Below are 144,179 nucleotides of genomic sequence, written 5' to 3' on the forward strand. Positions count from 1 at the left end.
CGGCGGCTGCGCTGCGGCTCCCGGGGAGCTCCGGGGAGCAGGCGGAGGGGCAGCGGCGCCGGACACAGCCCGGCCGGACGGAGCTGCCGCCCATGGCCGACAGCAAGCGGGAATTAGAGGAGGCGGCGAGGCAGGGAGGGGAGAGGCCAAGGCGGAAGGCAGGAGACAGACTATGCGGAACGAGCAGCCCGAGCAGTGCCGGCTCCGGCTAAAACCCCAGAGCGAGAACAAGTGACCGGGGGAGCTGCTGCGGCACGGGAGGCGCCGCCGAGAGCCGGGCGGAGGCGGCCGGCCGCGTCGCTGGGAGCGCGGGTACGCGCCCGGCCGGGCCGGCGGCAGCCCCGACCCTCGGCACCCTCGGCCGCCCTTTCACACCCGGCCGCGGAGCCGCCGGGGAGGCGCGGAAGGGGGAAACAGAGGCTGACGCACGGGGCTCTTTAAAGATGGGCTGAGCCGCTGCCGCCGCTATCGCACGGCGGGCCCGGCCTGCAGGCGGGAGGGAGAGGGATCGGAGCGAAACAAGGAGCGGCTGTCGTAACGCATCCGCATCCCGGCTGCCGCATCCCGGCTGCCGCCGCCGTGCGGGGCCCGGGCGCTGCGGCGGCGGCGGGGCAGAACTGCGGTTCCCGTGGGGCCGCGCGCGGCAGCCGGCATGCGCGGCGGGGCGGGGCGGGGCGGGGAGCGGGCAGGTTGCTGTTGTTACATAGGAAACAGCTGAAGAGTCTCCACATGACAGGGGGGGAAGGAGGAAGTGGGGTGGCCCGCGGGGCTCCGCCGCCGCTCCGGTAGTCGCGGGGTTTGGTAGCGGGGAGAGCCCTTCGCACAACGCGCGGGCTGACCGCCCTCGAGGGCGGACTTGCGTCCCGGCGCCGCCGCTGAAGGGAGGCGGGCGGGGAGCGGGCAGCCCCCCGCCGGGCCGCGGCGCCGCGCCGGGGAAGTTTGGTGCGGGGCGGGATCCCGCCGGCCGCGGCGGTGGCGCCGGGTATGAACGGCTTCGCCCCCGAGGAGGTGCCGCAGCGCGGGGCAGAGCCCGCCGCCGCGGCGGTGCTGGGCAGCGCGGGCTCCGCCGTGGAGGTGCCGCCGCCGCCGGCGCCGCCGGGGCTGGGTCCGGGTCCGGCCGCCGCCGCGGGCTCGGCGGGCGGCGGGTGCGCGGGCGGCCCCGGGGCCGGGCAGCTGTGCTGCCTGCGGGAGGAGGGCGAGCGATGCGGCCGCGCCGCCGGCAACGCCAGCTTCAGCAAGCGCATCCAGAAGAGCATTTCGCAGAAGAAGGTGAAGATCGAGCTGGACAAGAGCGTAAGTCCGCGAGGGGAGGACGCGGCGGGGCGGGCGGACAAAAGCGGCCGGTAGGTCGCTGCGTCCGTGTCTTAGTTGCTTGGGGGACTTTTAACCAAGTTTGGTGGGGGAGGAGGGGTGTTTGGCGGCGGGGAAGTGTTCGTTCCCCCTCCCCAGCTCTTTCCCGTAGCGCAGCCGAGTTTGGCTGGCGCGGCAGGAGCGCTGCCAGGGAGTCCCTGCGGGCGGGGGGCAGCGCCCGCCTGTGCTGCCCGTTCCCGGGGTGCCCTCTGGAGCCGGGGCACCGCCGGCGTGTGCCCCCATGGCCGGAGCGGGCTGAGCCTGCGTGGCTCCCGGCGCGCTAGTTTGTGTGTGCTGCTGGCGAGGGCCGCGCTCGCCGCCCCGCCTCGTGTTGCAGCGCCGCACGTCTCCCGTGCCGCTTTATCTTCCGCTCGGCGGCCATCGGGCCCCGCGGCTCGGCTCGGCTCGGCTCGGCCGGGCGGGGCGGGGGCCGCCGCCTCCCAGCGCGCCCGGGAGCCATGCGGGAGAGCGCCCGCCCCTGCGGAGGGCAAGGCGGCTGCGGTGTGGGGAGCCCGGGGGAGCCGGAGGGAGTCCGGGCCGGCTGTGCAGCCCTGGCGCTGCCCCTGCGCTCTTCTGCCCTGAAAGCACGGCTGGAGCGCGCCGGCATCGCCCAAAGCGCGCAGACCCCCACCGAGGGCAAACTTGTTAGAAAGAAAGAAAGTAAAAATAAGTGTGTTGCGTGACCGCGCCGGGTAGCGGAAGTAAAACAAGAAGGGGAGGATATAGCTGGGGAAACGAGAGGCGTCTCGTAGCCCTGCGGAGAACAACTGGAGCTTGTTGTGTGTGCGTGCTGGCCGGGGGAGGGAGGCAGGGCTGTGTGCGCGGCTTCGGAGCAGCACAGCGCTCTCCCCGCTTAGATGAAACCAGCAGAAAAGCCGCCCCAGCGCAGCCGGTGTGGCTGGGAGTGCTGGAGGGTTGTCTGTCTACGTGCACGCTGCAGGCTGGGAGATGCGCTACGTGGGTTTGATTGGAACACGCCGTTTTATCCTTCTAGGCGAGGCATCTGTACATTTGTGACTTCCACAAAAATTTAATTCAGAGTGTGAGAAACAGAAGAAAGAGGAAAGGCAGCGATGATGATGGTGACTCACCAGTGCAAGACATCGACACTCCAGAGGTAGCTAAACAGTTGATTTTTTTTTTTTTCCCCGAGTTGTTGTGTTAAGCTTCTTAATGATACTGAGTGTGCACCAACACCACTCTCCCACTTTTACAGCTCACCTTTCCTGTGGGTAGGGGAAGATTCTTGATTTGCACTGTTCTTAATATAACAGAATTTTGTAGCACTTGATCTGATGAAATGGTGCAGAGTACAATAAAAAGAGTCTGATGGTTCTCTCAGCAATCTGCTGTTTCCAGCATCCTCTCCTGCTTAGTGCTTTGCCACATACCATCGAACTCTTATCTTTTGCAGGAGCTGACAACCCGAATAGAATTGCACATAGTGCTTGGGATATAAGTGCTTCTCTGTCCTGTCCCTCCAAACCTTTCTTTTGTGCTAAATGTATTGCAGATGGCTCTTGGCAATTAGTCCATTGCCTTAGTCACTTTAAACACTGAGAGTTTAATGATGGTAGCTTTGTTTCTGCCCCACTGGGGGGGAAAGAGCCATTTGGGGAGCTCTACTATGAAGGAGTAGAGAGAAATACGGTGTATTTTCAACCTGTTTTCTCCCCGACACACCAGTGAAACGTTACCCATTAAAATAAGGAAACTAAAGCGTTCAACTTTTTTCGTAGTGTAATGGGTTGTCTTGAACATAAGGCTGTCTCTTTCTTTCACGTGCTCTGGGTTATTTCTGCTACAGCGTTGCTTAGCAGGTGCTCTGCAGCGTGTTAGTTTTGAGCAGAGGCTGCTATGCCTTCGGTCCCTTCTGAGAGGGGTTGTTAAAACATTCTTCAGGAATTGCTCTGTAAGTGTTAATTTAATGGCATCCTTATGGTCAGCATCTGCAGATAACAGCAAGTAAGTGAGGAAACTTTGTGCAGGAATCTGCCTTTAGGCACGAGGCTCCATCCTGAAGGCTCTGGCTAAGAGGATTTTAGGAGATTGAAAGCAGTTTGATGCTGGGTGGTGTTGTCTGTCTGTTAAATATCTGAGATTGTTTGCATCTTGGAAAGTTCTGTCTAAAGCTAGTGCTGTGAGTGACTTCAGGTAGCTCTGTGACACTGTGTAATTGCAGCTCTCCTGGAAGCCTGTTTTGTTTTCTTATGCCAGGATTATAAAACATGTCTCAACTGATGGATATCTCCAGAATAAGAAAACAAGCTTTTTTTTCTTAACAGTATTACTACAAAAAAAAAAACAACTGGGCACTGTTTTTGAGGAGTGTCAGCTGGCTGTTTGGACAAGGGCAGTACATTCATTCCTTGTAATTACTGTATGCCTTAGATACTTGTTTGCCCTTAACCACCTTTGTTTTCGATTATTACTCAGTTTGCTAAGGAAAAAAAGCATCATTCTTCTGAAGAGTTGTAAGGCTCTCCTGCTTCCATCTCAGTCATGACCATCTTTACTGATTGGAAATTATTCCTGCAGGAAGAAAAGAAACTCCTGCAGTACTTGTAGCTTCTGGGGCTTGGTGAAAAGCTGCTGCTCCTCCTTGGCATGATGCTGCAAGGGTGGTGTCCCCACTGTGACTTGGGAAGTGGAATTGAATGCCATGCAAACTTTAGAAACACGAAGGATACCATCCTTTATCATGCAAGGCAGCCTCACTTCGAGTCTGGCCAGGTTGCCAAGCGTGCAGTAGCACTGCTGTTTTACGTGTTCTGCAGTGAGGCTGTTAAATGAATTTAAAGCAAATGCCTTCATCCATCTTTAATGCAGTGAGTTTGGAGGATACTGTTGTAATTGAACTGACCTAATAGTATTTCTCATTCAGCCTGCTTTCTGAGCTTGCTCTCCCACTCAGTCATCTGATTAAGCTTTCTCAGGTTGTCAGGGAGGATGGGAGGGTAAGCTGTTGCTGGGAGAAGTGACTGATCAGAGTACATAGGATTCAAAACTGACGGAGTACTGGATTAAGGCTGTGTATTTGTATCCCTGAGAGGACTTTGTGTAATTCTCTCCACTGTTGACTGACACTGAGAAAGGGTTTTGGACATTTATGCCCATGCACATAACTCCTGCATTTTGCTTGTGTAGCAGGGATACATTTGGAGAGCAAGAGCAGTTGTTTTCTTTTCTCACCTCAAGCCAAGAGTGCTTGTGCTCTAGACTTTGCCCTGATTCTAATACGTTCTCTTTCATGGTGCAGATGTGCTGTGTCTTGTATGTAATCTACATAAGATTCAATGGCAGAAATCACAATATAGGGGCCTCCTTTGAATCAGTATCTTCATAGATGTTAGATGAAAGTTGCTATTGGGCTTTGTGTTGCCATACTGGACCTGGGAAGCAAGCAAAACCCCAGAGTGGACTAAAGTACAATAGTGAGTTTGTAACACTGTCCACAGCTAAAGGGAGGTAGAGGCATGCTCAGTAACAACAAAATGCCCTTAAACTGAGCTGGGCTATTTTCCTTTCTGCTGGAAGGTTTGTTTTTTGTCAAAATGACATCTGCTGAGCTGACTGTTTACACTTGCGTATCTGTCAGTTTCCAAAATGTTTTTGTGAGGGGAACTATTAATGACTGATTTTCTATTTTTTTTTTTTTTCAGTTGTATTAGATTGTTTTCTTCCCCTTCCCCCTCTTTTCTTCTAGGTTGATTTATATCAGTTACAAGTAAACACACTTCGAAGGTACAAAAGACACTTCAAGCTACAGACCAGACCAGGACTTAACAAAGCACAGCTTGTTGAAGTATGTATGAGTGTTTCCCATAATAGAAAATGCAACTTGCTGTGGCATGTGGTTTTCTATGCACTGTGATCCTTGCATAAAGTGCCTGTATAATCTGGATTTTAGGAGAACAAAAGGGAGCTGCTTATCTAGCTTCCTTCATTGGCCACAGCTCCTGAGCCAAGTAAATCAAAAGTAAAAGCTCTTTCCAGAGGAGGGACTCTTCACTTCCAAAAGGAGTGTGTGCTGCTTAAAAACACAGTGTTTAGCTGGAACAGTAATATCTTCATGCTCCTGAATATCCTAGAATCATGGATTTATTCTGTCTGTGCATCAGTCACAGCTTCACCTGAAATGTCCTGCTGAAAAGAACTAGAAACTGAGAGGTGTCTATGAAGTTTTGGTGAGGTTCAGACTTTGCTTTAAAAAGCTAGTTACTGCAACCATCAGTTTCTGAATATGTAAAGTACATAAACATGAAAAAACATACTTCTGTTGGTAATTCATTCTGTTAAAACCACTGAATCTGCTGTCAGAAAACTGGAATTTTGTGGAATTTACTGTTTGTAAAAGTGCTGAAGCTGCATGTCAGTACAGCTGTATGTTAGCATCTTTGCTTTATGAGTGCAATTTTAAAGGAATTCTTTAGAGCTGCAAAGGTGCAGTCACAGCATATTGATGTAAATAAGTGGAAGAGCTGGTGATCTTAACAGGAAGGTATAGCTACTTATTTTTCACTTTTGTGCAGTGATACATTCGGCTGTATTTAAGTGCAGACACTGTTTTCATCTCTCCTTAATCTATGTGAATTAAAAGCAAGACTCTAAAAGTCTTGAGTGTTCTCAGGGCTGAACTGTAAAAGATTAGTCCTGCTGCCACTAAGTGTAAGAATGCAAAATCAGCCTTCCATTTTCTTATATGTAGGTTAGCTCTTGAATTAGCAGGACTGTGATTTGGAAAAGCACAAGCAGTTTTTGTCCTTCAAAGCTGGTGTTTCAAAGGGTCTGCTTTAGGTACATGGATAGCTAAAGGAATGGTACTTGCACTAGGTTATTCCAATGTTGCATGGTGTGCATGGGCAAAGCTGCTTCTGCCACATGCTTGATTTGACTGACCTGCAGGTATTTGTGAGCCATGGCCACAGAGCTTCCTTAATGTACAGTACATTTGATCCCCTGTAATCTGTCCTGGCATACCATGGACACTGCTCTAGTTGTTACTGAAAGACTTCTGAAGAGAGGGAACATTTCCTTATTTTCTAAGCTTCTTTGTCTGTCTCTTAAGCTTTAATGTAGTACGTTTAAATTTGAATCTTAAGTTTTTGCATGTAAGAGTGATTATTTATTTGCATTCTTCCTTTATAGATAATTGGCTGCCATTTTAGGACAATTCCAGTGAATGAAAAGGACACCTTAACATACTTCATCTACTCAGTGAAGAATGACAAGAACAAACCAGATCTAAAGATGGATAGTGGGGTTCATTAGGCAGAAAAGGTTGGGACTGAGACTCAAGATTGCAAATCAAAAGACTGAGATTTTGTTGATATGCAAAAGATTTCTTTGTAACTTTTTCTCCTGAGAGAGTTTGTCTGTTTTATTTTTCATAACCTTGCTGATTTGTTTGAAAACCATCTCTTATGAAACAAACTTCCTCAGCAAAAGTATTTTAAATAAATATCACTGATATTGTTGCTCAAATGGGTGTGTCTGTAATTTTCATGGGTTGGACTCAATCCTGACAGGTCCCATCCAGCTCAGCATATTCTGTGATTCTATGATACTTGTACCTAATAGTTAAGCTTTGATGAACTATGTAATAATACTAAAATATTTTTCACTTAAAATGTGCCAAGGATATATTTATAAATGTACCTCAAGTGCTCAGATGCAATGCCTTGAAAAAAAAAAGAAGCTGTAGCAGACTTGGTAATAGGTTCTTTTCCTAAGGTTAAAAGGCTTTAAGTGTCAGTTCTGTTCTTAGCTGGGCAGAAATGGCTGAATAACACTTTTTATTTTTTCCCCTTTGGAAACAAAAACTGGAGGATTTTCTGATTTGTTTATTATTTTGTCAGTGCTGTGATATGTGCTTCCAAGCACTGAGGCCTTCCTGCTCCTATATTAAAATGGAAAAAAATGCAGCTCTGGCATCTCAAAGCTGTAAGAACAGATGAAGAGACTGCTGCAGCTTACTGTGCTGAGAAATCCTTGGATTTGGTAAGAAATCCTTTACCTGCTGACTTCTCCATTGGTCTGCATGGACTGCTGCTAAGAGCTTAATTGGAGAGTGAGAGTCAAGCCTGTGTGGGGTCAGTACAGTCTCTTCTGACAGGCACACTGTTTCTTTTTCATTGCATGGGTTAGCTCAGGCCTGTTTAAAAGAACAACACTCAATAAACCCCAAACTTATGGTAACTTATGGAAAATGATATCCAACAATACTTAGGCTTTTAATTGATTGTCTTAGGAAATTCTGGTGTTGAAGATATTATGAATGACTTGTATTGTCAATTATTGTGCCAATCTAAATGTGTGGTGTATGGAATATAATTTCTGCTTAAAGCTGTGCACATAAAAAGCTGAGGGAAAATAGTTTTCATCTTAAAGCTGAGGAGGACACGGCTTCAGTTTGTTCAGTTAGCATTCAATGCAACTACTAAACTTATCAGATGTTGATAAGCTTTTTTTTAATTTAGGAAAAATGAGAAAGCAGTATGTCCATGATCTAATCTGCTTGATGTTGATCTTCAGAGTTTTTTTGAAAATTACTACTCTGCTGGCATCAGTACAACTAAGATGCTTCACTTTGCTTTTTTTGACCTGTGATGCTTGCATAGAACTGAATGATGATAAACCCCAACCTCAACCTGGCTGCTTTCCCAGTATCTCTCTCTCAGTGGTATGATTTCTTTCACTTGTACTGCTTTATGTATTTCCACAATACAGTTCTGCAGTGCTGGCCTAAGTTCAAGACAGTGATATCTAGCTAGTGACAGCTAAAATTGGTGCTCCTTTGAAGGTACATTTTTTATGCCCATTTAACTACACAGACTGTCAATTTGGTTACTAAATGCCCTTTGCACACATTCAAGCTTCTTACCTTCCAAGTGTGACTTTCATGAATAGCCAGGGAACCTAGCAATGGATAGGACATCCAAAGGATAAAGAGGTTTTTTTTTTTCTGAGTGCATGACAGGGTTGAATGTTCTCACCTAGGCCTGGCAGGACCTGTAGAAGAAGCTGTGTGAGTGTGGAGAGAAACATGAATCAAGTTTTTATGGAAAGTCAGTCTTTAGGTAGTAGCTTAAGTGACCCTATCTTGCTGCATGGGGAAAGCAGAAAGTTTTGCTCCAGTGGATTGTGGATTTTCCAGGAGTCAAGGAAGAAAGATAACTGAAAGCCACCAACTTTAGTACCCAGCTTTGTATCTGCCTTAAATTTTTTTGCTATGGCTGCTTTGCAAAGCTGTGAATGCCAGGCATATGCAACATGATTCTTGTAGAAACTAGATGGCACAAACAACAGAAGTTAACATGCCCTAGAAGCTTGTAGAGGACTTTACACAAGAGCACATACCATCAGTTTGTTGTTTTTTGCAGAGTGCTGACAATATTTTCACTGGGTTGCCAGATTTATGGGGTTTATTTTTACTATCAATTGATTATTTGGTAGGAAGCCCAAATTAATCTGCTTGAATAATTCTACAAACAAAAAAAAAAAAAAAAGCCTGGTGACACAAGCTGTTCAACAGTCAGTAGGGCAAAAATAGTGCAGACAGATTTACTTGAAATATTTATTGTTGGCTGTGTATAATCATCCCCTCACCCGGTATCCAACCAGTTTACAGTCATGGTAATATTTCATACTGACACATGAGGCACGTGTGGTGAACTGGTGGTATCAGTTTGGATTACTAAGTGAACAATGCATTTTTTTGAGAAGATTGCACAGCTCCTTCAGTACTGCACACTTTCCATGTGACTGACTTAAAATTTTGTGGTCACCTCTCAACACCTGCCAATACAGATTGCCATATAACAAAAAATGTCAAATGTCAAAAATTTATGTCTTTTTGTGTCTGTCTCAGATCTCAATACCTCTTGAATATTCAGATGATTATCTCTGTGTTTTCTGTAGCTATTGCCTAAAATAGGCTATAGCCTAAAAAAGACAGCATTTTAAATTAATTTTGCAGTACTGTATTTCAAATAGAGCTTGATTTAAAAATCTGTTGTTCTAATATTTTTAAATATTGAATGCTAAGATTAAGCAATTTAAAGGTTTAGAGATTGTATAGTCAAGGCACGTTAGACATAAGTGTACTTTAGTACTATTAATGTAAATTTTTACTATTATTTTTATTCCAGTGAAATACTTTCAAATATGGAAATGCACACCTTTTGTATGTGCATATATTCTAAAATGCCTAAACAGAACACGGGAGCCTCTCTTCAGAAGTGCCAGGGACTGAGTGGCTTCAGCTTAAAATGGCATTAAAAGTGTGATGGCAATAATGGAATAGGAAGCTGCACTGCCATGAGTTGCTCTGAGAGTCATGTTCCTAACAACATGGAGGCTTAGGCTTGAAGTTTCTTTGTCCAAACAAGTGTGCTGAGTAAGTAGAGTTATGCTTTTTGCTGGGGAATGCATATTAGGATACATTAAGAGCTTATACAGTCTGTTAAACCATGGAAATGGCTTTATGGAAATTAGCTACCAGATTTGAAAAGAAAACTTCTTACATATTTGATATTCCATAAAGGTAGAGAAAGGAAGTTCTTTCTACAGTGTAAAGTGAGGCAGTGACTTGTGGTTAGAAAGGAAGGGTTTTTTTGTGGTGATAGTTTTGTTTTTCCCTCTGAAAACATTATTACATGATTGTAGAATGTTTGTTATCTTCACTTGCAGACTTGATTCACTGACGGTTGCAGGGGATCACAAACGATATCTTTGTTCCAAAGAAAATATCCCTGAAAAATAGCATCACATATTTAAACAGTTAGATCATTGGTTTATTGGAGCTTTAACATGGCATGCATTTCCCATTGTGGGTATTTTTTAGCATGTATCATGGTATATGTGGGATTAACTGTGTTTGTGGGATGTTTTTCCAGCAATGCAAATGCAAGTGCAGGTCTGGATGAAGATTCTACCTCTGCTGACCTGCTGTGAGAGCAATGGCAGAACTTCCATTGGCTGACCAGGTTGCAGAACTCCACCCTGGTATTTTAACTTTGAGAAAAAAAGCTCACCAAATAGATTATATTATGAAAATAAAGGACTTTGGCATGTGCACACATACTGTTTTTTAGTGCAGTTTGTCCTGAGAGCATGGATGAAAAGCAGGTCTTGTGTACCTCAGGATGATGGAAGGAATATTTTCTTCTGTATTTGTATCAAAGGAAGAGTTTTTACTATGCTGCTCAAAGGTTGAAGCTAGAGACCCAAAGTGTGCTTCAGGATGAGGACACCATATCTGGTTTTAGGGAACCAGAAAGATGAAAATCTTACTTAAACCCTGCTCTCAGTTTGAATATGAGATTTTTAGCTTTAGAATCCCACTTGGTTCAACTTGAGTTCCCTACAGAAGTGCTGAAAAGTTTCCTTTATTAGATTTTAGTGGACTTGAGGAATGAGTGTTAAGAGGAGCACATATAAAAATAATTTTTGCTTGCCTATATAATGCCATCACATTTTGGTGCCTCTGAAGTATTAGTAAGTTTTGAATTTTTGGTATTTCTAATTCAAATTTACTGAAGAAAAGATGTTGCTGAAAAGCTGAATGAAATAATACCTCTTAATACATTTTATTACCTAAAACCAGTATGGGCTGATGGTGTTTATTTAACTCAGTTATGTTCTTTCTATGTAACAACAAAAACCCCATGTTCAGTGAGAAATTCACTGTTCAACTTTGTCAGCAGTGTGAGCAAGCCAGGGAGGTGTTGCTGTTCTTGTGCTCAATTTTTGCTTTCACAGGTGTGAACCCCTGTGCCCCTCCTTTGCTTTTCTGCTTTTACCATCTATTTTTACAGAATTTCTTGTTTAACTGACACATGTGCACTTTAGAATAGCAATACAATTCCCTTCCATGGAACAGAAATCAAATGGGATTGTTTTGTGGTCCTGAAAACATCTTCATTGCAAAATGCTGTGAATAAGGGTTTGATGTAGTTATTCTTAGTTTAGATCAAACAGAGGAGTCAGAACTTGGGTGATTCAAATGCTGAAGTCCCTCTAAATAGGACAGGCAGGTTTATAAAATATGCTAAGCAAGTCTTAGGTGAGCCCCTGAAAAACAAATCCTCAAAACTGACAATAACAGAAAATTTGCTATATCTTGATACCATTTCAAGCCATCTGAAGTGACGGATTTCTTTAAAATGATAGCTTATTCTGCTTGTGGAAACTGAAATGATGGGAGTATGGTGGGCAGTTATGAAGTTTACATGAAATGGGTGTGATCTTACTTTGGGCAGCAGAGCAATTGGTTGAGGTTGCAGTAGCAGATGACCTCACAGCCCTTCCCTTCCCAGAAGTGGTCCTGCAGCCCACCCGGGACGTGCCGGAGGCCGTGGCTGCTCCCGGGGATGCCGTGGCTGCTCCCGGGGATGCCGTGGCTGCTCCCGGGGATGCTGTGGCAGCTGTGCCCCTCGAGGGGCCTCTTGTAACAGGCAGGGCGCTGGGAAGGCACTGCAGGGATGCCCTGGAGGGTGCTCAGCAGCAGCAGCAGCACTGAGACCATCTTCATTTCTGCCAGGCTCCCACAGCAGGGTGCTAAAGAGAAACGAGGTACGTGACACAGGTGTTGCTGCTGTGAACAGACCTCTCTCCCTGATTTGCTTTCTGCATGGTGTTTTTCTTTCCTGTGAAGTTTTGGTCATCTGAGCCCCAGTGCTGGAGAGTGTTCTCTCCTAGGAGGTAAATAATATTGCAGCAGAATTGACATTCATTACTTTCTGTACAACCTTGGGAATCCTTTCATTGGGAATTGAGGCTTCTGATGCTGGCAATTTTGTTGTTTCTGTGGCCTCTCACCTTGAGAAAATTGCTCTGAGCTGGCTGTGTTTTCTTGGTGGTGTAAGTGATTGAATCGATTGCTACCAAACCAGGGGAGATGTCTGGGGGTGTGTCCTTGCCTTCCTGGCCACTTTGCCTGTCAAAACAAGAGTCACATAAAATAAATGCTATCCTTCCCCATCAAAGCTGTGGGAAAACTGCTTACTGATTGAATGCTGTGTCATGGGCTGTGTGAGAAACTGAGGCATTAAGGACCTGTCTGCAGAGGTGCTGCTGTGCTGGGCTCTGGAATGATGCAGCATTATGGAGAATCTTCTTTATTTGGTTTGTTTAGTACTGAACTGCTGAGTTAAGTCGTGCTACTGGATGTCCTTTAACTGGTTTTTTAGAGGTGGGATAAATTATCCCTTGCAAAACTCTCCTGCTGATCTCTAGGGTTTTCATCATTTTGTTCATTGTGAGCTCTGCTGTTCTGTGCTGCTTTGCACAGCCTGACCTTGTCACAAAGCTTTGCATCCTTGAACTTGCATTCACTTTTAAATTAGGCTTTTGAACAATGTTTGAACTGAGCTTTTATTGGTATTAGGAGAGTGAGGTTTTTTTTTTTACCTTTTCCTGTGCTCAAACAAGATGGATCTGTTATCTTAACTGAATTTAAATAGGAGTTCTGCTCTGAAAATGAGCCTAGAGAATGACCAGCTCTGCCCAGCACTCTCCCTGTGTGCTCATTATTTTGTTTGTGTAAGACTTAAGGAAGACTTTGCTGTCCTTCATCTTGCTGGCACTTTGGAATTCATGCCCTGACACGATGTTATGGGCCAGCCCTGATCTTCCATGTGGGACCAAAAATTAGAATGGGCTAACCCAAATAAAACAAGGTGTAAAGCAATCAAAGACTATCAAAGGTGAAGTTAAGATGGTGGAGCTATTATCTAGATAAGGAAAAAAAATGAAGTATGCCAGTTGTAGATGTGACTATAATATGGGTTACTTTGTAAAATTCTTGAGATCACCCTTGAAAAATAAACAGTAAACTTTTAATATATAAATCTACAGTATTGTTTAGTCATTATTCTCAGGTAGTGTACTTGCCACCTTAGCCATCTTATCTTCAATTTCTTCAGCCAATGAATAAAATGCCATGTAAGAAAATCTGGAAATTGAGATTCATATTAGGGATAAAATACAACACCTCAAAGCTTTTTGGTTAGTTATTTTTATATTTAAACTTGGTGTTTTTTTAGCATCAGTAGCCAAATAAAGTACTAAAAAGTGGCCAATATATTAAAGAACATGAGTAAAGTGAGAATAAGCTCTTCTGTGGTTTTTTTGGCTTCTGTTGTAGAAGCAAAAATCATTGAATAATTCCTTTTAGTCTCCATGAACTTGTATGGGAACTTTTGAATAGAAGACTCCTATAAAGCATTATTAATGGAGCCTTGGGGATCTATTTTTAATTACCTCAGAGTGCAGTATTCAATAACATATTGTCTTTATTAGTTTTAGTCCTCAAAACTACTACCCAAATAAAGTCAACATTGTTCTAACCTTGCCTGGTGTTTTTTAGACTTGAGTGAAGAATCTGTATTATTATATTTATGGTTTTACTTTGTAGGAGTATAAACACTTTAGTTATGAGAGTTCTGCTCAGAGAAGTCTAATGCTTAAAGAGAAAAAAATTGTTTATACTATTTCTAGATAAATGCCAGTGTCAGGGATTACAATTTAATCCTCTGTTCAAACAGTTGAGCTTAATGAAGTATTTAATAGAAGAAAAATTCCATTAAATAGAAAATTAGGAAGCAGGGGGTTTATGCCTTTGTTTCCTGTGGTTGGATTATTCTGTGTTCTACTGAGGATGAGGCATTCATGACACCTTGCTCTTGTGAACTTTTTTTTTTTAAATTTTTAATAATTTCAAGTGATCTTTTTCTTCTTGGAGTTCAGCTGAAATGCTCATTTGAATCTGTTGCCAGCTGCCTATCTCCTCAAAATTTGTAGGAATTCACTTCCTGAAAATAGGCATATTCTCTATATATACACTGTCAAATTGCTAGATCATGACCTAAAGTTTTTAGAGTGATTCTGTAGTTCACTATTTGCCTTGAAAAATAATAGGATATTGCTGCAATGTGTCATCAGGAGGGTTTCTATGGGTGGGTGCCAAAATCAGTATTAGCAGAGTCAGCATGCTGGACAGCAATGGATAGACAGCTGCTCTGCCCAGCTATGCATCTTACCTATGATAAACACTGTTATTATTCAGAAAAAATATTATAATTTTGGTTCTGCCTAAATATTTCCTTCAGGTTTTGGGTTTTAATAAGTTGGGTTTGTTTTTTTTTTTTGTTTTTGTTTTTTTGTTTTTTTTTTTTTGTTTTTTTTTTTGTTTTTGTTTTTGTTTTTTTGTTTTTTTGTTGTTTTTTTTTTCAGATCAAAGCCAAACAGAAACTTTTTGTTCAAAGACCTTTCTTCAAACAGGTATTTCTTTCCTGGGGGAGAGAGAACGGTCCCTATTTGCAAATGTAAGATTGCCAAGGAGCTGAAGTGTTTCATCAGCTCCCTGCACAGATCAGTGTGGGTAAACTCATCACACCTTTCAGATGCAGCATCTCTGTCTCACAAACTGCTGCAGCTTCTCATCCTGAGTGCTGTTGAACAGATGTTGGAGTGTCACTGTGATTGCCTAGGTAAAGAACAGAGCTATATGTGCATGCTTATTTCAAAATGAGTGTTGAAGGCATTGTCTGCTTTTGCACAGCACTGAAGATAGGCTTCTCTCACAAAGCAAATCAGGAAAATGCAGTGAACAAATCCAGTTACAAATGTGGCTCAAGGACTCATTCATAGATAGCAAGCATCCTCTAACATTTTCTTATTTTATAAAACCTTCTGAAAAGATAGCAATGCCAGGCATGCTAAGCCTGACCAGCTTGCTCTATCAAGATTTTATAATTTCAAATTCTAGCAGGAGTAAAGCCATCTAAAAATACCAAAAATGAGCTCCTTGCATTTGTGTAAGTTCTTTTCAGTTAATTATTTTGGCGTGGTGTAAGTAAGGTTTAAGACCACATGCACCTGGGAATACAAGTGCTTTGAAATAGTTTGGAGTTTTTCCTGAAGGAAAATGGTTAGTTTGGGAATATGCATGATGAGCCAGGAATTAGTGCTGTCTCTGCTTGTTCAGCTGAGAGTGCCTGAATTATCTTGTCAGGCAATTTGGCACCATCTAGTCTTCGGATCCGCTAGGTGCAGAGGTAGTCAGAGTGAAGAGAAAACCCCAAGCCTCAGCCTCCCTGTCCAAGAACAAGGAGTAACAGTTCATGAGAAGTGATAGCCTTTAAAGGTCACACAGTATCAAGTAGGAGCTCAAGTGTTAGAAATAGAGAAAACTGAGAAATGGCACAAATGTGTATTTTGGCACTTCTAGACATCCTGCGTGGTTGGGAAAATAGAAATATTTCTATGTTGGTCTATCAACCATTAAAAATGTCAATCCTTCATTAAATATACCCTTCTTTTCCTTTTAAGCAGGCTGTATTTCTAGTTGCCTAGTGTTGGAAACAAGAAATACATTAATTGGTACACTTTTGGTGTATGTTCTTTTCCAGTCTGTCCAGTGGTATGTGCCAGGTTAACAAGTTACACTTAAAAATCAAATATATATTAAAATTGTTTTACTTATTCAAAATTAAATGTATTTTGATGCTGAGTATTTAGGTGTGTTTGTGCTTGGTAGTTAGGTTTATTAGTGCACTACTAAAAATCATTACACAAGAACTGCATAACTGATAAATTGTGAAGATTTATTTCCATCAAAAAATATTCTTGAATCTATTTTGCTTGAACACTCTAAGGACAGCAGCTATTCCACTGAAGATGAATTCAGTGAATTACTGCTTTGTAACTGTCATCAATACCATGATTCTTTCCAGAAGCTGAGTTCTCATTAAACCCCATTTTGTTTTCTTTAAGACAGCAATTCATTGTGAAGACACCTCTCTCCATATTATATCGAGCCCTGGAAGGCAATATACTATATTTAGTGACTTCAGATGCTCATTTGCAGTATCCAACTTTGAAGAGAAGCAAGTAAAAGAATTATTTTGATCTGGATCCCAGCCCTGCAACTGTCTTGAATGGTACCTCGTGCCTGCAATGTAACAGCCTCTCCCAAATCTCCTTCTGCATGTTCCCATATGTATTCCTAATTCTGTAACCTGGAACTAGAAGGAACAAGTAGACAAGGATAATTTCAGGAGCAAAACCTACCTTTATCTTCTGGTTCACTCCTTTTCACTTTGTTGGCAGCTGTGTCTTTGTAGATGTACCCAGAGAGAGCTGGAGCTGGTGGGGATGAGAGGAGGGAGGCAGGGCTGGTGGGAGATGCTGTACAAGCAGCCCTTTGTTTTCCTGACTTCTGCCAGTGAGTGAGAGCCCTGCTCTCTTGTGGCCACTGCCAGCCTAGTCTTGGGGCAAAAATTTAACAATTCCCTTCCAGCAGGGAACAGTTAGTTCATCCAGGATCTGATGCAAAGGTGTCTCCTCAAAGAGCAAAGCATAACATCCAGAAAACGAGAAGAGGAAAGATCCTGTGGAAAAATTGTGTCTTGCTTGTGGAGTGTGAGCAGGCTGGGGGAATGGGAAGGAGCAATTTCCTGGGGTTGCACAGCCAGAAAAACGTGGTTTCTAAACAGGTGCCTTATTTTGCATTTGGTGGACAAGAGCAGGCCTACTCATTTATCTCATGCAGTACTTTAATTTTTGTCTTTAGGATCCTTTCAAGTTTTCTGAAACTGACATAATTAAAAAAACCCCTTAATTATTTTGACCAGTTTTAACTAGTACAGCATGCTCAGTGATGCCAAGCATCAAGTTCTTTGCTGAACAGTATTTAATCAAGAGGTAAAACATTACATTAAACACTATTTCAGAGGAAGTTATTTTAGACTAATTCCAGATTAATCAAACGATCTGGTACCATAAAAACACAAAGCAAGGATCTTAAATGGAACTGAAATATTATGTACTAATGAGAAAATAGTCTTGAGGATGAAGCATGTGTCCTGTTGCAATGTGACTCTTGTTCTGCTGTAGCCATTCTGGACCTGTTTTGTGGTGGAAACAGAGAGGGGTGATTGTTGAGCTTTAATTCTTATATTTTTCTTGTGTGCATTGTTTTGATTCTGATGTGGTGTAAGAGTTTTGTTTTCTCTATCTGTTGGGCTGCTTCCAGTGTAGAGATTTGTTAGGAGTACAGAAAGGTGCCCCTGCTCAGCTGCTTCAGTTTACAATTTGATGTCTTGGTGCTTGTTCAGTTTGATTTATTGCATGCAGAAGTGAGCTTGGGCCTCTGTAAGAGATGCATATCCCGTGTTCTGCTGCCTCAGCAAGGAGAGGGGGTGAATGGCACAGTTACTTAGAAGCAAACCTTTGGAAACTGAGCCTACCTACTCATGCTGGCCCCCTCCCACAGGATGCATGGCTGTACCACTGCCTCTAATTCTGGTGAGGAACGTGGGAAGGACATTCCCTGTGGTTACAGGCACACAGCAAGGGGAGGGAGGTGATGGCTGCAGGCAGCAGCTGTCAGAGCAGGACAGCCTTGCCTCTCCAGGGTGACAGAGTGCCTGCTGCTCCCTCTGCCCTGCTGGAGAGGTTCTCCATTCCCTGCCCTAAATGAGATGGTGGTGGTGTTCCAGGGCAGCTCTCCCTGCCAGGGGCAGCAGCAGGGCCTGGCTCTACATCAACAGGGAGAAAACTGGGAGAAGGGAGCCAGAGCAGCGTGCTGAACCGCTGGATCTGAATGCCTTTTTAGTTACTTCAAATAAATTTTGGTCTGAATAATTTGAAGTTTTTATCAGAAGGTTAAATAGAAGTGCATAACGATTACTCCTTTGCTTTCTGTTTAAGTTTTCTTGTGTTTTCCAGAGAATATATGTGTTTCCAGAATACATTTTCAGAGCCCTGTCTGGACAGCACTCCAGTGAGCTGATAGTTTTGTGTGTAAAGTAAACTATGTGAGGCATAGTTTTCTTCAGGAGAGGCCTTGCTGCATTTTGAGAAGAGACAGTTCTGACAAATGTGGTGTTTGGCTGGTGAATTTTTTTGCTCTCCTCCAGAGTTCCATGTATGATGTTTCCAGTCACTGAAAACTTCCAGGAACAAGATGAAGTATTCTCCCTTGTGATGATGCTACAGAGTAGAGATGGAGAAGCAAAGTGGGATTTGGAGGAAGCACAAGTTTTGAGGAATTCCATCAGTGAATGCAGCCCAAAAGGAAGTCACTAAGCCTGCTGTAACCCAGCCCTTTAAGGAGTTAAAAGTGAGGTGTGGGAAATGCATTGAAGCTCTGGGGAGCCTGCACTGGGAGAAAGCAAAGTGCATGGCAGTACTTCCAGATCTTACCTTCCTTTCCCTTTCTCCACTTTGCCCCTGACCCATTGCCCTGGATATCTGTTTCTCTGCTGGCTCTGTCTCCCTCCCTGTCTGCAGCCCTGATGGCCCTTTCTTCATTTGGGTTTCCTGGGCCTTTCTGCCCAGCAGTGCATCCCCAGTGGGCTCAGCAGCGCTGGCTGCACAGGCTGGCAGGGTGCCAGCTGTGACAGAGGGCTACTGAAAGCTGCAGGAGCCTTTTTGTTCCCTACCGTGGCATCTGGGATCTGCTGGAGAGCCATAAGGAAATCTTGCTTCTATACTCTCCTTTATCTGTGTATAGAGACCAATCTTGAGCTGTGTTTGACTCGTTTTATTTAGGGACACTCTTTTAGATGTGCACATATCCCTGTTTCTGTCTGAAGAGGTATGGCATTATTAGAGGTAAGATGCAAAGTAGAGCTCCTTTGGGGCTTTTTTCCTCTTCCCCAGGCAGAAGTCAGTGAGAAGTGATGGCCCATGAGGAGGCAGTGGCAGATGGAGGCAGGAGGGGGTGTGACAAGGTAGCAGCAGCAATCTGTACAAGAGAAGGAGCTTTCAAAGGAGAATGGCCCCTGGTAGGGTGAGACAGAAGAAAGAAAAGGCAGCATTAAAATTCAGCTGCAAAAGCATGACTGCCTCTGACATATAGCATTATTCTATTCTAAATTTGTGTAATGTACCCTGGGAAAAATTCTTTTTTCTCTCTTTTTCCTTTTTTTTTAAGTACCCAGTGCACTCTAAAATGTGCTTTGCATTTTTAAAGTGAGCCACACAGGTTTAGCTGTTTGCTGTCAATGAAGAGCACTTTGCATCTTATTTGTATCCTTGATACCACCACTGAGCTCTTTGCAGGCTGACAGTGAGAAATAGCAATGCATCCTCTCACAGTAAATCTCTTTAAAAGATACCACTCTGCCTTTGAGTTAACTGGCTCATTCCTACGTGGAGATCTATAAGGAGCCTCAGAACCTGATTTTGGCAGATGATGCAGTCTAAAACTGTACTTTAGGATTATAAAGGAATATAAGTATTGCAGGGATGCATAAAGACCTTGCAGACATAATGCCAGTAGTAATGACAGTGCCAACAGAGCTAAGATACTAACTGCTGTCATCATTTGTTGCAGGACCACAGTGGGTAGGGGGCTTGGATTCAGTCATCACCACAATGGGTTTTTAAGCAAAGTTAAAAGTCTTATGTGTTCATTTTGCAAATATACATAATTGTAAAATAAATATATCTCCTGTTATACCCCCCGTGTCACATTTTTCATCACTCAAATTTTATTATATCACTCAGAAAAAGTATTTGGAAATAGTTTTTGTGCTTTTATTTTGTGTAATTTTTATTTTTTCATTTGTCCTCTGGAGTTTTCCTCTCTCTCTTTTTTTTTTTTTTTTTTTTTTTTTTTTTTTTTTTTTTTTTTTTTTTTTTTGTGCTGTTAAATACAATTGCCTTTACAGTTCTTGCATCTAAAAATTTGCTTTATACCTTGTACTTGCATTAGCCTGGGTGATTAATCTGAGCTTTCTGGAACACTGTTCATGGTTTGTTCTATACAGTAACTCTTGTTCATCCAACATTTCTGCTATTTTTTGCCTTTTTTGTTTTGGGCACTGCTTTACTTCCAACTCTTGTTTTCTGCAGAACTGCTTTGTTTCCTCTCTCTGATTTTTTGCTTACTGTTTTTACTGTCATTTTTCACTTTTTCTGCAGGTTGCAATCTGTGCTTGGTTAAAATAGGCAACCCAAGGTAGAGAGCTAATCAAAGGCACCTTTCAGTGTATTTCCTCAGATCAATGGCCTGTTGGCATGCTCAGGCTGTTGCTGGTTTTTCTCTGAAGGCAGAGAGGATGCAGTGTACTCAAAACCTGCTGATGTTATGAACTATCAGTTCCAGACAGGCCAAATGAGTCAATGTTTTAAGTGTGCTTATATAAAGTTTGGTGCCTCAAGCTTGAAAATCAGTCTAGATGTATTATTGAAAATTATTTTAAATTGAGAAACTATGTCTGCTCTGATTCTCTAATGATTCAGGATGTTGTTGGGTTTGTTACTGTTTAGTTAGGAATTAGCTATTGACACTTAATACCTGGCACTTGGCCTGGAGGGTGTGGGGTATCCTGCAGCTGCTGAAGTTGCCTGGTGCCAGGAGGCTGAGAGAAAAACAAGAAATACCTCTGCCTCTATCACCTGTGCTAATTTCTGTCTAGTTAAAGAAAATAAAAATAAAAATGAAAATAAAAGCAAATCCTGCAAGCTTAATTATGAGATTAGACTTAATTTTCTTTAAGTGTCACGAGCAAGAACACTAGGGTTGCTGCATTGACTTTTGAATCCTTGACCACAATGGACTCCAGCTTGAACACAGGAGATGCCACTTCAAAATCTAAAGAACTTTTGTCTGTGAGGGAACTAAAACAGTGACCACAGAGACTGTGGAGATCTAAAACCCCAGCTGAATATAGGCTAGACCAAACTGCTGTAGCTGGCCCTGCTTGCAGGAGAGTTGGACTGCTTGGTCTCCAGAGGTCTCTTTCAAGCTCACCTCTCTGTGATTTCAGCTCCTCACTCAAATGAAAATCAGCTGGCAGTGCAGCACAGACTGAACTGCAATCACCTGCACGAGTGCTCCATCTTGAGTGAGCCTGTGTCATTGTGGTTTTACAAAGCAAACCTTTTGTTTGCAGAATCCCTATCTGATCCTGTTGCTTTTTGTCAGGTCACAGCCCAGATGCCCTGGAAGAACAGCCACTTCCCTGTGTTGTGGCAAGTGATTGTCTATGCCACCATTTGTTTTTGAACACGAAGTATGAATGGAACATTTAGTTTCCTTAGGAGCCCCTGATGAGGGATTTTTGCCAAAAGCTTTCTGAAACTGCAGATGCTCTGATAGAGGCTGAATGACTCTTAGCACTTAGTGACAGCTCATCTCACAGTGAAGTTTTTCCACCTGCTTTACCTGCTGGGAATAGTTTTGGGGTATAAAAGTTGTAAGGTCTTTTGCCTTTGAATTTCATCAGAACCTCTTCATTTGTTGGTGGGTAATAATGAGGTAATTTTAGATGTTCATTGATAGGAAAAGGATTTGTTTGTCTAAGAACTAACAGAGAATAATAGTTGCAGTTCTTAAGTATTTGCCTTATTTTTGCAAAGTTGTCCCTCTGGCCTCTTTCACCCGAGGAATTATTACCTTTAGCTTCAATTGCATGGTCCCTTGATAACTTCAAATTGATTTACAGAAGTTTTGTACCTGTGAAGGGCTGTAGCTCCCAAGCAGAACTGCAGCTATTTCTTTTCAGGTCTTTATGAATCCTGCAGCTACTGATAACAAATGCTACCAGCTTTGGGGGTAATACAAAAAAAACCCAGTAAATCCACTGGTGTTAATAGAGTTAATGGTGTCTGTGGTACTTCATACCTCATGAGATGAAGACTGTAGAGACTTGTTAATTACACCTATGTACGTACTCCAAATGATGCCCCAAACAATGAGTTTGGAGATTTCATCCAAACATTACTGCTGCTGGCAGACACTGCATTCTGCAGGCCTTTGAAATATATTTTTAAAAGATGGATCTTTGGCTCTCAGGCAGACACAGCTCTAAAAGAGGATGGAAATGAGGAGAGGAGCATCTCCACAGCCTGCAGCATCCTCCATGCAAAGTGAGACAGTGTGCTCTGCTGCTGGGTTAAGTGTGCTGTGGGCCCTAGGTCAAATACTGCCTCTGTTTCTTCAGTGTAATGAATGAAGAGGAATTTGACTGAAATCACTTTTAAATTTGAACTTTTATTCTGCACTCAAGACAAAACTTCAGTGTCTTATGTGTACAAGCTACAGATTGCACTCATAGCTGTCACTGAGAAAGAGTGTTTCCTAGACTTTTGGGTAGCAAAACTGCAAATTACAGCTGAAACCTTTTTTTGAATGTTATTAGACTTGACACTTAGCAGAGACAAATAACATGGTCTTATTTGTAACATATGTCAGTGCAGCTGATTTTTAGTCAGCTTTAACTACTAAGGGAGACCACTTACTGTTGTAGTTTACTATCATTATAATCCAGAAAAATCCACAAAGAATGTTATTTGTGGAAAAATTAATTTCATCTAATAAATCTTTATTTCTGAGCAGAAGCTGAACAGAACTGATAATTATTCCCTCACTGGGTTATACAACTTGCAATGAATACTTTTCACATTGTTCCCCTTGGTCACTATGGTTAAGTTTATTACTCTTCTGATATTATTTTATTTTTCAATATTTATATATGCTAATTAAATTAGGAAACAAGTCATAAAATGGTGTCTTTATATGCTTTTCTTGGTGATCCTCAAGTCAATAAAGATTATATTTTGGTTTCCATGAGCAACAGTCTTGGTAGCTCTTTCAAAGGTACTTAGGTCACAACTTCATTGTTGCATGTCTCTTGTTATCACTATAAATAGTTTGCAGAGCTTTTAACTTTGCATCTAAATTTGTACATAATTTTACAGTAGTTCTCTGTTTTCCAAGGTTTGAAAATAATATACATCTTTACAAGGTAGCTTTTATGCAGTATATAATATATGTGTATCTACAGGTCCTCAGCTGCTTCTTATGCAGTTTTCCTTGGTCACTGGAGTGACTGAGAATTTAATCCAAAGCACTGTCAAAAACACTTTTCAGACTCTCCCTGCTTCAACAGAGACTTAAAGCTATCATGTTCAGAATATCTACAACTGAATTATTGCTTTATAATCTTTGCACATCCTCTTGATTGTATTGTATTGATTGTATTGATTGACAGTAGAGTGTTAGGTAAACATGATTCAGCTCTTCCATACAGAGCTGGTAGAGTTCAGGGTGCTTTGACAGTACATTGCCCAAGAAAAAGGACAACTTTGCATAAAGCAAAAGCAATTAAACAATTGTCTTCAGCAATCTTGGCACTTATTAAGCTTAAAATAAACCCAACATATGGAAAATAAAAAAAATATTTTGACATGTATGTATTTATGTAAATGCTTATAGAAAATTAATATTTTCTATATATTGCCCTAAGCCTGTTCACCATCAAATTAATCAGGACTTATTACAGAATTGGTAAGGGTGGCAGGTACCACAGGGCTCATCTGGTACAACTTTCCTGCCCAAGCAGGGTAATCCAAGAGCACATTGCCTTTCTTCTTTAAATATCTCATCATCATATTTGCAAGACACCTCTATGGGAGTAAACTAGAGAAACAGTTTAATCTGGCTTTTGTGTATATCTCAGCATAAAAATTTAATTGCCTATATGACATACATTTGCAGCAGATTTCCCATTAGATGATCAACAATTTGTGGCCCTTTTTCATTTATGGTTTCTATTTTAATAGTTAAAAAAAAAAAAATTGCAGAGAAGCCTTCCTGTCCATAGGGTGACAACCCAAGCAGGAGCATTTTTCACATTTCTTGAGGCATGTTTGTTAGGGAGGGAGCAGGTTAACCAGTTCAAAAGGTTACCCAGTCCCTGTTTCCTACATATTTTTATTGGTTTTGTTGTGCTGTAATGGGACTGTCTCCCTGGGATTCACAACTCAAGTGAAAATGATTATTTGAGTTGTACTTCCTTTTAACCCCTCTTGCCAATGCTGTTCCTCACTGCTGAACTTGTGCAATTCTGAGTCAGTCTCACCAGATTGCTTTTGTCAGTACCAGCACATTAGCATGCACAATTCAGGGACTGTTTTTGTACCCTGAAATATAAACTGTCACTAAAAGAGCCTGTAGGGTTTGGCAAACCTGTCCCTGAAAATAACTGGCATGCAAAGTGGCAAATCGACTTTTAGGTGGTGAATGTTCAGTGTTTATAAAGTCATCATGAGAAATTCATGATTGAAAGCTCCTTACATTAAATTTCTTGGGTTTGCTTTCTCACCAACTTATTAAATATAGGAAGGCTTACTTAAATCATAGACCTCACTCTGCCTCACTCATTTCTAGAGGGCTTTTAGTTATTCAATAAAAAAGTAATTTGTTGTTAATTGTGTTCTATAAAGCTGGATTTGATGAAAAGTGTGGAGACTCTAGTGGTTTGAATACTCCTGCAGTGTTTTCTGCAATTCTCCTTTCTTTGTTTAAATTCTGCATGGTAGATCTGGCCTAATTAATTACTTCATAAGTTCTCCTGTTGGATAAGGATTCATTTCTGCTCTCATATTACTTGTTGATGAGCCTAATTTAATGTGGAAAACAAACCTAAGCATAGTTGATTTGGTATTTTTTTTTATCCTTATTTGCTATTCCAGTTCTATCACTGTCCTATCACAGCACCACCTAGACCATCAAGGCATTTAAAATGTAAAAAATGAATGCTTTTAACAGCACACAGCATAGCAAAGGTGGATTCTGAAGAGGAATAAATCAGCCTTGGAGTGACCACAACTTATCCCTAACTGGTCACTCTTAATCACTAGGTAGGTAATGATTTTTCTAAAAAGTCACTTTGGTAGGCATCACATACTCCTTTGGGCTTTTATTTTCACAGTTTATGCTTTTATGTCATTTAGAGGTTGTTTTGGCCCTGGCTGCTCAGTGACTGGGATTTGACTTAAATTTAAACCCCAAGGCTTGGCTTTTCTTGGGGTGTCTAATGGGTGAGGGGGATAATGCTTCCCCATAGCAGCTCCCTGCAGCTGTCTGCCCCTGTTATCAGCTAAAAGTATGTTAAAAGACATGTATGGGAGGGAAGGTCAGAATGCTGAGGAACTTCCTTCATAGATGGCTTTCCCAAAGAAATGAGATTTCTAACAAAAAAGGGGTTGTGAATAAAGATTAGTCCATAAAGTGTAAAGTGTAATGTAGTTGCCTGATGATGGAGAATCTGTTCCTGCACAAGATTAAAAGTTAGACTATACAGTTCAGGAATATATAAAGTCTGTATCCATCATGTGAGATCTTATGGATTAAATATACCAGGGGTTTCCAGGGCTCTCAGAGTTAGTTTTGTGCATATGTTATTAAACATCTGTCTCTTGAAAATTAGTTTGGTTTGATTACAAAGAAAAATGAGAAGTTATAGCAAGATTCTGTAGAATATAAAGTTCTAGGAGGCAAACACAATGTCATTATCATTGAAAGTATCTAAGTTTGCATAATACACAAGAACATGTTCTTGTCACATTCATGCAAGTGAGAGAAAAGTTCTTTATTTGATTTACTTGAACTTTTCATTCAGGCTTTGTAGGAATATGCCCTTGATCTTTTATCAGAGGAATCTGATCCCAGATTCTCCATATTGTGCAATTGGTGTCCAATCTTGCCACCTTTTACTGATGTAAGCAATGCTTAGTTATTTTAATTTGTCTTTTATGGAACTGTGTGTGGATGGAGGAAGAGAAGAATTTGTTTGTTTATGAGCCAGGCAGTTTCAGAGTAGGAGACTGGGAGATTGGGCTAGTAAGGAAAACAGATTCTTTAAACTTTTTCACTGTGTGAAAAGTAAAAATATAACCTAAATAGTGATTTGCTTTAGATATTAATGACTACTGTAGAAAAATACAGCTGCCATGGGAGAAAAAGTTATCATTTAGTGAAGCTGGTATTCATTTTCTTATACCCATCATCATCACCCTGAACAGCAACCCTGACCTGCAGGTATTAAGCCTGAAGTGTGAAGAATTGAATCATTCCTTCCATCCTTCCTGAACTGCTGCATAAAGGGAGGAAGTTACAGCAGGGCACTTTGTCTCTTCAGTGGTGGAGAGAGAGAACACCCCTAATGCCACTGAATTTAGGAAGGATGGCAGTTCTGCCACTTAAGAACACAGAATTCAAGACTCCTGCCCGATTAATCATTAAAATTTAAAAAAAATAATTAAAGTTCATGGCCTAGTTGATAGTCTGAAGACATTTAACTTGCAGAGATTCTGATAGGCTGTTTTACTGCATTCAACATTAATTCACCTTTAAAACTATTTTTATTAGTTAAAGCCTGACTTGAACACAACTTTTTTCAGCTGATCAGACAGGTGGCTCATGTATGAATTTGTTCTGGATCTTTGTTCTCACAGTGCTTCGTCACACCCAAACTTTCCATTGCCTGGAGAACTTACATTGGGATAAATGTGAATCTGCCCATAGGGTTAGTTTGATACCACGAGACCATACAGGGTCTGTATGAACACCCATATTTTTAGAGATAATGTGTGTTTTATTCTACCTCCCACTGCCCAGCCCTCCCTGTTGCTCTGGCCTGGGGCCATGGGGATGTGTATCCTGTGAGATATCCTGTGTTTTCATTGTGAGGGAGGGCAACCCTCAGCTGGGATATCCACACTTCTTCTGTTGGACAGTCTCTAACAGTACCTTGAATGTTTTTTTTGCTGCCAGAACCTGGAAAAGCTGCAGGGTTAAGTCTCTGCTTATGAGTTTATGAGCAGCCTCTGTCCTTTGGAATATGTGAATATGTAAATTCTGATTGCTCCCCTTTGCATCCTGCAAAGGAAATGAAATTAAATAATTGGTATCAGATTGAACACCTGCAAATGTAAAAGACAATAATTAAAATAACTGTATTAACCTTGTGTAATCAAGTTTTTCTTGCCATTAGTTTGGAAAATCACCTAGGGCAGTACTGTGGCTTCTCAACAGCTTACATAGTGGTCCTCAAGTATGCTTTCCTTGTGCACACACACACAAGTCCAACCAGAATAACTTTATTCATTATATCAATTGAGAAAACCGAGATGCTTTGGGATTTTCACCTGAGAGGTTTCTAAAACTTAATGGCAGAAAACATTCAACTGCCTGGTCTAGCTGATGTTAGCATTTCTTTCAGCTAGGCAAATGCAGTCTGTGGCTTCCAAAAGTCTCTTTCAATAGTCTCATGGTTCTGTGAAACACCACAGTGCAATGCCTTCATATCAGGTACAGTTACAGTGCTTCTAGAATTATAATTGATTATGAAAAGGTTGAAAAACTTGCTCACAAGGAGGGGTGGAGGGGCAGGCAGCAATATCTGCTTTCTGGTGGCCATCAATGGGACCTGAGGGAGCAGCATGAAGCTGTGTCAGGGCAGGTTTAGGTTGCATATTAGGGAAAGGTTCCTTACCCAGAGGGTGGCTGGGCACTGGAACAGCTCCCCAGGGAAGTGGTCACAGCTCCAGCCTGACAGAGCTCAAGAAGTGTTTGAACAGTGCTCTCAGGCACACGGTGTGACCCTTGGGGCTGTCCTGTGCAGGGCTGGGAGTTGTGCACAATGATCCTTGTGGGTCCTTTCCAGCTCAGCTTATTCTATGTTCCTATGAAAAAGCAAACCAGCCAGTCCATCCTCCTGTGCCACTGGTCTTCTGAGCAACATCCTGCAGGGGAGAAAGCACCACCCTTTTTTGTGCACGTTTTTCTGCCCAACATGTAAAGTTTGCACTTTGGTTTTTGCAAAGAATGAGCTGTCCAGATGACCAAAGTGCAGGGTGCAAATAAAGTCTAAATCATGTCTGCTGGTTGTGCAGCATGTCCCATATGCACTCACACACCCCAAGAGCATGATTTCTCCTTCCCCAAAATAGTGGCCTTGCTCTCATTGGCACGTTGAGATCTGATGGAGCCGTGTTATCAAATGGTGGTGGCAAGGAGAGCCCCACTCAGAAATCTGCTGACTTTGTAGCAGTTAGTGAGGAGGAATGTGGTTTTGTTGTGAGCTGCTGAGATAGTTACTGCTGTCAGGTCCTGGAACCAGCATCTGCACAGGCAGGTAAAGCCGGGAGTGCCTGTCTGCCCCTCCATCTCTCCCCATCACTTTCAGAGGAAGGCATTGCTCTGGGTGAACTCACCCCAGATCAATTCTGAGGTTTGTTAGGGCTTTGTGCGTTTGGTTTTTTGGTTTGGTTTGGGTTTGCCTGCTTGGTTGGGGGATTTTGTTTGTCTCTTTGGATTTGTGTGTGTGTGTGTGTGTGTGTGTGTGTTTTTTACGCTATCGCACATTTCTGTGGGACCTTTTCACCATTAAAAAAAAAAAAAAAAAAAAAAAAAGGGAAAAGAAGAGACCAAGCAGGAAGCACAGCCGGCCGTGCACAGTGTGTAAAGTTGTTATTTGGTGCCACCTGGTGTCGGGCCCGGCCCGGCTCCCTGCGGCGCTCCGGGCGCGGCGCGGCGGGCGCGCCCCGGGACCGCGCTGAGCTCCAGCGGGATGCGCTGCGGAACCGCCCGGAGCGGGAATCACCCAGCCCTGACAGCCTCCTGGGCTTCTGCTTGCTCTCCCGGAGAGGGGCCAGCCTGCGCTGGAATTCTCCGGGACAGACGGCAGAGGGCATGAGTGAATGCCTTAAGCATCGCTTGCTTCCCACGGGAACCCGCATTTCTCTGGTAGTGTAAATGCAGCCTTTCCCTTCAACATTAATGATGGTTATGCTTGTCGTTGATTTCTGCATGCTTTGCTTTAATTTCTGCGTATTTCTTTTATATACCTCCTGTATAAATACAAAGCAAAATATTGCTAGCAAACCCAGGTCTATTCTGCCCGAGGGGATGGGGATGTACCGGCTGGAAAAAGACTAAAAGTTTAGGCATATGGCTGAGGAATTCGAAGCTTCACGAAGAACAGCAAAAAGCTCAAAGCCATTTTTCCCTTCTTTCTGTTCGGTTATGGCAAAAAGGGTGAACTGGGACGTCCTTTTGATGGGAGCATTGCAGGGTTTACCAGACCCACTGGACTGCCTTTTTAAATCTGTAACGCTGATCAAAAGAAAACTCTCAGCTACTCTAATCCTTTATAGGCATGTTTCACTCTTGTACTATTTAATTTCTGATAGGCAAGTTCGGGACTGAACTAATTTACTCCTGGCATGGAGCCTGGGATGTAACATGCCAAAGAGCAGTATATAATAACTACAATTGGATGGAGGAACGTAGGTCAGCACATGTTTCACACCACTCCTTTTACTACTGGAGTCATGGGGTAAAATCTACTCCTTTTGCCAACTTTGGTGAAGGTGTAAATGCACATGCACAATGTAATGGCTTTAAATCTTGGATTCCTACTTGTATGCACCAGATGGATCTTGTATAAATGTTCCACTTTACAGCATGTTAGCATTTGCTAGTAGTTAGCTGGAGGTTATAGCTGCCAGACTGCTCTGTGGCAGTTTCCAGGCTTAAAAAAAAAAAAAAGAAAATAGAGGCAAAAAAGAAAAAATACAAACAGAGAAAACAGAGAAAACAATCACTCGCACAAGAGAGAATGTCAAAATAATAGATGAAACTAGTTTTAAGAATTGCATGTACCTGTGTTTGTCCATGAATAGTATTTGATATAGCTTGTCCTGATTTGAACTACATGGGGTACATGGATATTAAGATTTTTGAGCTATTAAAGCTACCTTAATTTATCAGTAGTGGTTAAAAAGTATTGTAAATGTTTGTATATCATGCTCAGCAATATGCCTATCTTGTTTATATGTACTAGTGTACATATTTTTCTTAAGAGCAATTTTGGAACCTAGATAGATTCCAAATTAATTTAAGAATAATTTAATTTGGTTATATAGATCAGAAGTATTTTCCACCTTATGCACTACTACCATATAAAAAATGCATTTGTGCTATCTGAATTTTTAAAATGCTTTTGTCTTTGCTAACTAGAAGTCTAACTCTTCCAGACTACATCTTTAAGACATGATAATATGTATTTTAGGAGGCCATGAATTCTTGCCTCAAGTCCAAAGTTGCTGTTCTGTATACATCAGGCATATATTAATGGTCTTGGAAAATATGCTTTAGAGTGCCAACTTTTCATGTTTGTCCATTTGTCTTTCCTTTCCACTTTCCTTTAGAATTAAATATGTATTTGCTGCCAATAAAAGAAAAAGAAATAGAAAAAAAAAAAAAAAAAAAAAAAAAAGGATGTTCCAAAACACAGAAGAAAAATTCACCAGTTTTATGATGCACATATATATAAAGCCTAAAATACTGACAGGGCAATTGTTAAGAACAAGGCAAAGCCAGGTCTTTCTTAGCTGGCATCTTTCTCTTGTTTTCCTTCTACTGCCTAATTCCCGCTTCCTCCCACGACTTTCTTGTACTCCAAGCAACAAGCACATTTTTGTCCTAATGAAAAGCATGTCAGCACTTCAGTTTCAACATTACTATTACAGGTGTATAGTAAGAGGTACATGGTGCTGCTCCAGTGCCTTCCAGGAGGATTTCATCATTCTGACATAAGACAGTGGGGTGTTAGTCCTGCCAAGTGCCAGGGACATCTTCATCCCTCACTCTCTCCCCTGAGTGTGTCAGAAATTGAAATTTAAATTCTGTGTCAGAAATTTTGGCTGCAGCCCTGAGGAGCCAGCACCTCCAGGCACAGAGAGGAGAACCCAGACATGTTTATGCTCCCCTGAAAGCCAGTGGCTGCAAAATTCCCCCTGCCTTGCACCAAAGGCATTGGAAGTCACACTCCTGTACATCTCAAAGTACAACACATGGGTCCTATCCACGTGGTTGTTTTAACTTCAGCAGGTCCTTGCTTTAGTCTTCCAAGACCTGTTTGTCCTCTGCTAAACCTGGACAGTGCCACTCTTGGCAATCAGCTCTCAGGTGATGCCACTTTAACATTGTGATTTCCTTCCTCTACAAGGTCATGTTCAAAATCTTTTGTTGTGAGGGAAATTTTTCCCCCTAAATTCCTCCCAAGTCAGGTTTTCTGTGATTATAGCCAAATGTCACAATTTCTTCTTCTGCCTTTTTCTGCAAGATCTTGCCACTACTCCTGCATTTAACTTTAGGTAGTGGTCTCAAGCAGTATTTATAGATGATAATGTCACATTTTTAAAAATGTAGTTAAAAATGTCTGGAAATTTAATAGTTACATTTCCCACCATGGAGAGCACATTTGCAGAAAAACTAATTGTTACCAATAGCTCTAATTGCCAGCCTTGATCATTAAACTTTGCCTTGGGTCACTCTGCCTGATTATTAAGTACAGATTAAGAGGCTGTTGCTGGCATTAACTTTGGACTCATGAGGCATCGCTGTTCACAAGTACTGTGCACTTTATTTGAGAGAGCTTCAGCAGCAGAGCACTTTTCTTAAACCTTCCATTAGTGACCAACTTTCAGAGGGGCTGAGGGCTGTGATCAGATTATTGCTTCCCTCTAAATGCAGGGGATACAGGCTTCTGCTTGTTCCACGCTGCTGCCGGGCCCCTCTCTGCTCCCTCCAACAGCTGAGGAATTGTTGGATGGCCATGGTCTGAGGGCTGTGTCCTTTTGTGCTGGGAGGGCTCACATTCCCTACTGGAATGCTCAGTGGAACATTTTAAGCTTTGGAAGTGTTCACTTCTGAGCTCACCGTGCATTTTAATTCTGCGCTGCTGGCCAGGATTGATGTACGTGGGAGAAGAGAGTTTTAAAATGCCTTTGGATGTGGTTTCCTAAAGCTTATTTACTGTATGAATTGTTAAAAAAACCAAAACAAAAAAAAAAAAAAATGGTGTGTATCATGCTGGGCCATGCACAGTTTCAAGGCACATCTCACCGATTAAAAAAAAAAATCTCTCCTGCCTGTTGAATTTATGGCAGAGGTAGGCAGATTACTAGAAACACTTATGTGTTTAATCTTTTCATGTTTTGAGAGGGAGAAGGTAAGGCAAGGAAAATGCTGTGGAATTGCTTTTTATTTTGTGGAGACTGTAAATTCTGTTATGGAAAATGTAATAAAGAAGCAGCTGAAACAAAAAGAGTGGCTGTGTGAAATCGCAAAATTTCCATTGGGTGAAAACAAATCCTAACTTTATGTACGTTTCCCTGGAGAGATGTAATGTGAATGCTTACAGCTGTTTTTGGTTTCTTATTCCCTGATTAGGTTTAAATTAAAGGAAGGATGTCATATTGAATTATGAAAAATTACCTATTTTGCGTATTTTGGTTTACACGTACTTTCTATCACAGTCTCACTGTCGCATTCACAGGGACCTGTGAACATGTGCACACAAATAATATTAAGAGTGAACTGGCTGCAGTTCAGTGGCTCTGACAGAGAAATATGTCCACCTTCTACCAGGAAGGGAAAACTGGCCATGATGAGCCTTTCCCTGCAAGACAGGTGGGCTGCTGGCTGAGAAAGAGGGGCTGTGTCTTACTGAAACCTCACCTGCAGCACCCTCTGGTCCAGGGGGTCCTGCCGAGGGACCAGAGCCCAGAACAACTGTGCCAGCCCAGATCTGAGAGGAAAAGCTCCCCAAGATAATCAGGGTGTGCCAGGCTGAGCGATACCTGGAGCAAGCTGAGCAGGAGGGGAGAAGGAAATGCCTCACCCATCCGTGCCATTCCTAAATGCAGGCTCTTTATTTTATGTCTGCTTTCAGCAAGCATTCAGGCAATCCAGCAGGCCAGGGGTTTGAAATTCACTCTCTGGGGAGATTTATGTCTCTCTGCCACAGAGAAGTGCTTTTTTGCTGGAGAAGGTGGTGTTATATGACTTACCTAAGTAGTCACAGCTATTGGTGCAGCTCAAACTGGTTCTGGTACAGATGAAAAGATGAAAAGAACTTGGTTCAAAGAACTGGCACACTCAAAGTCTTTTGTATGACTGTGTACAAAGACAAAAAACCAAATTGTCAATTGGTTTTAAGGCATTCCATGGGATACTTCCATTATAATTTTTCTAGCAAATTATCAGCTCTGCAGGAGTTGTAAGACACAAAGGATTCATTAATAAAAACAACTTTGGTAAATAAATATATATATGTAAGTACTTATATTTTTAAATAGTATAAAAGAAAGAAAACTATATAAATTGGACAGAAAAAAAAGCAGATTTCAGTGGTGGTGTTTACAGAGCTATGCTGTGTACTGCAGCACACCATTTGGGGTTGGGATCAAAGGGGAAGAAGTCTTGCAGGACCTCTGTGCCTGGTGGGTGTCTGTAGTTTGCACAAATGAATGCACAACTTGCTAGCACAGCCTCTGCAGCACAAGATGCATTAATGTAATCTAGAGATGCAAAAAAAAAAAAAAAAAAAAAAAGCTGTCTTGCTGCAGCTGGAAAACATGCTCCTCTTATGTGTCCAAAAACGTCCTTGTGCTGCTGTGATCATCTCTCCTCTTTTCCTTCTCCAGAAGAGGTTGTTCATACCATGCTATGTTTTTGAGTGGAGGACAAGGATCCTGCTGCTGACCTGCAGGGCAATTGCAATAAAAAAGGAGGATAATATTCTGAAAAGTGGCATTCTCAAAACTGACAAGGGAAAAGGAGGATGGAGACAAGGGTGTGAGAAGTTCTGCCGTGAGCCTGTGGGCATCCTGGGGAGCAGCACCTCTCAGGTGTGTTTGCCTTGGCTTTCACTGGGTTCCCCCAGATGTTTTATCCCCCAATCCCAACGGACATTAACCCTCTCTCCTTTAAAGACAGGATATTTGGGCCAAGTCTGCTGCTGGGGAAGGGGAGACCATCCCTGGGGATGCAGACAGTGGCACAGTCTGGTGGTGGGGGTGCTGCAGTCTGTTCCAGATCATCCTGGTGGCTGGGTTCTCCCTAAATGCCTTGGAGCTGGGGAGGAAGAGAAGACCATGGAGCAGGATATGAGATGAGAAAGCTGCTGCTTGCTATTGAGCTTTTTGAAAGACAATGCTTTAAGAAAGAAATAATGATCATGGCACTGTTCAAGGTATGTAGCCACAGGTATACGGCCATATCCATATAATTAATTATGTGACTTAATGAGTAATTCTCCTGCCCTACCATTCTGTCTAGAAGAGACAGAAAGAAGCTATAACTTTTTGATGTGCTTAGAAACATCTAATCTGATGACCCCTTCAGTACAGCCCCTGGTTTTCATCACCCCAAGTAAAGAACAGTCTGAAGATGATGACAATTTGCCAGTCACAGTGTCTAACAATACTAATTCTCTTCAGTCAAGTCCATCTTTAGGTTTGATCCATGCCACAAGGCACTGGAATCTCCACAGCCTCTGCAGGGGTCAGCAGCTTCTTCATGGTCCTTATCCTCTAGGAATTGAATATGTCTCAGTGTAAGCTGAGTGTAAGCTCTCTTATCAATGTCTTATGCATCAGCTCTTTGCTGGTCTAAAGACTTTTGGATATCTGTAGTCTCCAGCAACACCTTTGTATAGTAATAATAATAGCAGTAATAATAATAATAGTGATAGTAATAGTAATAATGATAATAGTAATAATAATAGTAATAATAATGGATTCAAACAGGCAGTTGCTTTTATTCTTGGAAAAAGGGTACCCAGCAAATCACATTCTCATCCAGAAATTTCCAGGTTCATCGTGCTTTATCAGTGTATGTATCCCATCTGACATCAACTCAGAATATTTCTTTGAGTTTTCCCCTCTGTTAACATGGAGGCAAAAGAGACATCTGCTTCTCAAAAGTACATTGTAAAATTAAATACATTTCTGTTTTGAAGCACTTTAATGCAATATGAACGGGAGCCATAAAAGTACCTCAAACTGAGTGAAAGAACCTTTTATTATATACATTTTAGGAAAAAAGTCCCTGCAGAATAGAAATGGATACTTTATCAATTTTCATACCTTCCTTTTGAAATCAGTTATGAGAGATATAAATTGTAACTTCACTACATTGATGCTTTTTTTTTTCTTTCATTCTCTTTGCATATCTATAACTTATTTGAGCTTCCATGCCTTCTTTCAGTCAGATTACTTTTTCCTATCAATCTGTGATATTTTGTTAAGCAAATAGACTATTCTTGAATACCACTCTTTAGTCAGTCAAGTCACTGATTTATTTCAGCTTTGTAAAAATGACAATGTAAATGTAAAAATGTTCCCAACATACATATTGTAATCATGTTTTGTCTGCCCACAGCAAATGCAGCTGGATTAAAGTCACTAGTACCACAGCAACTCTTAATTTTTTTTGATCAGTGAGAACTCTGACCTTTCTCATGCTCAGGAAAAGAGGGCAAAGGGAAAGAATGAATAAAAGAGACAGGTAGTTGCTCTACACACACTCATGTGCAAAAAAAAAAAAAAAAAAATAGTTTAAAACAATTTCTGTCTGCTTTCAAAACCTGGATTTGCTCCTGCATGTTCGTGACTGAGGTGGAGACCATGAAGGATGTTGCTCCTGTAGGCCATAGGTCCCTGCAGTCCCTAGTCTCAAAAAGGGAAAACTGGAACAAATTTTCCAGTACCAACTACTCAATTACACCCTTGCTGTCAGGCGAGGTGTTCCATGAAGTGGTTTGGTGTGTTTTGGACATGTCACTGAGTGATGCATTTAATCAAGAACACCTTGCAGTTGTGAGCCTTGGTTTTGTTTTTTTTTTTTTTTTTCTTTTTTCCATTTCCCCCCCTTTTTTATTCTTCTTTCTTTTTTCTTTTTTTCTGTTCCTCTTTCCTCTGTTCTCTCACCCCTCTTTTGCTTTTCCCTCTCTCTCCTTAATAGCTGAACCTATTGAAAAGTAAATCCTCTCCTTCAATTACTTTAATATGCTTTCATACCATGTTTGCTCCACTTTATTTCTCAGCTTTGTTATTTCCACTCCCCAGTAAAATCTATCACCTTTGAGTGAGTTATTTGCTTTTCTGGACTGCAGCAAATACCACCCACTCTGTTAAGGTCAGGCTCCAGCTCCTTGACTTCTCTATTGTTCCGTCCCTTCCTTACCCACTCTGTCATTGCAGCACGACAGCTCCAGCTGGGAGGGCAGGGAAATCACTCCCTCAAGAGCAGTTTATCACAGCAATAAATGTTATGTGTTTTACTAGGATGCCATCAAAGTTCACCATCACACCATCATGCTGAAGCAGAAACAATTGTTTCTTTTATTCATCTATTATACACACTTTACTGGGTAGGTGTCTGTATCCTGCAGAAATCAGCATCCTGAAGGGACAAGGCACTGCTTTGAGCTTCTGCTGTGATGTGGAAACTACAGAATTTGCAGCAAGAAGCATCATAATATTTTAAATTAATTACTGCTTCTCAGCTTTCTTCCTGTTCTCCCTACTGCCTCTGCCTGGGCTTTAATTACTTTGCTCACATAGGCAAAGTCACATCATTAAACAGTATTTGTGGCCTTTACATTTCTTTTGGGTTATTTGCTTCTTTTTATAGTACTGACAGTGCCAGCTCTGTTAACTTTAAAGCATAAGAAGCCTGAAAATTTTGTTATTGCAACTGGTACTCAGCAGAATCTGACCAGTCATCTGAATTGATCTGTCTTTCATGAAACCAAACATTTTAATTTTAATTTTTTTTTTTAGATACAAGGGAGAAAGGTGAAACCTTTGTGCTTACATTCCCTCCCCCATCTTTCTACTAAATACTGATATTTCCTCAGCCAAGAGAGCTTAATAAAAACTGAGAATACACTTTACTACATTAATTTCATCCAGCAGAATTCCTTGTAGCAATATGAAAACAAGTTGTTGAATGTGTGACAGGGTAATTCACTGAGCACGAAAGGAAATTGCTAAAAACAAAAAGAAATTTGTTATACTCTAAGCTCTCTGTGACATATGAGAGCTCCAGTATTCTGTTGGGAAAAATGGTCAGCAGCCTTGCACTGACATATGTTAGGTATCTCTATTCCCTAAAATGCAGGTTTGGATTGACTGAAACTATCTGAGGATTTAGGTTTAATTCTTAGCAATGTTTTCAGTCAAAAACACGAAGAAAACATTTGAAAAGCGAGAATATTTCATTTCAGCTTTTTTTTTTTTTTCTGCAGAAACTCCTTTCATTTTTAATCTTTTGGGTTTTTAATTTTTTTCTTTCAGAACACCATGTGTCCAAATCTGGCTCAATTTAGTGAAGGGAAGAGAAAGCAACACCCAAACCCAGTGTTTGGAGCATCTTCTCTCTTTTCTCAGGCAGAATGGGATGGCAGCTCCTCTCACTCCCTCTGTTTGCCCTCTCCTGCCAGTGGCACTGCAGTTACCTGCAAGGATCAGTGCAGAGACAGCACTGTGGCTGCCAGTGCTCCTTGAGATCTATTTCACCATGAAATAGAGGCTCAAAGTCAAGCTAAAACAGAGCCAGTACCTCTTAAAATTACCTCACTGGGGACCTTTGTAAAAGCAGATCAGGGATTCAGTGATAGGGCTCCATGCCCCTGTCCCCAGTATCAGGCTAGGTACCCTTGAGAAAACTGAGTACTCTGCTTATAAACTGCTGGATACTTAATTTTGGAACCACTGTATGATTTATTCCATTTCATGTTATACAGGAATGCCAGCTGCAGACAAATTGAAGAAAACTTTGCTTTGACTAATGAACCTTATCATGTATATTGAGTCTGCAAGAGGAAGAAAGGAAGATGCTTCACTGGGGGATGGGACTCAGATTCAAAGCAAATTATCAAGTGCCAAAGCAGTGGATCATTAAATGAAGTGATACAGCAGAGCTGCTCCTATTGGTGTCCACAGCTGTTTTCTTTCTCCTGGTATGATCAGTGTTCACTTGGTGACTGATTCAGCTGCATTAAAAGCTTTTGCTCAAAAGGCAAAGAAGGATGTATTTTCCTGCTGCATATTTTCCCAGATTTGATATTTTTTGGTTTGGTTTGGTTTTGGTTTTTTTTTTCTGATGGACATAGATATTTGGCCACAAATATTGTAAAATGTTGCATCCTTGCCTCTATGGGCTTTAAAGAAAGAAAACTGACTGAGGGTTTACTCTTTGGTAATGTGTAAATTCTTGAGCCTAGAAGTTTTTCCCAAGTACATTCCTGTTAGAACACAGTGACTTCCCACCACCTTGGCTGTTGAGCAGCCACTGACATGTAGTTGCAGGACCCAGCCAAGGTTTGGGGCTGTTTCCTGATGGGCAGTTTGGTGCTGAGCAGTTGGAACAAGAGCTGGATGAGGTTTTTCAGGTGAGATAACATTTGTGTGACACTGACTTGGGTCATTGCATGGTTTCCATGGGTTCAGTCAGCTCCAGTGAGCACAGGCTTTGTCCTCCACCAAACTCCTGAACCAGGGTCTCAGAGGCCTTTGAGTGCCTGCAGTTTTGTATGGACAAAAATATGTATAAACAAAGAATGGATTTATTTATTGCAGCCAGCTGAGACCAAAGTCAAAGACACAGCCTCTTATACATCTCAGCCAATGCAAAATAGGAGATTATTTAAATTCAGCACATCAGCAAATCTGTGCAGTAAAGGCATAAATTGTTGTGGGCCAGCTCTAATGCCTTCCAAGGTCATCAGAAATTATTTGACTTCCATTTTGGTTCACATGGTCCAGTCCCAGAGACCAAAAGCTTAATGGTTCTGGGAATATGCAGGTGCTCCTCTAGTCAGCTCACTTGTACTTAATTTGGTTTGAAGTGTTGCCTCTGGTCAAGGGAGTGACTATGGCTTCCTGTGCTGAAAAGCTTTCCACATCCCTTCCCTGTGTAACAAGATCTGTTCAATAAAGTTGTGCTCTTCCTGCCATTGCCTTTTAGAGCTGTGTTACAGCACATCCAAGATAGCTCACTGTGTTGAGCTCCAAAATTAAAAACAAACAAACAAACAAATTATGTAAAGCCTTCTGAAGCTTGTAGTCCTTTTGCATAGCTGTGCTATCTGCAGTTTAGACCTCTGCCTCCTCAATATGAGCATGTTTGGTTAAAATGGGGTCCAAATGATAGATGGAATGGCTACATCATATCTTGGGAAAACATTTAAAAGGGTGTTTTGTTTCTGTGAGCACATTTGGGGTTTGATGTAATAGAGCTTGCAAGAGTTGATATAGAGGAAATTATTGCTTCTCAATAAAATTCTCCATTTTTATTGGCTCACATACAGAGAGTGGCAGCCAGCTGATAAAATACTTGGTGGAATTTTCTTTCCATCCAGCCATGTGCTGCTTTACAGCTATGAAGTGTGTTCTTTTTTTAAATTGGGCAAAATTATGATCATTTGAAAGCATTTTATCATACTAGTCTTTATGTGGAAGTCTGTGTGTTCTGTGCTTTAACAAAAAATTTGCCTTTTAAACCTGCTGGCTGTGATAGTAAAGTAAAAAAATAACCATAAAAATAATAATACAAATCTCTTATCTCTGTCAGATACTTACTGGCAAAGTAAGATGTATATTCTGCAAAAGCATTTTTAGCTTTTCACATGCTGTTTGGATTCCTTATAGAGTGTCTAGTTAAGGAGATATACGTATATGTACATATACACATAATATGGCTTTGTAAGACAGGAACTGTAAACAACATTTGCAAAATATTACTTCATCAGGGCCATGAAAATCTAGAAAACAGATCAGCTCTACTATCTTCCCCAAGATAAACACAGACTTCCTCAAAAATTTAAACTCTGCAGCATTACTTGCATTTACAAATAACAATTCCTTAACTTTCCAGAATGGAAATTCTTCCATTTCCTACTCATTTACTTACTGGAAAGTATGAAACATTTTATCACATTAAACTGTAGGTGGGTTTTTTTTGTTGTTGTTTTGTTTTGTTTTGTTTTTTCTTTTTTTTTCTTTTTTTTTTTTTTTTTTTTATGTTCCCAGGGGGGAATGCTGTTGGAGTTTGAGGTGCCTGCTCTCTGGAACAATTGCCATGCTCTCCATCTTCCCAGGCTGTGCACAGAGAAAGCTGGGGTGCCCTAGGAGAGAAGCCCCTACAGTCAGAATTACACAAAACTACCCAGGCACAGAGCCCCAGGGATTTTAAATATTATCCCTCCTGCAGTGCTGCAAGGGACATCTCCAAGAATAAGGGTGAAGAGTCTCTTTTCTACCCAAGACACAAGGAGCACTCTCCTGATGGGTAGCTGTGGAGGCACCAGAAAGCACCATCTGGCAGTTTGCACTGCTGCTTTTGAGGAATCAAAGCAACAGAGTAGGTTGTGTTTTTTACACACAATAAACAGCATCTTCTCCAGGCACTAATTTCTCTGGATGCTTGTTTCTCTGTCTGGCTAACAAGGCAGCTGAGTCCTGCAATCCTGGCTGATGTAGCTGCCAGGGAATTGCCAAAAATTTTTAAAAAGCAGGAAGAGAGTTGAGCTTGATGGTGTAGGGCTCAGCCCAGCATAGATTGGAGAACCACAGTTTTGTATACAAATAGCAATGTATCACCTCAACTCTGCTTTCCATGCTATTCCTTACCTGGCCTCTGATTTCTGTGACATTTTGGCTGGAATTAAGGAGGGGCTAGGCTCACCTGCCTATCTGTGGCAAGGCAAAGCAGTTCAGTGCTGTTCAGATCTGGCTTGATAAGCTGTAGGGGTACCAGGGTACTAAGGTGTTACTTTCTGGGCAAGCTGAAGCTGAAAAAGGGATCTAAAGTGGTGACTGAAGTGTCTAAGCCCATTTCTTGTCTCAGCCCTGCCCACTGCTTTTGTACTAGTGATTTGCTGAGTCTTTCCAGTTCTCTGTCACTGGGAATTTACCAACTGCCTTATCTTTCTCACCATTAGCAGTTTGGTTTGCTGGTCACAGAATGCTCCCTCTGGAAACTTCTGTTGGCTTCAAGGTGAAGGGGAAAGCACAAGAAGATGATAGCAATCATTTTCATATCACCTGTAGAGGACACCATGACTGGTCTGTCCCCATAACCATGGAAGAGGCAAATCCTCTGACTGCTCCTGCAGAGGCTGGAAAAGAGAACAGCAGAGAGCCTTAGTCATGAAATCCATTTATTTGAACGTGCAGCATCCTCTCCACAGAAGCCCTGAGGGACAGGTTGATGTGCTGGCATGTTTCCAGCTGCTGGGTGTGATTCACCTGACTTGCCCCTTGAAGTGTATCCACATAACATCCACACATTATGTGCATAAATCAACTTCCACCTGAAGAATGGGAATTCTTTGTTGTCAAATGAATGTGAGCTGTGAATAACCTGCAAAGTGTATCATAGCAGTCCTGAGTGGTTGTCAGCTTTCCAGAGGGTTAAGCTGTTAGCTGGAAATGTCTCATTGTTCAGTTCCTAGAGTTTTCCAGGCCTAAAGTCTCCTTGTCTGAATTGTCAAACATATCATTGTCACGAGAGACAGCTGGCACAGGAAATGATGCTGTGAAAGAATCAAATGATACAGCATTTTTGCAAAACCTTTTACAAATCTGTATTAAAGCCAGTCTTTTATTTCTTATTAAATTAACATCATACTATGCTGAAATTTTTATGCACTGGTTGAAGAGTTACAGCTAAATGATATTATGAGTCATTATGGCAATATGCAGCAGCATTGACCCAGACTAGTCTCCCAGTGCTCCAAATCTTATCCATTCCACACTTGGTTTACCACAAAAATGGCCTGCATTGCTGTAAGCTTTAAACAAGAGGACACACTTTTACATCAGTTCTGTGTTTCAAATGTGCAATGATGGTTTAGTTAACAGGAAGCAGATTCAAGCCTGCTCCAGACACTGTGGCAATTAGGCAGATATCAGTTCTCAGTTCTGCCAGGGCACAGAGTGAAAGGAGATATTCTTTCTCTGGAGAGAACCAGTTGTGGATCCTAGGAAGTATTTAAATGGAAATACCAGATTCTGAGTAAATGAACTCTAATAATGAAATTCATTTCTGTGATTCCCACTGCTGGGAATCACTTCCTAACAGGAAAGTATAAAGAAGATAGAGTCCTCTTATTGGGTGTGCAGAGCAGAAGGACAACAGGCAACAGACTCAAACTGGAAAACAGGAAATCCCAACACAGTGTAAGGACTTGTCAGATCCTGGAGCAGGTTGTACAGTCCCTGTCTTTGGAGATACTGAAAACCTGGTTGGCCATGGTGTTGACTACCTGCTCTAAAATCCTTCCTTGAGCAGGAGGATATTCTAGGTCCCTTCCAACCTACATGTTCCTCAAATTGCATCTGTGCAAGAACTGTGTCCTGCAGCACTGTAGCAGTGGGAGCCTTGTTGCCAACACCATTCAGTGAAGAAAGGGAGGAAGCAAGGCTGCTTTGAGTGGAGTTTTCTGGAATATACCTGAACAATCTGCTGGAGAGGAAGGGAAGGTGACTTGATCAGATGGGTGTTGGTTTCTGCATAACATTGTTGTTTTGGGGAGGGTTTTAAAAAAAATTTAAGGTATTTCTATTAATGCACTTATTCTCCTTTCTGCCACCTTTAGTGAGGTCTAAACTAGAACTAACACATATTTTTAATGCATGTAGTCACAGAGACAAACAAACTATGTCAAATATGGTTGGGAAGATGATCAGCTGCAGCAAGAGACCAAGAAACAGTTGTGAGAAGACACAGAACACGGTGAGAAGGCAAGAAGTTGCAAGAAGTGTGAATAGAAGAGACTGCCATAGATGGTAAAGACTCAGTGATGCTTGTTATTGCCTTTGCATTTCTTCAGTGTTTGCTACAGCAGAGCACAAGAACCAATGGCACAGTCTGAGCAATTGTGTGGTGGTTGCTGTTGACCACAGAATCACAGAGAATCCTGAGCTGGAAGGGACCCACAAGGGTCATTGAATCCATCTCCTGGCCTGAACAGCCCCAAGACTCACACCACGTGCCCAAGAACCTTGTCCAAATGCTTCTTGAGCTCTGTCAGGCTTGGTGCTGTGACCTCTTCCCTGGGGAGCCCAAACACTCTCTGGATGAAGAACCTTTTCCTGATATCCAGCCAAAATCTCCCCTGAGACAGCATCAGGCCATTCCCTTGGGTGCTGTCACTGTCACCACAGAGATCAGTGCCTGCCCCTGCTCTTCCCCTCCTGAGGAAGCTGTAGCTGCAGTGAGGTCTCCTCTGAGTCTCCTCCAGGCTGAACAGACCCAGTGCCCTCAGCTGCTCCTCACACAGCTTCCCCTCCAGGCCCTTCACCTTTGGACATTCAAAGATGCCAGCAGATTGTCAGGAAAGTTTGGATAGTGGAACTAGACAATGTGATTCTCTAGAGCAATAAGTAGTATTTTAGTAATTGCTTTCAGAGTGAGTTCTAGAAGGTGACTTGTGGCTGCCCATACAGGGTATTTCTCATGTTACTCTTATTGGAAGGACCCTCAGTCTGAGGCATTGGTGTAGTGCTTCTGTGGCTTGGTTGATGACTGTCATTCATTTCTTCAATAGATTTGGTTAATATCACTGCCTTGCTTCAAGCAAGCCTTCTTAAAACAATGCTTCTGACAACAACTGAAACACTTACAAAAATGGGCATTTTAAAATATTATAATCCTAGTAATGTAAAGAGCAGTGCTTTCTTCTTTCTTTTTTCTCCAGATTCACATTCACAAGTGTGTAGAGATGTCATTTATGTCCTAGACACATTAATTTCTGATTTTTTTTCCTTTAACTCTCTTAATTGGAAGAAAGTATGTTGCTGCTGATTTATGAAGTCTTCAGAAGTGCCAGGGATCATTTTAAATGTACACAGCTGCTCTGCAGTAGTTTAACTTGGCAGATAGTATTAAACCATTGAATTGTGTCATTTATTTGTGTATGCACACAATAAGTTCCTTGTGCAGGTTCTTCAGAAAAAGTCTCAACGCTGATTCGGAAATGTGGCCTAAAAATAACCTAGCCCCATGATTTATTGTTTTGGTGCTTGTCTCCAAACAGCACATCTGAAATGAAGAATGAGACACCGTGTGTACCCCAGATAAGGCAGCGGAATGGAAACCATCCGTGAGAGGAGCTGCAGAGCGAGGTCTGAAATGGAAAAGTTCCCAGGGTGAATGAGCAAGCACGATGGGAATCGACTCGTGTTTGTTGTGGGCATTTGGGAATGCTGCAGCTTATTTCATTGCTGGGCAAGGGAGGGCATGGCATGGAATGAGAAAGAGCAGCAGTCGTGACAGCAGTATGACTGGTTGTAGTGGAGTATAAATCAGGGCACTTCACTCTGTCATTCCATTCAGGGCATCATAAAAGTAACACCTGTCATCTGGAAAAAATCTAAACTCAGAGAATAATATAATGCATTTTGCATGAATGTATAAAATCCTACAGTACCAGAAAAATAAAACACTTAGAAATGGAGTCTTTATACTAAGGGGTGACATCTGCAAATATATTCTACCATCAATACTATGTGACTTGATTTATGGCTTAAACTATTCTATGGGGAGAAAAAAAGTAGCAGTATAGATTCTATTATAGCTCTAAAAAATAACTTTTTAGGCCATGATACTAATCTCTTTGATCCACACCACTTAATGTATTGGAAAGCAAAAGAGCTTCCCTTATTTCTCCTTTGGCTGCAAAGTGGACTGCAAACAGCCTTCAGGGAATTGTAGATTCAGTTACATCTTCAACAAGAGAACCTAATGGGCAGTGTTTAAAGACTGATTGATAGGCATCATCTCTTGATGATCATAGCAGAACTTTTTAAGCTGCTGATTGCAAGCACAGACATTCTGGAAAGCAAAATTTATGCCTGCCAGGCTTTTTGCCGTGTTTTGTCTCCTCTGTTCTTTCCTCCCTTCAAACCAGATTTCAGCAGTCAGACCTGGAAGTCAGTAACAATGGCCAAAAAATCCCTGTGAAAGACTATTATCAGCCATGCAAGTTTCAAATATTTTTCTTTGGTAAATGGTCTGAAAGACAGAAATTTCAGATTAAATAGAAGATAAGTTTGTCCTAAAGCTCTAGAAAAGGTAAAACTTTTCCACATTGGAAGCTTTAGGAGCTATAGGAAGTTCAGAAGGTGGGTTCCTAATTATTTATTCATAATGAGTCAGTTCTGTCATATACCACTGTCACAACATTTCCACGTGCTCTGGGTATGTACAAGATGGAAAATTAGTTGTTTTCAGGAGGTCATGAAATTTCTATTGTCTTATTATAAAGGGCTGTGAAGCGTAGATTTTTTTAATCCAGGATCAGTGTTGCCAATGTCTGATGAAACTGAGACATCAGCCACATTTCCCTTTTTATTTCTTGCCTTCTGAGGTGGCAGCTTGGTGCTACCTGTGAAGCAGCTGTGGAAACACTCAGCTGCCTGACCCAAGGTGTCAGTGTAAGGGAGCTCAGACCCTCCCAGGGTGCAAAACTGGAGCACCCTGAGTCTGCTGCTCTCAATAAACTGAGCTACTGTGCTACCCCTCAGAGTGATGAAGGAGAAAGTATTATCAGAGGTCTGAGTGAAGAACCTCAACACTGCTGCCTTCTTTTCTCACACAACCCCAATAAATAAACCAATAAATAAGGCCCATATGCTAACATTGGATCTCTGCACCATGGCAACTGGGTTCCATATTTGTGAGCTGGTGGGCAGAGCACTGCAGAGATCCCTCAGGCCATCTAATTCATTTGGGGCTCCTTGGTCCCAGTCATCATTCCCACTAATGTGTACAAACCACAGATCTGGTCTGGAGTGTTTTTCTGACTGCTCCTTCTCTATTGCAGTGAGAGTTTGGGGTTTTTTTGGAGCTTGTGCTTTTGAGAAAGAAGAGGTTTTTTTCTTAAGGCAACAGGAAAGGAAATAAATGTCAATGTAAGTAACAACAGACAGAAATTGCCTTGGTACATTGGTGTTTTGTTGTTAAAGCATCTACTTTTACATTAGACTATCATAGTAATGCATTTTAGTCAATTCTTTTTTTTTTTTTTTTGGAGGGTGGTAATTAATACATCTTTATGTTGACATTGCCCACAATTATCTAATTTTAACATTAAAGTATAGAGGAAAATGTTGGAAGTGTCCTCTGTGCATCAATTCACTGCCACAGCACAACAAGCAGAGCAATAACAACGATCAGTTTACCAAAGCTGCAGCTAGAGCCCCACTAAAATGCTGGAGAATTAAATCTATATAATTGTTACAAATGTAGTATTTTCAAAGCAAACTGATTACTGGGCCAATGGTTCAGCTATTCCATGAATGGTATCTTGTTCTTCATGAGCAGAAGTTGTGTACCACAGTCTCAGGAACTCAGCAAATTAATCCCAGAAAGCACCTTTAAGCCCGAGCAGGAGTAAATTTTCTTTTTCTGGGGTGTCAGGTTTACAGCTTTGGCATTAACAGTACACTGATAACTTGTAGCTTATTGAATAATTCCCTTATTTAAAACTAAATTTTCTGTGTTCTATGGACTGGCCTGTGATACAGATGGGGTATAGCTATACCACAGACTAGAAAGCACTGCAAAAGTCAATCCTGCAAGAGAGCTTGGTCTTGGGTAATTATTCTTAAGGAAAACTCTTCAGAGAAGAGCTAGTTATCTCTCTTCTTCAGTCTCAGAAGGTAGATGAGTGTTATGCCCTTTGCCAAAGACAAATTCCACTTCTGTATCCATGAAAATCCACGTTAACAAGCATAAGAAGGCTTGGAACATGTTTTTCTTATGGACAACCATATAAAGAGATATATAAGGCTCAGATGTAGCCTTGCTCTTTGTAGATCCTTGTGCTTTTTCAGTGGTATGGTCTGAATTCCTCACAGTGTGTTTGAAATTCAAAGGCAGATTTTGCTGCTCTAACTTGCTTCTAAGCTGGTACTGAAGAGGGACCCACTTTTGACTGTGATTCCAAAGCCTGTCAAATATTCCACTTTTGTTTAAACACCTTTCACCAATCCAAATTAACTGAGTTAATTAAAGAAAATACATGCCCTAACATTCTAAAATATTTTGAAAATTCTCTTCTTTGGCCTTTCAAATAACAATAATGATAGTAATTTTAAAATCCCATCTTTTGCATGCAAACCAACAAAACAAAATATTATTTCTTGTGCAGAAGTGAGAAAAATCATGTATCCATGTCTGGGAGGGTGTTAATGTTCTAATTTGTACCAGAGTATATTCCTGGAAATTTTTATTAGGAAGAATCAGAGGGTACCAGAGGCAAATAGTAAAACCCTGATCCTGAGAGAATTTTGAAAATGCAGTTATGCTGCAGAGGCTCTGTTGTGTCCACCCAGAGATATCAGATGCAGATCAGTGGAGTCAAGCCCTCAAATCCTGCCTACCAGCTGGAAGTGTGGTCTATAAAATGATGGAGAAAACCTGTGAGCCGAGTACCAGCTTAGAAACCACAGTATCTTCAGATGTTAGGATAAGTAAAAAGTTCTATTTTTGACAATAAATATTGATGGTCTTAATGTTTTTTAAGATAATTATTTTAAAGAAGGAAAGAAACCAGAGCAGCTGTCAATCCTGCTGAGCAGAATTTATTTCCCTGACCACTAGAAAAAAGCCTTGCCTGCTAAAGGCTGGTTCACTGAGTATTTCTGAGTAAGGGCATGCAATGTTTTTACAGTGAAACATAAAACCAGGCAAAACCCCACCTGGGTTCAGCTTTTTTTAATGAGATGGAAGTTCAAATTTGAGTTTACCAAAGATTGATGATTACTGAAGATGAATTTGTGGTTGAGGTTGGAAATATAATTCTCTGCATGCTAAAACACACATACATGGCAGATATAAACTATGCAAGTAGGGAACTTGAAATGCTGGACTATTTCTAGGGCAAATACCTCTAAAACCTCATTTTTCCAATTCTTATTTTCTGTTCAACTGTCTGTGAGAGGACACAAAGTTTCCACAAAATTGGAATTGTGTTAACTACAGATAAAATAAATTGCTCCTCTCCAAAATTCTTCCCCCAGGTGTGTTTGAAAGGTCAGGTTAGAACTTTCTCAGCATTGCACGGTCTAAATTAGTCCTGAACATGAATTGTACATTAATCAAAATGAATGAAGATTTTCCTTTAGCTGGAGTGATGAGGCCTGTGGTATGGGAGCAGAAGGATGTGATTACTGCTCATCAGGCTATATCCAGACCAAAATCTGCTCCATTACACTGGTGTAAACCAGCAATAACTCAGCTAGGTATTGGGATTTACAGCACAATGTACTGGAAGTCAGAAACTGATCCTCCTCAAAAAATGTTCTTGGAAATTAACATTCACTGATCTATTTAACATCAGTATTATTATTGTAATAATATAACTATACAAGTAATTCAGACACCTGTTTGGTAAGCATGCTTGACAAACAAAGGCAGCTCCATTCAGGACACTGGAGGGCAGGAGGATTACTCTAAATCTTAGGTGCCACTTTTGGACCCTTTTGTGCACTTTCTCAGCTCCAGGGCAGCAACTTCTGAAAATACTGCTGTCCTTTCTCCTACTGCTGTGCTTTCCACCATGTCTGTAAAACAAGCCTCTCAGACCTGCTTCTCAGATTGTCAAATGACTCAGGCAGTGAAGGCTCAGCAGAAAAGCATCATCTGACAATTCCTGTGGTGCTGCCTCCAGGATCCAGCACTACAGCCCCAAAGCCACAGAAAACTGGATGTAATTTATTTTATATATTTTATATATATATGTAAAACTAGGGAAAACAAGATATAGTCATTCAAAAAAATTTGAACTTTCCCTTTTTTATGTTTTTGCATTTATTTGATTCCAAAGAGCTGGACATTCCTTTCCCTCTATTTCTGTAAAAACTTATAAAATATAAGTCAATGATCCAGCAATCCTGGATTTAAATCTGGAATCCTGGATTCCTTGTTAAGCAGGTTAACTCTTTATTCTTGAAATAAAATAAAATTAAAGAGAAGTTGAGATGTAAGAATTGCAAATAGTAGGTGTATTATTCAAGTAGTGGCAGCTTCTCTTTTCCCAGGAGCTTTGTGATGCTGAATGTTTCTCCATGGTGCTCCTGTAACCTGTTCACATGTTCATTTTGAGCCTTAACTTTGCAGTTCTTTTTCCTCCTCAGTTAGATTTGAATGGATTGCTGATATTAGTGCAAGTTGTGGGTCACTTCCTAGGCTGCTCTGGAAGTTGAAGATTACCTTCTGTTGCACAGAATTATTAAAGATTTAGAATATTCTCATCCTCTAGTATCTTATAGTTGTAGGTGCTCCTTTTCTACTGGGGCTTTTATGGTTGTTCCACAGGAGATGGAAAAAGGTTTGCAGGTGTGAGAAGTAAATATCTTGTGTATCCTGCCTGAGAGCACGGCTGCACTTGGACAAATTAACCCAGGATGACATTGCTGGGACTGTGGGGCTTCCTCTGTTTTCTGGGTAGCTGGTTTCCTTCTCCCACAACCCAGCAATCTTTTCTCCTATTTTTTATAGATAGAACTAAACTTTGTGCTATGTTCCACAAAATAATCTCCATCTTCTGGACACGTCAACAACTTTCCATTCTCCATCTCTTACTTCATTGTGGCCAAATGCCTTGCAGTAGATGAATAATGGGTTTATTCTTCCTTTGACTATGTACCTTTATGTTATCTCTTGGAATATTTTTGCTTTGCAGGCTGGCACCAAAACAAATTTGAAAACATTAATGGAACTTCAGAACAAGCCACCTACACTTGGAAACCTTACTAGCAACTTGGTCTGCTTTATTTTGTTCATAATGTATTTTCAGATGTTTATCTTGGAAAAGAGAACAGTGACCAATTCCAGCTTTCATGGCTCTCATTAGTTTATGCATCTAAAAATGACCAAGGAAACTCAGATGTATTTCTAAGTGCAATATTGTGGTTCTCCATATCTGTTTGGAATGAGGTTGGAGGCATGGCTTCCAAGCAAGCTGACTCTTTGCTTTGGTCCTTACCCTGCCATTACATGAGTGGAAAAGCAGCATACTGCAGCACTCTGGCTGTGGGGTGCACACCCACTTGGAGCAGGCTCTGGCCCATAACTGGTCATCTGAGCAGAGTGAAACTCCTGTGCTGAGTGTAAGGAAAGACAGAAACTCCCCAGAGTCACCCCCTGTCCTCTGACAGGCACATTGGGGGAGTTTGGGTCAGTGCTGGCTTTGGAGTGAATCCTGGCCCAATTTTCCATAAATCCCTCAGCACACTTCTCTTCTAGCAACAAAACCAGTCATTAAACTAGCATTTGAGGGAAGCAGCATGTGTTATTAGTGCCCTTCCAGAAGTGGAGAGAAACTTGCAGGACTGTTTTTTGGAGGTAAGGACAGAGCTGGGCACGAGCCATCAGATGTGCTGGATGCTCCACATGCAGCCATCCCTTGGCCAGGAAAAGGTGCTCTGGCTTTGTGCTACCAAAACATCCTCCTGGGAGACCCCATTTCAGTGGCATCTGTGTCCTGAGAGCCAGTGAAAAGAAAGCTGGATCCCCTTCATGAGCTTTTTGTTGTTCCCACTGTTACTACGATAATTTTCATATTTTGAATACAGTCCAAGAACATTTTGCATCTTCCCTTTTACTACAGATATGAACAGCTGTTTGAAAAGAAACTGATAAATAGATGAGATCCTGTGTGTTTTCCAAGTATTCGCTTAACTACAATGAGTGCATTGGGAAAAAGCAGTTTCTGGACTGAGACTTGATTTGTAAATAGCCAAATTATGCAAACACTTGATTTATGATCCAGTGGGTAGTAATTTATTCAGTATCATGGGACTGGACTGCTAGTCTTGTATTCATTATTGATATACATAGTTAAAGGAAAATTAAGAGAATTTTCTTCAGGAAAGCCTCTGTTCAAAGACAAATCTCAGGCTTGCTTTCTTACATTGATAATTTATAATTCCCCTGGAAAAACATTATTTTCATCCCAGGTTGATTCTCAACCCTTTCACTTTGGCAACTGGAATTCCCACTGATCTCTGTGATCTGTGGGGATAAAACTTCATCCATGCATATAACCAACTTTGGGGCATGGTTTGTGCTGGTTTTGGCTGGGACAGAGTTAATTTTCTTCATGGTAGCAAGTATAGGGCTATGTTTAGGGTTTTTCCTGGAAAGAGTGTTGGTAACACAGTGATGTTTTAGTCACTGTAGAGCAGGGCTTGCACAGTCAAGGCCTTTTCTGCTCCTCATCCCACCATGGCAGTGAGGAGGTTGGGGGTGCACAAGGACTGGGAGGGGGTGCAGCCAGGACAGCTGACCTGCACTGATAAAAGGGTATTCCAGACCATGTGGTGCCTCAGCAGATAAAGCTGTGGCAAGAAGAAAGAAGGGAGGGACATTTTCAGTGATGGCATTTGTCTTCCCAAATCCTCTTACATGTGATGGGGCCCAGCTTTGCAGGAGAGGGCTGAACACCTGCCTGCCCATGGGAAGGAGTGAATAAATTCCTTGTTTGCTTTGCTTGTCTGCACAGCTTTTGCTTTATTTATTAACCTGTCTTTATCTCAATGCACAAGTTTTCTCACTTTTATCCTTCTCTCCTCTCCCCCATTCCAGCAGGGGCAAGTGGGCAAGTGGCTGTGGTGCCAGCCAGGATTAAACATGATACAGGTGTAGAAGAAATCTATTTAATTCCTAATGAGAACTGAGGGCTCCTTTCTATCTGTTGTCAAGGAGGTTGTTTCTCCTTCTCCAACAACTAGTCCAGAATGAAGTAGTTTTTAAAGAAAAATTCCAGCAGAGGTATTCAAGCTGGAGTTATTTGTCAAATTAGGCAAGATACTTGTTTGTAAGTAGTAACAAATGGAAAACTTCATGTTACATGCTAGAAGGGAAAAGAGGCTAAATAATTCTTAAGCAATATTCAGATGTCAGGCAGGAAATCCTGCTCACATGGGACTGTATCATGTTGCACACCTTTTTGGGGCTCTTTACCAAGAAAGGATTTCTGTTTCTTCTTAAAATATTGGAAGGGTTGTAGCAGAGAGGTGAGAGGATGCTTTTAACTCTGGTGTAACTGAGGGCAAACCCAGGCAAGACTCATATTCCTGAGCACAGTGCAATCTGGGGCTGACTGAACTTAGTGAATTTGGGGTGTAGCCTCACTAGAAGTGAACCACCTGAACCTGACACATCCCAGGGGACTTTTTGGTGTCTGCCTCTAGGCAAAGAACTCAAGCCACAGAAGGTGGGGCAGCCAAGCATGCCAAGCACATCAAGGAGGAGAGAGGAGAAAAGGTAAATGGGAGCTAAGGGAGCTAAGTTTTTCAGTCCAGCTGTGGGCTGGTGAAGACAGGAAACTTACTCCTTCCGCCTGTGATGGTATATATGGATTTATTTTACATTAGATAGGAACCTGACTTTCCACTTGGTTACTACCAGGCTGATGATGCCAGCACACTCCTGTCAATTTGGGCAGAAGTTTGGTGCCCCAAACTGCAGAACTGCCAGATTTTAGCTGAGAGTTGGGTGAGTGTCCCATTAGCCTGGTGTTTTTGGGATCCTTGTAAGAGGATCCTTGTAAGAGGAGCCCTGTCAGGCTGCAGGCAGACCAGACACAGTATTGCTCAGCTCCAGACCCTGTGCTCTGAGCAGGACATCAGGAAAAAACAAGCTGCTACAAACAGTTCTGAGTTTCTGGGCTCAACTCACTGCTGCCAGGATAAGCCTGCAGAGGGTAAACTTCAAGACATTAACTAACATCTCCTCAGCTAAGTCAAGAAAGAATATTATCAGCACAACCTTTGCTACCTCTGTAAAGACTCTGATTCAGTTATAGGCATCTATAATGTAAATTTCTAAATCTGAATTATCCTTTTAGAATCCCTTTAGAGCGCTTTGAAAGAAATATGCACTTTTAAGGAGTGGTTAATTTCTCTCAGAGGGGCTCAAACAAATGGATGACAGAGATTTGCATCCAAAGAGGAAGAAGCCTTAATTGATTACCTTATATCTGTATATGTTTTTTTCCTGACTTGTTGTGCTGAACATAAATGCTTATGATAATACTGAGGAGTATGGAATCCATGGGGAATTTAATCCTGAAGCAGTTGCTCAGTTTAAACAGGGCTGCTTAACTAAACACTTCCCAATGTGTGCTGGCAAAGCACCATGTGAAAATCTGTGATTGTCTGTAAAGCAATGTGATTATTCAGTGCAATATAGCCTGGATATAGGCTGAAAATGCAATATCAAATGCCCATCAATGACAAGTCAGCTAGAAAGCCCAAAGGAACCTTTCACTTCAAATACAGAGTTCTTACAGCCTGTTTCCATGGATGTGTGCAGGAAGTTGCATGCCTGCTCTGCCCATGCTTGTAGTTTCTTGACAAGGGTCAGTTCTGGAAGCCATTTAACTCCACAGCACAGTCACATTCCTCATGTCTCCTTAGATCTCTGCTGTGCATCCTAGGAAGCCAGTCCCTTGATCAGATTTAGTGGCTAACTTTAAGCTATTCCCCCCTCCCCTTCCTCATTCCCTCTTTCCTCCCTTCCCACTTTCTTCCCTTCTTTTCTCCCACCTCTTTCTTCTCTTCCCACCTGCCTGCATCTATGCAATTCAAATAATTTAAAACAATGTATTGATTTTTTCATTGCAAATAAATTAAGGATGGTTCTGGTTCTTTCCCCTGTGCTTCTGTGCAGTATCTAAGTAATTCATCCCTGCTGTGTGACTTCTGTTTTTCCTTAAGGGAAGGGAGTTACACGTCTATGCAGCAACCATTGCATCCATCTTCATAGACAATTTTTATTGAAATAAAACATGTTTTAGCATAGTAGCAATTTTAGCATAGAAGGAACCCTATAACAATATTTTTTTTTATGTAAAGGAGCACATTCCAACTTCTAAACATAAAAAGGAACAGAGAAAGTACATACCTATTCCCCAAGAGGATATTTAGAAGAATCAGATATTAATAGCAAAGTAAAACAAAAAAAAAATTGATTGAATTGCATACAGCTCTTACTACAGTGTTATTTTTCTTGCTTGAAGAATTTTATACTGAGTTGATGTTTCTTTCCACTTCATAGATGAATGGACTAGAGAAATTACTTTATAAGGGATCTCAGCTCCATTTCTATTGTCATCAGACCTATAAAAATATTGGGCAGAACAACTTAGCTCAGCATTGTACTGAGCTTCTTATGCTTGAAGGCATAAGTTCTCTCCCTGCCTCACCATCAGTCCAGTGCATGACCACTTCACAGTAGCTGTGCTACATTTTCCCATCTGTAGAGTGAGGATAACAAGATTACCTGCTTTCTAAAAAATGTAGTAAAAATAAATCATTTTTTTAAGGTTGGCAAAGACCCTACAAAAAGATTTTTTGCATTTGGTGAAAAAAAAAAGAAAAAGAAAGAAAAAGAAAAAGAAAAAGAAGAAGAAGAAGAAGAAGAAGAAAAAGAAAAAGAAAAAGAAGAAGAAAAAGAAAAAGAAAAAGAAAAAGAAAAAGAAAAAGAAAAAGAAAAAGAAAAAGAAAAAGAAAAAGAAAAAGAAAAAGAAAAAGAAAAAGAAAAAGAAAAAGAAAAAGAAAAAGAAAAAGAAAAAGAAAGAAAAATCTTACAGATTATAACAGCTAATAAAAGCAAATTATTTCTAGGAGTAAAATACGTCTTTGTGAGACTTAAGAGTCCACATTTACAGCTTTTTGAAAGATACAAATTTGCATGTGGACAGTGCTTTAACTTTGCCTTTTCACTTACAAAAAGCATTATTCAGTAATTCAGGAAGTGAATCAAGCATAAAGGTGTCAAAGTGAAAATTTCATAGAGGAAGTGACGCAGAGGTCATTAGCCACACCAAAGTAATCATGCCAAAATTCTTAAAACCAAGATTTTTCCTGCAGATAAGATAATGTACAAGGAATAATTTCTTACCCACAGATTTTTTTTTTGAGCAGAGATGTTTTTGGTTAAGTTGCCTTCCCAAAATTTGGAGAGACTTGGCCAGAATGAGAATTGAAACTGATTTCCAGCTCTGAATTTCCAGCTATCCAGAAATAAGCTTGATTTGTTCCTGTAGCTTCATTTTGCAGCCTAGTGTGCAGTTCAACACACAACCAAAAAAAAAGAGCTTTCACTCTTTCTGAAAATATGCCAGTGGATAATTTATGTGGCAACAAGTTAGCTTCACTCTTCATCTTCAAAGCACTCATCAAGCCTCCACTGCTAGTCCACTTATATTTGTGACAACTTTCTACTCTAAGCAAAATAGTTCCTCTCAGTTTATTTGTGTTACAAACTGGTCTCTGTGAAGTGGGTTGGGGCTGTTAGAAGATATGAAGTACCCAGAGTGTACCAGCAAAGATGGACCTCACTTGGTAGCTTAGGATGCTTTTACTTGTTCAAATAACCCTTGTGCAAGTCTCACCTGACTTTAAATCCCTGGGTAAATGTAGGGAGTAAAAGTGTTGCTTTGCAAGTCTCCACAAATTACTTGTTCACCAAGGTGCAGAGCTTTCTAGCCTCTGCTGGCTGGAGTCTGTGGTCAGAGTTGGAATTGCTTATGTAATCTTGATTAATATTTGAGCTGAGTGCATCTGCCTGGCTCCCACCTGACCTGGCACTGGGAACTGCGTGGGCTCTGGCCATTGGACCTGGCCAAGGAAAGTGAGCCAGCTCCAACTGGAAGTTGGTGGGGTGGAGTACACTTGAAACTGCTTTAAGGGGAAATGATTCTTTAATGGGAAAAGTGTGATTTTTCCAAGTAATTTGACCCGAGTGGAAACAAAGCTTGTCAGAGGCTGTATTACGTGAAAATGTTTGCAGAGTGATGTCAGTGTGTTAGCACTGCTAGCAGACACTTGGAGCTTTATTCACAAAAAGGGCACATTTCCACTGCATGTAGCAGATTCATAAATGAGACTTTCTGTGCACAAGTGAGCTCCATGAAGATACAGCCCTGCCAGTTCGAGGAAAAAGATATTTTTTGCATAGATGGGCCAAATTATTTTGTGGCATTCTGAATGCAGGTTATCAAAGGGCCTTCCAAGGTTTCCTCTTGGATGAGTCCCTCTGAGCAAAGGTGTGGGGAGAAGATTGGAGCTCAAAGGCACTTTCCAAGGATCTGGTGTAGCCCACTGCTCTTTGTGGTGGCTCAGGTCACAGATCTCCCTACCTCTGCCTCCTGTGTCCTTGGCACTGATTTAGGGAAATGTGTAAGAAACAAGGAATGTATGAAGTGATGCTTTCTCAGATATACTGCTGGGCCTCTGACAGTCTCCACAGCAACCACATCACACAATCCACTCCAGAAGACAATTGGAAAAAGATGGTTTGCTTGGGTGTTACCAGACCTTCCAGCTCAGTGGAGTTTCCTGCTGGAGATGATAAACTCAAACACAGTTGTGGACAAGCAGCAAGCACAGGGTGAGGGAATTGGAGGGATGCTTTGAAGAATCTGGGTAGGCTGGAGTCAGTCTCAAGTTTGGAGGCAGCCAGCCAGCCCTCAGTAATATTTGGGTGATGCTCAGCCATCCATGTACACATGAGTGGGAGTCTGTGAGTGCAGATTCCCACAGGATGGAACTCACAGTGCTGGGCAAGGGGAGGCAGAGGCTTCTTGGTCAGCTACTGTCTCGGCCACTTCCTTCTGTGCTCCTACTGTTCCTTGCCTCAAAACCAGCACTAAGGAGCCTGTGGAGGAATTCTTCCAGGAAAATCTTCAGTAAAGCCTTTTAATTTTCTGAGCTGGCCCTTGCTCCCCCCTTTGGGAATGAGGAATGAATATTGCCTGTATCATTTTCAGCTTGCTGCCATCAGTTTCTGTGGAATAAAATAATCCCCTTTCCCCTCTGCTCCAACTTCTCTGAAAAGAAATGATATACAATCTGCAGGTGGTCTGTGGGATGGTCCCTTGCTGGTGATTTCATTTTTGTTGCGGTGCAATACATTGCTATTGTTATTTGCACATCTTCAGTAGTAACATGCTAGGGGAATACAGATATTTTTATTAGAACAGGCTGAAGCATCTTAGCATTTGGGAATGATTTGGCTTTATGGTGCTTGCTGTACCACAGGTTCAGTGTGCATGTGTGCAAGCACATCTCTAACAGAAGGTAAAAGGTACTTCTCCAGCATCACTTCCCATGGTCTCCCACACAGGTTCCTGCACTGTTCACTGGTGTCTGAAGCCTGATGCAGTAGTGCATTGAGTGATGTGACTAACAGCTGCCATGAGTTGTGCTGTAAAGCAAAGTGTGTGTAGCACATTTAAATCCCTCCTTAATGCACATGTATTTCATTTAAAAATCTGACAAGAAAAAAATCAACATGTTCCTACCCTCACTGTTTAATTAGTTCTTATTGTGTTCATAACCCATTTCCACTTCATTATTCATAACTGTCAGTTCACTTTTTTTTCTTTCCTTGTTTAATTAAAATTGTTTAAGAGAAATCAGAGCTAGGCAAGGGTGCCTGACTTCCAGGCTTGGGGACCAAATTCCTACTTGCAAAGGTCAATTACAGTATAGGCAGCTGCAGGGAAAGCTGATCTCTAATAATCTGCCACAGGCTATGATTAAGGGAAAAAAACAAAGTAAAACTCCCTCTGAACTAATTTCTCCAACCAAATTTATTCTTCCTACCTTGTTTTGGCTTGTGCCTATTGCTACCTGGGTTCATAGCATCAGGACTGTGCAGGAGAGCCTTGGCTCACACCAGTTTGCTGCCCCTCTCCATGTCCAGTTGACAGACCAGTGAAATTGCCTGTGCTGTACCACATATCTCTGTGGTATTGCAGCAGCTGAGGAAAAGATTTCATCTCAGCATCTGGTGGAAAGCATACCTAGTGAGGAATCTTTAGCTACTTTCACTTTGTCCTTCCTAAAATCTGAATGTGCCTGGTCCAGTATTGCTGTCAAAGTTTTATTGAGCAATGAGGGTGGCATGAGTTTGTTGGCATAGGAGGTTTGAGGATTTGACCAGGATTTCAGTATTTTCTTTTGACTTTGAGCTCCTCAAAACTAACAAGGCTCTAGAGTCAGCACATTTCTTTGACCTCAAAAAATCGATTGAACTGTAACCATTATAAAGAGCTAAACTAGGACATTACTTGGTTTGTGTATTTTACAGTGAATACTTGTTTTTGTGCCTTCTGCACTGGCATAATTGGGCCACTGTTCAGGTGCATATTGCTCTTCAGGAAGGACACATAAGCATGTGTTTAAGACCTATGAAATCACCAGCCTTTTTTGCCTTTCCTAAATCAACAGGACTTAAGCATGTGCCTAAAGTGCTTTTTCCGAAATGGGGCCTTAAAGAGCTGAGTTAGCTTATCCACCTTCCTATTTAAAAGATGGATGTGGAAAATTTCCCAGATTATACATCTGCTCTTCCAATTTACATTGCGGAGGGTAAGGCTGAGTACAGAGGGAGCAGAAAAGGGGAAAGGAAAGTAAAAACAATCCTGAACTGGCTGCCTGGCAAAAAGAAAGTGAAACAGCTGCCTGCCAGATTGGGAGGGCTGCACACTGTGTGCTCCGTGGCAGGGCCATCTGCACGCCAGGCTTGCACCAGGTGCTGCATCTAGAATAGAAGGAGGAAGACTGTGGAGAGACAGCAAACCAGTTTGCAGTCAAAAAGGTGTCTAACTGTTCAGTCTAACCTTGATGCTCGGCCTCCATCTGATCATTCTTTGCTTTTTCCCTGTTTCACTGGTAACAGTCACAGAGAGGGAATAATGGGTTGTGGAAGGCTTCTGCCTTGGTTTTGTTTTTTCTTCCCAGCACTGTGTCTTAGCAGAGCATGGAAGCACAAAGAGAACTCCTGGAATCTGAAGATGTGAAATTTGGGGTGCCCCACAGACAAAAAGATTATTCTGCTACAAACCCAGCCTTTTTAGAGGAGTGACATTTCCTGGGGGTGGTGATGCAGTTCAGGTGTGAGGAGCAAGGCAGCTCTGTGCCTGTGGTTGTGCACACACTGCCCACAGCCTGCACCTTGCTCCCCTGCATGGGGAGCCTGCACTCACTGCATCCTTGCTGCCTGCATGGCCCAGGGCTGCCAGCTCCTGCACTGGTGGGGAGGGCATGTCTGCTCCAGCTGTCACACCACTGCATGGGCCAAGACTCTAGTGAGCAACACACCATAGACAAAACCTTTGATCCTCCACATTTGACCCTGAAATGCTTCTCATCCCACACAGTTCCAGTGAAAGCTTTTTTTGTTAGCTTTCACTGTATTTTTACTCCCATTCCTGAAAATTTTCTTTCAACACAGTGAGGATTCAGCTAGTTTTTCACTGAGGCTGAGAGAAAATAAAAAGGGGACCAATCCCAGTTATGCCATAGTCAGTCTGAGTTCAATGCAGCCTGACAGGGCAAAATTTAATGACCCAGAGTATGAGTGAGAATGACACTCTGACAACTCCTCTGCCCTTAAGCCTGGGGAATTTATGAGCCTTATCTTGGCTGCTGGGCCATTCTTCTCTTCCTTTACTTGTGCTTTACTTCCTTCCTATAAGTTTTAAAACTTTATCTGAACCTAGGCTGCTCTTTACATCACATACTCCCTCTTTGATTTCAAAGATGGAAGGGAAGTTATTTAAAAATAGGCTCCATCATAGACAGCCTTCTGGCAATTAGGCACGGAGCTAGACCTCGTGAGTACATCTGTGACTCTGAGGGAGGTCAGCATGGTTTAACTTTTGAGGCAGAGAAGAAAATCCAACTGGTTCACCACTTATCTGGTGAGAGATCGGAGATTCCTTTATGAATTTCTTCATTTTGTTGTGCAGCTTAGGATTTTGTATTCAGCTTTCCATTTTCTCTGACGATGCAGTAGGTATGGAGTGGAATTCCAGGGAAGAGCACTCAGTGCTGACAGAGTTGGGTGGCTGGCTGGCAAGCTGTGGCTGCATTTACACAGCTCCCTGAGAGTAACCAGGATGCTGCTCTGAAGACACTTGTCTATTTGCAGCTGAGATGAAATTGCCAATCTAATCTCTTACTAAATACCAACTGGTCTCTTATTGCTCTCTATTAATTATGCTGACTATGCACTGGGGCTGACTTTCTTTTTGATGCAGTATCAGTCACTGAAATCAATGACCATGTTTCTCCATGCTTTGCACTTGCAGTAGCAATGGGCAGTGTGGGAGCCAGCAATTTTGGATGGTAGGCTTTTACACCCAGCACAGGTCACTTGGGAGGGTATTGCTCAAGCCAAGCTTTGCTACTAGTCTGCAGTTTTGCCAACAGGATGAATCAGCTCATCTTTTGTGCCTCTGTTGCCCATCTGCAACGTAACATTAAGTGCTTTGCAATCAAAGATTGAACAGCTTCATAAACCAGACATAGGTTATTACTGCTTTGCACATGGCACAAGCAGTGAAGGATCAGTCCCAGGGAAACAGCAGAGGTGAGAGCAACACATGGCTATCTGCATGTCATTAGCACTCCCCAGAGCCTCTGCTACTCCCAAAGCTCATAAATGGCAATATGAATGTTTCAAAAGTAACTTTTTTAAAAATGCAAAAGGCTACTTTAATTAAATGAACATATCTTTTCCCTTAGATCATAACCTTGGATCTCAATAAGTATGTTGGGAATTCAGAAGCATTTCAAATAATTTAAAAAAAATAAAGAGAGAGCATGATGTTCTTTTACAGTTGGCAATTTTACAGGCTTCTTATATTAAACCAGATTTTCATTTTTCAAAAAGCAAGCTGAAAAGCTTTTGCAATAAGATATTAAAAAGTGTTTAGAATACTGGATCATCAATAGCAGTGCTTGAATGCAGACTTTAAGACTTTAAAAGAAAAGCAGTGTAAATTTATAAAGTAATTTTATTGTTCCCATTTTGTTTGACACAACAGGATCTTGCAAAAATAAAGGTACTGTGTGTCAATTTATTATTCAGTCTGAATAAAAAATAGAAAAATTGATCTTACTTTTTCATTGTTTAATCTACTGCCATCCCCAGTGTTAAGATGATGAGAACTTGGACTTGTGGTGCAGACTCAGTCTGAGATGGCACAGTTGCTTAAAGCAAGCAAGAGAGAGCAGAGTAGTTGCCTGGTGCCATGGGGTGGCAGACCCAGGTCCCCCAGGGCTGGGACAGCACTGAGTGGCCAGGCTGCCAGTGACACCCAGCACAGGGCTGTGAAAACCTGGCAGGTATAAGTGGACACTGAATACAACATTTCTCTTCTGTTGATATTTTTCAGGTGTCCAGTAGAAGTAAGAGGCTTGTAAAGGAGGCTCTTATTTCCAGTTTAATTTTGGCTGAGCACTCTTCTTGTGTGTTCAGGATGCTCTCAAGTGTGTGTGGAAGTTGAGGTGACTTATTTAGTGCCTATCTTGACCTGGCAAAATCTAATTATACAGTCCAATTTTAATAGCTTGCTTAATACCTCCTGTTGAGATGTCCAGAGGCCTCTCACTACAGACACCAAGAAACTGAAATCAGATTTGAATTATCCCAAAGGGTCTTGTTTCCCACACCTTTGCTCCACTTAATGTACCTTCCCATCATGTACCTCCCTCCTTCATCAGGAGAAGCTTATAAATCATGTTCTAAAGTTTGAACATCATCTTCAGGGGAGTTCAGATCACAGATCTTTTTGGTCATCTTCAGTCATCAGTGCTTATTGGTCACTGCCCATCTCACAGTCACTGCAGCTGATCAATTTAAGAGAGCAGTGACACTGCCTAGATGGGAATCCACCTGTGTTATGTGTTTGCTGAACAGCTCTGAAGAAACTCATTTGTAAAAGTCAGCATGTTGGTAAATGGTAGCTGGCTCACTAATAGCAACAAAAAGAAGTTGGATCTACAAGTCACTACAAATTATTTACTGTGTCCAGATTCATTTGCAACAAAGGGTTTGGGTGCAAGAAAATCTTGAACTTTGGCCAGAAATCCCTTCTTTTGTTGTTAGCAGTTACATCTGCTGCTCCTTTCTTCTAGTGCTACACACATCTCTTTAATCCCTAGAATGTGTTCCAAATTTCATTGTATTTACATATATGTCTATAGCTTTACTGAAAATACAAGCCTTGCTCTTCATCACATTTCCATGCTGTGTTAGGGTTTTGTTTGGATAATGTCACTTCTCTTGTGCCTGGAAAATTTGGCTTCCTGTGAGGTTTTGGAATTTGACTTATTCCTTCATATATCCAGTGGGTTTTTAAAAAAATTTCTCTCTTTTTTTTTTTTTTTTCCCTCCCCCTTCTCCCTCACTTTTTTTTTTTCTTTGTAGTTCTCTTTTCAGTCTGCTAAGAGAAACAAGGATGTGTAGTGCATACCCTTGGCCTGCCATGTTTAATTCTGATGAAGCTTCAGTATGAAAAATGTACATGAGATTTTGCATTATGTTGAAGTAGGTGCAAGCCATGCTCCCTCTGCAGCTGAAGGAACCAGGAGGTGGCAGGAGGTGGCAGGAGGTGGCAACGATTCACATCTGAACCAAATCCAACCAAACAGAACCAAAAGAAACCTAAACCTGCTGTATCTGATGTTTTAGTGTTTGCTTGCTGTGGCCAGAGCTAGTGTCAGCCCATGCAGACTCCTGGCCAGTGCATTCCCAATAGCAAGTGCTGCTGGCTGCAAGCTAGAGCTCAGCAAACGTGCTGATTCAGTGTCCCCCAAGGCTGTGCCTCATCAAGAGATGAAGTCCAGAAGCCCAGCACTCATGTTAAATACAAGGCTGTGCACTGATATCTGGCACAGGCAGAACAACAAAATCTCTGGGCCCCAGAGCCACAGCCCCTGTGCGTGCTGGTGCTATTTTTGTCTGTATGATCTTAAAATTTTACACTTAAAATAGATATGTTTTCAGAAAAGATACCTGACTCATCCCTCCAGGAAAATAATGACCAAGCACAGCTGGTACCACCATCCCAGTTCCATGCAAAACTATTAATCCAAGATTCATGGAGCAGATATATAACTTTATCCAACTGATGGGATTTTTCCCACGTTCTACCACAGAGATTATGAGGTAAATTAATATTTAAAAGATATTATCAACATTTTTTTCACATTGAAAAAATCAACATATCGTACTACATCTCATTCCCTTGAAGTTTAAATAGGAGCTCAGTTTTCCAAGCTCAAAAGAAACCATCCTGCTCCTATGGTTAACAGATCTGGTGCATCAATTCACCATGGACATCCACTTGATTTAGTTGAAATAACACTTATAAAGTAATAAATGTTTAGTTTAAGAGAATGCTTAATGAACAAAGTTTATTACTTACTGGAAAATCATTGAAATTGAAAGCCACATATATTTACATAAAGTATGTGGCATCTGAAAGAAATCCAAAGAATTTTGTTATTAATTTCCTGTGTTGTTTACATGTGTTAGAGCTATGTTTATTCCAGAAGAATCACTCACCAGGAGTGATAGAAATCAAAGTGCAAACTAGTTTATTTTTCTCAGTAACTTATTAAGAACAGCAGCAGTTCCTTGTGCTAGATAGATGATATGCAACAGACACAGATATTTTTCATGGAATATATACACAATAAATGAGAAAATAAAGCAAAGAAATGTGCAGTAAAGTGAGTTTTTTATTAAACTAAATAAAATAAAAAATTAAATACCATTTTTGCAATCCTGAATTTTTTATATTAATTCCAAAAGGTATTGAATAAGTCACAACATAATTTACAGTGCAATATTTAGTATATGTTTCAATAACCAAATCCTTATACAGTGAAGCACTAATCAAGATAATAGAAACATCAAGTGTTTCATTATGCTTTCTTAAGAACATATGAATTAAAAAATAAATATAAAATTGCCTTAACAAATCAAAGTCAGTAGAGTTTATAAATTCTTCTTTTAAAGCTGGAAAGGAACATGCATTTTTATGACAAGTTACAATATGTTAAAATAATTTCTCATTTTTCACATTTGGTGTGAAAATTATCCTGCGTATTTCTTGACCTCAGACCATCTCTCCAAGTTTTGGCTTGACTGTGGGAAGCAGCTGACTTTTTAAAACCAGCTATGAAGGAAGTTATCCATGTCCTTTCCTTAGCTCCCAGTCCTAACTCCCCAGTCCTTAAGTCTGCAGAATCTTCCTCAAAGGGAGTTTTGCTCTGGACTAAATACAACAGGGCAGGACTGGTTTGATCCACTTGTGGGCCTGGAACAAAAAAAAGAAAGAGAATAAGGAGTGTGAGGCTTTTCCAAGAGTGCATACTGTAAGCCTTGGAACCAGCACTTGCTTGTTTTAGTAAAGGCAGATACAGCCAGGATTGAATCCTTGAATGATGAGTCTTCTAACACCAGAGAAATAGGTTATACTTGTGTTTTACTCTGCAATATGTGGAATCCCTTTTTTCTTCATCATCTGCCAAGTGTTTCTGCGTTTGGAGTTTGTCTTGCAACAGCTGAGATCCTCTGACAATTTGAGGATGGAGTCCTCACACCACCAGTGTGAGTGCAGCAATCCCCAAGGGGCTGGCCAGGCTCTCCAGCCTCTGCCTGTGCAGGTGGGACAGGGTGGGGGTGATGTGCCCACATGGAGCTCTGCCCCAGAGAGGAGCAGGCATTCCAGCTCTGCCTGGGTGCACAAGCCAGAGCCAGCTCCAGAGCAGGGGCAGGGTGCTGCAGATTCCCAGGGGGCTGTGTGTGCCTCCTTGGAGCAGTGTCTGTGGCACCCCTCTGCAGAGGGAGCAGACTCACAGCCCCTCTGCCCTCCAAACCCAGCTCTGCTGCAGGAGGTTTAACACTTACTTAATGAGGACTATGTGTGTGCATGCATATGGATGTGTGTATATCTGTCTGCACATACACACAATATAAATTAACTAAACATGTTACTAGGATACATCAGGAAAACCACATCCAAACAAAGAGTCCTATATGGAAAAAGCTATTAAAAGATCCCAGCATTTAAGCTTGCATATAGCTTTGTGTATAAGAATAAATACGGTTACAGGATACCAATTTTACATTTTGTTCTTTTCCCAATGGCGTTTACAAGAGGTGTTGCCTTTTGGGGTTAAATGAAATATTGCAAATGAACAAAAGAAATTCTGATCTTTGCAGATAACATGGTGCTCGTAATTTAACTGCCCACCTCAGTAAAACCTGATGACGAGCTCCATGGTTAAAATGAAGTGTATCAGTGTTTTTTTAAATGTCCAAGAGGTCTCAACAGGACTCTGAACTCTGCTCTCAAGAGCTTTTAAAAGAAATGCAGGAAAGAGCAATTTTTGTGCTCAAGATCAGAATACCCTCACACAAGCTCAGTACTGAAAGATGAAGCTAGGCATGAAGTTTACAATCTCCTTTTCATCACAAATTTCCTTTAGACTGACTAGTTAGCCTAAATAATTTTACTCCTTCATCTCAAATACAAAGACCCTGATGCCTCCTGTACTACTTCACCCAAACTCTGCACTCTACACATAAAGATGTGAAGACAGCAAATCAGCAAAGGAACCAGAAATGTGCAAGCCAGGTTTCTATAGGAAAAAAAGATCTGGACAGTTAAAATCACTTTAAAAAAGAAAAATGTGTTGCAAATGTAGACTCTTAGTGCTGATACAGACCTGTGACTTCCCTGGGCACTCCACCTGGTCCTGGTCCCATCCTCAGATGAGATGGTGCTGCAAGAATTGAGATATCCACTATATTCAGGCTGGTAATGTGCAATTTTTCTGGGCTAGACCAAAAGTATTCTCCCCAGACACTCTGAAGTGTTAGGGCACATAATTAAGTGCTAATTTAAATGGCACTAGTCATGTAACTAAAAGTCTAGGATTTTTTTTTTTTTTTCTAGTCATGATTTTCTAAACTGGAATTCCTCTTGGAACAGACTTTGAAGTCAGTAACAAGCCTCCCATTGGGTTTAATGCAAACAGAATCAGCCCTCACTGGAGGTTTTTAGTGAAGCAGAGAAAAACATTTTTCCTGTTAAGAGATTTTCCTATTAGTACAAACACATAAAAGACTTCTCAAAGTTATAATGTTAAGTATTTTAATGTCTTGCCAAACCTCATCAATTCTCATTGTTTAGCAAAAATGGCACTGACATTCTGAGTTGCTAGCTATGGCATTTTCTGCATATTAAGATCAATAATATGCTTTACAAGGAATAAAGGGTTGTCTAATGAAAAAAGTATTTTAAAAGTCAGGACAATTCCAACTGCTATGAATGATTATAAATTATGTGGTTATTTTTATGGGGGTGGGGTAGGGGGTGATTAAGGCCTTGGGCACATGAACCCTCCTTCCTCCACTTCATTTCCTTACCAGAAATTGTACTTCCCAAACCTCCCCTCATTATCAGCTATGTGAATTCTAGTTTTGATTGCCAGTGCAAGGCACTAAGTTTTCTGTCTTAGCATCAACCCTGAGTTCTGAAAAAAATATTTATTGGAATAAATGTCTTTGACAGGCTTTAGTGACAAGAAGGAAGGATTTGGTTCAGAAGGAAGATTTGGTTTCAATTTGATTGGCTCAAAGATTTGGTTCAAATGTCTCAAAAATTGTGCTTTTTTGGACCTTATGCTCTACTCCCTGTTTGAGCCTGTTTTTAGGTGTGTGGGTTTGGGGCTTTGAGTTCCTTCATTCTAAGCAATGCAGATTCACATTCAAAGACCCCCTCACCTGTGCTGAGTTTGTCCTGGCTCCACAAAGACTGTACATGAGGCCAGACTAAACTACTTTTTTTTTTTTTTTTTTACATGTTAAGGGCAACATGAGCTCTGAAGAAGGAACCTAGAGAGGATGAGGACATGGCAACATCTGTGAGTGGCAGAGGAGAGGCTGCACAGAGCCTGCAGGGTTTGTCCTCCAGGACAGGTGCTGAAGTGTGTGCACTCCCTGGGCACTCCAGCTGCAGTTAGATCATGCCAACAATGCCTCCACAAGCAGCATCCTGCCCTGGTGCTCTTGAGGATATGCATTTCCAGCCACATGGGCACAGCTATGCACTGTCCTTACCCAGGACTGCAAAGTCCATCACCACTTTATGCAATCCAAAGCAAGCAGTCCAGTTTGGACCTTTCCCAAAGCATTGACTGGTTCAGACTGACATATCAGAGGCTTAAAAACCCTCCCTTCTTTTTTCCCTTGGGAACTAAATCTTCCATCACTTTCCTGCAAACATCTCAGCACTGCCTAGATCTGTCAGGAATGTCTACCCATTCAATGGCTTTTAGTTTTTTCTTGCATTGAGGTGTTGGAAAGTAAGCTTTTTAATCAGAAACTGAAAAATACTTTTTTTATATATAGATATTATGCTCTGGGGACCTTATTCAGTTCCTTAGGAGGGTTAAACTATTTCTCACTCTCTGTAACAGCATACTGATGTCTGGGTAGAAGCTGTTCTGGTGTTGCCACAGGAGAAGGGAAGAGGGACTGAATCATCCATCATGATATGGAGACTAGTGCAGTGTCAAGAGAAAGAAGACTATTTCTTATCCCTGTCCTTTGGATGCCTGCTATGATGTAAGCTGCACTCTGTGGTTATGGGAAATGTGGCTGTGAATTCCCCAGAGCAGAAAGATTAAGAAGATGGACATGGCTAGCTCCTTCAGTACCTGCATGACTAACAACCTGCTCTGAGGAATGGGGCTGCTGGTGCCACTGTGTTTCGTGCAGATCCCTGTTTGTGAGAGCATGGATTACACATGTGCTGCCAGAACAGGCTCCTTCAGGGAGGAGACAACTCTTTGTCTGTGAATCCTGATGGGATTAGGTGTGAGATATGCACTTAGCCCTGTCAGGACCAAAAGGCTTCAGTGCATGTGTGGAGCAGAACTTCAGGCATCTTAGTGGCTTCCCTGGTGCTGCGGGAGTCACTTGGTAAAGACATGATGATATGAAAAAGTCTAAATTTAAACACCAGATTTCCACCCAATCCCCAGTGTTGTTCTGTTTGTGAGCTGGGCTTGTGTCCCAGTTAAGTAATAGGAGCTTCCTAGGTGTAGACGGATGAAGGATTGCATGAAGGATTGCAGTGACTCTTTCTAAATGCTGTGCCTTGAAATCTCTGCAAACACTTAAAGGTTTACTCTGGATTTGTTGTGGCAATGAGAAATGAGTACGCATATACATATGTAGCATATACTGTAGTGTACTGCAGTATGTTAATTGATGCTCACAGATTGCTTTTTTTGTAGCCTCTCAATGTAACATGGTGTGAATTAATGAAAATTTTTAAAAAACATAGAAACAAATAGTCATTAAAATGTGTTGCAAATTCCCAGTTTCTTCCTAAACCAGAATTTTATTTTAATTGTTACCTAAAATGTTTATAATTTTTTTTTTTGAATCCTCATGCAGAAATGGTCTTAATTCCATTCACCAGCTCCTATCTGCTCTCCAACAGTCCAGAGCCATAAAATCCTTCTCCATTTCCCATTACAACCAATGTCATGTGACTCCAGACCTTGGCAGATCATAGGACAAGTCACATGCAGTCATTAAGCAAGGGTAAAGGAATATCCATCAAGTTCTTGGACTTGAAATAGAGATATTTGCTGTGTTTGGCCGAACTAGATGTTGGCTGGAGAGATGTAGATGCAAAGAAGGTGAGACACTGATTGCAAGGGATGAGTTTGGAAACGGACTTTGGGTTGACACCTAATTTGTACAAGAAAGTAGCAGGAGATTCATTAAATCTGCAGAGGCCCAAAAAGATAATTAAAACCACCCCTGAATGACAATGGCTACTAATTTGCTGCAAGTCAGTGTATCCCCATGGAGTAAAAAAAAGAGGAAACTGGCAGCTCCCCGGGCCTCTTTGAGAAGCTGTATTTGTGCCGTATGTATTCACAGCTCATCTCTGCAAGTCCCTGCTGCTTCTCCCGTGAGGTGCTGGGAGCCAGGTCTGATGGGGCAGGAAAACGCCAGGAAACACGTTTTGACAGACGAGCCCAGCGAGCCTCCCATGTGCGCTCCACATTGTCTATCGCGTGCCCTTTGATGTCGGGCTGGCTGGTGGGAAGGGCGAGGCCAGATCCGCATCCCGGGAAGGCAGTGCCAGCCCCGCACGCCCATCGCAGCCACAGATGGCACCGTGCAGCCCCAGGTGAGGATCCAACACCTTCCCAGCACACAAGGTACTCTCCTTCCTTTTTCTTGCCCTTTTTCTCAGTCCTTTTTTTCTCTTTTTTTTTTTTTTTTTTTAATTTTTATTTTTCACTTTTAATGTTTTTCTTTTAGCATTTTCCCCTTCTTATATTTTTCTTTTTTCTTCTCTTCTTCTTTTTTCCTTCTTTCTTTTTTTTTTCTTTTCTTTTTTTCTTCTTTTCCTAATGACTAGGAGTTTGCTGCTTTCCTCGCTGCAAATGCGGTTCTTTCCTCCCTGAATGAGGCACGATCTCAACTTGCTGTCTTCCCAGGGTACGTTCCCGGCGGGAAGCCAGCCTGGCCGCTGCCTGGCCTCGTACCTGCTCACATCTGGCCTGAAAAGCAATCCTCACCTTCCTGCGGAAAGGAAGCGATGCTCAGCAGCTCTGAGCTCCCAGCTCCCCGGCTGCAGGGGCTCGGCAGCTCCCTCTGCCTTGCTCTGCGTCCGCTCTCAGCTCTTCGTGCAAGACATGGACGGGAAAATACTAATAATCAAAACGGTGGGGGCTCCTCTCCTCTCCTCTCCTCTCCTCTCCTCTCCTCTCCTCTCCTCTCCTCTCCTCTCCTCTCCTCTCCTCTCCTCTCCTCTCCTCTCCTCTCCTCTCCTCTCCTCTCCTCTCCTCTCCTCTCCTCTCCTCTCCTCTCCTCTCCTCTCCTCTCCTCTCCTCTCCTCTCCTCTCCTCTCCTCTCCTCTCCTCTCCTCTCCTCTCCTCTCCTCTCCTCTCCTCTCCTCTCCTCTCCTCTCCTCTCCTCTCCTCTCCTCTCCTCATTTTTATCCTTTATTTTAACTAAGTGGATGAGTCAGGTCTGAAACCATTCTGATACGTTACACAGTTAAAATTGAAGATTATTAAAGGAACGGTGGAAGTATGCATTTATCCAGTATTTTTGTACACGGCAATGTACAGTTATATAAAGGAGAAACGAAAAAAATCGGCAAACGCCTGTTCCTTCATAAGGATGTTTTGGAAAGCTGTGTCACGCGAATTCAAGGCATTTGAGTAAGTTCTGCAAAAATAACACTAAGGAAAACCAGCCTCGCCTCTACGCAGCGCACCTAGAGGAGATCTCATCCTGTTTGCTTACTGTCAGCTGGGAGCTCTCTCCTTCAAACTTTTTTTCTTTATTTTTACTGGGGGCCTGAAGGGGGTTGGTATCTGCTCGCAACTCCAGGCAGCTCTTGCATCCTCTGATAAATGAGGTAGCTTTCTGCCGGGAAGCGCCGGAGGTGACACGGCGCTGCCTCCAAACCCGGGCTCCCGTGTCTGGCTGCCGCACTTCGCCCGAGCAGGGGGCAGCGTGGGGGAAATCCTGCCCCTTTCCCACGGGATCGGGGGCCATGCCACAGCTCAGCCCTGGGAGGAGGACCTGGCAGACCCCTCCGCGAGGTCCACATCCAAAGGACACACTTATCACACCCCATCACCCCATGTCGCATGTCCCATCCTGCCGTATCAGCAAACCGGAGCATGTCAGTAAAGATCCCACCTGCATTTGTGCATACATGCTGATATGTGGTTACATTAATGCTGAATATTTAAGTATGATTTTATATTTTTAATATGTAAAATGTATATTTAAATAGTCCTCACTTTGTGCTGCTTGTAGATCTGTAAGTTCATTAAACAAATGAAAGGAAATTGAGGGACTAGCTCTCTGTTATTTAAAAAGGTAACTGAATATATATATAATATATATATTATATATGATATAAATTAAATATATATAATATATTAATAATATATATTCGACTGCAATAATTTTTCATGGGTTAATCGTACATGTGCGTGTATGCACACGCGGGGAGGAGCCGCGCCGCCCAAGGAAGCACCTGGGGCGGTGGGTGGGGAGGGGGATGTGTTTGATCGCACCGCTGCTGCTCGGGTGGGTGCGATACTCGGCTTTAAACACCAGCTGGGCTCCCTCCCATCCTGCCTGAGCCTTGCAGTGCGGGCGGGGGCTGCGGGAGCCTGCATCCCGCTGGAGCCGCCTGCCACCTGCTCCGCCCAGGGCGGGAGCGGCAGCCGCGGGCAGCGAGCGGTGACAGCTCCCCGCGGGTCACAGCTGCCGGGAGGGCCCTCCCTGGCCGCCCGGCTGCCGTGCTCGGGTCCCAGTGCTCTCAACCTCGTCTGCAAAGAGCATCATTTCCTCAAAGGTCCTCCCAGCTCTCGGCTTGGGGCTCAATGTGCTATTTGAATAAATGGCGCCACCGAGATGAAGGGCACTCATGGTCGAGGTGGTTTACACCTATCCCAGGCCGGGAGGAGAGACCTTTGGTGGTTACACCTGAGAGGCGAGGGTGTCTCCATGGCTTGTGTAGCACAGCCCAGAGCAGGTCCCTCAGTTTTGACAGGACTTAGAGGCCTGCCGAGGCCTGAGGAGCGTGAGGAAGGAGCTGGCCCTATCCCATACGGACACCCGCCCTGCTGGGATGGCCGAGAGCGTGGAGTGTCTGCATCGGGCTGGGTGGACACGGGAGCGGCGGGCGATGGGGGAAAGCAAGGAGAGGGGGGAGAGCTGCCACTTGGCGAGCACAGCCCTAGAGATGTAACTCAGGATCGGCGCGGAGAGGCTGCAGCCGGCCAGGACCTGCCTGGGGGGCTGTGCGTGTCCCGGGCAGGGACAGGACAGCCGGGGAAATCGCGTTTCCCTCCTGGGAATCAGTCTCTCCCGCCTGGGAATGAGCCTGTGCCCCGGGAGCTGTCCTGGCACAGCGGTTTCTCCCGGTGCGGAACACTCCGCAGCCAGTCCGCAGGGCATTTTCCGACGGCGAGGGAAAAAGCCTAATCAGAGTTGTGCAGTGTCCCACCAAATGAGCATTACCGATGGATTTCCCTTTCCCTCCACGAGATTTTAAAGGGTTTTGAACCGAGAGCAAACGCGCATCTGAGGGATGCTGCTAACCTCACACGGCCGAGAGTGTTTGCCGGGGGCTGGGGACGATACAGCTAAAGGTATATCCCCCACACATGGTGCCCCCCGACATGGTGATCCAACCTTCCCCAGCATTACTGCAAATTAAAGGCTCGTTATGAGCTGAGGGGTGCAAGAAGAGGCACATCCCTGTGCCTGGAGGGCTGGAGGGGAGCACGGCAACTCTGGACTCCAGAGATGCTCTCACTTTATCCGGGACCAAGTCCTTTGTTTTGTGAAGACAGACAAGCCGGACAAATCCCTTCAGGCTCTGAACGGCAGCCTACACGTCCCACTTCTTGGAAGACTGGGCACTCCTGGCCTGACTGCCTAACATTACCTAATAGTTAGGTTTTCTGGGTGAATTTTGTGCTTCTCGGAGACAAGTGCTCTTGCTGCGAGCTGGGGACACCCCAGCCGAGCGGTTTTCCTGAGGACGGTGTTTGCAGGTTTGGGAAGGAATGGCAAGAAATCTCACCCGGCATTTTCCAGCGATTACTTCAGTGGGAAAATAGGACGGGAAATGCTCCCCCGGCCGGCTCTTTCCTGCGGCGCGCGTTCGGTTATCGCATCGTCGCTGTGAGCTCAGGGAACATGAGGCTCTCTGGCTGCCCTTGGCCTTGCGGGGCGGGCGGGGGGCTGGGCAGAGGTCAGCTACCGCTGGAGCGGAGCGGAGCAGCCGCTGCCCTCGGCCCTTCTCCGGGCACTGCCCGCCGGCCGGGGCGGTACCGGCTGTGGGGGACCCTCGGCTGAAAGGTGCGAGGCTAAACCAAACCCGAAAAATAACTCCCATTAAAAAAAAAATAAAATAAAAAAATAAAAATAAAAATTAAAAAAAAAGTCAGCTACACTTAAGGTCTATTCTGTTTTTTTATACACACACCTTCCTCTCCCAGCCCTCCTCCCCAGCCCCGTGTGGCTCCGCTGCCACCCAGAGGTGCTGGTTGCAGAGCCCAGGCCGCATAGCTGACCCCCAGCCAGCTCTCCCCGCCGAGGGACTGGCATCTGAAATATTACCCAGGGAGCTGGAGCAGTATCGCCCCGCTCTTCCCCAGAAGGTATCTGGGGAATCCTTCCCCTCCCTTGCCCGCCGAAGCCCTTTCAAAGAGAGTCAGCCCGATGTGTTAGCCTAAGCACGAAGCATCCGAGGAATTTCCAGCGGGGAAAGGAGCCCTTTCCGCGGGCTCTTCCGCGCTGCTCCCGTCCTGCCCGGGGCCGTACCTTCAGGCATGGAAGCGTTTAGCGGTTTCGGCGGTATTAACTCCTAACAGGGTGTGAAAAGTATTGGGGATTGAAAAAGCTGTGGGAAAGTGGATTCTTTCCAAGTCAGGCGGGCTGGAGCTTTGCTCTACTCTACTGGCGGACACCTTGCGCTGCTCCTGCCGCAGGGCCCCCCGAGGAACAGCCCCTTCCCGGCGGCTGGGAGCCAGACAGCCCGGCAGGTGCGATGCCCCTCGCAGCTTGTCCGTGAGCTTTTAGAGGTGGAAAAAGCCGAGCCGCGTTTTGTCGCCAGCCTGCTCACCCCTGTCACCCTGCCAGCGCCGTGTCGCTCGGCGCGGGAGATGCCGCTCGGTGGTAGCACTTCAGAATGGCCCTGGCCTCGCCAGGCAAGGTCTTCCCATCTCGTTTTGCTCCGGGAGCAGACGCTGGGCCCTGCTCTGCCTCCGGCCGCCGCGGCCCCAAACCCCTGCGCTCTTTCATCCCAGCCCCGCCGCCGCAAGCAGCTCAGCGGCGCAGGCAGCGCAGCAGAGACCCCCGGACTAAAGGACTGCTTTCCCAAATACTTCTTATCGGGTTTTACCCCCTTTCTAATTTTTCACCAGTACATCCGTGGTTTTTTTTAAGTGTGAACGGTCCGGAAAATGACCAGGTTCAAATATTTCAGATCTGATCAGTTTGAATCAGTTGTTAACACTTGTTCTAATTAAAACGGATATTCACGCCGCTGGCCCGGCCTCCCCGAAGGAGCATATATAACTCGTGTCCACATCCAAACTGTACCTTCTTGCGGGAGGGAGGTAGGGGTGAAAACATCGAAGTTTGGAAAAAAAAAAAAATTCTTAAACCTCGGGGCCACAAAAAAAGAATAGTCGTGATGATAATAATGATTATTATCATTCGGTTGATGTTGATGATGATAATAAGAATAATAATAGCTGTTGGGTTCTCCCCATGGAAGACAGGGATGGCGAGAGTTACCTTCTGATAACCTGGCCATGGCTGCCCCGGGGAGCGAAGGCAGCTGCAGGCTCCGGTGCTGCCTGCCTGCCTCTGTCGCCACCCATCCTTCCCGCTCGCCCAGCGCGGCCCCTCGGGCCGTGGGACGCGGGTCCCGGTGGCGGTACCCGAGTGCGGGGCGGTGGAACCCCCCAGGAAGGAACCTGAAGAGCTCCCCGGAGGGAGCGCTGCTGGGCGAGCCGCTGGAGGGGGAACCGAGCTCGCATCGCTTACCTGGCTTAGGCAAAAGACACAGCAAGAAAAACCCTTCTCTGGGAAAAATAAGTACAAATCCTCCTCAAGCACTCCCGGGGCCGTGTCCCGAGTGACGCGCTTGGCCAGCGGAGGGAAAAGGCACCGGCGGAGCTGTTCCCTCCCGAGCAGGGCGGGAGCGGCCGCAGCGTCTGGCTCGCCCAGCGGTTCCAAGAAACCCCGAGATAAAATGACAGGCTCCTTCTGTGGAGAAATCAATTTCTAAGCATCAGAGAAAGGTTTTAAACAAATAAACTGGTGGGAGAAAAAAAAAAAAAAAAAAAAGCCTCCCTCCGACCGGTGATTGAGAGACAGTTAAAAATAATTGCCTCTGTTAAGAGACAGGAGACCAGGTTACAGGGAAAACTACCTTCTTTCAAAGCCCGCTAATGGCCATACGATTCATTAGGTTACTTAATCCTAATAACCTTGCTAGCATCAGTCCCGGTGACCCAGCCCATTAAGCACCACCAGCGAAACCCTATAAAACAGGCAAGGGGAATGTCCAACATCTGAGCACATTTATTAGCATTAAGTTCCTGAGATAACATGCCCCGGCTCCCCTGCATACTGCTGCGGGCAAACGGGGGAAAGAGGGAACTCTGTTTTAGGAAGGGCTGAGCGCAGGACTCCGTGAGGTGGATGGCTGGTCCCACCGTCACTGTCATTCACGGTCTCCCGTTCTCTCTGCTTTCCTCCCCCAGCCCCCGTCTTTCCAAAGCCAAACAATAGCTACATTTGTGGCGAGCATTTTTTCCTTCTGATTAAACCCAGGCCAACCAATGGCAGCCAGAACGAAACAAAACGAAGAGAGTAACATTTCGATCATAAACGGGAGTTAACAACTAAAAAAAAAAAAAAAAAAAAAAAGGGGGTGGGGGTGAGAGACAAAAATTCTCCCCTACACCGAAACGTGCTAGTGAGTCATTGCGGTATCACCCTCGGTGGAGGAGTCGGCTGAGGGGGAGAGATGGAAAAGGGAAGTGAGAGAAGCAGCAAGGCCGGTTCCTCCCGTGCCTTCCAGAGCTGCAGACAAACCGGACGCCTCCCCGGCATCTCCCTGCCCCAGGGTGAGATCTCTGTAATTTACGACACGCGAGTTGTGACGGTGTTTGCCGCGGCTCGGAGCGGGGCTGCTCAGGGAGCAGGCACATGCAAGCGATTAGAAGAGAGAAGGGCTCTCGCTAGCCGGGGAGGGACCTCTCCCAGCGCGGCTGTCACCCCTTTTCTCCAGCCGTCCCCGGGCAGGCAGATCCACTCCGCTCCCGGGTGGGGATGGCTCCCCGCGGCCGGAGGGAAACCCCTCCCAGTGTCTGCGGAGGAGCAAACCCTCTTCAGACTTCGGCTGTCTACAATCCCCCCAGCAGCACTTCTTTATTTTCCCTCTCCGTTTCTAAAGAGGAATGTGCCCAGCGGAGCGGGATGACGCTGCTGGCGCTCAGGAGATGCCGGCCCTGGGTAACGAGGGCTCCTGGGGGACACGGTCCCAGTCCCGCCGCTGCCCACCCAGGCAGAGCCAAGGCAGGATAACGCCGGCCGAGTCCAAGGTGACCAGGAGCGTTCGGCCTCCACAAAGAGCTGACGTGGTCCCTCGCTATTTTCGCAATAGTTTTAATACGCTGGCAGAGATGAAAGAAAGAGAAGCGGCGGGGAGGGAACCCTGCGGAGCTGCCCATTCCCGGCGCCCATTCCGGGCTGCTGGGGGCGAGGTGATCCCTGCGCCCCGTCCCACACCTCCGCAAATGACAGCTTCACCCGCTGTTAAACGCTTTTGTCTCTATTTTTTTGTATCCTTTTCCTCAAGGGCTATTTTCACTCATAAAATGTTGCTCTGGCTTGGAACTTGTCATAACAGGAGCCTGCTTTATTTATTGGGTTATTTATTTTTTTTTTTTTTTTTACCAGCAACAATATCCCGGTTGAAAGAAGGAGTTTTCAGAAACAAGGGGAAACCTAGGGCGGGGGAGAGCGGTCAGTAAGAAAGAGAGAAGCAAAGAGAGGGAAGAGAGGGAGAGGGCGGGAGAGCAAGACAGAGAGAAAGCAAGAGATAAAGAGGGAAATTTAGAAGAAACCAAGTAGGGAGAAACAAGAAATGGGAAGAAAACAAGAAAGCAAGAGAAAGCCAGAACGCAAGCAAGAAGGAATGAAAGAGAGAAAGAAAAAACGAAACCCACACATGCCAGCTTTTCAAAATTAAAACAAGAAGCCCCGAACTATTCATTTTGGTATTAATATTATTTAACATTAAAAACTCCGGGAACTTCAAACAAACTCCTTACAGGGAAAAGAAAGAGAAAAGAACTATTCTCTGGAAACCATTTGTTCACAGCTCGAACTGTGCCGTTTTGGCTTAGAAACAAAACTCGAGGCGCCCAACCCTGTCCCTCCTCCCCCCAGCATATATCTTTTCAGCACACATTTTAAAATAAATATCCTTACGAGTCTTTCCAAAATGCCTCCTTGTTATGAATTGATAGGATACAACATACCCCAGCTGCGTGCCTGGAAGTTGAGATTTAGCCCTTTAAATGCCAGGACAACATCTGGGGGGAAAATAATCACGGCGGCCGGGCCCCCTCCCCAGGATGCTGCCGGCGGGGCTGGGGCTGCTCCGCCCGGGGCGAGGGAGGCGAGCGGGGGCTCCGCGGGCACCCCCGGGTGCCACGGCAGCCCCGAGGGGCAGCAGGCGGCCACCCGGTGCTCTGGGTGCAAATAGCCCCAGCAAAGAGCCCCCAAATAGGCGGAGGAGAAAATGGTACTTTTTCTGACTCTCCCAGCGAGCCCTTTTAATTTTAGCATGCTTTTCGTCCTGCTGCTCAGGAAGTCAGCATAAAATCAGTATAAAGTCAGTATCTAGTTTTCATAGAATTTAATAAAAATAGCGAAAAGTTTGCCAGGGATCTCCTCGGAGGTGTCCTGCTTGGGAAACACGGGCAGAACTGGCACGTTTTTCATCCCAACATAAAATTAATTCAACCTCGAAGACATTTTCGTGGGCGTTTACTTAGGAAAGTTTTCCCGTAGATGTTTTGTCCCAGAAGAGTGCTTATCATTAAGAAAAAAAAAAAAAAAAAAAAAAAAAATCGCAGGAAGAATTTACAGTGTAATCTTCTATTTTGGGTCTTGCAACAGGTGTCAGAGCTCTCTTCAGGCAGAAGGATATATACATCTATTTATATATGTTTATACACACACATGTATATGTGTAGACCATTAAAGAAAATAACCACTGCGCTTTAAACAAAAACAAAAAAAAAAAAAACAAAAAAAAAAAAAAAAAACAAAAAAAAAGCAAAATAAAAAACCGTTTTAAACACCTTCTATGCTTACACATCTAACACTCAAAATATATTATATGGTCTTATCATATTTCAATCCGTATTTTTTGTCGGTTTTAATGAGATACTGGGGTGGCAACCATCACTGCCCATTTTTAATAAGATGTACGCTTTTTATCTTACGTTTGGGTACGTCTTGTCAGGGTTGGACAAGGAAAAAACACCTTTGTTTTCAAAAATAAAAAAGACTAATGTGCTAATGATAGCGTTGCGAATAACGTACGACTATGCGCATACATTATGATGATCGGCCATCACAAATAGAAAGGTGTGATGCAGCACATGCTTGAGGTGATATACCTCTAGAAAACGAGTTACAGTTAGCGACTGTCCCTTCTCGCCTCCCTGTACCCAGCACGGTATTACCTTGTGTCAGCCAAGAGCAGAGGGGGGAAATAAATTGGAAAAAAAGCAACCAAAAAACAACGAACTCGTTGTCCTTCGGGGAACACATTTTCTAACAGCTGTTTTACAGAGGAGGAGCCAGTGACAAGAAAAAACCCTGAGGAGTGAGCCCTTAACCCAAGGTGATGCAGATTCTTGATTCATGGCCCCATGTATAAGTTTAGGTGCACATATTCCTACAGCTAGTGTCTAACGCACCAGCAGCGTGTTACTCTGGGTAAGGGAGTGCGTATAAAATCCTCACGGGTCTATTGATTTGAGGTTCTTTGGGGAAGTTTAAGAACTGTTGTGTGGGGATATTTTTCCATTCGTTAGCATCCCCCGCTGGGCGAGTGCAGACAGCCGCCGCTCCAGGTAGGGGCAGGGCAGAGGGCAGGGGCTCGGAGGCAGCCCCGGGATGCCCGGCCACCTCCTCCTGCCTCCGGAGGGTGTGCGGGGGATGTGCCCCAGGAGCTCCCGCCAAGACACCGGCCGGCACTCCCTGCCCCGGGCAGCCAAGGGGTGCACCCCGCCTGCAGCAGCCTGCGCTCCAAACCGCGGGTTTGCCTCTCCTCCCTTCTACCCCCGGGACGCCCACCAGAGCCAAGCCAGAACCGGTTTCCTGAAAGCCTTCTTCAGAGCCCTTTAAATCCCAGCCCGGCCCCGGGATGCAGAGCACACGAGGATGCTGTACGAAGGATGCCAAGGCAGCCCCGACAGGGGAAGTGCGGTGGATTCGAGGAGGGGGAGCAGTGAAATACTGAAAATACTCGCAGCTGGCAGCTCACCGCACTATCCATGGCAGGAGCGGCTTCGGCGGTCACAGGGAGTCCCAGCCCTTGGATTGATGCCTGCGGCCGCCGCACACTCCCAAGCCAGTGTGGCAGAGGAGCTCCGGCAACGGAGAGCAGCCCTTTTTTATCTTTTTTTTTTTTTTTTTTTTTTTTTTTTTTTTTTTTTTCCCAGAAAGTGCAGAATTCATACGCAGGAAAAACGGCAGCAGGGGAACGAGAGGGTTCCCGGCCCTTGGGCTCGCCCAGCCGTCCCCCGGCCACAGCAGCTCCCCGAGCCTGCCCGCACCTCCCCGAGGATGGATGTGCTTCATGCCCTTGTCGCGCATGGAAACTCAGGCCATCCCGCCAGCGACGTGCTGCCTAAATAAAGATAAAACGTGCTATACATCACAGGCTTTCCCCGTTATTCTCAATGACCTGTCGATTCCTCCCCCCTCCCCATCCACCCCCCTGCACACGTGCAATGATAGAAAATGGTTTTAAATGACGAAGGGTCACGTAGAGCCATGCTGATCGTTTAGTAAAAATAACAGAGCTATTATAGAGCCGAAGGAAGGAGCCGAGGAGATCACCCACACGTGCTTCAATACTGTGTTTCTTGACTGAACGCACGCACATAGGCAAATGTATGTGGGTGTATATATACATATATATATATATATATATATATATATATATATGCAGCGGCACGGTCCCATGTGACCCTCAGGACTCTCCCATGAGGCCGTAAATACGTGCACAGATGCCAGTGAGCGCTCCTGTACGGATGGGAGGAGAGGACGCAGAAGGACTGTTTGTGTCTTTGGGATGGAAACGCACATAAAGCCTTTTACGAGAGCTCGGGAGACAGCAGTTGCTCACTAACCTACTTTTTTTTTTTCTTCTTTTTTCTTTTTTTCTTTTTTTTTTTTTTTTTTTTTAATCTCTATTGCCGAAAACTGGAAATAATTAAATTCTCTAAAGGTTTACTTTTGAAACCGTGGCTGGAGTAAACTATGATTCAGGTGTAAATAATTACCAAAGTCATGAAAGCGGCAACTGCTACATGTGGTTTATTCATTGCTTGCCGGCTTTTTTTCTTTTTTTTTTTTTTTTCTTTTTTTTTTTTTTTTTAATCGTTTGATCATTTTTATCCCTAACTGTCTGCCAAATTCACATATTTGTAATTTACTAAACTTTATCGTTCCTACCAGGATGGGGATGTTGTACATTAGTTTCCAGACCCGTCCTGCCCTGCCCCGGTAAAGGCTGGATGCTCCTCAAGAAGGGATAACGCTATTACTATAACGCTATTTTAGAACTGAATAAAAGATGCTTCCCCTTTCATAAACGCTACCAGACCCACTCGATTTTAGACTCCGGAGAAGGAATGAATTACTAAAGGAAAGAAATTGTTTAAACACAATAGCTACTTGGCTAAATGAAAGCAACCCCTGAGGCAAGACTAGCAGGGTTTGGCCAGAGAGCACAATACCGTAAAACGAAAACCTTAGAGAAATAGAGACATAGACGTATAATACACAGCATATAAACAAAAGGCCAGGATTTACTTCATGCCTGTTTTCTTCAGCCTACTCTTACTTTTCTTCTTCTTTTTTTTTTTTTAATTTTATTTGCCTACACTACAACTTCAACCCATTTTACTCTTCAAAAAGCCATGGTGGAAAAAGGCAGGAAACCCAACTTTTTTTCCTTGCCTGTGTCCTATTTAAAAAAAAAAAAAAAAAAAAAAAGTATAGTAAGCCACCACTTGAACATGTTCTGGTGTTGTAAAAGTGTTTTTTATCAGGCTGTAAATTACTGCCACTCTGACAGAGCAGCCGGAAATGTAAATCACACCGTAGAGCTGAAGTTATGAAAAAGTTTGTTCCCTTTTCTGCGTCCCAGGAAGATCTCAGGGCTGCTGAGTTGGGAAGGGAGGGGAAAGTCTTGTTTACTATTTTCCTTCTTCACCAAACTGTTGGCTCCACGGTGCCTGGGACTTTGATGGGAAAGAATGGACAATGTGCAGAGTCCCTTCCTATGACACCCAGGCCACCACCACTTGGGAGGTCCTTTGGCCTAATGCAACCACAGCTAACTGCTCCCAACAGGAGGCTCTGTGGATCAGGATCAGGCAGGGTCACAATTATACTTCTGCTAAAGGCAAGAGCTGCCTTCAGAGAAAAAAAAAAAATAAAAAAGGAAAAAAAAAAGAAAAAGAAAAGGAAAAAAAAAAAAGTAAAAAAAAAGGACAAAAGGAAAGGGGGGAGGGGGTGTGCGCACGGTCGAATTAAAGCCTTTCAATTCATTTGGGGAAGGAAGGACCGAGAGCGGGGTTAGCTGAAACCGTTTCCAACAGGCATGAACAAAATGAGGTTGCTTCCATCTAGAGGGAAATTAGAGAGAATGAGGTCCGGGGCGCTCCGACCCCAGGGCTGCTACACCAAATCGCCCATGGGGAGCAGTGGACCTTCCCCGCGATCCCGCCAAGTTTTGAAGGCTCATCCGCGGACGGGAGTCCTCCCTGGTGCCATACATTGCACAGGCTTTGCTCCTTTAAGGTAGGGAGGAGAGAGCTACACAATCAGGAGGAGAGAGCTACACGATCATGGTCCACAGCGAGCCCTCAAGCATGACCCGTTTGCAAGGAGGAGAACTGCAGGAGACACTACAGCCGATTGGCCTCTGATTTGGGCACTCGGGGAGGCATCAATATTTTATGGAGGTGGGAGGACAGGAATGTGGAAACTCATTATATGCCTCGGAGAGACAGAGCTGTTAAAACACGAGCCCCTTGTATTTACGCGAAGAGGTGAAAACAAAGCGGGGAGGAGGGAAGAGGGGAGGATGTCCCGAGCTCCGCCGCTCACCGGGACAGCGGCTGCCGGCCCCCGTGGGTCCGCAGCTGGCCCGTGCTCCCGGCAAGCCGGCCGGGTGTGCTCCCAGCGGGGCCGCCCAGCCTCCCCCTGCTCCTCCCGCCCTTCCTCCGGCTCCCCGCTCAAAGTCCCCAAAGTCACGCCGCTTCCTCACCACCCTCAGCCGAGCCCCGCCGGGCCGGGGGCTTTAGGCGGATCCAGTCCCGGCTGCTGCCTCCCGCCGCGGCGGGCGGGGCGCAGCCAGGGCTCTCTCCTTGTGTCCCCATCCCCGCGTCTGGGACAAGGGGACACCTCAGCCACCCAGCTTCGGGCAGCTCTCAGGCGGCGGGATCCGAGCGGGGGAGGAGGGATCGCGCTCCCCGCCGCCCCCTTACCTGGACGGCGGTCCCCGTGCTCGGCGGCGGGCTCCCAGCAGGACCAGGGTGAGAGGGGACGCCTCAGCGCCCCGGGTGCACAAGGGCCCGGTCACGGCCCCCCGCACCCCGGAGAGATCCGGCGGGAGGAAGAGAGAGGGAGGAGAGAGGAAAAGCCTTTTTTTTCTCCCCTTTCTCTCCCTGTTTGAGCCGAAGTGACCCGCAGTATCTGGAGAAGGTTTTTGAAGACGTTTGGGAGGGAGGGAGAGAGTTTTCTGCTGAGAAACTCAATCTGCCATACAGTAGCGACTGCATCTGGGATCTGTCACCGCTGACAGCACCACAGGGCACAGACATGATCTTCCGCACAGCACTGCAACTCCCCAAAATACCCTCCTCGCTCCCAAGGTATCTGCCGGGCTGCATCGCGCTCCTTTGCCAAAAGGGGGAAAGCAACCTGAGCCCCCGCAAACAAATACACCGAGGGGAAGGCAAGAGACAGAAGCCTGTCTCCCCCTCCCTCTCCGCGATGCTGAGCACTCGGCCGCTGAGGACGCAAGGCGAGAGACGATGTCACGCTCGGGGGGCGCAAAGGCCATAAATGTAGGCTCTCGCTCCGCTAGATTCCCGGGAATGACTTTAATGAATAATTTCGGAGACAGTTACGGCTTTAGGTAATTACTGCGCGGCTCTATGAAAACCAGATTTGGGGGAGAGGCAGTCAAGGCCGGGCCGTGTGCTTCGGCTGGGTCCTGCCAGACCGCTCCAGACACCACCTCCCCCCGTCCCGCCCGACCCCCGGGCGTCCCCGGCCCCCCGCACCGCCCCCCCAGTGCCGGGGTCCTCCTCCGGGCAGCGCGGCCGCAACTCCGCCAAGGCTTGTGGGGGGATCACCTCATATTATTATTATTATTTTTAATCTCTTCCGCCTCCTGCATTTTCTGGCAGGACATTTCATTGTCTTTTAGTCCAGTTTTAGAAAACTTCTCTGGGCTCGCACACGTATTTATCTCTTTTTAAGAAGTTCATTATAAGCAGCTGTTGCAGCCTATAGCCACATACGGCATGCAAATAGAGACCCCTATAGGAGAGTCGGCCTCTCTATTACCCCCACATGTTTGCTCAATGCACGGCACCGGAGAAACTGCTCTGCATTAAAATAGAATTGCACATTTTTCTCTCGAGTCCTTTGGGCAACGGAGGGGCTTGTTTCGGAGGCTTTGAACAGCCTCCACGGTTAGCAAATGAAGGGCTCCGAGATGCGGGCCCGCTGCTCTCCATTGTTCCGCTAACACATTACTGCTGTTCCCAGAAGGGCGCTCCGGGCGCCCCTCGCCCCCAGCCCGGCGGCTGGAGGGCTCTGCCCTGCCCTGCCCTGCCCAGGCAGCCCGCAGGACACGGCCGCTCTCCCCGGGATCCTCTGTCGGCGAGGGGACGGCTCCAGCCTCAGCACAGCGGGCTCCCCGGGGAGAGGTGCCGGGCAGACAGCCTCAGCCCTGCCACAGAGCCGTCACCAGCCAGAGGCCTCCCATAAAGGACAGAAATTGGATTTTGCCGGGATTTTTTGTTGTTGTTGTTGTTATGGCTTATTTCGCAGCTTTTTTTTTTATCCTTAGCTTTAACTTTTTTTTTTTTTTTTTTTTAATTCACTTAGTCCCGCCGGACCCCCTGGGTCGGTGGCTGTGGTGGGAAGCCGAGCTCACAGTATACCGTCTGCACTGATTCAGAAAGGAAATGTTCCTTTTCCTTTCGAGATTACGGATAGACACAGAGGAGGGTTGCGGTATCTTTGGGGGTTTATTTTATTTTATTCTGCTGGAACAAAGAAATGGAAGTATTTTTAAATTTATTTTTAGGGTCACACGGGGCTTTGTTTTTCTTTTCTCCCTCCTCCTGGCAAGCTCATTTTACCGCGAGAATTTAATCCTTCAGATAAATTGTCTAACATTATCTTTTTCCTCTGGAGACGAGATCAACTGCTTTCTCATCCACCCCCCCGCCTCTCCTTCCTGGTAGTAGCACAGATTGTAATGTACAGCTGGACAAGTGTCAGCCGTCCAAGACTGCGAACAGCCAGCGAAGGCTTAAGTTGTATTTATTCAATTATTGGTTTTTATCTCCTTGGGGGAAAAAATAGAGTGATACGAAACATGAAAAAAACAAACTAGTAAAGTAAAAAGTTTGTCCAAATAAGCGTATCAAGCGTGGTCTTGGGTGCGGCTGAGCCAAGTCTTCCACGCTGGCTGTTCAGCGTTACCGTCAGCCAGCCCCCGCTCCCAATTAGGGGCGATTCATTAGGATTTAATAGCAGGTGCAAAGCCATCTCCTTGCCAGCAGCACTGCGTTTGGGTAGGGAATCGTCTTGTTTTACAGCAGCCTCCAGCTCTCCCTGCTCGTTCAACCTGACTACCACTTTGGATAACGGGGTGTCGGCGCGCCTGCGACTGCCCGCACGTAAGCGGTGCACTTTGTTTGGCTAATTCCTGCCTGCCAAGACATAAGGTGGAAATCTGCCTGGCTCCATATTTATTTTGGAAGACAGCGCTGTGAGCAAATGCTCTGGGAGAAATCGGGCTGAGATAAAGCAAACGCCGGGCCGGGGTCTAGGGGGGAGCGGGATGGGTGGAGGAGTAACCTCGCCCGCGGAATGCACCGCTTTTGCCTTCTCCAAGTCCCAAACAGACAAAATAAACAAACAACCTCGGCGGCGAGCTCAGAAGAGCCGGAGCTTTCGGGGTTCAAAACCGGGCTGTAGCGGGGAGCCCCGGGGCTGGAGCGCCGCGTCCCACTGCACCCGCATCCCAGCTGGCGGCCGCGGCCTGGCCGGCGCTTGGAAAGCGTCGCCGTGATTACACCCAAGTGGAGAGCAGGATGGCTCCGAGCCGTCTGATCTGACGTCAACATGTCTCTAGCTCCTCGCTGCAAGATAGAGGGAGCAGAGCCGGGGGAGGGACAGCTCTAATCATTCCCAGATGTCTCTAATAGCAGATATAAAGACTTATATAGTGTCTGAGAATAAATTTGTAATCAATGCTCTAAAATCGCATCATCAAAGCAATGGTATTTCTAGAGGAAAATGGGGTTGGGGGGAGGGACAACTGAGGAAGAGGGAGACACACACCACGCTGGTTTGGAAGGGAAAGAGGGAGGCATAGTGAACCTCAGAAATCCGCTGGCCTCGCGCATCACCCAGCTTTGCTAGAATTTATGAGAATATATAATTCAGATAACAGCTCTGCTTTACTCTCCATTGAATGTGACAAGCTGAAACAGCTGAATAGTAATTGGTCAATTAGAAATAGAAAAGATGGGAACTGGTTTGCAAAGGCGCGTATTTCACGGCCCGCAGGAAAAAAAATCCGAAATTAAAAATATATAAAGCATTGATAAGCCCCTCTTTACAGCAGAGGGGATTTTGTCTGTAGGCGTGCGGAACGCGTTTCCTTCCCATCGCTACTTGGAGATTTCTTCTGGGGGTATTTGTGAGTCGCTGGGCGAGTACGTGTGAAAAAGGAGGATTAAGGTTAGGTTTCCGAGCGCAAAAGGAGGATATGTTGCTTAGAGGTTTTATTATTAACCTTCTCTCCCCACCTCCCTGCCCACCTTTCAAGTTCATGCTGCCTCCACGGCATCCCCTATTCCTGATTATATCCCGCATACGGCCCGGCGCTTGTTCTGGGGGTGTCTGTGGCTTGGCAGTGCGGCCCCATTGCACCTCTTTGACAATGATAACAAATGAGAAATAATTATTGCAATAATCTTTTGAGGCAAAGAAGAGCTCCTAGGAACCACGGGGGAGAGGGGGAGTGTGTGTGTGAAAAAAAATAAAAATCCCCAGACCACAACACAAAGCAAGACGAAGGGAAAAAAAAAAAAAAAAAAAAAAAAAAGCCCTGCCACATTTTTTCCTCCTTTGCTTGCCGGAGTGCAGGCATGGTATACACATCCGATAGCAACGAGGTCCCGCATGTTGCGGAGTCCCCCAGAACTCAGTTCTGCCAGCGGCTGATAGGCTTGCTGCCAGCAGCGGAGCAGAGAGCCGGGCCCTCGCTGCGATTCTGCTTTTCAAAATCCGGACGAGCTCTAAAAATCCGCGCTGCTGTCTGCCTCGGGGCCCCGCGGGAACACGCAGCCGCTGGGGAGGTCCTCTCCTGCGCTGTTTCGGGCCCGCACCCCGGGGAACAGAGGGGCCGCTCCCCGGGAGGAAAGGGGAGGCCTGACCCACCCGGGGGAGCTTTGTCGCTCTTCCTTTTCAAGGAGAGAAAAGACTTAAAATGCTGTGTTCTCTTGAAAGAGAGCAGAGAGTGTCTCGCTCCCTTAGCCCTCGAAACGAGGCTATAAACCTAAAACACGGGTCCGTGAGTCAATCTGAGGGGACAGGGCTTCAGCGACCCGGGTGCTCTCCACCCTGCTCTGCCTTCTCTCCTCCTCCCTGCACCCACAGAGAAAAGTTCCAGAGTGGGAAAGGCTGCTGTCCCTCCTCTTGCGTGCCTTTAACCTCGGCAGAAGCTCCCAAAAATGTTTTGGGCCCCGAGGAACTACCGGACACATCGACGGGATGCCGATGCCCCGGGTGCGGGCAGGATGCGGAGCGCAGCGCTCCACTGTTATCAGGCCTTGGCTCCGCCGGCCGAGAGCTGAGGCCAGGGCACTGACATCCCCATCTACCATCAATTTACCTTCTGCTTCCCCATTTAGCTTTTAACGTCAAAACCTACATTTTTGTCGGCTCCGGTCTGTCTAGGGCTCCTGTGATTTAGCTGCGGGAATGGCTGCTCCTAAGAAAATAGCAACATCCTCGTTAGTGAGCAATTAAAAGAGATCCTCCTTAGCGGTTTCAGAGGTTTCCCGTTCTGATAAACTGACGTTACAAAACCGGAAAATTATTCATGGGGAAATATTGGACAGGCGATTTGGAGATTGGATGTCGGAGCCGCCCGCCGGCCGTACCGCACATCCCCCGCGGGAGTTGCAACTCGGTTACTCGGTCAAGGGGAGACGCAGTATCTGCTCAGAGGCTGCCCATGATCTGCCCCACGGCAGCATTCTCAGCCGACCCTCACCCCTTTTATTTTTTCCTGTGCCGCTACAAAAAAAAAAAAACAAACAAAAACAAAAAACAAAAAACCAAACCCATCCAAAATTGTTTGAGCAGGGGACGCAGAGTGCAAGAAGCTCCAGTTCATCAGCTGGACAACTAATAGGCAAGGAAAAGCAAACAAGGGGGCAGATTCTTCTCTCCAAGTGTTATAAACAGAGGCAAGTGTCTGTAAACACAGACCCACGCCGGAGAGCAGAGCCGGGCTGCCTGACCCGACGGGAGGGAGGGCACATCACTTTTGTCTGGTTGTTGTAACCCCGCAACCTCCCCACTGTCAGCAGGGGCGGCGAAACGGCGCAGGGGCTCACTTATCTTTTTATGGGCAATTGCACATCTACCTACGCTTACTGCTGGGTCTCGTTGGGAACCACTTCCTTAGGCGCGGTGGCACGGGAAGGCCGGCAGGTATGCAGCCCTGGACCTGAAGAGAGAGCCAGCTCTGTTTAAGTTGAGGTGATATACGTAAAAGTTTAAAATACGAGCCCTAATTTGATTGTGGAAAAGTTGAAAAACCTTACTCTTCATCAGGGATGGACAAAAAAAAATTTCCTAGACCAGCTTTATTTAGTGAAAACCTTTCATTTTTCTTGCGTGCCTATGACACAGAAGGACACCACGCATTTCCCAACACTGAACTCTGCAGCTCGCCCTGGTACCGGGGAGCAGAAAAGTCACCAGAGTGGCACCAGGACCCTTGTAAAGGAGTCGATAGACGGGGCGAAATATTTAAGGGAAGAAAGATCCTGTTGGGGAAGCAATGAACGTACTAAAGGAAGCGAGACCGTGGGCTGCTGCAGTTTGCAGCTGGATAAAAAAGGTTAAAAATAATTATACTCGCTGTGCCGTGCTGGAAATGTGCAACCCAGGAGAGTTTTAGGAACCACAAAGTTAATATTAAATTCACCGTAGCTCATTGTAAATCTTACATATTCCCTACAGCACACCCTCCCCATCCCCCCAGACCCCCGCAAATCCCTCGCCTTGTTCGCTCTTTCTTCCTTGACGTAAAATTACCTGCTACATAATCACTCCGAGCAAAGCTCTCCAGCTCCCTGGCCTGCCTCGGGCGCCTCTCCGGGAAGCCGCCCCCGCTGCGGGGCCGCTCCTGGCACCGCCGCTCCCGCGGCACGCAAACCGCGCATCCCTGCTCCTCCCGACCCGCCCGGGGTTTGCACCCTTGTCCGTTTCCCGTTCGCAGTAGGTCTCCTGCATGGAGAACACCACCACAAGGAATTCCTATTCAGATGAACTGCCGGTTTCTGTTCAACACTCGAGAGATCCCTCCTTCTACACCTCCTATCATTCAGTCACTTGTTTAAAAATAAAATTAGGAGCCATCATTATAATTTAGTTTACTTCCGAATATTTTAAATATTATGAAAAAAAAAAAAAAGCCATAAACAACGCTGTTATTCAAAACATTTTGAGGTATAAAACATAAAAAGATTTGGATTTTCTTTTTTTTCCTTTTTCTTTTTTTTTCTTTTGTTTTGTAAAAAACACACACAGTGGTTTATTGAGTACTTACAACGTTTACACCTTCAATATTAATTAGATTCCACTTTTTCCCTTATGGACGGAAGTGCACATAACCGATAACTGTTGAAAACATCTTCAAATACTGAACGACCACAACAAAATTACAACACTAAATACCGAGTCAATCGAAACATTGGTGCAACTGCTTCTGTTGAAATATAGCTTTATAATCCCATGAATATTTATATCCAAAAGGCCAAGTATTAAAGATACACTTCACATACACACTAATGCCAGGGAGGGATTTTTTTCCTTTTCTATGGTTCTGTTTTTCCCACGTGTTTTATACAGAGCAAATAACATTCACAAAACATTTAGAGACATTACCCCTTACCAAGCTGGAGTTTCCTCTTCATATATGGAATGCTTTTTCCCTCTCCTTCAAATATCCACATTTTGGGGGGTTGGGGGAGAAATTGCACATAAATAAACTGGATGATTCCAAATACAAAGAGTCCTCAGAGGAGAGCTCACTACCGAGACTAAGAGGACGGCTCCTCCAGTCCTGCCGTGCTCACTGCTTGAGCTCCAAAGCCCAGACATGCTGCGGCCAGCCAGTCCTCCCTTTGGTTTTCTTATCGTTGCTGCTAACTGTGCTTTTCAAGATTTCGTTCTGGGGAGACAGGATGCGAGGGGAGAGAGAGAGAGAGACAGAAGGGGGAGAGGAGAGAAAAAAAGGTTAGATATATTCCTCCCCTTTCTAAGTCGCATCCGCTCTGCTTCGAGATCGAAAACTACGAGGAGACCCAAGCTCATCGAGGCCTGCGGGCTTCGGGAGACATAAAGGGGACCACCGCGGGATCTCGCCGCGGGCGAAGCCGCCGCCCGTGGGAGCGGCCCCGCGTCGTGCGCGCCGGCGGAGGCCGATTCCCGCTCCGTGCCGCCCCGCTGCCCTGCCGCGGCCGGAGCGGGGCTGGAGGCTGAGAGGCGCCAGCCATCCGCAGGGATTTCGATAAAACCCCACCTAAACCATCCCTGATTGCGGGGAGAAGCTGGGCACCGGCACGAACCGGGGTAAAACATCGGACCTGGGCCATTAATATAGGCGGGAATCATCACACGCGAGCACGCCATGGGGCCTACACCAAATTGGGCTTGCGCTGCCTCGCCTAAACCGACTCTCCCGCTAAAAACCTAAAAAGTTGAAGCGCCGAGTGCAGAGGAAGGAAAGCCTCTCACTGCGAACTTCGAGCTTGCCGAGGGCTTAAAGCTGAGCTGGGCTTAGCAGGTAATCATGAGGCATGAGCCTCCAGATTTGTATTTACGAGAGCAGAGGTCTGCTCCTGCGAGATCACGGTTTGGGACACGGGACAAGCAGCAGCCCGGGAATAATTTCCCCGGAGGGCGCCCTAATGTGGCAGCCTTTTCCCCGCCGGGCCGAATCCGGACCGACGGCCGCTGGCGGCTGTGCACGGTCCCGCTGTTGGCCCGCAGCTATGGCCAGGGACCGGCGAGATCGAGGTGTCCCCCACGGACGTGCCCCCCGACTCTGCCCAGCGAGGAGCGGGGTGCGCTCGGATGGGGCGCCGAGCAGCCTCCCCTCCGCGGCTCCCCCGCCCCGTCCCGCCCCGTCCCGTCCCGTTCCGAAGCACTAACCAGCTCTTTCTTCCTCTTCTCTTCCTTCACGTCTGTCTTCTTGATCTCTGCCTTGAAAGCCTCCGCCTCCCCGTTCTGGTCGTCCTTCGCCAGCAGGTCCATGAGGTAGGCGATGTAGCTGGTGGCCAGACGGAGGGTTTTGATCTTGGAGAGCTTGGTGTCGGCGGGCACGTTGGGGATGCACTCCCTCAGCTCCGCGAAGGCGCTGTTGATGCTCTGAGTCCTGCGCCGCTCCTTGCGGTTCGCCGTGCCCCTGCGTTTCACCGGCCGGGGCCCCCCGAGCCCGGGCGGGCCGTTCCCGGGCGGCACCCCCCCGTAATGGGAGTGGTCCATGCCCGGCGCCCCGTTGGCGTACTCAGGGCTGTAGGACAGAGCCATGCTGTAGTCGGGGGGGGACATCTCCGGGTGGCTGCTGATGAGCCAGCCGTGGAAGTAGGGGTTCTCCTCGTGGCCACAGCGGGTGGCGGCGGCGGCGGCGGCAGCGGCGGCGGCAGCGAAAGGGTAGCCCTCATGGTGCACCACCGGGTGGTGGGGGAAGCCGCCCACTAGACTCATCCCCGCTCCCTAGAGCACCCCACCCCGCCCCCCCGGGCCCCAAAACAAAGGTTTCCCCTCCCCGCCCGCCCCCCACCCCCGTCGCAGCGGCGGGAGATGCTGCCCGCCGATCACCCCTCAGCACTGCCCCGCTGCCCGCTGCCTCTCCATAGGGCGCTGCTGCAAAGTCCCCGCGGATGCCCGAGAGATCCCCCCTCCCCGGGCGCCGCCGCCGCCGCTCATGCGTTGTGCCTCCACCTCCTCCTCCTCCTCCTCGCCCGGGGCCGGGTCTTCGAGGAAGCGCGTACAGAAAAAAAAAAAAAAAAAAAAAAAAAAAAAAGCTACGGAGAGATGTCGACCAAAACAAAATGGCTTGGCTTCCCAGGCTGGGATCTTCCTCGCCTCTTGCTTCCCTCCGCTCTCGCCAAGTCCTTCGCGGCCCGGCCGGGTGTACTTACACGCGGCCCCCCTCCATGCGCCCCCGGCTCGGGGCGGCGGCGCTGGCTCTGCCCTGCGCGGCGGGGCCGTCAGTGCTGGGCGGGCGCTCGCATCTCTGCGCGCCGCGCCGCGCTGCTCAGCGCCCCTGCGCTCCTCTGCGGCATCCGCGCCGCTCGGCCGGGAGCGGCGGCGGGCGGCGGGGCACTGGCAGGGCTCCCCGGCCCGATCTCCATGTACAGCTACATGTTTAGGGCCGCTCGGGTTAATATATGTCGTCAGAAGCGGCGGCCGCCAATGGCCGGGGCGGGGGCGGAGCCCGCCGCCCTCCGCAATAAAACTTTTTGATGTTCGCTCTGCTAATTGCCGAGCTCCTCTTTTAGGATTGGCTGCCCCTCCGCATCCCTAATGTAATTAAAACAAGGGGGGAAAAATTATCATGGAGGCAGAGGTTAATGCAAGTGTTTAGCAGATGCCTTACAGTAAAATCTGCATTTAAAAAAATTGAAAAAAACCCCGAACAACAAAAACCCCCCTACAAACTCATTAAAACTTAAATATCGGATAATCTCAAACCAGGTACAGTATGGATCCAAGAAGTTTCTTGGCAAAAGTCTATGTGAGAGCTTGATAGGCTCTGAGGTAGCTTTGGCAAAGTTCTTTGTGCCAGTCCGGTGGAGGAACAAATAAAACCGGCTTCGGAGGGCACTTCATCGATGCCCGATTGCGCCAGGCGTGCCCCAGCATTGCTCCGGCTTGTGCTCGTGTTGCTGGTTAATACACACCACGAGATCGCTGGTGTCCGTGAGGAGGGAGGCGAAGCTGCTCTGCCTTGCCTGTCACCCGGCTCGCCACCCGGGATAGCCGGGGCTGGCTCCGGCTGCGCGCCCGCTGGCTGACCGAGGGAGAAGAGCGCTCGGGGCTTTGGACGGGGATGCTTTTGAAAGAATTGTTTTGAGACATTAACAATAAGTTCGACTCTAACTGGTTATTTTCCAGCTTACTGCCCGCGCCTAGGCACATCCACCAGCGCTCACCCGAGTGACTCGCGCTTGAAATCGGTTTCATGCTTCTTGAACTGGTATGATCGGTAAGTAACCGAATATTTTTACAGCATGTTCTTAGCTAATTTTCTAGCTTTTACTAACAAATATACAAATAATTCTCAGCATTCCTGCTTCTGCAATAAAAAAAAGACCAGCATCTGCGGAAAGCAGGTTTAGTTATCGAAAGGGAATTGTTAAATGTTTGCTTAACGGCCAGGCCAAAGAGGAAATCTCCTGTAGCTATTTAGATGCTTTGCTTTAGTAAGATTGAAGATCACAAAAAAAAAAAAAAAAAAAAAAAAAAAAGGCAGATCTCAGGCTGTAACTCATGGATAACTCGGAGGCGAGGTGCATTTGTTGTCAACCTCAAATGGAGCAGAGCATTACTAAGTAGCTGCGAAATACAGAATACCCACCCTTATTTGTGCCGGCTGACGCCTAGACTGATTCGGCGTATATTACAATGCAGTTCTACAATATAGGCAGTGTGTCAACAGGAGCTGAGAGGTCATAAATTAAAGAAAGAGAAAGATAGAGATGGAGGAGTCTGCGAAAGAAGGCAGCAAGAACCGTGGTCCAATTTCTGCAGCAGCTTTATGCGCTCTCCGGTCCCCCGGCAGAGGCGGTGGGAGCACCTCGGGAGAAGCGCTGGTGGTGGGAAGAGGGCGAAAATCAGCTCAGCGCCCGGGGAGAGGAGGCAGGCTGAGCCCGGGCGGTTCCGGAGTGGAGAGGGCGCCGACGGTAGCGCAGCTTGTTGGGACCCGCGGGCTTTGCGAGTGGGTTTGCCGGCTCTCGGCGGGGAATGCCCCGCAGGGAGGGGACGGTCCCCGCGGAAGGGCCGCCCGCCAAGCAGCAGCCTGCTGCAGTTCCCGGGAGCTGGCTTCGTCGGGGTTATACTAAAGGCGAAGAAGAGTGCCTGCCCCGCGGTTCGGCAGGACGGGGAGTGCTGAGTCGGACCTAGAGAGGAGACGTGCACGGAGCACAGACATGCAGGCGTAGGTTTTTATAAGCATATACACATATGCGCCAGCGTCTGGGTGTAAACCGAGTACGAAAGTGAAAAACTAGTCCAGATGTAGAATTGATGTATATACACATATATCTTATAAGTACACACACAAGCTTGTAACCAGCTGATGGGTATCTGTATCTATATATGCACAAGCACACGTGTATATATTGTGTTATCCCGAGGAAAGAGTGTGTCTGCAGTGTGGACTTTTAAATGCAAGGAAGGCCGTGGGCAGACCGTGCAGGCAGAGCCCTGGGGCGGTCAGGCAGTGTGCCCCTGCCGCTCGGCTTGAGATGTCTACAGGGCGCAGCCTGGCAATACACCCAGTTTCTCCAGCGGTTCTCCAGCTTTGTTTTGCTGGGATATATTCTTAATGGGAAGAAGAAGTGGACGTTGTCAAGGCCGGAAAGTTATATTGGCTTGCAAACGGGTGTGTGTTTCTTTACACTCTCCCTGCTTGTGTACGAGCTTTCCGAAAAACTGCAGGTTAGACTGCAACTGGGACAGTCTCTGCGACAAGACACTGCCTTTCTGATAACATCTCCAATGATGAAGGAAACGGAAAACATGAGACAGAGAAAAAGTAATAAAATATACAGGAGATATCGATCAGAACACAAGTCTCCAAACCTAGCATCATCATTAATTAACTTTGGAGAAAGAGGATCTCTAGATAAAGCACCCAGAAGGATCTCTTATATATATATATATAGATACAGATATAGATATATTTTCCTCTTACTCCAGCAGTTATTTATGGGTTTTATAAAGCCAGTTTTAGAGCAAATGCAACTCTCTTGTCCTCCCTCAGCTTTTAAATACTCTGGATTTCCGATCATAGCCTTTTCTGTTTGATCCACGCGTTGAAAAACGGCACAGCTCGAAGTACCTTTCCCAATACTATGCTCAAAGCCGGCTGAAAAACACCAACATTTTGCCAATCTTACACTTATTGATTTAATTAGAATTTTTTTTTCGGTGCACAAATCATGTGGAGGAAAAAAACAAAACAAAACCAAAAACCAAGAAAAAACAGAAAAGAAAAAGAAACTCTTGTCTTAAGTCACTTTATTTCCCTGCCAAAATAGTTGCATGTTAGGAGGAGATTTATCTGGATTCTGCTGCCAAACAGGACTCTCCTAGCTTGCTATAATAAAGAAATTTTGTTGGAGACTGTGCCGGGCTGGTTTTCTCTCTTCCTCTACCCGCTTCTAAAAATTCATTCTATTTTATTTTTTCGGGGGTCGGTGCGTGGGGCTGTATCGTTCGGTTGTGCGCCGGGTCGCTGCCCCTCGGCGGGCCGAGCGGGAGGAAGGGGCCGCCCTTGCCCCCCGGTGGGTGCCCGGGGAGCGGGGCCGGAGCCGCGGCGGGGGGCGGCGGGCCGGGCGCCCGCTCAGCGCCGCCGGGCCGCTTATCGCCAGGTCACTTCTCTCCTCCGGGCCAGCAGCAGGGTGGGAGCTGGGATAACAGAACAATAGAGCTGTGCTCCCCACTCCTCCCCCCGGGCTTGTGTGAATTAAGCTAAATTGCAAATTAAGCTAATTTCTCCGAATCAGTCGGGGAAAACCGTATGGAAACGGGGAAGAGATGCCGACGCTGGGTGGTCGGAAAGCCACATCTGCTGGGGTCTCCCGTGCTGGCTGGCTGGGAACTGCACTGGGCCAGGCCCTGAGAGGAGCAGGCCAGGGCCAGAGAGGCGCCTCACCGGTGCCTGGGCAGAGATCCCGCTCATTTGCTCCTTTACAGCACCTTCCTTTTGAGCAGCGTCCGAGATCGCTGGAGACAGGGCGGTCACCACTGAGGTGCCCGGTACCGACGCCAGACCTACCCATCCCTGCTGCGTGTAGCAGCGCCAGGATCTACCTCCATAATTTTCATGAAAGCAAAGAAATAATCAGACACACCCCAAGGACACCCCGTCCTTTGCTTTTGAGGCAGCCCCCTGGGCCTCTCTCCTCCCCGCAGCTCCCCAAACACCGGGGTGCCGATTCCCTCTCCTTTCTCCCACCACATCCCGGTGCACGGCTTGAAAAGCCGAGACGGGTTTGAATTTATAGAGTGCATGATGTCATTGACCCGGGACCAAACGTATCAGAAAGGGGTATCATTCCGGGATGGATTTGGGGATGCTGGAGCATCCCGTGTCCCAGGGATGAGATGCATCCCGTATCTGGGCCATAGCTTAGGACTCCGTGAAAAAACATAAACAGGCAAGAAAAGGGATTTTTGAAAAGGGGCACGGAGAAATATGATTTGGAGGTCAACCTGTCAGTGCGGGTTAATGAAAAGGACTTGTGCCTAATGGGCCTGGCTTGCACCCTCTCCTGTGCTCACACAACCTGTATTTCAACGCCCAGGGCAGAGGGCGGGATCGGGCCCAGCAGGCCCGAATTAATCGCTGCCCTTGGAGGTGGAGGAACCCTGGTTTACGGTACCATTATCCGTAGTGAACCCCCACATATTTCAGGCATGATAATCTCGAGGCCGTTGTGTATACAAGGAAAAAAAAAAAAAAGAAAAAAGAAAGAAAAAAGAAAGAAAAAAGAAAAAAAAAAGATCAGGGATGAGAAAAACCCAAGACACTGACCATTTCGTAAGTCACAATGATTGGCAGCAAGCGCGGGACCCTATGCGTTTTACCACTGCATGTGCAAGCAATTATTCGAGGATTGCTTATATTTGTGACTGAGCATCCAGAGTTGCATTTAGACCCTGGACAGGAATCAGGGAAAGAAAAGAAAAACATAACGAATTCCAACCCAAAGCCCTTCTTTGTCAGAAAAATGGTAATAAAGACCTCACAAAATCCTGCAGTGAACACAGTGTGTCTCCATTCATTGGAATTGTTATATGCATCTCATATACAGGCACTCATGTACAAACACACACAAGCATAAAGACAAACACACTGTTTTTCCACATAATATTTGTTTGTATTGCCGGGAAAGAGCATCTTAAGTTCTCTTCAGCTCGACGCTGATGAAATATCTCGCTAATGTAATTGCCTTCATTAACGAATATTTTGTCCTCCAACATCTGAAGTTCAGACGGTGGAGGAAGAAGAAAGCTAGGCTGGCATCGTTTAGTGTTTAGCTTAACAAAAATCAACACTTCTATTGTCATTCTTCATGGAAAGTCTCCATTTAACGAGGCTGGGGTTTAAGAAGCCTGCATAGATCAAAGGTAACCTCGCTTGGCTTAAGAGAAAAATCCCTCTGGAGCAGTGAAAATTAGCTGCAATTTGGCCCTAACTACACGCCCCAAAACGTGGGTGTCGTCCTGCCGGTGTCCGCTGCCCCGTGTACCTGCTGCACTGCACCCAGCTCCCGCTTGCCCGGGGTCGGCTGCAGCACCCGGGCTCGTCCGAAAATTCAGCAGCTGAGTCCTACGAATGTCGGCTGCACACTTGTTGCCAGCCTCAGCCCGTACCGTAATTCCTATACGAGTATCTCGGTGTAATTGATCTGGTTGAGTGAGGTCTTTTTGGTAATTTGGATACACCAAGTCTCCAGTTAATGACATATAATCAGCCTTTAGGTCACTTGGTCATTCTCTTATTACAAACCCCTCCTGCTCTCTCTGATCTCCTTTCAAACTAAATTTCACACAAACAAATAAAGCAAGACAGGGACAAGTCCTTAAAATGCAAGAGTGAAATATTGGAGAATTGCTCGTGGGGAACTATAAACATTTTTTAAAAGAAAAAGGGGAAAAGATAGGACAGAACATCTTATCGAGAAAGAGAGCATTGTGTACAAAACACGGGGGGAAAACCGGTCTGGCTTGTGTTAAAAGTGACATAAAATTAAAATAAAATAATTACAAACAGAAATGGCATAATGTAAACAGAATACAGGAGATTTTACTAGAAACGCACGGCCGCATACCGTAATTTGTTCGTACAGATGATACAACCTATCTGTGGATACACAGAATGTTTATTTGCCGCGCTTTAGACTGAAAAAAAATTTCTTTACTCTTTTTTTTAGGAAAGTGGAGAAGTCGGAAAATGGAGAAGTGAGTGTCATATACCTCCCCAGACCTGGAGGGAAACTAAGCCGCGGCCAGAATGAGTGGGTGTAAACGCGACAACAAAAATAAATACTTTATATCACCCTGCAGAACTTATTTTCCTACGTCAACACTTTGTTTTTCTGCAGCTCACCTTTTCTTTCCTCTAGGGAGAGACAATGCTCACTTTTTATTAGGTATTGCTTAAAAGTTCATTTTTATCCCCATCTAGGAAAATATACATTTACATACATACATACATACATACATATATACATATACATATACATATACATATACATATACATATACACATATATACATACATATATATATATATATATATATATATATATATGCAATCAACAGGCTGAGGTTCACGTATGAGCAGAGGCTGGTGTGGTGATCTAGAAGAGGGGCGATCAGATGCTCTAGGTAAGATCCCAGGGCCCTACAGGCTTCAGGCAGCCCATTGCAAAGCCAAGCCCAGTTGGTCGGAACTAAAGTTAATTTATAAAATCGAGAACTGCGAGATATCAATTTTTTTCAAGGGTTAGTACTTTGAGAAAGCAGCCTGCAGAAGAGGACTGAGATCCACATTCCCTCACAGGCATTAGCGCCTTTCAAAATATTATCGATATTTTCTCCGGAGGTCTCATTCGTGTGTAATGCGGGGCTCAGACAGGCGCTAATTGAGCACGTAGCGTGTGCGAGGTTGCAAGAATGAGTGTCGGGGCAGGCTCACACAGCAGCAGAAATGGGAGCGATGGATGGAAGGACAGCAGTGTCCCAGGCCCCCGCGCAGTGCGCCTTGGTGTGACACATCTCGTTGCTATTTCAATACGCTCCCTGCCTTTTCGGGATTCCTAAAGGCCGTTTTGACTTTTTTTTTTTCCTTCCCCCTCCCGCTTTCGGGCTACTGTGTTGAAGCATCAGCGCGATCCGACCCAGTGCATCAGAGGGCGGTGGGGCTCAGAGCCCGACCCTGCTCTCCTTTCCTCCCGGGGCCGCCCCTCCGGGAATCTCAGCCGTGTCCCGGCACTGCCCGGCCGCTGGCAGCCCTCCGGCCGGGGCTGGAAATGCCAGAGCGGGGGGAGGCTGCGGGCTGGCCCCCTGCCCATCGCACCTCCGTGAGCTGCCCCGCCGGGCTGGGGGCGGCTGGAAAGGGTTAAGCGCTTCCCCTCCTCCTGCTGCAGCCCCCTGAATGCCACTGCTTTCCTCTAGAGGTCTCATTAGGGAAACCCTAACTGCTATTTTCAACGTTTCCTCAATCAAGCGCCTTTAAATAGAGCTCCACAAACAAATTGGCGGCAAAAAGCGCAGATCTTGTCACGGGCGAGGCCGATTCAATATTTCACCCTTGTTTGTTTTGTAATTACAGCCTGGCTTGTGGCTACCTGCACGCTGGGGCGAGTTCCCGTTGGCACCCCCGGCCGCGCTCCGCTCCCGCCTGTGCCGTACACCTTTCCCTGGGCTGGGAATGGAGCGGGAGCGCCCGCGGGAGCCGCTGAGAGAGTGATCTAAAAAATTACACGGAGTCTCTCCGGTTAAAAGCTTTTTTTTTTTTTTTTTTTTTTTTTTATTATTATTATTTGGCGTTATTTTGCAGCGTCGGTTCCGAAGCCACGAACTTTCCAGCAGAAGGGATTTTCCCCGAACGCAGCCTTGCCCCCTCGTGCTGGGGTCAGGGACCAGGCTGTCTCCAAGCAGCGCTGTCCGAGCGCTTGGTTTGGTCTGCGGCACTCGCTCCCTCTCTCTGCTAAACTGCTCTCATGGTTGTATTTTCCACAGCTGATTCCTCTCGTTTGACTGTTGCACAGAGCCGCTTTAAATCTTCGTCAGGAGGCATAAAAGCTGGGATTGGGCGGGTTCCTGCAGACCTGCGGTTCGGTGCGGGTCCGCCTCGGCCAGCGCACCCCGACCCCGCACACAGCAGCTCTCCATGCGCCTCGGCACTGCGGCTCGGGCGGCCGCAGCAGCGCAGATCCCGGCTAATTCCATCATGTCGGAGAGTAACAGAGAAGAATTTGGCGTTTATGAACTAAGCTGCTATATAAACCGACTGGAATATTTTATGATGGAGTGGAAAAGTGCAACACAGAAAGGAAATATGACAATAAATCTCTTTTTATGGATTCTCTTTAGCAGCAAAACACAAGGATTCCACTGTTTTATGGCTCAAGTATTTTGCAGGTACATCTAAAGACACCTACATAGAAAAGAATAACCCATATAACCCCTCCCAGCTCTCCCTGCAACACAGAAATCCAACCCTGTGCCACTCAATTTGATGACGAAATTCCCCGAGATTTTCATGGGAGCAATGCTGGCACAAGAGCCAACATCTGACCACTGCACTGATTATTTATGGTGCCACTGGCATTACTCTTTCATAGTTTACTGATACACAAAACTTTTAGTCAGAAGTAATGCTCCACCTTCCATCTCAGAATGAGTGCATTAGGCTGTTTTCTTTCTAGTTACTCTAATACTATTAAAGTTTGAGAAAATTTATGCATCCACAGAGATAAACCACACCGTTAGTTTTGAGGGGGATTTTTTATTTTTTAGGAATTATTCACATGATAAATAAAGATAGGTACTTCAGGGGGAGGATTTCCAAGTGGTAAAGAGTCTAATGTGAAGAAAGTGCAGGTTCTGCACTTTGAGGATTTAAACCCAATGTGTTTTTTCGGAGTCATGCTCCACTATAAAAAAAAAAAAAAAAAAAGAAAACCAAAAACTTTCATATATCCTCAAACTCCTTTGTATAATGCAAACTTATTTGCATCTAAAGTGCCAAGGACATATTTTTATCTGTCTCCGTGCCTTGTTCTCATTCTTTCTTATGACCAAGTCCTGATACTGCTTGCCCTAAACACTAGATCCAGGTTAAGTCACCTAGAGATCAAGAAGTAGCTGGTAGGTCCAGTGGTCTGCAGCTGGGCTGCAGTGATTTGGAAGTGTAGATTTTGAAGCACTTGCTTCTCATATCATAGAGTGCTGAGCTTTTCCTATCTCAGCACACATACATGCACACAGTATGGCACTCTAAGAGACTGGTCACTTGAAGCTTGATAGCTATGAAAGCAGAATGCACATGCAGCATATGTAGTTAAGAATTTTCTTTTCAAATAAATCCTTTTAGTTGGATTTTTTTCTCACATACATCTAAATGAGAGCCACACTGCTTTTTTCCCTGTGTGTGCGGTTTTTTTTTTTTTTTTTAAATAAAGCAGGCAAGTGGATTCAGAGCCCTGATTTTATTAAGAAAGGTTGTAGAACAATCAGTACAGACATGCCAATCCAAAAAATGTGTGTGACAACATCTACAAAAGACATCCATGGGAAAAAGATCACAAGAACTCACAAATACAAACCTCATCAGTACAAGTTGTCCTGCTTAAGCCAACTTTTCATTAGAGTTGCACCTATCTGTAGGAATTGAAGATTTGCATGAGCCTGCAGTTGGTGGAAACAAATTGTAGATAGTCAAGCTAGCTTATCTACCATTATTAGTCTTGCCTAGGGAGGCAAACCACAGTGCAGACTGGTTTTGCTGTTTTTCACTGAGAAAAGCAGCCTGGACTGAGCTCCATTCTGTTGTACTAAAAACTTCAAGGACAGCTACACTAGCCTGCAGTCTGCAATATGGTAGAGTAGTGGGAAAAGTGAGTACTGCACATACATACACCTTTTTTACCTGGAGTCCAGGGGCTCTGCCCTGCACACCCTGGAGTCCACAGAGGGCTTCCCCTCACTCCATTTGTGTGCTATTCATAAAGATATGTCCTGGCTTGTAAAAACAGTACATGCCCATTTTGTGTGATATGTGCATGCACACATCTGGGCTGCATGTGTGGAAATGTAAAGGCACACACTACAAAAAAATTTACATGTGCAATTTTCCAAGTATGGGTCTATAATATGGCACATCTACTGTGCAGAAAATGTCATTCTTCTGCACAGGAGGACATTTAAAGTGGCTTTCAAAGAAAAAAGAAATGCAGAATTGCTCTTGGTAGCACAGTTAGTAGCAGTTTATTTCTCCTGGTTGCTGCTGATGTTTTCTGCAAACCCACTACAGTGGAGCATTACTCCTAAACAGCAATGTGCACTCAGTGATCAGAATATTCCAGAAATTCATTTCTATAGGCTGATGTTATTAAAATTAAAAACATCTGCATTGAGGAATGCAGATTTTCTGGATGTAAATACTTCTCTACTCCCACAGTAGTTTCAGCTACTCAGAGAAACAAAATGTAATGCTAAACAGTCGTCATATTGTTTGACACAGAAGCAAATGGAGCAATGTTGCTCTTAATGTTGTTGTTGTTGTTCAGAGGACAATTGAAATTGGATAAAGGCTTTCATCTGGGAACACTTTTCTAATACCTCTGTAGGTAATGGGAGTCCTATTGCCCTGCACACTGGGCAAGGTTCACCCCCATCTCGCCAAGACAGCTCCTGAAGAGAGGAGTTTGTGCCTGCAATAGTTTTTTAAGTGCTTGTCTGTTATCAGTTCACCGGCACAGCTTTGCAGCTGAGGGGAGCAGAGAATGGAGCCCCAGCTGCCTGTGTTTGAGATGCTATCGCCTAATCCTGATTAAAGGCACCGTGAGTTAGAAATTCCTCTGCAAAGCCACGTGAGAGAAATCTCCTCCCTCTGGCACGCCCCTTAAAAGTCACTTGCAGTACTTGTGTCAGCTTCTCTGAGGTTGGGGCACGCTTGTGTCGGAATGAGTAATGATGTGTATTGGCTACCACACAGGACATTGATGGCTGTGCTGAAGACACCAGTGCCACCAGTATCAAAGGTGGAGTTGCATGAGTACTGTGGTATTCCCACGAGGTGTTTTGTCACTTTTGCTAGCCAGGCTGACTCTAAATAGAGAAAAACCACCAAATGGGGGGTTGCAAATGGGAAGTATCGATTCTACTGACATGGGAATAAAGAAAAATGGATGATAATTTTGGGGAGGACATTTCCCTAAACTGAATGTAGGTGGGGCATGACTAAGAAGGCAGAGTGTGCATAGTGCTACCCAGAATAATATCTTACTCAGATTCCTTAGAAATCTGCCACTGGTAAATCTGGATGTATCAGGAATTATGTGTAAGTGGAGATTTTGACAAAACATCTGTTAGTGTAAACTAAATAAAATATCACAAATACTTCAATGCCTTTCTATCTTTTAAAAAAGAGTTCAAATACTTTTGTGCCTTTTGAAGAATTGTTTCTTCCTTTGGATATTATGTAAGAGACTATGGAGGCAGGTTCTTTTCCAGACCATTTAAAATCCTGACTGTCACTACACCTTCCCACAGTTGCTGTCAGGAGGAAATCTGATATTTGTAGGGTGGATGCTATGAACTCATTTGTAAGAAGAAACCAGGACTTTAAATTTTAATATTGTTTATATCCTATACAAGCTGATAAACACACAAGCACATACATATGTATATGTACATATATGTAGGAATCTGAAGAAAACACAAACCAGGATCTAGACATTTCCTTTCAGTATTTACATCTTAACCAGTGTTCTAGTTCAAAAGACATGTTGGGATCTGGCAGGATTAGCAATATTTGCAAACCATACAGCTCTTGAAAAACATCTGATTCTGCTTCCTTGGGATTCTCATGGATCATTGGCTTTGTGGAGGCAAGTGTCTTTGTTTCATCTGGCCACATGGAGTTTCACTGAGTAATATTTGCATGGAGTATTTCAGATATCAGTCACTGTAGAAATCTAAATTACTTATGCCTTCAAAACTGTAGATTACAAAATGAGAAAAAAAAAAGTAAAATCCATATGCTATATCTGACTTGAAGGAAATGCTTATGGAAGGGGAACAGCTGAATATGAGACAAATGTATTTCTTTTATTTATGTCTATGCACACTGTCTGCTTTTCTTGTCTGGCCTAAGAAGTGTTGCCAGTGGACTATAAGCTAGATACTTACTCTGAGGATGGGTGATCCACATTTTACTTCCTTGATATATGAAGAACAGAACAAGAGTTGCCAGGCAAAACTCTGCTGTTGAAATCTAGAGATAGGTCTGAAGTAGCACACGAACACACATATTCATTGCAGTCATGGGGGTGCTACCTAGGAGGATAGATTAAATAAAAAAAACAAAAAACAAAAGTAGATACAATTGAAAAAATGTTAGAAAAGTTTTTTTCTAGTGACTTGAAAATACTGCAATTAAAAGTATTATTAAACTAGATTAAATGAAGTGGAAATTTGCTTTCAGGCTTTAGAGCCAAGAATTCTTTGTGCCTCTATCCATTTTTGTGCTCTATGTACCCTGTGCTGTTTACACGAGGATTGTCTTGTTTATTTTACAGATATTATGCTTCATAGAAACTAATCAAGAGAATATTTCTTTTTTTTTATGACAAAAAGTGGATGTCGAATTGCTCAAGTTGCCTTTACACAACATTCTTGGGTTTGTGATAGTGTGATATTTAATAAAGTGTTTATAAAGTCTGATATAATAGTTTATCAGATCTTGGGCAGTCATAATAACAAAACTGCCCTTACCCTGAGTGTTATGTACTGTAGTTTGTAATTTACAACACAGTACTTGCTAAATTACTTCATAAATTAAGAAAGTTGCCTACCAAAGAATCAATGTTATAAGAGCTAAGAAATGTTTTTCTAAATATTTTTTTCTGTTATTTAGTCTCCATTCAAATCTTTAGTAATAATTTGGACTCAGAAAAACACTGCACTCCCTGTAGCATGCAACACATTCATGCTGTGAGATATTTTCCTACACTACAATATATTTAAATTTCCAGTGTAAGAGACCTTTCAGCTTAAAATACTATGTCTAAAATGCTCTCCTGTACAAACAATCAGACAAAGTGAAGGGAAAAGACCAAAATAAAGCTGAAGATTTTACATGGGAATCTAATGGAACAATTCAAGTGAGAGCTAATAGTTTATGAGACCATGAATAGACAATGGAGCCTTTTATTTCTGTGTTGCTAGTCCAAGTCCCCACCATCTTATATCAAGTCTGTTTGGTGGATTTGCTGTAACAGCATGTGTACAGGCTGCTTGAGCAGGAAACAAAGTCTGTGCCAATGAGTCCAGTCTTCCTCTCTGCTGAAGGACCTATCCTGAGAAATCCATCTGGCAGACAGCAGAAGACCTGGGTATGCATCCCAACCTAGTACTAGCCTTTCCCCTCTCTTTCCCAAATTTCAGTCTTGTTGTTCCCTAAACACACTCTGTTTGTGGTTGCAGGGAAAAGAAAGAGAAGAAAGACACAAGCAGAGAACTGCCATTTGTAACTCATGGGTGATTTTTGATCTGCAAATAGGCAGTTACCTCCTTGAGGGTTTAGCATTTTCTTAATCCTCATAATGCAAGAAGCTTCTGCAGTTATTTCTGACATGCATTTCTAGATAAAAGACATCCTTATGGTTACTATGAGACCATCATCTAATTACACTTTCACCTTCTATATAGCTTTCACTTTACCCTCTTTATTGTTAAGACAGAAAAGTATCATTCATATTTACATTGCTAATTGTGCCATTTTTATGCAGCATATATAATATAAATATAAATAAATAAATATATACAATATATATTATATTATATATAATATAAATATAAATATAAATAAATAACTATATACACAATATATATTATATATAAATAAATAAAAATATACATATATATACACATATATACACATATATACATATATATACATATACATATATAAATATAAATATAAATATAAATATTTATAAATATATATATTTATAAATATATATAAAATATATATATAAATATATATATATTTATATATATATATATAAAAACATCAAATTTGCATTCCCCTGTAAGCAGGTGTATCTTCTATCTGGAAAAATCTAGTCCTTGTATTTCTTACAAGCAGTCTGAATTGCCAAAAATGGGATCACTCTTTAAAAAAAAAAATTGTGAATTTTAATTCTTGATTAGGCTTTGTTTTGAGAGAATTGCAGAAATTACACTCTGCTGGAGTTTTCTCTCACAAAAAAAAAAAAAAAAAAAAAAAAAAAATTCAGCAAGGATTAAGGGCTTTCTTACACATCTAAGAATTTCTTGTCAAATTGCAAGAAATATAGGAAGCATGAGTGATTTTTCTCCTTATTTCTAGTTTTAGAGAAGATGTATGACAGCCCCAGGTAATTATTAGATATCAGAGAGAAGGAGTAGAGGCAGGGCAAGGTGCAACATGACGCAGGTAAATAAACATTTTTCACCCACAAGACTTGATAAAGTGTGTTCCTAAAGGGTTTTGTAGGAGACTGTCAAATACATCTGATCTATTGAATGATTTATAGAAAGCAGAGTTCGCACTCAAGGTTCTATCACGATGAGGAGTCAAATATTCGGTTTCTTGCAACATTTCCATGGATGCATGTCACGTTGTAACCAGCAGACAGACTGAAGTTCAGGAATCAACACTTTACATGGCATCTCTGAGGAGGGGCTCCAAAGCACCAGGTGTATGAACAGGTGGTTTTCTTATCCTCCATGGAAAGATATGCAATTGAAAAGCTGGCCAGAATAATATTGGTATTGCACCTTCTATATCTACTGCTAATTTTTCAACAGAATGATTATCCCAGAACATTTCTGGTGAAAAATACCTGTGATCATCAAACCCCTTCAATTCTAAATAGAAAATGATAGATTCCTGATGAATTCCATGGTAAAATTACCTTTTTCTTAGACTTTTTGAGCAATAAGAGTCCTTGCTTACCAGCAGGTTAGAAAGTGCAGGCAACAGATAAATTTTTCCTGATGGGGAAGGTACAGAAGAAAAATGCAGAGGATTTGATGACAACTTCGAAGTTTTTTGCAGAGATTTATCATGGCATGCTGTTTCCTTTACTTTAAGAGCTGAGGGGATGGAGTAGCAGAGCAGGTTGTGAGTGAGGCATCATCAGATGAACAGATACCATGACGGTAGAGAAGAAGGTGACATTTGGAGCTGGGTAGAGTGTGATGATTTAGAATTTAAAAAATGTGACTTGAGGATACAAAAGAGAGAAATTAAGAATTTTGATGAAAGCCAAACTTCTAATTAAAATGTAACCTGAAAGGAGCAGGAAATAATAGATTTATTGAGTAGCAGTGAGATTACAGACTTTGAAGAGAAAGTCGGAGACAGAAACTGAGTCAGAAAAAGGAAAAGGAAATAAGAATAAAGAGAGAAAAGAGCAAAGACAGAAGACTGAACAAAGAGGTAAAAGTACTACAGGGAAAGGACAGGAAAATTTAGGTAAGATCTGAAACATGGGAAGAGGATATGGTGTTAAAACTGGAAGAAGTAGGGGAAGTGCCTGAAGAGCTGCAGCTAAGGCTTAAGCTGCTCCTACATGGGATGTAGAAGTGTATTGGGCAAGCCTGCTCAGCTCAGTGCCTGCCACAGGGCACTGACACCCTGTCTCTGTATTCACCTGAATACTTGTGTTCCAGCTCAAAGGCAGCTGCTTTGCAGCATTTCATATTTGAAGCCTGGTTGGCCCTTGCTGTAAGTTCAGTTAGTTCTGTGGTTGCTCTGATAAGGTCACTGCTGTGACCAAAGACCATTCCCAACTCGAGAACCACACATCCACTGTCTGGCTTCTGTTTTTTGATGATGCTGTGAAACCAGTATTAGTGATGAAGTACAAAAAAGCAGAGTTTTCTTAACAGAGAGAGTCCTGTGAGAATTTTTCAGTTTTGTACCTGTTTCCACAGCTACAAGTCCATCAGAAAGGTGAACTCACCATCTCTAACATATAAAATTTTCTTCCTTTTTTTCCTCTTTCAGATCTAACCCCTTAATACATGTAGCCTTAGACACAAAATAGCTTTAAAAATCTGGTGAAAAGTTTAATGCACACAGGAGACAGGATGAAAATTACTTGGTCTTTTGGGCAACAAAATTGTTAGCTTGGAGCTCTGCCATTTTGGGAAAGGTGTATTACTTTGGGCAAGCCAAAATACAAGTGCCTAAATCCTCAGCCTGGAAATCATTCTTAGTTTATAATTAGTCAGAGCTCTGAACAAGTGCTGTATGTATTTATTTGAATGCAATGGTTTGCTAATCCTTCCACTGATGTTATAAAATCACATATTTTTCAGAAATGTCATCCAAACCAGGAAAAAAGCCAGCTTCCTTCACTACCTGAGGTGGCATTTGGACCATGGAGATGGGGTTAGAGGGTCACTTATCCCAGGCTGAGGAAAGAGGTGCAAGTGCAAGTGCTCAAGAGGAGACTGTGAACTTCAGGGACAACTTAGTAAATTTAGCCTTTGTAGTCTGAAGGCTACCAAATGGTTAGATTTCCTGAACACATTCTCTTTTTCAGCCCAGAAACATTGTCTGGGCAGATGCTGATGAATTTATACATTTGTTATAATTTCAAGCTGCTTGGAAGCTGTGGCAGGTCAGATTCTCTGCCCAGGATGCTCTGCAACAGGTTGTACACAGCCTGGTGATAACCACAAGACTGCACGAGCCCTCATAGTCAGGCCAACACTTTAAGAGAGCTTCATATTTATTATGCACATGTGATGAAGTCACTGCATGCCTGCACAGTAAGACTTCTGGGGATTGTCTAATGGCCCTACTGCCCATGTGCTGCCCAGTCCCTGGGAGCAGGCAGAGAAAAGCCTCTGAGAGTCAGATTTACTGGGAATGTGCAGAGCAATGAAACGCTGCATGTGCAACAGGACGTGTTGCTTCCTGAAGCGTGGGGCGCAGTGCACATACGCTGCACAGATTTCTCAGGCTGAAATATGGGATTTCTGCACTGGCCAAACACTCAGGTCTTGATGAGGGGCAGCATTTGAGGATCTGCTGTGCACGAGTGCCACGAGGAATTCGCTGCCTCGCGCGGTGCTTCTGTCGACCTGGCTGCAAGGTGCTTCATGTGCACTGAGAAAAAACATTCAGTGCCTGACTCATATTGACAGATTCTTCTATCAGGCAGGCATTGCACCATAGCAGATGCAGAGTTGGTGTTGCTCTGTGGCATTGATCTGTTTATGGGTGAATTTCCCATCTGAATGGGAACATATGGGTTCACAACAACAACAACAAGAAGGATGCCTAATAAAAATGCTGTTAACATAAATAAACATTATGAGTCTTTCAGATTTATACTCAGTAGGCACTATACAAATTATTTTTGTTTGAAGAGCAGCAACAACCCCTGAAAAGCTGAGAACACCTTTATGGTATAAGGTAGCGTTTGGTTACAATTAAAGAGAAAGTCTCAGACTAGTAATTCTTACCTTCCTGAACTTCAGACAAAAGGGGATCCTGATGTGAGCCACTTCAGGGTACTTTTTTTACAAAAGAAAAATAAAATTTGTGAAATGTTTTAAACCCACACCATCCCAACTTTTGATCGCTTTCAGTTTCAATACAATTTATTATCTCTGTTTTACTATTTTTGTGCCCACATAAGAAAAATGTGAGCAGCCTACAAGTTAGGTTGATTCTTTGGGGTTGAGCTGAGGTCAGTGAAAAATTGATAGCAACTTTTGAGAAGAAAAAAAGCATCAAAGCTAAAGGAAGTTTCTCAAAGTGGGATTTAATAGCAGCTATCATATTGCCTTCAATGGCTTGACCATTTCTTCTGCAGCTGTTTTATTTTAAAAGATTTCACCCCCATCCCACATGTACAGGCCTATACACTGACCTAAGTATGCACATCCAAGTACTTTGGTCACTCATGATAACTATAAACCCTTCAGTGAACTACCAGAAAGGTAGTTCAAATGGAAATGGTGAAATTCAATATAGCCTTTAACTAAGTCACTGTCTAAGGTTAAGCCCAAGGAACAATTAGTAACACTGGAAAGGGAGACAAATGTATTAATTAGTGTGCAGACACCAGATATGTGACTTTTCTGGAAGCTGTAAAATAACCACAATGGTTCTTCAATGTGAGTGAAGCAAATGAGTCTATTCAAATATACAGTTTAAATAATTTCTTCCTATGTGTGTTTGCTTGTGAGTGCAAAACCCCCAGATTCAGATTTACAAAAAGATGTACAAAAGAAAAATTGAAAGACAAGGGGTAAGTTTAGCTGATAGTTCTGCTGCTTCTCTGCATGTTTAATCACAGTTAGAGTCAAATTCTCAAAAAATCCTATGTAGCAGGTGACCAAGCTCCATTGACTCTTGGGGGGGGGAGGGGGCTAGATTTCTGACTTAATATGGACTTTTTGAAAACTGATTTTGTGTGTTATGCAAGCCATAACTGAGGGCTTTATCTATATCTCGTACAAAATATCACCTTTTATAACAGTAAGCATAGTTTAAATAAGACAGAGGGATTTATTTATTTATCAAGATGGTAAAATGATGGAAAATGAGTGTGAGCAAATGGAAAATAATGGGTCCATATATGCATTTATTTATTATGGAATATTTCCATAGCTATATATTTTGTACTTTCCAAAAGATTGTCAAGAAGCATTCCTCAATCTCAGTGAAGGATTAGCAAAACTTAAACTTCACACTTGATTAACTAAAAAATGGTACTGTTTACTATTTATTTATTCTCCCCCTTGAATATGAAAAACATACCAGTAGCTTTGATGCAGTCTTGCAAATGAAAATATGACAATGTCTACCATAAAAGAAGGCTAAAAGAAGAATTGAGAAATGACTTCTTCACTACAGACTGAAAAATCTCTGATTTTTTTTCGTAGTGCAATGTCACCTTTTGCAGCCAAACATTTATCAGTAGCAACAATAAAAATCTTATTTCCAACTGGACTTTTCTCATCCTTTGCCTATTCTCCACTTCAAAATCAAGCAGCACTCCTACAAAACCAGCTGGTAGTTTATGCTTCAAAAATGGGAATTTTAGCATCTTGTGAAAAGTGAAGAAATTGTGGAGTCATTGCAGGAGGAATAGTATGCCAACAAATGGACAAATACTCTCAAGTCTACATTTTTTTTCAGGGCATTATTGTTTCTTCCTGCACATACAAGTGAGCTGGTGGCATGTGATGGAAAATCTGTGGAACATATGACTTGTGTCCTAGCTTCTCATGTAAATGAGCTTATAAATTGTCTGAAATGACTTGAGATTTCTTCATGATCGCTGTATTTTGGAGATGCTACTGATTGCTACTATCTGCAGTCATCTACATCCACTGAATAGTCAAGGCTGAAAAACTAATGGAGGTTTGTAGCCCAAGCTCTGTCTCCAAGCAGAGTGAACTATGGGAGTAGAACAGGATGCTCAGGGCTTTGTCCACTTGGGGCTGAAAACTCTTGAGAATAGACTGCACATCCTCTTAGCCCAACATATCTACTGTTTGACTCACTTCATATAATGTTTTTTTTTTTTTTCCAAAACATCCAGAACATCCTGTGCTTCAGTCCTTTTCAAGAATCAGTTTTGGTGGCCTGTTGCTGGACAGATATGTGTTCATGGGCTGTGCTATTGCTCTATATGCTGCTTTCTCCTGTTCATTTCTGAATTAATTTCTCTCTGGTGAGATTTACCAGCTTGAAATACATTGAACTTGAATACATTGATAGGGCTAAGCTAATTTGAGGGATGTTTTTTCTTCTTTCACCTGCCTTGTGCTTCTGCTGATTGCTCAGCTGCTGGTCTAGCCAGCTCACTCTTACCAGAATCCAGAATGTAACAGCTCAGAGGGTACCAGGAACCACCACCATCACTCAGTTACGTGATTGTTGTGACCAAGGTAAACAAAAAATCATTAATCTCCATCATGCCACCTTTCAACTCTTACAACCTAAGAAGAATATCTCACAAACTGGTGGGAATGTTGTATTTATGTTTGGTTTTTATTCTGCTTTACAGGTAGAAGAAAGGTATTTTACTGCACCTGAACATTTCCTTCACACTGAATGGAAGCAACTTGCAGGTTGCTATTTTGTGGAGTATCAGACGTTATAGAAGAGACCATTGAGTCTTCCTTAGTTTTTTCAGAAAGGACACCTAGATCTGGGTAGTGTAAGCATCTCTCACACTCTGTGAGTACAGCAGACATATTCCCAAAACTAAGCTGCCACCCAACACCATCTATATCAAGATTGGTATATTTGGCCTTATTTGTAGCAGGAAGAATGATTAATGGTGCTAGAGAAAAAATTAGCTTAACCCTGTTTATTTGGAACTAACTGAATATGTTCATTCACAGGCATGATTTTTAAAAAGCTCAGAAAAAATGACCCAAATTGATAAAATAATAAACTTTCTTTCTGTGTGCCATGGAAGAGTGTAAAGCACTGAATGTGTGAAAATCACACTGAACAGAATCTTCCAACCTGTAGTTTAGCTTCTAAGCTAATCTTTCTTTTTAAATTCTTATACATTTATAGAGTACATTAATGTCAGAAAATTTTAGGTAATAAAGCCATGAACATTTTCTTCTTTGTGAAATCCTATCTCTAGTATAAGACTACTGGTGCTTCATCTTCACTCTGTAGTTTGCTCATAACCTCTCCAACTTGTTTTCTATAAAATTATCCATTCAAGTTAATCCTTAATGCATCATTATTTTAAAATTACCTTGCTGTATATTAGTTCTTCTGTTCAGATATTTGTTGCTGTTCATAAAGAGATTTAGATATTTTAGAAGTCGTGTATAAATGCTACAGGGACCTAATTTGTCACTTAAAATCTGACTAATAAAATCCAAGATTTGAATGCACAAGAAATGCAGAGTTATTTAATAGCTGAGACATTATGAAGTAATGATATTTTCTTTGAATATCTGATTTTGAAATAATAAAATATGTCTCACCTTTGTTTATAGATCTTTTTTACAATCACAGTGATAGCACTAGTATTATCCTTTTAGACTTTTCAGCTATTTGCAGTGCTTTTATGAAGTTTTAAAAATAGTATCTTGTGGTTGTTCACAACTGAAGAGCAAACTGACTGTGTGATGATTATCTCTGTATAGAGATAAAACTGTGAAGTTATTAAGCTACATTTATCTAAACAGCCCAAGAAGATGACATAGATTTAAAGGTACAGCCCAAGATCAAAGAACACAATAAATGATGCAGGAAATAACAATTTAAATGAGAAAATTTCTGTAAAGCAAAAGCTCATTAGTTAACATGAAGTCTGGGTTTAAGCTGAAGAAGAGACACAATAGGACTTTCAAAAAACCCTTTTATTTTTTTTCTGTGGAAGTTGTTCTATATTAGACTTGTATTTTTGTAGAAGTAGGATTCTGTCATAGTTTTTCACTTCAGTTTCTAAGGCACTTCCAAGCTGCTCCAACAGTCACTAATGACCAGAAGGTGACATCAAGCATTCTGAATGGTGTTCCCTGGAATTTCAAGGCTGTTTTCCCTTTATTTTGCTACTGGCTGGGAAGCTGCCCTGCTTTTATGCTCTCCTGACTGGTGAGAGCAAGCAAGCAGGCTGGTGGACTGTCTGAAAACTTGGTAAAGTCAGACTGACCAGCATCCATCTTACTGCTGGAAAAACAGCAGCACCCAGAGAGCAAGAAGAGACATCTGGATATGGTATGCTACAAGATTAGTCTGTTCTTGGGCAAGATGACCTCCACTGAAAGAGAAATGGACATTTCATAGAGTCTTGATGGAAAGTTTTCTTCAAAATAGTTTAAGATCTTGGAGAACCTGCACTGTCTTTTTGTGTGGCCTGATGAAATTTTTTCATTTCTTCAACTTTTAGAAATGTGATGAATTTGTGTCTATAAAAATTTCCCATTTTTTTCTATATATAAGTGACATTTCAGGTATGCATTGAGACCTGAGCACACAACGACATACACAAATGCTTGTGTTTATTTTTCCTAGGCTAGTTATGAGCTTGAACTTCTCTCCATTGTCCTTCTCTTGTGAACCCAGTGATGAAAATCCAATGAGAAGTTATAAGGTTATGCTTATGTACCAAAAAATAGAAACATTGGTTATTTACTTTTCCCCTGGTTTGTTGTAGATGCTGCTGAGGTCTTTAATGTACTCAAAGGAATCTCTTTTCAGCATTCATTTTAGCTCAGAACTTGTTAATCCACTGCTCAACCTGCTGCCAGTTTTGTGTCTATGATGCTGCCCTTGGGCCTAGGTCATTCTCTTTTTTTTCTCCCTGACAAAAGGTATTTCTCTGCTTCTCTACAGCTGGAATAGTTTTGGGACAATAACTGTTTTTCTTCATATATCTGTAAAATGCAATGTAAATTTGGCACTGGCTGTACTAAATGTATGATATTCTACTGGCAAGAGATAGGATGATTTTTCCAGGAACTACTATTCTCATATGACAGATCAGATGTTGCTGAGGTTCTCCCATGTCTTTGAACCTACCATTCTGATGTGTATCAGGACCATTTGGGAACTCTTTATGTGTGCTAGTAATTGTTTAATGTTTCACTGACTGAGATTTACAATGTTTTAATATTGGAAAACAGGAAAATATTTGCAGAAACGAATTGACAATTCTGTTAAAATCCAGATGGCTCATCAGGCCAGCTGGGTGAAGTCATGTCAGTTTGGTAGGAAGTGACACAGATGGGATTTCTGTACGTGGTGCTGTGTTCTTTAATCACAGAATTATTAAGATTGGAAAAGACCTCCAAGATCATTGAGCCCAATCTTTGACTGATCACCAACATGTCAACAAAACCATGGCACTAAGTGTCATGTTCAGTCATTTCTAGGACTTCCTGGGTTGGTAACTCCACTTACTCCCCTGGGAAGTCTGTTCCAATGTCTGACGACCCTAACTGAGGAAATTCTTCCTCATGTCCAAACTCTGGCACAGCCCAAGGCTGTTTCATCTTCTCCTGTTGCTTGTTTCTTGGGAGAAGAGTCCAGTTCCCACCTGGCTAAAGCTCCTGTCAGAGAGTTGTAGAGTGATAAAGTCTCCCCTAAACTTCCTTTTCTCCAGGCTGAGCATTCCCAGCTCTCTCAGCTGCTCCTCATGTGGCTTACTCTCCAGACCCTTCACCAGCCCATTTGGTGCTTCTCTGGGCTCACTCCAGCCCCTCAATGTCCTTATTGCAGTGGGGGGCCCAGAACTGGACACAGGATTTAGGTGTGGCTTCACCAGTGCCCAGTACAGGGGGAAAATCACTGTCCTGCTCCTGCTGGCCACACATTGCTGACACAGGCAAGGATGCCCTTGGCTTTCTTGGCCACCTGGGCACAGCTGGCTCATGTTCAGACAGCTGTTGGGCAGGTTCTGCTCTGCTGGGCCACTCTTGCCCCAGTCTGTGGCTCTGTCTGGGGCTGTTGCTCCTGAAGTGCAGGATTTGGCTCTTTTCCTTATTGAACCTCAATAAGATATTAAACAGACTCTTTTGACAGGCCACCAACTGGGTGTAAATCTGTTCATCACCAGTCCCTGGGCTGGACCATCCAGCCAGTTTCTAACCCACTGGTGACTGTACCTGTCCAGTGTTTGACTACATGGTATATATTGATAACCAAGAATCAGTTTATTGATGTAACACCTGAAAACAGCCTCTGTAGAAGCTTGGAGAATAACTTTGGTGCATGCTTCAGGATCCATAGAGAGATTCATTAAGAATAAGAGCATATGTTTAAATCAAGAACATACATGATAATGGGCACAGGAAAATAAATTCAGAAATTTATGTGTGGATACCATGTATTTAAAAGAAAGATACTAGAGCTTCCAGTTCCTTTTCAGAGGTGGCAGTGAACTTGATTTTTGCAAGAGCAATCTCTCAGTTCTTACAGTGATTTATTGCAATTTCACCTGCTTAAAAGTTAACAGTATGAAATGGCTACTTCTGTAACTTTCTGCTCTATAATTGGTCAAATTTGCCATTTGTTTTAGTACTACTCTAAATATTTCTGGGCTTTATTTTTCTGCAGTTATTCTGCAGTATGCAGAACTACATCAAATGCAACAGAAGACTCATTCTTCTCATACTTCTATTTCTCCTTTGTAGAATTATCTTATTTCTTAGCCTAATGTAGATATTATATGCAGTTAATTCTCCCCAAAAATGTAATACTTAGCCTATTTTTTATTGCAAGTATAAAACCTACTTTTGAAATACAACTAAACAACTCACCATCCCAAAAATACACCACTTCCTCTGACTTCTACTGTCCATTTAATCTGTTTTTCTTCAAAATTGTTTTGCTTCACACATTCTGTAGGTAAGCTTTAATTTGTATTATGTAAAAGCTGTTTGCAATAACTCCAACTGCATTGGCACATGGATATATTATACAACTTCAAGCAGAAAATGTTTTTGTCTTCCTCCAGACTACTACAGAAGTTAATAATGCCTCCCCTTTTTCTGTTTTTAAATAATGGCTTAATAAGGTTGGATAAAAGACCAGATAAAACAGATGGTCTTGGATGAGATCCTAAGTGTGTCAAATCTGATCTCTGCTTGACTATAAGAAGGAGTACAATGTACAATAATAAAGAATTCACTGAGAGGGCTCAGTGGGAGGAACAGAGGTCATGGATACTTAATATCAACAAAAACAAAAGTACTTGTGTAGGAAAAAGCTTTTTTTAAATTTATTTTTTACTACAGTTATCTTCTATATGATTACAAAGGAAGAGTAAAGGGCTTAGGGCAGGATTGATGACAGTTGGTAAGGGCTAAAAGGGGAACTGGGAGTGTACTTGTGACTATAAGTAAACAAAAACTACCCTAAAGTTTTATTCTCAGTGAAGAACCTTTATAGACATAAATACAAATGACTGTTGAATACAGAAACCAAAAAAAGAGCAATTCCTGATTAAGAGGAACAATGTGTGAGATATGGAAAAGAATATTTTAGGGGAGGAAAAAAATGAAGAAAAAGAGGCTAAATATTTGTTTCTGGTTAGGAAATAACCTCCTCTAGGTGTAGTTCAATGAAACTGAGCAATAAAAAGCATTTTGCAAGTGTTTCAAATATTTTGCAAAGCTGTTACTGCAGAATACATACTCGGGCTTCTCATGAACATTTTACAGTTCCATAGCATAAAAATTACTGAGATGTAATTATGACTTTACATAGCAATGGGTGTGTTTATTTGTCATTCAATTTTTGCTATTAGAGGCTTGAACTATACTACACCTAAGCAATATTTCACAGTGTTCCTACAAGTAACTTTGATTGAATATATCAGATTTATCTTCTTGTTTTATACCAAACATGGCAGAAGAACAACTCTGAAACCATGAAATGGAAACAAACTTCATTGAAATTGATTTTGTAAGTAAAACAAGACCTTTTTAATGCAGGTATTATTGCAGGGCTAAGCCAGCTGCAAGTTTTAGGGGAAAATTAGTAGAGTGCATCAAGAGAGAGGTAATGGCTGCAGCCTGCAAAATATTTTCCACTAGTACCATTCTAAGGGAAATTAGTGTTGTCCTTCATTCATCTTATTTGTGAGGCATGCTGATCTTAAGGGAATTGCACAGGAACCCAATGTTCCAAAGACATTTTTTGTGAGGTGTCTTTAAAACATTTCTTGCATATGAGGAAAAGAGCTGAAGTGAACTTGCAAGCAATGAGATCCTCTCTCAGAGCTATCCACTGTTAGATCTATTCAATTTATGAAGTCTTTCTGTATTAAATGACTAAACAGTATGTTTTTAGCTGCTTTGATAATAAAGAAATAATTTGTCTCTTCCTTTCAAGAAGTGCTGTCTCTTTTTCCTCCCTGTACAACAAATCTTGAAGAGGTAGTTAAAGCATCAACACCTGTTAGAGAAAATGGAAAGAATACATCACTGGAAATCTTGGAAACATTTCAGCAGCATGTTTGTTTCAGAATAAATTAAGACCTCTGAACTAATCTTCAGATGAAAAGAGGTTCATATACGTCTTTAATTAGATCATGTTATTGGAACACAATATTGTGATAAAGAAGATTTAATAAAGCATTTTGTCTTTTTATTACTTTCGTTTCATGCAACATATCTCCTTATCCAAGCAAGATGTTTGACTTCAAAGGAAGTGCTATCCACCCTCCCTTTGCTCAATAAATAACTCCCAGAGGAGTAAAAACAATATATGCTTGTAGCTTCGCCCATGCTGCTGAGTGGTGAGAAGATCAATCCTTGTTCTTTGTAGCTGTTGGTCTAAGATGAATCTCTTCCTTGAAGAAATTTCTGTATAATTTGGTGTGTGTCATTAACCCCTCACCTTCATGAGAGAGTGCCTTAGCAATAAAATGAAATCAAGGGATTTCTATTGCTGGAGAACTTTCATCTGAGCTGGGGACGATCCTGTGCAGAGAGCCTGTTCAGAACTCATACTAATAAAGGGACTGAAAAGTAGCTGAAGAAATGTATTGGATATATGGGCAGAAAATGATGACTATCTTATTTTTCTTTACTATGAAAATGTTGACTATGCTGCTGACATGACAAAATAGTTCTCTTCTATCTTTAAAGAAACAAAGCTGAAGTGTTTTCAGAAAGATTGGACTCCAAAGTTGCCAATGCTAAAGTTGATTTGACAAGATCTCTCAGCTTACATTGCAAAGCCTAAAAGGGGCCAGAGAAAACAGAAGGCAGGATGGTGTCTGAAGAGACAAGTATTTCACCTTTTGCTGCAAGATATTTTCATCTGTCACAAATAGCACTCCTAGCAGTAGCTTGTATTTTCACAGATTTTTCAGAGATTATTCCTTTCATCTACAGGACATTTATTTCAGTATTTAGGGACATTTACTCCAGTATTTATTTCTTTCTTGGAATAATTGTTCCCAAATCTTCACTGAGTTTTGTGATGCTGTGACTGAAGCTCATTTTGTGTTCTAGTTACTGTCAACATGGCGCATGGTTAATTCTTTTCTTCTCTATGTTTGTCTTCTACATATTTGATTAGCATGTTTCTCCTTAGCATTCTTTTCTCAAGAAAACAAATATTTTATTTAAAAAAAATTATTATTATTACACTTCTTAAATGTCTAGTGTGTTTTTCTGGCCCTAAACTGTACCTGTATTCCTTGAAATAGTGTAGCTAAGACTAGGCACAGTAGGGCAGCCAGACCTCTCCTGCACTGACCAGAACTGGAGTTTTACCTCACCTGTCTTACAGCCTGCATGTTTGTTAATATCTGCTAGCTCTTTTTTTTATTTATTTTTTTAAATGGTAATTTGATAGTGATGGTTTATGTTCAGCCTATGTTCCCCAAAAACCAGTAAATCATTCCCTAAAAGGTTCTGCCAGTCTGGGATATCACCTTATTACACAATTGATTACCCTGAAAAGTGTAATTACTTTCTATTTTCCCCCCAACCATATCTTCACTTTATCAAGATAATTTTGAATTTCAGTCTTGCCCTTCCATCTGCATTGAGTTTTTTGGTAGCTTGATGTCACCTTCTGTGTATAAAATATATGCAAGGAGTGTATGTACATTCTTTAGTTTACAATTTGGGTAATTCATGAAGGACTGACAAGAATCAATTCCTGGATTAATCTCTTCAGAATTCCACTTGATCCACCTTTTTTTTTTGCAAACAAACTATTGATAACTATTGTGTGGATACCATTTTCCAGCCACTGAAACCTAAAAGTCAGAAATGCAGGGAAATTAACATCTATCTACCACATGATTAATGAAAACTTCCAGATCAAATGGTTTGAAGAAATACTCTGTAAAAAGCTCAAACTGAAGAAGATTTTTTGTGCTCAGTTTTTGTTCCTCAGCCCTACCGTTCCCAGGACTTGGAATTTGGAAGATTTGGCTAATTATTTGTACATAACATCATTTGTGGAATGGAAAAACATGCAGGTATAAACCTGTGGTTACCACTGGGGATTTTTCAGTCTAAATTAGGCCCAAGATTGCATCTGAGAGAGGTACATGATGTCAGACAAACAGGAGTGAAAGAAGATTAAGAGCTGGTTGTTTTTAGATTGTGATTTTCCATTCTTTCTTTTACAGTTTGCTTTTAAATGATGTAGAATTTGGCAGGGTTTTCTCTGAGGGAGTGTGTGTTTTGGCAGCAGATTTCAAGGAGGAAACAGGATGGAAGAACGAAATTACCATTTACAATTTAACTAGAATTAGAGGAAGAAGGACTAAATTCCCCTCTTAGTTGTTTTAGTGGGAATTTCAGTCCTTGTATAGGTATACAACAACTTTTTATTTTAAACTCCTGTGTCATTTCATGCTGCTTAAATTAAAACTCCTATTGAATTTTAATTTACCTGTAATCCTTAAAATCAATTGCAATAAGACAAACCTTTTTAAAGGCATCCTTGTGTGTTATTTTTCCTTGTTTATTCAGCTTGTTTTAATATTGTTTGTTTTTCACTTTGCATTTTAACAAGCTTGCTCTTCAGTTTTAGAGTAATTTGTGATCAGCCCCCAAATGGAAGTTTATTTTATTTTAGTGTTTCTTTCACAACTAATCTGAACTTACATCTGGCTCTAAAGAAATATTTACATAGAAATAACACAAAATTGCATAGTGTAAATGTAGTGCCATTCAACTATGTAAATAGCAGCAAAGATGTTTAATTGATTATAAAACTCTGACAAAATATAAACATTGCTTAGTTTATTTCCAGTTGCTTTATCCTTGAACTTTATGATACAAATGAAGACCACTAATTGATATTGGAAGTTACAGTTTGAAGTGTGCTCCCCAAACTATACTTAGCATGTAGAAATATATTCTGCAAATGCCTGTTCTCCTGTTTCCACTGTCTTTAGGATATTCAGTTTCCTATTATAACTAGTCATCAGAGTGCAAAGTCATGCACTACTGTACATAAAACCAAGCAGGTTTTATGTACAGTGAACCTGGCCCCACCACCCCCTTTCAAGGTCTTGGGCTGAAATAACAAAAGCTTCAAGATGCAGATGATTCTGTGATGATTTTTTAAACAACTTTTTAGTTGCATCTACTAAATTTAAGGGCAGATAAAACCCTAGGGTTACAGCTAAAGGGGAAGTTGCCAAACAAAGGCAGTAAAATCTGGTTTTCTGTCAGTGAGTGAAGACTGTCACCTTCTGCTGAGGTCACTTTAGGCACCAAAGTCTAAATTTTTGGAGACTGGGGGCAAGTACAGTGAGAGATGATTACTACCCTAAGCACTGTGATCCAAAGGGCTATCTCTGCTTTTAATTGAAGGCTTCACCCATTAGTTTTACCTTGCTGAAAAGCATATCCACCTCTTTGACCTGGGAGGGTCTTGTGTGGCAGAGGACTGGCAATCAGACTTCTTGTTCTGTCTGTCTGCACTCATGTCTCATTGCTGCTGTGATTCATGGCATGACTTTCATGGCTTCAAAGGAAAGTTTGGAGACATCTGAAGGCAGTGAAGTGTGGAGCTGTCAGGTTAGGCAGCTCCATCATGGAAGAGGAAGAAAAAAAATGAGGGAGGAAGACCAAGGGCAAAGTGTGTCAGTCCATACTCATTCCCTTTCCCACCCCTCCTCACTCCTAGCAGGCTGTGCCAATGGCACTGGCAGGCATGTCAAGGCATTCTGTCTGCTTTTGTTATGAATTAAACACCAGGAAGGATCAGAACACAGAGCAGAACTGCAAATGAATAGGGCACCCGTCCATACCAGGGCTTATGGGTTTCCAGCTTCTGGTCAGGCTGATTGACCCAGCAGAATATTTAGAAGGCATTTACATGCTTTAGTATTTAAGCTGTAATTTTGTGCCTAAACCTATTCACATTCTTACCTAGCTATACACTTATTTTTGGCAAGATATAGAATTTGCTGATTAAAAAGTTATCTCAGAAATATTACTTCACTTCTAAACATTTCTTTGTTCTTTAAGTCAAGGTCCTGTTATATTCAGCTTTACAGTATTCTGTCATCTTCATACTATCATCTTCATTTCATTGGAAAGGTATTCATTAGGCTTTCAGCAGCTGCCACAGAAAATGGCACAATGCAGTGTGGTAGGCACAAAATTACTGCAGGAAAGAAAATGTCAGTGAGTACTTTCCTTCATCCAGTTGATTTAGAGTGGGGGAAAAGACACTGGGTAGGGCAGTTCAGCACCATGACTGTTAGCAAAGTTTAACAATTATTGCATTTTTTTTCCCTAACTGCTAACTGAAGCCTTTTTTGCCATATAAAATATGGAAAATTCATGCCTCCACATCACAAGAATTGTGTAAGAAAAGACTTAAGATTTGCATGGGAATGAGAAGATGAAGCAAAGATAAATAGATGCCTCAAGCAAAAAATTAGAATAAATCAGAAAAGAGAGATATGTTAATCTTATCAAATCATACAGCTCATAAAAATATGGTTGGTGCATAACCACATGAGCTTCTAATCTTGTGTTTTACATGCTACATGTGGAAAACTTGCTAAGTAATTGGTAAATTAATTAAGAATTTTAAGTAATTTAAATCAAGTAACTTTGAGTAATGAATATTGTTTAAATCAATCACATCTATTTTGTGGATTAATTTTAAAGAAAAAATTAAATTTAATTGTGTCAAATTATTTTCACCTGTTACTCACTCTCATCTAGTTAAGATTTATTTGCTATGGTATTCTTTCAAAGTAGAAGTGATATAAACACTTAAAAATTATTAAAATTCTAAGATGCTTGCAGATGCTTTTATTCTGAACATCTATGCCAAATAGTTTCTACCTTTACTTTTCTACAAGGTGTTTCTTTCCTGTTTTTTTTTTTTTTTTCTTTCTGACATTTTGTATAGCAGGACACAAAGAAACAAATGTGTTCAGGGCAATTAAAATGTTATTTTTATTAAGATTATTGACCTTAGCCCAGAGAAGCAAGCCCATTCAAAATTAAGACTGTAACTTGATGTTTGACAAGTGCAATTGTACCTCAAAAGAACAGAAACTATAAAAAGGAGTGATTTCCCTAGTGTTATTAGTCTTTCAGAAAATTGAATTCAAACAGAGTGAATCAAGGATAAAGTTGCCTATTTCCCTTAATTTTTTTCAGCTTTTCTTGCATTTGTCAATCTTTGCATTATGTGAAGAGTAATTAAATTTATAGATGATTTTAAAGCATGTGTTTAAAAAACAGCATGTCTGTGGTGATGTTATTAGCTTGGGTAAATGCAGATAATTCTGCATGTCAAAGACAATTAACACATATCCTGTAGTCTTAATTACCAGGTTCAAGGAAATTCTGCCCAGAAGAAATTTCAGTAAAGCCTCATGGAAAGTTAAAGGCCCCTGCCCTACAATTAAGAGGGGAAGGTAAAGGACCCCCCACTTTTTTTGGTGATTGACTATAAACCTTGGCTTAAGGGACTGCTCTCAGAGGATAGGATTAAAGCAGTCAAGAATAAAAATAGTTTGTTTTAGTTGCAAATATATCTACATCCCTCAGCTGCATTTCTTGCAAAAAATCCCCCAAAACTTTAAAAGTAAAAGTGAATGTAGGTAATGCCACACTAAGTCTTACACAGGAAGAACAGGCAGGAGTGACACCAAATGTAGATCAGGCACATTTGTACTTGGACTGTATGAAAAGTCTTTTCTTTTTGTGTGTTACACATATAAGTAAGTCACTTTATATACCTGTTCCAGAATAAGCAGTCCATTTCTCATAAGCCCTTGAAGAAATTAAATCATTAACTGACATCAAAAGAAAGCAATCTAGAATACCTCTTCTGTTGCTAATATTATTTTAGCCCATTGGCAATAATTAATCCTTAAGTGTGCAGAGAAGGCATCTTAACAACTGGATCATAACCTTGAGTCAAGAGCCAGCTGGGCAGCTCTCAGGCCTTTTTCCTGCTGCTGAGAAACTGTTCTCTGATCCATGGTAGGGTGATGTCAGCTGCAGGAGTTCAGCTCCACTCCTGCACAGGGTTATGCTCTGCTTATTTTGCCTGATGCTAGAAGCCCAACCTAGAAGATGCCTTGCTGGTCAACCTGGCCAGCTTGGACAAGCTGAATGTCAGAGCAATGACAATAACTTTCAGTGTGAATTGCTTTATAGTGAAGGGACATGAGGCCAGGAAGTTTGGAGAAAGCCTTATGGAAAGATGGAGGGATTGGATTTGAGTTTTGGGCTGGGATTTGCCCGAGAAAGCCATATTGAGAAAGAATATGGGGGATAGGTCACTGAGGATGTAATGGAATATGCAAAAAAAAAAAAAAAATAAAGAAGACAAAGCTAAGGGGAGAATGTAGAGATGGAACATGCCTACTTTTGCTGGAAGCATGGGAAGGGTGTCCCATGGCACCCACATCAACTTGATCCCATGAACTGCTCTGCAGATGATTAGCTCCTGTTGTTTTTCCAGCAGCCACCTACAGCCTGGCCAACTTCATTGTGTCTGGGTGCACACAGAGCCATCCCTTCTCCCCTGGGATATCTCTGTGCCACTGCCAGAAGGGTCAATGCCTGTGTGCAGGGGTCAGGGGGAGCAGCACAGCCTGGAAGTGCAGGACAGGGACATTGGAGAGGTTGGGAGCAGAGTGGCTCAGAGCTATTGGTCTCATTGAGATGTCTCCTCTACTCCTGTACATATCTGAGGGTTTATTGAGAGGGAAAAGGCTGGTGCCTGGTCCCTGAGCAGCTGTCACTGATTGTTCTGTGCAGAAGGCCAGGCAGAGGGCAAACAGCCACTATTAGCTAAAATTAGGGTGCATTCAAGTGGGGAACTCTTGTTAAGGAGAAAATGTGATCCACAATGGAGTTAGTGCTGGTTGGACTTAGGAGCCTTCAGAATTAGGCTGTGCTCAAAAGTAGAATTTCTCAATTTGACTGAGAAATGAGATGCCTAAAGTCCTCCTGATTTCTGTCCTGAGAACAAAAGAAAACCTTGGTCTTGATATTCATTGAGTCCCATTGTGGATTTTTCTTTTTGCAAAAAAAGAGGAGAAAGTGAGGAAAGCCTTATTGCTCACCCAAGAGGGATAAAAGTGAAGGAAATTTCAAGAAGCTTACAGTTTCAAGAACCAGAGTTTGTTCCCACGTCTTGAAGGCAGCAGGGATTTCAGTAAAAAAGGAGTGGGATCAGATAAAGGAAAGGTCTTTAGTCACTTTAACTAGTAGAGATGACAGAAGCTAGATCAACATACTATCAATGTTAATGCCTAGTGCAAGTTTAATGGTCTCTCAGGAATACATTCTGCCCATAGAGTTTTTCTTTGGACACAGCCCAAAGGTGAGCTCAGCTCCTCATACTATACAAGGATAAAGCCTTCACTGGATGATTAGTTTTCTATCTACACCTTCAGACCAAAAAAAAAAAAAAAAAAAAAAAAAAAAAAAAAAAAAAAAAAAAAAAAAAAAAAAAATTGAAAATAAAGCAGTAGCTTTTCCATTATACTTAAATAAGGAAATAAAACAAGCAAAAAGAAAGGCACTGAATACTGAATAGTACAGGAGTTTTTCACTTCTGCTTAATTTTTTTTTATAACTTAATTGTATGTGTTATGCCTATGTGCCCAATTTATTGGTGTGAATCTCCCTGTTGAAAAATTCCTGTCTTGTATGAGGGCAATAGGTGTTTGCACTTCCCAGTTTGGCCCCACAGCACTGTGTGCACATGGCTGCCTAGGGTTCACTTTACAAATCCAGCCTGCCAGTTGCCAGCCAGCTTCCATGGGTTTTCTGCTGTGTCAGTGGCACTTAGCAGTAAAAATTGTCAGGAGGAAAAAAAAATGGTGCCATCAATCAGCTATACCAGTCCCTACAAAACAATGGCAACAAATGTTATAAGTGGAGCAGTGGAAATGTATTTATGGTTTATTTTGTATAGACCCACTTTTTTTTCTTCGAGTGAATGCATATTGCTGTGAAATCTCTGCGTAGAGGTGTTAGAGGAGAGAACTGAAAGCACAGCAAATGGGAAATCTGCTGGGCTGTGTAGACTCTCTTTCAGATGTGCTTTTTAAGAGCTCTGCTTGCACATACTTTATCATCAGGATTTGTGCTAAGGATGTGTTCTCTTTAAAGACTAGTCGCTAGTGAAGGCATAAAGTCACTCTTAAAATCTACTAGTTTTGTTTGTGCTGAAAGCATATATTTGCCATTCAGATACAATGCTCCATTTGTACAGCTTTCAGCAAATGTGCTGTCACATAGCTAGCATAATGATTAAGGGCACTTTGAGAAGCTTACCACCTTTGCTCGTGGAGGTGGGGTACCCTGACCTATAAAAACCCCAAGTGGTACACTTAATAAATATATCATTCGCTAGATGAGTCCATCCATGGTTGTTTTATTTATAACTCATTGTTTTTAGAACATTTCTACAGTGAATGCTTAACTCTTAGCTCTCCCTTAACTAACTCTATTTTGAAGTGCTCTTTGGTGAATAAGAAACAGCACAGCTCAATGAATTGTTCTGTTCCTATGAGAGGAAAATGTTTGAATGGAGAGTGCAATTTTGAAAATCAAGACCTTAATGTGAAAGGCAATGTTTCATAATCTCAGGTGCTTTGAAAACCACTCTCTTCCAACAGAAATGAATGAAAAATTAAATGCTTGTTCCACACAAATTATTCCCTCATTTCCCGTGCTTAAAATGAACATTGGTGCATTAATTTATAAATAATTATAAATATTCTGGCAAAAAACAGGTTAGAGTCTTTGAAGCAGTATTCTCTGTGGTGACATTTAGCTACAGAAAAAGATGAAGTACAAAAAAAAAAAGGAACCACCTTTTTCAAGGAGGCTTTAAAGGTGGGATGCAATAAAGAGCTCATGAGCTTGAAATGGTTTACCTTTGAGACTCAGTGACATTAGGTCAATTACCAATCGAATGCTACCTCATTTTTTCTGATTGGAAGACACTTCCCCCTTGAATATCCAGAGCAGCTATAGGAGTTTCTGGGATTCAGGCATGATCAAAATTTAAAGGTTGATTTTCTTCCAAATTTTTTATTATGTGTCAAGCTTTCAAATAGAAGGCAACATGCTACACATGTGATGACAACCAAACAACACATTTGTCACAGAAATGGATGGCTGGTCGTCTCCATGTGCCTGAATATCAGTCAGAGCAAAGGCAGGCCAAGTAATGGTAGCACTGGTAATGACTGTGGGTGTCTTGTGCATATCTCAAATCAACAACGACAGAGGCAGTATAAAATCAATTTATGAACCACATTCCTCTTGGGAACTACATTTCAAGCCATAGTTTCATCTAAACTGTTTATCGGCTGCTTTTATTTAATGTATGAAGTGTCAAAAGTTTTCTTTGACATTAGGCTTGTTATTGTCTTTTGATTTATGCATCAAAGGAAAACATACTAAATGCAAAGATTGTTTAGTGGATTTGTTCTTGAAAAATTATTGGAAACATTTGCTGCAGTGTCAAAGTCATTTGTACAGTAGTTAAAAATTAAGAAATTAGTCATGAACTTTTAAATCTTAAATAGCTTATGACAGAGAAGATGTGAGCTGTAAAAATTTTTACTGTCCAGGGCCCCTTTTAGAAATGTTTATGTTGTGAAGACCTTCATGATCATATCTATGCAAACAAATAGCTGGGCATGACTTGCAGATTTGGAAATGCAAAACATTCCTTGGTAGGTGCACATGAAGAAATAAATTCAAATACCCTGAAATGCCTGTGCAGATCTCTGCATTTGGCATTTATTTAACTCAACTGGTGGCTGTGTGCATTCTCTTATCTGTGCTCTTAGGCATTTACTGCAATTGCCCCTGAGAGCTGGCCCATAAAGAAGTGCATGAACAGCTTTAGGCTTGCAGTAATTTTTTTTTAAACATATGAAATATCAATATATATGGATCCAGAGGGGAAAACTGTCTCAGTGTCCCATATGGGGGAGGACAACTTGAGCATTCAGGAGCATCTTGTACTACATGTTCAGCTCATCCTTGGAATGTTGAAGCACCTGTTTTCTGTTTTTTTGGCTAGGAGTTTTTTATCTTGGCATGTTTTTCACTTTGGCATGTTTTCTACAAATGTATAATCCACAAGTACAAATAAAGGAGTGTAAAGAACAGCCAAATAGAGGACCTGGTTTTAGTACAATCTGTAATCGTTGTGAATAAAGTTCATAAAAATACCAGCAGGACTTATATTAACACTTGTGCAAACTGGGATGGAAGGGAAAATTAGCATGAGCTGTCTGATATTAGTGATTATACCGAATTTACCTGGTTTTTATGTTCACATTCTGGTCTCAAGGAGTATCTTACAGATATTAGGTGGTGAAACCTCTGCTTAGCAGCCTATTTTGCTTGTCTTGGTTTTTGAACCTCTTGCATTAAAAAGAATGTCACTGTTGACTCAGAGAGTGTATATATTATGCAATTATCATATGCAAATGATTCAATTAACATAATAGCTTTTAAGTTGGCACGTGTTTTGTCACTCCATACTGTAGATTTACTGGTCTTCAGCCTACATGGAATTACAGCTGAATATTTGCTTGTTGTCATCCTTTGAAATAAGAGTCATTTCAGGCTCAGACCCCCTGTGAATATCTCTGAGATGACTCATAGATGGAAGAATGTCAATCAGTAAGGTTAGCAGCTGCAATAGACTGAAAATGAAAGTGTGTTTTAATTATATTTTATGCTCACCTTGCGTGTGTTTCAGCTTATCTTTTATTTGTGAAGGGAGGCTCTCTGGGAACTGGGAGATATTCACTTGCACCTTGTGCATAGAACTGGTCTGAAAACTCATAAAGTCTGATGGGTTTGTGCAGCTCCTAAAGCCCTCTATCCTGTAAAAGCACATTTTTAATTAATTTGCTGGATCCAGCAGGTTGTGTTCATTTAGCAGAGGAAAAAACTCACTACACCACTAAACACCAATTCTATTTCATTTACTTAATAGGAAATGAGAGTTTTGACAAATAGGTGTTGGACTGTTTTTTTTTTTTTTTAAAGATGCATAAAGTCTACCTTTCCACATGGCTTTTAGGATCTTTTGAAATGTTTCAATTCTTTTTCAGAATTAGACACTAAATGCAGAAGTCTTTTGGAATCCAAAGAGGCTTAGAGTGTAAAAGAGAGAGGTTCTGGCTGTGTTTGGGAAATTTCTCTCTTCCCTTCTCTATAGATTTCACAGTTATGCACTGTACTTGCAGGGTGACTTCTCATGAAGCATTTATTACCAATATTCTCTTAATCCAAGCCTGTCAGAACAAGCCCCAAGAACTCCCCAAACATACTGAAGACAGAGAAATGACTTGCCAGGTGAAGGCACAGGTGAATGTTTCACACCAAGTTATACTAAGCAATATCATATATATAAACAGACATTAGTGCCCTTTACAAAGTAGTTTAGCTGGCTGCATGCTTTAAAGGGATATAAATATCTAGAAAATACGTGAGAAAAAGCACTGCTTACTTTTCAGTCTTTAAAGGGCTCTGATGTAACACACATTTTTTAAAAAAAATTAAAGATCTGTGAATGTCTTTGGCAAGCATGGTGTTCCAGGCAGGAACCTGCAGTACAAATGAAGGATGGCACCAGGCTTTCACCAGCAAATTAAAGACAAATTAATTGCCTAGGTCACAAGGAAGAATTTTCTTTTACAGGAAGGGTTGTGACGTGGAATATCCTTCTTCATATTTGGAAAAAAATATTCTTTTCAGTTGAGGAAATGCATTTTAGAACATTTGAAAAAACACAGCTATGGAATACAAATTGAAACAGTAAGCTTAAATTGGAACAGCAGATTCTTTGGTGAAATTAATCAGAGCATCATTAAATAGAGATATTAAGTTATAAACAACTTACAAGTCAAAATTTTCTTAACTTAAAATGAAGGGAAAAATTTTCCTTCGTAAAATGTTTACCTGGCAGTTCAGCAAGTTTAATAGAAAAATAAATGTTTTGCTGCCTTTCTGTAAAAATGTAGGACAATATGTTGTAAAAATCTCAAAATCTTTACAAGCTATTTTGTGAAAAAACCCTATATTCACTTTGGTTTTGTTCCTCAAGCTTTCAAATTCATACAAATCCACAGGCTAGAAATATAGTCTGTTATTAAGTTCAGAATTAATGAAATGCATTCAACAATTGCTCAGTTTTACTGTGGATTTCATTAACTCCTTGTATTTAGGTAGTGTCAAAGCTGTGCCTTTTCCATTTTGGTGCTATGAAACAGCAAAAGGACCAGAAAGCTGAACTGCTGCACAGTGTGTGTGATCTTAATGTGTCTGCAAACAACAAGAAGAGAAACGCAGTTTTCTCCAGAGTACTATTTGGTGTTGAAGTGATTTAGGTCTGGAAAATCAATCTGTTCATCCTTCTGGACAATTTCTGAAACAAATATTTAGCAAGATTTATAGTGTTGTACATATGCAGGCCAAAGGATTCCACTGGAAGGCAGATTTTTGTAATACCATATAATCAACTACTCAATAAGATGTTTTATTGTTTTGGGTTTTTTTTTGTGTGTGTAATAAATGCAATTCTGCAACATGTTTTAAGGTCATATAAATATAACGAATCATTCAACTTTTCATTTCTTCTGTAACTAGATGATTTTATATTATCCTGTTTATAGAATAGATACGAAAACACTGGAGGCCTATAGATGAAAGCAAACAAACAAAAAACTAAATGAAACACCTCCCCTTACACGAACTTTAATTACTGAAATTTCATTTTCATCTTAGTCATTTGAACCCATTAAAGTGTAGACTTTTCAGAAATGCCTAAATAACCTAAGTTCAGCTGAAAGTTTAGCACATAAACATCATGGGAAAAGAAGGTTTAAGAATGAGAATCATTAAGGCTGCTTTTAACATGCTAAGGCTGTTTGCTTGTTGTTAATAGTTGCTTGTGGTTTACTCCAATCACATTGCCTGGGAGTATTGTTGCACAGTGGAGTGCCCAAGCACACTTCCTCTCTGTCATCTGAAACCTTTACACTTGTGCAGGAGGTGATGGGAAACAGATAAATGCACATGTGCAGCCAGAAGAGCCTGGGTCTGGAGGGGGCTGAAGTTTGCAGTTGCCACTGAGAAGACAGAACATAGGTGGGGACTTGGACAGGGAAACCCTGCCAGGGGTGAGGAGCTGCACAAGAAAGGCTTCAAGGCTTTAATTTTAAAATGCAAGTGGTTAAAGAGGCTCAGAGCAACCTCAGTGTCTAGGGCAAGCAGGAGCCCCAAGGGCAAGTTGGGTATGAGCTTACACATGGAATTGAAAACCCAATCAACCTATTGTCCACCACTGAGGGCAGTCATGGCTCCATGCTTTTAGTTTGGCTTATGCTGGTCACTTTTAGTCTCCTCAGGTAAGTGTTTCAGCTGCTGTGAAGAGGAGGAAGAAGGTGAGCTGGGCTGAGCCATGCACAGCCCTAAGCAGAGACCCACAATCTGCTGGTGGCACCGTTTGCAGCAACAGAAGATACAGCACACCTGTGTGTGTAGCAGATCTTATTTTTACAAAACACATTATTTTTTCAAAACACAAACCCAGGACACTGTAGTGTCAGTAATTTTTAGGGCTGTGAAGCACTCAGGTGTACTGCATTCAGCTTACTCTGATCAGTTTTGTGGGGACCGGGAATATCCCTCCCATGGGATCTGGTTTTGAAAGCCCTCAAATCTATCCCCATCCCTCCTGTGGTCATGCCTGTCTCTCCCTGCAATGGCAAATGATGGCATGGCAGTGGCTAAACTCCTTCACCACCCCTGACTTCGACTAAAACCTTGCTGCCTTGCAAAGAATGATGCACCTCAAGCTCAGGTTAGGTTGGAGCATGGGCTCATAATGTCTAATTTAAAGGGGGAGAAGGGAGAACAAATACTTTATAACTAGGCAGTTGTGAAAAAAATATTTAATTGCTATGAGTTTCTCCTAATTTATAGAAAAAATTTAATGTAGCTATACATTGGAACGTGTGTCAGAATTTCACAGGTAAAATATGCAATGCTATAATGAATAGAAGAGACAGTCCTGGCAAAATTAAGATGTGTGTGCATCCAGACTTCTCCTCCATTCTCTGCATTTTGATAACCTCAGCAAGTCCAGTCAGGGGCCAAGACACCACCACACAGAAGCATGAAAATATCTGTTGTAGGCATAGCCAACCAGAAGTAAGTTTTCAAGCCAGGGAAAATAATTATTGCATCTGATTAACCCTTTAAAATGGTTAGAACAAGTCACACTGAAGAAAGTTTATTCTCCCTGCCCTGAACCTAGTGCTTCAGTTAAAAAATACCCCAAAATAAAATAAAATAAAATAAAATAAAATAAAATAAAATAAAATAAAATAAAATAACAAAGAATACAAAATTTATTTGAAAACTAATGGGCTTTATACATAATTCTTGAAACTCTTGTGAACCATAGAAGAGACTAAATGATTTTTGAATTTTAGAATTACTTCTCAGTCTTAAGTATAGGGTGAATAAAAGATCAGTCTCTTCCTCAGCTCTGAATTTGTTATTTTTTCTTTTCACTGAAAATTGAGAATTTGTATATAGAAATTATATAATTTGAGAAAAGACCAAAAGATCTTTTTAGTTAATCTTATTGATGTTTTTTTCAGCATTTTTCTACTATCTTTTAATAACAAAAAAATCTTGCCAGTTCCTCCTTATATGAGAGTTTTCCTACAAACAGCAACATTTAGAATTGTTAATGAACCCATTCTAGTTCTTCAATGGCCTTTAATTGAACATGACTGTTCAGATTACTACCATCACTGAGCATCATAATCATAATCATAACCATAACCATAATCATGAATATTGTTATCTCAGATAAGTCCATGTTCTCTTCTAACCTGTTGTGCACCCATCCGAGCAGGGTATTTACATTTTTTTGATCACATTGGCTCAGCTGGAACAATTTTTATGTAATACCATCATTTTCTTTTAATTATGATGAGCTAATAATCCTAAAAAGTGGAAAAATCAGCTGAATTTTTCACTTTGTAGTCAATGGAAAGATTGAGACTTTTGTTGGTCTATGTCTGTCTTAGAGCAGGTCTCTCCCTGTAGCTGCTCATATCCCAAGCAATACATCTTCTTGATGGTTTTTCTTATTGATTATGACCAACCACAATCTTTTTCTGCAATTATTTCAGCAAGAGTACAACTGGATTGAATTGAGTCTTCATTTGCGATTATGGTGGTTATTCTTCTTCAACGTGCATCTGAGATATAATTGTGTCTTCCTTTCTTTGTTACCAGGAGAAACTTTGGAGATTCACCAGAGCCATTTGGTAAACACTTCTATTGCTTCCCATTCAGCTGTATTTGTTTCTCTTGACCTACAGCCACAAATTGCTCTAGGGATCTTCTTTACTAGGTGAACCTTTCTAACTTTTGAAATACTAATCCCACATTTTTTTTTAAACTCAGATGTCCTTAGGTGGTGCATGGAGATATGACAATAGAACGGAGATAGTGGTAATTTTTATACTAATTATGTTATTGTTTTCTTTGTTTACTTGTCAATTTTGAGAGTAAAGTTTTGCTTTTTCATGAAGAATTTATATTCTTCTGTTGCACTTCTCTTTGTTGTGCTTCTGTTTGTGCCAGTTCCTCTGAACTAACGCAGCCATTGGAGTCATGAAACAAAATGTGCAGGTTTTCCTTTGCCATTCAGTTTCCATGAATAACCACTTGCCAGCTATTTTCTGCTCCCAGCGTGGCTTATTTTCAGTTACACACACGTCAGGAGGTCAGAGCCTGCTGGCTGGATAGCTCACCACTGAGTAATGCCACTCAGTGCCGTGCAAGTGCACGCTGTCATCTTTGGTAGCGCAGGGACGGCCGTGGGGGTGCAGGGCTATTTGTATAAACTGGGCTTACCACGAAAGGCATTCAAATACATTCTGGAGCTGAAAGGACACATCTAAATTCAGGCATTCAAATACATTCTGGAGCTGAAAGGACACATGTAAATTCAGGCTCTTTTCCAGCAGAGTGCATAAGCAGGTACTTAAGTTGAAGCCAACGGGTTGTAAGTGTGTGCTTCTCCCCTAGGGGTATCAAAACCTCAGTAGTGTTTTGATAGGGTTAATAGCTAATTTTCAAATATGCTGAGCCTCCATTAAATTTGTTGAAGTAAACAGAAGCTGCATATGATCAGAGAGTATTGAGGTAGAACAAGTCCCACCAAAGGGAGAAAAACATTCTGCCCTGCTTGCCAGAATGTCAGGAGTTTGAGAAAATAGGTTTGTTTTTACCTTGGAACACTCTTTTCTCAAAATAATATAATCAATTCATGCTGACAGCAGAAAAGCAACCTAAATCGTGGATGAGCTTCAGTGTCACGTGCACATATTGCTATATTCATGTATTGTTTTAAAAATGCTCATGTTAGGAGAACTGAGAAGCAAATCCATGCGTGTGGATTGCAGCAGTTGGTCAGAAAGCAACCATATGATTGGCAATTTTCCAGGGAGACCTGAACGGGGCAAGTTGCATTTATGTGATCTAAATCCACTGGTCGCATTCAGGGGGGATTAACATCTGTTAAAAGTATTATGTTTATCATGCAGGTGTTTCAATATTTGTATTTATTATGTGTTGCAGCAACAGTCTCTGAGAAAACATTCATATAACAATCTGGTTGTTTTATTGTCTGAATCTGTCAGGACAGTCATTTTCTTACTCCAACATTGTGATCCCCTTGCAAGCTGTAAACTATTTAATGAAGTGAGTATATGGAGAAAGATGACAGACTTTCAAACTTTTAGAAGACAGTTTTACATCAGTGACATTAGGTTTTGCACTTGGGATTGTTCCTAATACATGTATGGCAAAAATGTTGAATTAGTTTAAAAATTTCCAGAATTCCAATGTATTCCCCTGTGCAGTTCTGTATTTGACATTGCATTCATTTTTTTCAATAAACAATACCCATAGATTCCAAGATTAATGGAAATAAATATTACATAAAGTGCCTCATAGAAGGGATAATTATATCTGACTTTGAAGAACTTTGCTTCATGTGTCTGTAATGCTTTTATTACTCAAAAAGTAACTCTGCATTGTGACTTGCAGAACAGGCTGTTGCCTGTTGAAGAAAAAAAAAGGAAAAGAGAAAAAACTCAAAAGCAAGACATCTGCTGATTTGCATTGCAGAGTAATGTGATGCTGCCAGTAACACAGACAAAACAGCTATGTTAAAAATTTTAAGGAAGCAAAATCAAGTGCTCAAACCCATGAGCAAATACAACAGTTTAGGTCGCCTGTGTGATCTTGATTTAGTCCCCTTGAGTGATGAAGTCTTTATTATATTATCATGGATGTTTTGCTCACAGGACCTCTTGAATCTGATCCAGCTCATACTGGAGCTAATGGAAATATTTTCATTTACTTCAGTGAGCTTCAGGCTGGGCTCCAAATGGCCACTTTTTTTTTCTTATTTAACCCATATTTCTTGAAGTAACATAGGTGTATATAAAACTTTATCTGGTGAATAAGACATGATCCTTGTCCTGAAAAATTTACAAAGTCCCTGTTCATGTAATGAAAAGGAGGTGATTTGTTCCTGTTGCCTAAATGGATTGCTATTTTCCTTCAATTAATCAACAAAGTGTAACTTTATTACTATATAGGGCTCATTGCTTTACCAAAACAAAACAAAAAAAACCAAACCCAAAACCCCAAAAAACCTCCCGTCAAACAAAAAAGAAAAAAAGGGCACCAAATTGGTTTTTCTGTTTGAGCAAATAATTTATACCAAGGACAAAGACAACACAGTCCAACTGTAGAATGGTCTATAGTGGTGACTGATTTTGGAAAAGGTATGAAGTAGAGCTGAAGGAACAGGTGCTTTTTTTCCCTTTTAAACATTTGTAGATCAATAGATTACATGAAGTATAATGACTATTTTGGCAGGATAATTTTCACTAATAAATGTCCAGCTGAAAAGGATATTTAAGTGAGGGATAATCCCCCAGGAAATGACAGAATTACTGTCAAAGACTGAGAAGGGATGATACCTGTACCAGCAATTTCTGCTAGAGTTCTCCAGCGTGTGTACCTTTTTGAATAGATAGAATATCAGCAAATTTATGATCATATTGGTCCTAACACTGGCCAAGTACTAGTTGCAATTTAATGACTTGCCTTAAATTATTAGAATTGCAATGAAATCACTGCTCTGAGGAACACACTTCTATTTCCCACCCCATATGCTAAGAACTAAGATGATTTGATATGTCACCACCTCACCATAACACATCCCCTTATATATTCTTTCAGGTGATTTACATTTATTTCTATTGAGGCCTTCAGAAAAGCAGGACCACAATTTATTTTCTATTTTCCATCAGCAATTTAACTTACTGCATTCAGTCCTCATTCAGTAGGACTCTTTCCTGACCATCCAGGTCTTCCAAAGATATCAACAGCAGCAACATTCATTTCTTTTTAACTTTTGCATTTATTGGTCCTATTGTCAAAAAGAATATGACTGAAATGTTTATATGTATTATGTGCTTATAATTTTATTCTTTCTTTTGGCCTTCTGAATTAGTAACATCTGTTACCACTGATGGAAAATATCCTCTGGGCCACAGAGGAATCACAGTCACATGTTGCTGCTGGAGCAGCCGGTGTGAATCAGCAGTAAGATAGACTCATCACTCTGCACCTAACAGATATAACATCAGAACGGAGCCAAGACATTCCTGTCCCAAGTGGGAGGTAACAGCCTATCCTCTAACTTGAAAAGAGAAGCCTCAAACCATTTCCCAAGTGCTTGCAGCCTTAGAGGCAGCACTTACTTAGTATGATTCACTGTAAATGTCTCATTTTCATCGGCATTATCCTCCCTGATTATTATAAGGAATAATGTGGCCCACAAGTTAACTGTAATAACAATGACAAAGAGATCCAGGAATACAGAGTGCACAGCATGAGAGGCCCCTGAGTCCTCATGTTTTTGGTTCTAAAGGGTGGCTTTGGAGTACTTGTCACCATTTTTCATTCATGGCGGGTCTAAAATTTCAAAGATCTATAAAATAGCATGCAAGTTACTGGCCATTGCCAAGGGGGTTGTAACAAGCAGTCAGCTAAATACTACCTTGTATGATGCTTATGTTGGAGAAACAAAAATAAAATTTTGGTTTGTCAAGGGGCAAAATTTCTCCATCTTTATCAAAATGACCCAGGATCTTTCATAAATTTCCAGAATCACTCTCTTGAGTACAAAATGAGTGACAACCTCTTACTCAGAGTACGTTGTTCTAAATGCAGTGTGCATCAGGTGCAATGCACACTAGTGAATAAGGTAGTAATCAGGTGTTTTGTTTGATGTTTGTACAATGCCCAGCACACTTACAACTGGAGCACCTGACCAGGTCAAGTTCCTCAGGTAAGCCATGCACACTCCAAGCCTCTTAGTCTGGGAGCAATAGAAGCATAAGTTATTGTTTTGGTTTCAGAAAAGTTTTTTGAAATACACATGGTGAAAGGCTCTTTTAAGGGAGTCTGCATGAGATGGGGTCTTTGAGTCTTACATTTGCAGAGAAGGCAACTATTTGTTCAGACTCATTCATGTAGATTAAAAATTACCAATAAGAGAAGATTATATATAAGTATCTATCTATATGTTTGGTATAATTAATAAAGAGTGTCTATTTCTGCGCAAAGCTTTAGGTGCATTATATTACTCAAGAAAATCTGTATAATATGGCATCCAAAGAGAATGATGATTTGTCTACCGTATTCCAAGTCTGTAAATGCAACAACTCCTTCTGTTCCATTTTTTTGTACTTGTGCAAACAGATTTCTTGATTTCTCTGGTATATATAACAATCTTTCATTAACTTATGTAATTACTTTTTAATATTTTTCTTTTACCTCTTTCTTTCTTCTTTACTTCTGTATTTATCTGAAGTGTAACCATTCTGGGTGAACAACCTCCAGAGTGTATACAATAAAAGTGAACAAACAAATTTGAATTTGATTAAGCCAGATTGAATCACTAAGTGCCATAAGACATTTTTCCTGACTCCTGTTATGTCATTTATGTTGCAGAGAAACAAAGACTTAAAGAATATAAAACCCCATTTCACAACACTCTGAGTCAGGGTAGGAAACCTGGATTGTGTCCCTAGAAGTGTTTGGCCCTGGTTCCTTACATACTTGTACTAATTCTCCCTTGCTGCTATCTCTTGAGCAATATCACAGCAACATATTTTGCATGGTAGTAAATTATCACAAACGGAGAGATGCAACGTATGGCTAAAAATAATGCCCGCATTTTGCACAGCTGTTGAGTTTTAACTGAAAAGCTTAAGCAGCTCTTCAGAAAGTCACAACATCTGATCTGCAAGGTGCCATCCACCTTTGCTCTCAGCGGGAGTTGAGGAGGTGCAGTTCTCCAGGGACCTGACACCCATAGAGGATATTATGGAAGTCAAGTAAGTGCCCCGCGATAGTGCGGCTCATCCAATAAGGGATGGATTGTTTAACACCGACAAAGTGGAGCGAGTAACCAGCTATCAGAGACATTTTTGACATAGAGCCATAAAGTGGGAAGCAGCATGCCATTTTAGCAGGCATTAATGCAGCAGGCAGACTACTCTAATGATCTATAGATAAAGCAGAAAAAATGTCTTCCTGGCTTAAGTGAATTATTGTTGCCATTAAAGATGATAGCATGACATGGGAGGAAAGGTAGTGCTACTTTAAAATGGAGTATTCCTCCCTCACACTCATCATTAACTCCAGCTAGAAATTGAAGTAGCACAAACTCAACCTTCTTTTGTCCAGATTTGACATTACATCCTGAAAACCAGATTCAAATAAGAAAACTTTCATACAATCTGCATTCTAGTAGAAATTGTGGTTCCATTGTGTTGGGAACAGCACAATGAAAATTTTTTATAATTTATTCCTCTTTAGCAATCAAATGGATGGCTGTTTGTTTTCTTGTTTTGCCTTCAAAATTCATCTTTTGAGTCATGTCGTTTCAGTTGAGATAAAGAATTTAATGATACCATCATAGGTTAGGCAGGAATGTCATGAGGTATCCAGTCTAGTCTCCTGCAGAAAGAATGGGGAAAAAAAGCAATGCCATCCACGAGATCAGACCAGGTTACTCTGGGCATATCCAGCTGAGTCTTGAAAACACTCAAGGATGGAGCCTGGACAATCTCTTTGGAAACATGTTTCTACCACATGACTGACTGTGGCCAGTGGGGTCATTTTCAGTGGTTTTTTTTTTTTGACTATGAGTTAGGAGATAGGTGTGATGTCTTTGACTTCCCTATTGCTAAGCAAAGGGATGAGATTGTAATAAGAAAGTTTTATAAGACTGAGGATGAGGTTGAAGCAACACAGCTTGATCATACCTGGCTGAGAGAAGACTGAGCTGAGTTGTTAGCACTAAAAAAATCTACCAAACATTTTATTTTATCTCTACTCCAAGCCTTTCTACCCTCCTGTGTTTCTTCTATCCTTTGTCTTTTCTAAAGAGCATGTTTGCATTTTAGAAATAGCAAGGGGGAAGGTAGGCTTGGTGGGTTTCTGATACATGGACAATCTATTCAAAGTCACTCTCAGGATTTTCCATTCACTTAGATTTGGTTTTCATACTCTTAGTTTTAGGCCAGAAGAACACACAAAGGGTAGACTATTTTTTTCCATTTAATGGATAGATACTCACTTCAGTACTTAAAAAATTTAAATAATAAACCTATTCCCGTGTCCAGAGGTGCTCTGAGGGTGCCACTACTCAATGTTCTGGGTGCCAGCAGATGTAACCCTAGGCACCAGCTTATGTCCTCTGCTATTTACATTCTCCTGTTTCATTGCTTCACGTGGCCATTGAGGTTTCTCCCTGGTATAGGACATCTGTGTTGCTTGTCTAGTTTGAAAAAAATCTGTTTTCCCAGTATTTGTATGTATAAATTTCTCTTTTAATTGTAATTAAATGCAGAAATCTTGCAGTGTTGTATTTAAATGGATCAAAACTCAAGGTCTTGGACTGGGTATTTGAGACTGTTAAAACGCCCCAATAATTTTCATGTTTGTGTCCCTAAAATTTAATTTTATAATTCAAAAGGCTATGGATTTTCTTAATTTGAAAAATATGGATGAAAAGAGTAATTCCCTTGTCTTAGGCCTGCTTTCTTAACCTAGAGATCAGTTCAGTAAATCATACGAAGTGCCCCTCAGCACTTTTCCAACATTTTACAGTGCTTCATTACTGCAGATAAATGTAGTTATAGTTCACATAATACGAACACAGAATTCTTGTGCAGGTACTTAATTGAAGCGGATAAATTTTTACGCAGCAGTACTTTGTTCCTCCTAAATCTTTAGTAGTCTGTGGGTAATAATATAAGTGGTAGTAGTGCTAGGTGAACTTTTTTAATGAAAAGAAAAAATACTCCACTTTGTTTTGTGTTTTCACTCTCTGACAACAAATGAAATGAAGGAGGCTTGTATTCCAAGGAATTATAAAGGGCTAAAAAAACATAGATCTCCATAAAGAAACAACATTTGTAAGTTTTATGGTTAAATCAGCCATTGCTTTGCTGACCAATAAAATGGAAAATGTGTGCTTTTATAGGTTTATAAAAAAGGCAAACTCCAGTTGCATGAAAAATAACTTTCACCGATTGAGTACAGGTGGTGACTTGTTTAAACTCTGAAGATGTAAAGGCTTAGTATGCATGACTGAAAAAGGGAACATGGCACAATAAAAAGTCTTCCTTTCTTTACTCATCAATCCTTTGGGTATTCCATGTCAAATAAATGTTACAACAATTTACAGTAAAAGTATACAGTGGAAGTGCCAACGTTAACACTTCTTAGGATTGGACAGGGTCCAAATTTTTCACACCAATATTTAATGTGAAGTAAAATGTCTTTTCCATTGGAAGTGTCAGCTGTAACATGCTTTCCTATATTTGGCAACATGCTCATGTGAAGTATAAAGTCAAATGCACATGATGTTCCTTTTATTTCAACTATGATAAATTGTGTTCATTTGTTTAAGTGCAAGTGGCAGTTTTAGTGTTCCTACTATAAATTTTGGTTAGCTTCTATTGACATGCTGTATTAAACTTAAGAAAAACAAATTACACTTCACCCATTTTAATTGACTAAATGTGTCAAAAACACAATAAGTATAACACGAAGGGTCAGAGTCTCAGACTTCACCATAATGGGTGTCATGGCAAGGATCCAGCTTTTTGTGCGTTTCATTTTTCATAAAGTTTTAGTATGAGGCATACGTTTAACATTCACTTCCACTTCAGATTTGTAGCTTAAAAAAAAAAAAATCTTGTGTTCTGTTCCCATTGCTCTCACTGGTAATGTTAAATTTTTTTTTTCCTTTTTTTTTTAAGGTGATAGTACTGATGAATATAGATGAATATAGATGAACTGTTATAAACATAAGATTTCAAAATTGACTTTGGTATTTGAAGGAATGAATTAATGATTTATGTAGTATAAATGGATTTGTGTCAAAACCCATGGTTGAGACCATGGTTAGGAATCCCTGACACTAGTTTTCTAAATAGACAAGTGTGGTTGAGTGCCAGATGAAACTTGGCATGCCCCATTCCCAAAGGATTTGAATGGAGCCTGCCACTTTTAATGCATTTCATGCTAGAAAGCCAATGTCTATTTTTGTCTTCTGGAAGTCTTTACCTGTTTTCTGGATTTTAACAATTGAAAATTAAGGAAAACCACCAATAGACTGCATGAGTTTTGGCAGAATGCCCCTAAGCACTGGAATACCTTCATGGAATTTAAGCCCTTTGAATGTCTCAGTGTGGAGTCATTCTTATGAATTGTGAACAAGGGATCAGCACTTGTTGCAAGTGCCAGAATACTTTTTTCTTTTGCTCTCATTGATGCATAAACCTTCATCCACTGGAAGAGTTTTGTTCTCAGTCTGAATCTCTGCCTGGTTAGTTGTAGCAAGGTGGAATGGCCAGAGAGCAGACAGGCTCAGACTGCATGCAGGACTTTCAGCAAGGTTTAGCAGCTTCCTTGGGTTTCCAGCAAATCCTTTCAGCTATGTTCATTTTCTGGTGAACAGCATGAAGAGGATGTCATGTGCTGCCAGGTATTGACAGGCAGAACAACAGCATCTTACTGTTCTGTGCATTTACATCTGGTGAACCCCTGACCTGGCTATGCAAGGGCAGGCAAAGCCTTTTCCTGCTGCTGCTCTCCCTCTGTTGTGTGGCTGCTGGTGTAAAGACATTCCTCTGACATGGGCAGCAGCAGAGCCTGTCTCTAATGCCAGTGGTAAAAAAAGGTGGGTAGAGATACACATTGGCATTGTCTGAAAATAAGAAGCAAAATTTTCATCTGCAATTTTTTTAGCCTTCAGTGTTTTCTACCTTCTGGAAATTTGATAAGGATGCATGAACTCCATAATTGTTAAGGAAGAATTAAGAGGTACCAGAGGAGCTGGGAATTATTTGGAGGCAGTTTATTTCTATTTTCCTAAATAAAGGGAAACAGCTGGGAGTAGATCCCTCACCCTGAGGGTGGTGCTGGTCTTAGTCTGTGTGTGGAACAGGAGTGAGGAGGAGCACAGGGCTGCCAGCCTGACTGCTGCCAGTGTGGCTGCACACAGGCACAGAGAGCAAGGCACTGGGAGAGTGTCCAGGAGTAACCTGAGCCCTCTGCCTGTGCTAGAAACCCAAGTCCCAGCCCTCCTAGGAGGAGTCCAATGAGGCAGCTTGGCCTTATCTCTGAAAAAGTGATTCATTCTCATATTTGCAGCATTCTGCACTTCTGCTGACCAACATTCCTTCAGCCAGCTTTGCAGTTGTACCCTGTTGTAGGCACTTCCTAACATGCAGCATGTAGAACATTTCCTTATTTTTGAATTTTTGATGTGAAAGATTACTCTTTTATTCTGAGGCACCTGGCTGTATCCATCCAACTAGAAAGTGTTAACGTGGGTGTCTTTTGTTTCAAGGTAAATTTTATTTGCTTTTGGGGGTTTTATGATCCTGTCACAACTTAAACAACTCATTTCATAAAGGTATTTTTAGCTACCAGAAAAGGCTATGAATTCCTCAAGACTGAAAATACATCAGCTGGGTTCATATATATATACACTATCCCAAAGGGAACTTAAAACTTTCTTCATGAGAGACTGGACGACAAAACCTCTCAAAAGTTATAGTTCAGGAGGTAGGAAACCTAACTAACTCAATGAATACTGTCAACAGAACAGGCAATGCTGTCTGTAGCTCCATTTTCATGCCACTTTCACTGTAAAATCACAGAATATTCTGTTTTCAGTGTGATCTTGCCAAACTAACCGCAGAATTCTTCTCTGTTGCTGGTTTGTTTTGTTTATTTTTCACTTCTGGTGGGATACACCTATTTAGAGAGTTAGCTCTTTAAAAAAAATAAAAAGAGAAAAAAGAAAAAAAAGAAAAAAGGAAAAACAAAGAAAAAAAGAAAAAAAAAAAGTTTATTGAAAATCTCTCCTGTAAGGAACCTATGCAGCCTTAAAATTTGGAAAAGAGAAATATTGCATCTGCTTCTCAGAAAGTGCTTTTTACTGGATTTCTAATGATATGCCTAAACTTGGCCAAGCCAAGCACATTCAACACCTTCCACTTCAGCAACAGCATCAAAGAAACTCTATCTGCTGGGATCCCCCTTAGAGTTTAGCAGTTAATTTGCTGAGTATTTCGTTGGAGCTGAGTGTGCTCCAGGCCAGAGCTGGCAGGCTGACAGTTTTCCCTGGAACTGCAAAATCTGGCTGTTGTGGGACAATGTGAGTATGGGGACTGCAGGCAGAGACTACCTCACTAGTTTTCTTTCATACTTAGGCAGTATAAAGAAAAAAGAAGAAATTCACTGCAATGAAAAGGAGAACCCATCTGGGTGTAATAGACTGCAAAGGTACAGAGGGCAGGACTGGGAGCTGATACCATAAAGAAAACCTTTGTTTTTACTGTATAATTAAAATTATTCAATAATGCATAAACGAAAAAAAGGCAAAAAAAATTAGTACAGGGCAATTGAATTGTGAGGATTCCTTTCTTCTGGTGCTTCACTTTCCTTGAATTGTTCATTTGAAGTTTTTTGTGTATATGCTTTATATTTTACTTTTTTAATGGATATATACAAATAGAATTTGTCATTTATTTCTATAAGAAGATACAATATTATTATTATATTGTCACACAATTTTTATATCACAATAAGTAATGTGGCAATTGAGCTTTTGACAGGTATGGGATCCACGGGCTGCAGCAGACATTCATAAATTTGACCAGGAGATTTCTACATATACCAGAATTGTATCAGAAAGACACAATTACCTGAAAGATCATTCTCATATTCCAGTAGGAAAACAATGAGTAAAACAAGCAATTATTTCTTTCAAAAGCAGCAGTTGAAGGATATTTGTCTCAAATGTTGGTTTGCAGAAAATTTACTATATTTCTGCTTCTCAAATTTGAAAAGAGTACATATATCTAATTTTGATAGCAATGATTTTTTATTTTCTTGACCTTTGAAAATCTTGGCCTAGGACTATAAATGGGATATCTTAACTGCCTTGACTATATCTTAATTTTATTGTAAGTCTTTAGAACACAATTTAATTTTTCATTGAATGGCTAGTTACCAATTTCAAGGAGACTTGATAAATATAGAACTATTTCCTTTGGAACAGTCCTGGCTTAATGGCACTTTTAGTGCCAACACTACCCTGCAGAAATCTCTGCCCTCCAATGAAGCACAATACTGCAAGAAATTGCATTATCAGACCACAGCAACCAAGTGCCAGGGAGAGAAACAAGTTCACACACAATCCAACCCTTATAGAGAAACACTGGAGCCTCAAAATCAT

At 42.5% G+C, this 144,179-nt stretch overlaps 3 protein-coding genes and 1 long non-coding RNA gene across 5 annotated transcripts; 2 read left to right on the forward strand and 2 right to left on the reverse strand.

Moving 5' to 3' along the window:
- The first annotated feature begins 736 nt into the window (after positions 1-736).
- SAP30 (Sin3A associated protein 30) lies at positions 737-6,834 on the forward strand. The gene is made up of 4 exons (XM_056489559.1): positions 737-1,293; positions 2,345-2,467; positions 5,057-5,155; positions 6,499-6,834. The coding sequence occupies exons 1-4, from the start codon at positions 985-987 to the stop codon at positions 6,619-6,621; spliced, it is 654 nt and encodes a 217-aa protein (XP_056345534.1). The 5' UTR covers positions 737-984; the 3' UTR covers positions 6,622-6,834.
- A 2,081-nt stretch (positions 6,835-8,915) lies between these two features.
- Positions 8,916-82,514, reverse strand: SCRG1 (stimulator of chondrogenesis 1). 2 transcript variants are annotated; one of them, XM_056489561.1, is made up of 3 exons: positions 16,426-16,505; positions 11,604-11,910; positions 8,916-10,103 (listed from the first exon to the last, which is right to left on the reverse strand). In XM_056489561.1, the coding sequence occupies exons 2-3, from the start codon at positions 11,882-11,884 to the stop codon at positions 10,049-10,051; spliced, it is 336 nt and encodes a 111-aa protein (XP_056345536.1). In that variant the 5' UTR covers positions 11,885-11,910; positions 16,426-16,505; the 3' UTR covers positions 8,916-10,048. The 2 variants fall into 2 exon arrangements, with proteins under 2 accessions (XP_056345536.1, XP_056345535.1); XM_056489560.1 differs by lacking the exon at positions 16,426-16,505 and adding an exon at positions 82,222-82,514 and having other exon boundaries at positions 8,983-10,103.
- On the forward strand, positions 42,348-45,838 carry LOC130252209 (uncharacterized). Its single transcript, XR_008840317.1, has 3 exons — positions 42,348-42,495; positions 42,655-42,801; positions 44,052-45,838. It is a non-coding gene; the product is annotated as an uncharacterized LOC130252209 (long non-coding RNA).
- A 5,834-nt stretch (positions 82,515-88,348) lies between the features above and the next one.
- On the reverse strand, positions 88,349-91,005 carry HAND2 (heart and neural crest derivatives expressed 2). Its single transcript, XM_056490607.1, has 2 exons — positions 90,437-91,005; positions 88,349-89,453 (listed from the first exon to the last, which is right to left on the reverse strand). The coding sequence occupies exons 1-2, from the start codon at positions 90,989-90,991 to the stop codon at positions 89,355-89,357; spliced, it is 654 nt and encodes a 217-aa protein (XP_056346582.1). The 5' UTR covers positions 90,992-91,005; the 3' UTR covers positions 88,349-89,354.
- Positions 91,006-144,179: the final 53,174 nt, after the last annotated feature.

This window comes from Oenanthe melanoleuca, chromosome 4 (assembly GCF_029582105.1).
Source record: "Oenanthe melanoleuca isolate GR-GAL-2019-014 chromosome 4, OMel1.0, whole genome shotgun sequence".
In the NCBI taxonomy this organism is placed as follows: domain Eukaryota; kingdom Metazoa; phylum Chordata; class Aves; order Passeriformes; family Muscicapidae; genus Oenanthe; species Oenanthe melanoleuca.

Bases quoted from the DNA above. Each gene is read 5' to 3' on its own strand.
- SAP30 (XM_056489559.1), top strand. From the start codon at position 985: ATGAACGGCTTCGCCCCCGAGGAGGTGCCGCAGCGCGGGGCAGAGCCC. The intron at 1,294-2,344 runs GTAAGTCCGCGA...TTATCCTTCTAG, and splicing joins AGATCGAGCTGGACAAGAGC to GCGAGGCATCTGTACATTTG. The intron at 5,156-6,498 runs GTATGTATGAGT...CTTCCTTTATAG, and splicing joins ACAAAGCACAGCTTGTTGAA to ATAATTGGCTGCCATTTTAG.
- SCRG1 (XM_056489561.1), bottom strand. From the start codon at position 11,884: ATGAAGATGGTCTCAGTGCTGCTGCTGCTGCTGAGCACCCTCCAGGGC. The intron at 10,104-11,603 runs GTAAGATCACAC...GCTATTTTTCAG, and splicing joins CAATTGCTCTGCTGCCCAAA to GGATATTTTCTTTGGAACAA.
- HAND2 (XM_056490607.1), bottom strand. From the start codon at position 90,991: ATGAGTCTAGTGGGCGGCTTCCCCCACCACCCGGTGGTGCACCATGAG. The intron at 89,454-90,436 runs GTTAGTGCTTCG...CTGTCTCCCCAG, and splicing joins AGAAGAGGAAGAAAGAGCTG to AACGAAATCTTGAAAAGCAC.